Raw genomic sequence first — 144,179 nt, forward strand, 5'->3', positions numbered from 1 at the left:
TCCGAATCTTTTCTATCAAGCACAGCGATTAAGTGGGAACACCTCCTCGCTGAAATAGGATCAATCGATGATAATCAACGTTCTCTTACTTATTTATTTGCAAATTACCTGTGGCTTGAAGGCCAAGCAGAGGGAAAAAGAATTGTGCTCTTATTTATGTGTTCTTGCTTATTAAAAATCTTATTTATCGTTAAATTATGGAAACCCTAGTCATAATACCACTTTTGTTTTATTTGGCTACAAATATGACAAGAAAATAAATGGCGTGACTACTTTTGACTACTCTTAGCTCGAGTTCTGGCTCCTTTGCAAATCTAGCCGACGGCATCCCTGTAGACAGGCGAAAGAGTGCTCTGTGCCTTTTTGTAGCTTACGAAAGAAATCGATAGTGCACCACACATCACACGCAAAGAATAAGCGGCCCAATTGTGTGTTTTAGACGAGTTGCCGTTTTTCCTGGCCAAATTCTGCTTCAACATGCCTTTATACAAATTTCATCACTTCCTATTCACGGGAAATTCAGCCACCTTTCCTGCGCACCCGGCGCGCTCGGTTTCGCTTTCGCCATTGAAATTAGATTATTAATGTCTCAAATTATATGCATTTTTTAAATGCGAATGCATTTCTTAGTCGGGCTATGTCAGGCATCCGGCGTTGTCCGCGCGCCTCTCCGCTCTCACTCCCTCTCCCATAGCAACAGCTGCGGGCGCGCGCGCTCCTTCTCTCGCCGTTCGCTCTCTCGCTTCTCTCGCCGTCCTCCCTGCGCCACCGCCTCAATGCAGTGCGTTTGAAACGCGTTTGTAGCGTTTGTGCTGCCTTGGCACAGCCTGAAAACAGCGCGTTCTAAACGCGTTTGTGCTGCATTGAAGGCGGTGGCAACATCCCTGAGGTGATTACGAACGCACATAGGAAGCGTTCGTTGAAAGAGGCGCCCAAAAGGGAGACACTTGAGCGCGTCGATGTGTCCAGCTTTACGCCATTAAAATTACTACGCCCTGTACTCTCGGCGCAAGAAATGCATTCGCATTTCCTCACGATTTCCTTCGGGGAGGTGGGGGCATTTTTTTTCAATTCTTAAATGTATAAAATGTGACGGGCTACAACCTTCCCATAATACAACTGCCCTCAATTTAATAATAAAAAGTTAATGAAAAGTTTTGTTAATTGGTCGCTTCAAGGTAACGTTAGCTGTGGCAAAGTATATCTGCCTCGACAAAGAGTTCGTGTGCTTTCTTCGTGTGCGAAGACAGCAGAAGCTTTAATGCATAGCTTCTTTATAGGAGATCTGTAGCCTCAGAAAAAGCCATCCTGCATATAAAGTGTTTGAGCTAAGTGGACGAAAAAAAAAAAAAAAACGTTTTACGGTCACTTCATATACTCATTGAACTGCGATATAGGTACAGTTAAAACTCGGTCTAACGAAACCCGATTTTACAAAGTTCCCGATCTAACGAAGAAATTTTCATTCCCCGGCAGGCACCCGTAGGGTTCAGCGTTGTCATCAACCCGAATTAACGTACTAACTTGGTCACCAAACCCGATTTAACGAAGCTTTTCCTGAAATAACTGCGAAAAAAAGCGGTGATTTTCGTCTATCTTTGGCGCAGACTGTTTCTTTTTTTTCCGAGGGTCTAATATAATGCTATCGCGTTAAAAACATCTTGGATCCCTAGTCACGGCCTTAGCTTTATTTTGACGAAGCTGCACGTCGAGCGCATGCACGGTAGAACCGACTTGTCATATAATATCTGGGGTTTAACGTCCCATAACTACGATATGATTATGAGAGGCGCTCCGGAAATTTCGGCCACCTGGGGTTCTTTAACGTGCACCTCAAACATTTTCGCCTCCATCGAAAATGCAGCCGCCGCGGCCGGGATTCGATCCCGCGACTTTCGGGTCAGCAGTCGATCGCCATAACTACTAGACCACCATGGCGGGGCGAACCGACTTGCCAGTAAATGACGCGAATGGCGGCGGTGGTTGCTTTCGTTATTTCGTGGTTTATGCCAGAGTTACCAACCGTAGGATAATTATCCTACGGTTGGTAACTCTCAGAATTTTTCGTGCAGCGTCGGGTAGTAGGGCGGTAATACGATTTTCTTATCAGGACTAATTTCCACTTTTCACTGGTCATCGATCTGCGCAAAATGTACACGATCAACGCGACATATCCGAGGATGACGTTCCTAAAGAGATCTCTGGCAAGTAAATATTTCTTTGAATAAAATTGGAACTGTTTTAATTCATATGTCACCAGCATAGGGCAGAGACGAAAGATAATACGTGACACATCGCTGTGCTCGCATTGTTGTTTTTTTCCATGGATGTCTTGTTCCCTCTCCGCCGTCTCCAATTCGTTCATTGCGTGCCGGGGCTTTTTAATTTTGCGACTGCTATCAGTTTCAGTTACCAAGGCGAAAGCTTTGGATGCCTCATCGAACAGGAAGAGTGATGACCGTCGGCGTCAACACTATAGTGATGCAAAAAAAATAATAATAATGTGTGAAGTCATCCTATGACGTCACAGGCTGTCAATATTTGTGACGTCCCATAATATGGCATCAAATGATGACTTCATCACCTGACATCGCCGCTTGGTCATAGGTGGGCCAATCCCGGAGGCACGTGAGGTGCAGAGAGCTTGCAATGTCTCCTGTCTCGGAGGCAGCGCAAAACCATGCTGGTGTAGAAAGCTTTCGAGGGCGGAGGGATCAATACAATGTACTGAGAAGAAACACAAGATGGCTTTCGTCTTCGATTCATTTTATGCGAATGCATAAGGGACCACGTGAGTTTTTTCGGTGACGGTGGATGGATGGATGCTATGAGCACCCCCTTTATAACGGGGCGCTGACTTGCGCACCAACAAGCTAAATATTTTATTATTATTATTATTATTATTATTATTATTATTATTATTATTATTATTATTATTATTATTATTATTATTATTATTATTATTGTCGTCGTCGTCATTGTTGTTAGTATTCCCTTTCGGCCTAATCTTGTCTAGCTGAATCAAGAATCTATTTCTATAGAAAATCCTTATAAATTCACAGCCTAACTTTCTGCGCCTTACCGTAGGTTAACCTTAGTTTTCCTGCTATTTTTTTTTTCCTTTCCGTATACTTTTCCCCCACCAATCCTCCAGTCGTCTTTTACTTATGTCTGTCGCCGACCTGTTCACCTTTTCAATGTTGTCCCTCAAGCTCAAGGCTTCATATAGGCTCGTGCCCAAACATACAGCTGGGTGGCTGTATCCACATTCAATCAGAACATGCTCCGTCGTTTCATTAGCTTCCCCACAGCATGTACATTTTTCTTCTTCTTGACTGAATCTCGCTTTATAACTACGCGTTCTAAGGCAACCCGACCTCTCGTCAACCAGTAAAGCGCTTCCCCTTGAATTATCATAAAATGCCTCCCTCCTTATTTCGTCTTTGCCCTTCCGGTGGTTTTTCAGCGCCGTTTTTTTTTTTTTTTTTCATCGCTGCTATCCAATGAATCCTCTCCGCTTCTCTGACTTTTCGCTTAATGCTCTTTGTGGCCACTTCGCTTACACTGCCAACTGTATACTCGATGATCAGTCTTCTAGTCCTTTTTCTCCACTGTGAGTCAACGCTCGTCTTCCTATACAAATACTGGAACACTTTTTCTGCCCATCTGCTGTCTTTCATATTCCTTAGCCTCTCATCAAAACTAATTTTTTAACCGCTTAAGTCACTACGGACTTCAGCGATCACCACATGTCTACAGTGAAGTGTAGTTGGTACCTTGTTATTATTAGACTGAGCTGTTTTATTCGTAGGGTAAAATGTAGGGTAATAAAATTTTGTAGGGTAAAGCAGCGTAGTGTAGTTGGTACCTTGTTATTATTAGACTGAGCTGTTTTATTCGTAGGGTAAAATGTAGGGTAATAAAAAAATTTATAGGGTAAAGCAGCGTAATTTTAACTGTGACGTAGGGTATTTTCCAAAAATTGGTTGGCAACACTGGTTTATGCGACAAATAGCGCTAATCGTCTCCTCGCAACTTTCTCTCTCAGCCAGATCGTGCAATCTTTACATTCGTTCGCCGCGTCCTTGCATATATGTAGCCTCCAATAGCTATACGTGACCGTCTACCTGGCCTGCTGAGCCCGCACATGGGGTCTCCATGTCAGGGCGTCATGGGAGGCTCCATGTGCGGGCCGCCCTCGGGCTGCCCTCGCGGTTTTTTCACATGCGCAGCCGTAGGTTGGCGGAAAAAATCACAGCATATCCACGGAGTGAATGATGATGAGTGGGCGAAGCTGCGGAGGTTCATCGGTAAACCGTGAATCTTCCGTGAATTCTGCCCAGTACATCATCACCGACGTGAGATCGGGCGCGTTTATACTAAAGGTTCGATGAGTTATGACGACTTGCAGCTCACTTTAATTTTACATGTACGCTGTGAATTTTCATTGTTTAGAAAACCATTGCTTTAGAAAACATGTGGCGTCTTTCCTTAAGCAGCTGGCGTCTTTTCGCTTTGCTTTAGACACATCTGGCGTTCTTTCGTTTTGCTTTTACAAAACATCTGGCGTCTTTCGTTGGTTTATTTCATCAATCAACGGCGTTTTGAACAAATTTTTTATTGTTTAATCACGCACAGGAGAAATCTCACCAGGCACTACCTTGGAGGTAAACAATGGCTGCTAATGGGAATGAGAGACAGAAGAAGTCGGCTTTTAGCTAACACTTACACTTCTACTTCTACTAACGTTTCCTACTGGAACATGCCAATGGCTGCTAATGGGGAATGAGAGACAGAAGAATTCGGCTTTTAGTTAACGCGCACGCTGCGAATTTTTTATTGTTCAACAACGCACAGGAAAAATCTCCCACCGGCACCACCTTGGAGGTCAAAGCGTAAGACTTGTTACGCACTACTACTACTACTACGACTACGACTACGAGGGACGAACGGGTGCCGCCTTAAGGAGCTTCGCCCCTAAAACAATGCCGTAGTAGCTTTTGGGTGTCGGTATGTTAAAATATTAGATATCGAAGTACCCGAAAATTCCTTTCTCGATTTTACGAATTTCCCGATTTAACGAAATAATTCACGCGTGATCATCGCATCGTTAACTCGGGTTTTAACTGTATATATCTCTCTTTTTTTCTTTCTTTAATGACGGCTTCGAGCATAATGGCTATGTTTGTGTTTTGAAATAACTAACTCAGCCGGCGGAGCCTGTTCTGTAACTCGTAAGAGGGTGATCGAGCTACCGGGTCTCAGGAAAAATTCGAAAAAATGTTGATCAGGTGGTCAGCCTTTTGTTTGTCGCTTGAGCGTTCCCTCGATCAGGTGGCTCGAACAAACTCTTCGCGCCGTAAATGTGTCGCAGTCAATGGTCCTTTGACTTTCTTCACAAGACTTCGTTTCGTTCTCTCATGCCGAATCTCCGACAAGCAAGCTCTGCACGCTCTCTTTTTCCGCAGCCAGCCGCTCCTGTCAGCCCCACGGATACGCAAAGACGTATCTTCAGCTTCCGTCAGCTACGCGTCATTTGACATGGGTCGCTATTTTTGGTGAGTTCCTTCAACTTTTCACTCGCTCGCTTCTTCAAGCATACGGGGCTGCTCGAACGTGACAAGAGAACACCACTGCCGTCTCGACTCCTCTCTCTGTGGTACAGAAGCTGCGCGGAAGCTTCGTCAAATCGCAGGCGCTCTCTTCTGTCGATCGGAATACAGCAAATATAAGGTGCCTTAGACGGCATGAACTTAAGCTACAACTGAAGCCTCGCCTTTACTTATGTTCCACTGGCAAGGTTTAAGTTGCATCTAGTTGCATCTGTCTGTGCGTCCTATTTTATTCGAACTCGTTGTGCATTGTGCTTGCATGTAAGGTAAATCCCCAAACGTATGAGAAGGAAACGGGAAAAATAAAACTTTAATTCTGGGACCTAACGTGCCGGAGCTACGATTTTCTTATGAGGCACACTACAGTGGCCTGGGAACGGCGGATTCATTTTTGACCAGTTGGGGTTCATTGACGTGCACCTAAATCGAATTACGCAGGCGTTTCTGCATATTGCCTCCATCGCAACTTAAATTACCAAAAATATCTGCTTGCACCGCAGCCGCGAGTTATCTGTGCTGAGAACAAACGTCCACAGTGCAAATACATTGCGCCATCACAGGTACACGCACTTAACTGATGTGGCACACAGATACAGGCATGAATTATATTGAAACTTGTGGTAAATATTTGTGCGATCATATTTGATTATATACAGGCCAAAGTAATTACGTTCACATTTCTTATTTTACAATGTTTTCGTTCAATACCGTTATTTTTTTTTCTTGGGACTAAGATTTCTACAAAAATGCATTTCGTCACGGTATACTATGACATATTCTTCGCAGTCTAACTATTTAACAACTAATATTAACTAACTTTTTAATATGATTTCTGGAAAGGGTTAAGAGAGAGAGAGAAATATGCGAAAAGGAAAGGCAGGGAGGTTAACCTGTTACTATAGTAACCGGTCTGCTACCCTGCACAGGGGTGGGTAAACAGAGGCCGCAAAGAGGAAAGAGAGAGATAACAAAAACCAAGAAACAACTGTACACGTGCACACACAGGCAAGGGAGACGATGCGTCTCTGTGGTTTTTGCGCTATTCCACAATGCGCTCATACCAACCAGCTCGGCTTTCCTTACTACTGAACTTCTGCTACCACTTATCATCGCTGTGTGAACTGCTGAGAAGTGTTGACTGGTACATCAGTTCATCTTGCGACAAAATGTGAGGAAGGGCGGTTTCTCGAAACTCGTGATAAGCACATAATTTGCTCTAGGTGGCTAAAATTTCATCACTGCTCACATGAATTCCACAGCTGGGACATGTGCTCTTAAGTTAATAATTAATAGCTCAATTAGTCAAATGTTGTTTATTTCGTTTCTGCTAACTCTGTAGCTTGCCTGTCCGCCTCCAATATGTCGGACTTGCGATACTCGTCCCAACGTGTATTTATAGTCTACCTTCATTAAGATACATAACTCGCTGTATTATTCACACTTGTGCGGATATCTCAGCGGCCTTCGATTTTTCAGAATTGATGCTGTACTACATTCATCGACTGCGTCAACATCAGATACGATTCAGTTCGTCAACAAGGCATACAGGAGCGTGTCACGCAGTGACGACAACGCATTCTGGAACAATGCCGACTCTGCCGTTTCCTCGGTCGCTTTCAGCAACGGTTCCAGCCATTGGAAGGAACCGGTTGGCCCCTTCGACGTCCCCGTCGATGCCGGTGCGCGAACCCCGGGAAACACAGGCGGCAGCAGCGAGCAGGAAGAGGCTTCGGTCCCGCTCTGAAACAGAGGGAACAAGAGGGAAAGAGCGCGTAAGCGCGGTCGTAAACATCGCCGCTCTGTCATCGGGGAAAGCAGCCAGGAGCAAGCGCGCGAACGGCGTTTACATGAACGGCGGCAATTAAGTCGGCCGCGCGACAACAAGGAGCCGTCACGCGGCTCGGCGGCATCCGTGGCACGCGCGTCCGTCATGTTTCACCGCGAGGATCGGCGGCGGTGTCTCTCAGCCGCACCTTGCAGCCGCCTGGGCCCGCGCCGGTTGCGCCCGAAAAAGCCGGGCGGCCCGGACGACGACGAGGTGAGCGCGGTTGGCGGCGTGATGCGGGACAGCGCGAGTGAGGCTGACAAATTAGCGGAGCGCCAGCCTGGTGTTCCCGTGAATGACGCGGAGGAAGAGAAGCCCGTCGCCGCTCCGCCGCGCGCTCCTTCTATTTCGGGAGGGGCGCCAGAAGAAATTTATATTACGCCCATCTTGTTTATGCGACGCCGTTGAGCCGTGCCACTTCTCCCGCGCGGCTTTCGCTCTCTCTTTCCGCTTTTCCTTCTTTCTTTTTTAATATCTTGCCCCATTCGTCTTTGTTGCCTACATTTTGTTCCTTTCTATTTTATTTTTTTCTACGCTTCTTCGGCGGACGCGGCGTCGCCTCGCGAAGCCCCCGAGCATCTTTGTCTGCGGGAGCGCACAAATCTGCGGCATACGGGCTCTCGCGCGCGGGCGTGAGAGGGTATTTGCAGTGCGCGTGCGTGCGTGTGTGTGTGCGCGTGCGTGCGTGCGTGCGTGTGTGTGTGTGTGTGTGTTGTGTGTGTGTGTGTGTGTGTGTGTGTGTGTGTGTGTGTGTGTGTGTGTGTGTGTGTGCGCGCGCGCGCGCGTGTGTGTGTGTGGCCGGACGACGGTTATTTTCGTGGTGCCTCGCGCACATCTCGGCCGCACACAGGCTGCGCACATGCAGTCGAGCGCGGCGCGAGCCGTCCACGCGCCGCGCATCCGATCCTCGCCCGGCGCACGGAAAGGGCTCCGTCGCTGCGCTGCGCCGCCGAGCCGAGTTATTGCTTGCTGCACGTGACGCGATAAACGAAGCCGATCGCCCTTCACTTGGGTCGACGCTGCTCGCGCGACCAACAGTCGCGCATGAAGATATCAGACCCGTCGCTATAAGAGGCCGCGGCAGTAAAAGGAAATGTGAAGCAACCCGTATGGAGGTTGCGGGACGCATAATTCGACATGGATCGTACCATGATAAAATTCTCGTTACTCGAACATTTAGTATCTGGCGATGTGCGAAGCATTGGCCTTTAGTGTTCTGGATAATGCATTCAATTTTATGAAGGAAAGTATTCCGTCGTGAGCAATATGTTGGTGCTATCATTCGCTCCGAAAGCTGGTATTTGAGTTCCTTTCTATCAACTTTGTCGATAAAACTTATTTTTACTTTTCTAGCCATTGATCTCGAAGCATGTCGTAACTTTGTTATTGCTTAATATGGTAAGCCGGCAAGGCTTCCTCTCTCTCTCTTATTTATCCACAACTATTCTTGATGCCCCTTGTATTTGTCACCTCAAATTAACAGCTGCATTTACTACTCCTTAAATACAGTGTTCGTCATCAGGGTAATATTTTTCCTTATTCTGAGCGCATTCGGCTTCTCTGTTTTCGCCAGGTTGACCGTGAAATTGTTGGGTGCACTTTGAGGTATTTTCTGAGCATTGTTCTTACTTTCGTACTTTGCGCTTGTGCAAATTGACAGTAGTTTACTTCCAAACTAGTTGTGTTGGACACAACTAATGAAACCATCAGACAATTAATCCAAGGATAGCGTAGGACACATTATTCGTTGTTGTTGTTGTTTCAACTGTAGTGTAATGATTTTGACCTAAATTGAAAGGAATTAAAGTGGACGAAAAATCACCCTTTCCGTCGGTGGGATGATAGGCATGCGCACGAGGGGGGCAGTAGGGGGGCAGGCGCCCCCTTAGTCATCTAAAGGGGGGCGCCAATTATGCTTTATACATTTACTCAGTCGGACCTTTCACGTCATTTTTTAATGCGCAAGGTTATGGACACGCATCTTTTTTTTATGATAATGGCGACCAAGTACCCCTGATGTTGCAATCAAAGAACTGTTTGCGTCCTACCTTTACCCCGGAAAGCAGGGGACCAATGGCAGGCCTTTGTGAGAAGCACGTCATCGCTTCATTTTCATTTTTGCATCCATTGCGGAGCTCGTTTTCTTTCGGTTTTGACCAACCGGAGGGGGTGGGGGTGAAACTTGAGACTTGACCCCCCCCCCCCAAATGGAGAACCCTGCGCACGCCTGTAGGTGGGATCTGAACCCACAACCTTCGGGGTTACGGCTCAATGGGGAAGCAGTTAGAATTCACGCGGGTCTCACCGCAATGGTTAGTAATTTCTGGGATCTTATGGCCAAAACCACGTTATGATTATGAGGCACGCCGCAGTGGAGGGCTCCGGAAACCTTGACCATCTGGTGTTCTTTAGTGCACTGAAATCGCACAGTACACGGGCTTCTAGCATTCCGCCTCCATCGAAATGCGACTGCCGCGGCCGGGATCGAACCCGCGTCCTTCAGGTCAGCAACCGAGCACGGTAACCAGGGTACAACGCGGCGGCCTCACAGAATAACCAGAGTAAACGTTCTAACTCGCCATCGACAAACAGGCACAAGAAAGAACCGCTACGAGAAATTTTTGTTTCGAAGCAGCTCTGTCATTACAAGACTAAACGTTTACCGCGAGAAAGAAATATATGGACAGTGAAAGAAACAGACACAACGAAGAGGAGCGCTGACATCCAGCTTTGTTTTCAGAAAACTATCCAAGTAAACATAACGAGCACAGTTGGCAACCAAAGCGATTCCACGGCCGACGACCGCGTGCTTGCAGACGAGAAAAAAAAAAGGCAGCGCTAAGGCGAAGTTTCCACTCGGGCAATATTTGTCGCAGTGACATGCTTTTCCAAATGCAACGATATATTGTGCCATGCGTTTTTGTGCCTTTTTCTATAAGCAACTATTGGGGGTTAGGGTATACAGAGGCGCCTTCTTACGGGAGCGCATCTTTTACGTGGTATGGGGGATAACACGGCGTACTCCCCCTACACTTTAAGAAAAGAAAGTCATTTGACTCTTTTTTGAAAGTTCTGGCTTGCAACGTATATGACTCTATTTAAAGAGACACGCCAACTCTCTTTGTAGATCATTATACTCTCTTCGGAGAGTCACTGGACACCCAAAAGAGAGTTCACGTGCCTCTTTAAAGAGAGTCATATATGTGGCCAGTCAGGACACACCGAAAGGAGTCACGCATACTCTTTTTTTTTTCTTAGGGAGTAGTTTGGCTGTCGGCACTCATACAAAGTAGCGCACGAATGCTTTCGTGGAGAGTTAATTCTATAAATGCCTTCAAAATAATGGGAGTAGGGGAATGCATCAAGGGCTCGTTTCTTTGTTAGACAAAACCTAATGAAGACAACAGGCAATGAAACCAAGGAAGACACAGGGGAAATTACTACAAGCACTATGATTTGTCCTAGCCAAATTGCAAACACAGAGCACTTTGCACAAGGTACAACGTGCGACCACTGGGCGTGGTCATCGCGATGAAGGTCGCCGGGTCTTTTTGTTTTTCGCGTGAATGAAGGAATCAAATATATTTACGTTGTACACTACAAAACGTCGGGCACTGTCGCCTTATTGCAACGAGAGAAAATATTCTTTAATGAAATTCCCGGAGTGGTTAGCCTGGTTTGTCGCCTGGCTTGCTACTCCAGGTGTCGGTCGATGACTATGGTATATACAATGATCACATATACACCATATAGTACACACAAATGGTACGTAAAGTCACAAACGCACATATATACATAAAAATAGTCATTCACAAGCTTTGGTTAAGCTGAGTGTTCCTCAAGAACGCCAGCAGCGATTCTGTGTTGCGCATCGCACAACTACTGTCTTGCCACGGGCCGAGAAGCTGCCGCATGGTTTAACGAGTAGTTGCACGTGTGTGTTTGTGTCGCTGGCAAACAGCTGGCCCTGTTCATATGTCCGCCAACTGCTTCAAACTGTTCTTCTGTACCTTAGTTCGACAAGCTTACCCCAACTGGACGGCCTTCTTTCGGTGGCCAAAGACGTGAGGATGAGTTCGTACGCAATATTCTCCCCACGAGAGAATATGAGGAAGCAGTTTTTCCATGCAGCCCAGTCCTCGGGTCGGTGAATGTAAACACAGGGCCGGACGCGTGAAAGACACGGCGTTTCCTTGTGTGGTCCCAGCCTCGTTACGTGATAATTATGCTGGTGTGTTCTCATCTGTAAGCGCGGAAATTAGTGAGGAGTCCGCACGGGCGTCGGGCTGCTCTGACGGCGATGTGAAGAGTGTTTGAGTTGAAAAGCTCTGACAAAGCGGTGCAGTGTTTCGGTTGTAGCGATGAACCTATTTGCGCGTATACAGCGAATGCAGCTGGCTGATTGAATGATACATTATTGGCGCTGTAGACTGCCGGTGTCGGAGCTGTTCAATAAGCTTGGGCTTGTGGTACGTTGACGTATCTTTCATGCCTAACGGAGCAGCGTGCGTTATGCGCACTCTGTCCATGCGAGCAACATCAGTGCATGCAATAATTGTTGACCACTACTCGTCGTGGTATTCTGTGGGTTGATGTGCTGTCGCTCAGACTCGAAAACAAGCCTTAAACGCGTCTTATTGAAATTATGACTTGCACATTACCATCGTTCGCGTGATGTTGCTGATGTTGCTCGCACCTACGTAGTGTATTGCATAAGTGATATTAGTCGGAAACTATGCTTCTTGAAGACATGTATGGGGCTTCACTGTTTACATTTGTAATGTTCTTGTAAGAATCTTCTCTGCGCACAATTTTTCTGTATGCATGCAGCTACAAGGGAAAGCCGTTATTGGCCGGACTCTTGTCTGTGTGTTTTGCTACAGTGGCAAAGCATACAGTTAAATTACAGTGCCTGTATGATATGCGCCATTCCCTGCTAACTCCTCGTTCGTTCGCACTCCAATTTCGTATAAAGGAAAAGAACTCACGGTGCATGCATTTTAACACCGCATTTCAGCGCATTATTATTGTTTGTCTCGTTCAGAATAAATCAAGATACGCGTAGACTGCTTTGCTGTACAAAAGAAAGTGAAGAATATACGGGCACGGCACCGCAGTGCGGTCTGACACACAGCATGGTGTTAGAATAGGTGAACCTATCCTAACACCGTGACTCTGATACAGGACGCACGTCGTAGTTTACGTGTAGCCCATGGTTTCACTTGAATAGTGTCAGTTATTAGCGCTAAGTTTTAATTATAGAAAATTCTACACATTCGGCTGGGGGCAACGCAACAATGAGCAGGTATACATACAAGCACGTTATACTTTCGGTGACATTATTAAAATGTTTCCACGATCACATTTGCGCGTGGATGAGGCAGCGGTTTAGCCAGAAGAGTCGTGAATGCCTTGTCTTCTACATGCATTTTGTTCGAGATCTCGCACCATTGATGTGCAAACTTGCCGCAGAGCTGTGGACAGCTGTGTTAAGTTGGGTGTTCCTGGTGCCTGTAGCTTATAAGTACGAATTTGAAGCCTTCTAGGGAGCGTTTCTCTAACGTGTTCCTGAAAGCGTTATTATTTTCCTTGGGAAATTTTCGCACAAGCTGCCCCTGTATGTTATCGCGGTGACCGAGATGAAATTTTGCATGCAGACCACAAGTGCGCATAATAAATGGTTTCACCTTAGCTCTCAGGTGGTGCTGCTTGTCTCCCTGACCAGCTGTAAATATCAAGACTACGTGACAATATTGACTTATCAGTATCACGATGATTTCGAAATTGCAGCACGTTATGGTGGTGACATTCAACGACATCGTAATATATATGTGCCATTCAGACTGAGTGGCACGTCAAGACATATACTGGGATAAGGAAGCGTTAACGATCTGGGGTACTTGCATAACCGTGAAGGTTACTGCGGCACCCTTTACGTTAATTGCCACGTACGTAAACGTGAGCTAAGTAAGTTCATAACTTTGAACTAGGAGAATAAGGGAAACGGAAGTACTTGACCATTTACTTACGCGTTTTGTTTGTTACGCGTAACAACTGCATAATACCAACAGGCAGGAAATCTATAGAAGCATTCACGGGAGTGCCAAGTGAAAGCTCGCTTAGCTCTTTTATTGGTATCTAAAGATTAATTATAAAGCGAAATAAAAATGTTAGACAACCTGCAACCGGTAGGAATCGAACAAACAGCTTCCTCATGACACATGTCTGGTTTACTAGTTGAGCTACGGTGGCGAATATGCCAGCATCCACTTTCTGGGTATACTTCGAATGACTACGACAGACGACTACCCCTACGACGTCTATTATAGAACCGTAGATACTATGAAGTCAGAACTTTAGTTCGCATTGCTCATAGAACTGTATATATATATATATATATATATATATATATATAATATATATATATATATATATATATATATATATATATATATATATATATATATATATATATATATATATATATATATATATATATATATACTTGCCGATGCGTTCTGTTTTCTTTTTTGTTTAAAATATTGCTGTTAATGTATTGGCTAAACGTATTCACGCTCTTTCTCAGACAGCATGCGGCTCAGAAATTGCGTGATCCAGCGATTCAACTTCATAGCGAGTGCCGCGGCAGAAAGGACAACGAAGGGAGACCAGCAAAGAAGCAGGCTCCCGGCGCCTTAGTGGTTACCAAAAAAAGAATAAATATCAGCGCGTATTCCTCTTCGAAGAAAAGCGCCCTTCGACCAAAGCTACAGCGCCCATTCAATACTCACACGTAAAAAGAAAAAAAAGCTTTTAAAAATTCACACGAGGAGGATAAAAACTGCTATCACAATATACACGTGTCGACTGTGGCATTCTCATGCCAGGCAAAGCGACCAGAACTAATCTGCGTTTGTATTTCGGAGATTGTCAGGGCGGTCGGCCACTTTCGATTCTGTAGCACGCTGACGGAAAAAAAAAAAATCCCCGAAGGCGGCGGACGCTTGGAGGATAAGCCGGCCCAGAAAAGAGAAATATGTGCATTAAAGAAACGAAAGCTCAGACGGATGGGGTTACAAATCCGCCTGTGTCCGCATGGAGTGGGTGGGGGGAGGCAGCGACCAGCCCGGCTCGCATCGTTCACAACAGGCGGTCTCAAGTTCACACCACCGCCGAGCCCCATTCTACTCTCGTAAGCAGGTGGACGCTGTCGAGCCGCGTGGATTGAATCAGGCTCGCCCTCCCGTACCCGCGCCGTCCTCGAGCGCGATTTTTGTTCACCGAACTGTTTTCAGTTTTCCGCTGACGGGCCAGTTTAACGATTACTAGTTTCTTTTATAGCCTTTTTATTTACGTTTATCGTTTGTGTGCGGGTGCTTCCTCTGCTCTTTTCTCCTCTTCGTTTTTTTTTTTTTACTCTTCCCAAACTTGGCACTGGAAGTTATAGCGAGCTTTTTCTCTCTCTCTTTTTGCGCTTCGCCCACTTTTCCATCTCCGATTAAACTCGACAGTGAGAAGTTCGGGCGTAGCAAAAAAAGAGCAGTAGCGGCAGCGGCGGCCAGAAGGCAGTGGAGAAGGTGTTTGCGTGACGCCCAGCTCTCCAGAGGCCGAGTGGCAGGAGAGGGGGGGGGGGGGTCTGATCTGCTAACCGGAGAAAGGGAGCCCCCAGCGCGCCAGGGAAATGGAAGTAATACCACAATGCCCTGCAGTTATTTTTCCAAGAAGGAAGCGTGGAGGGTGGCAAAGAATAATAAAAGGTTGACGGGCAAGGCGATGTTCCATCCTACCGATCCTCAAGTGGTTGCCACTCGGCTGCTGGGGAGACGAGGGGAGACCCCGGGATGTTGATCTAAGGGGACGGTTCGGGCGTGCGTGCCGAGAGCCTGCCAACAAAGGGACACGACCGACCACGAGAGGGAGCAGCCCCTTTCGCGCGCCCACGAGTGTCGGCAGAGTCACCCGGGTCTGCCGCCACCGCGCCGGGCCCTTCTATTTACCCAGCACCAGACTACCCGCCGCCTTCCACCAGCCAAGCGGTGCTCGGGAGCCGAACGTAACGCCCGTCGTCACGTGAACTCCTCGGCGACGCCAATTTGCAACTGCGGCGCTCGACCGCGGGCAGAAGTTGCGCGTGCGCCACGTTGTTCCAAGTTCGCTCCTCACACGCCGTACGCGGCCAAGCGGCGACCGCGCGCTTCATCGACTATTCGTTAACGATTCGACCGAACGCGGCGTTGGCATTCGCCTCGACTTAATGTTGCCACAATGCTTCGCAAAGCCTTCTTTTTTATTTCTGCGCTTCTTTCCTTGTCTAGCTTCGCTTCAGTTTTTCGCAGTTATATGTCGACAAAGAAAGGAGCAGAGATGCGCCCGTTGGGACCAGTGGCCAGGTGATGAAAGTCACCATTGAGAGCTTGTGCTGAGCCGCAGATCACAGTACGTTCGCGCGCACATCGGCGATACGGAAAACACGAAAAACATTGGTTATATTTGCGCATGAGTGGTCGAATATCGCGGTCGTCTCCCGTGCGCCAAGATAAATTCAGCCCACTAGAAAGACGGAAGAAAGAAAGCAAAAAGGAACGACTGCACCGCCTATAAGTATTGGATGACCTTTTCGAGCAACCTTACAAGAAAAATCCTGCGTGTTGTTTTGCAGGGAGCATAAAACCACTTTTTCTTCTTTTCATTCTGGTCTCGTGCGAGGATGCGTTTTTGCCGGCTCGGGCGTTCACTCCCTCGATTTGAAGGAGCTAATTCAAACCGTCATCATCTTATGAGAAACACTTTACTAGTATTCGTGACACTCCGATATACCTTCAGCACTTTTTTTTTTCAGTTTTATGCAAGGAAAGTCGACGTTATGCGCGACTTTTGAGATTAATCTGATCGTTTAATAAGACGATTAGGCTAACACGAGGGCTCTAATACTGTTAGGACGCTTGAAACCTAGACTCAGCCCTTTGGATGAGAGACCACTTTCGGAGGCAACAGTCATGGGATCCGGGCTTATGCCTTCTTTCATGAAAAGGGTCACAAAAACCCTGTCGCTTATATATTAGAGATGACAAGGTGACGGGACTCTACGAATGTTTGTGAACTCTTCGCGAACTTCCTTCTGTGCGCTCATATTAACTGCCATTTTGTTATGTTTTCTTATAGTGTCTTCTTACATATTCCATCTATTATTCTCCCTTTTCCCTCTTCCCATGTTTAGGGTGGCCAACTGGAAACATCCTTAGTTTCTATCTGTTCTCTAATAGATGTCTATAATAAATAACGAACGATGAATATTGGTATCGACAAAGGAACAAGATGACAATCGAGAGGAGTACATACCACAGAACCTCAATAAAAGACACATCTTGCTGGCTCGGGATCTAGCAAGAAAAATGTTAGCGGGTGTTTCAATTTCATTAATGTCACACTAAAAAATACACTCGTTTAATATTAGTATGCTTCGCAATCAATTCCAAGAAGCTCGCGCAGTGCTGTTGAATTCCACGAGCCTGATGACTGATGGGTAATGAGTGTTGGTGCTTTTCTTCCCAATTAAAAAAAAAATGTGCACAAAGTCATTGGTGAAGCACATATGCGGCGCGTACAACTATGAACAAGACGCCGTCTTGGCAAACCTTCTTTGAGGACTTGGTACATCAGCCGCCAGGATAGAGCAGGGTATTGGTCTTCCATAAAGAAAGGTAGCAGATGTAACACAAACGAATGACAATTATGCACAACCATTACCTTCGCGAGAAGAATAACATTATATCTATGAAGATTTAACTTGTAATACCGACCAGGGTAATTTGTAAGTCTAATCGATGTATGAAATCACCTCTATTTATCATATCGTAGACATTTTTATTTTCTGTGGTGTTTTTCGTTTAGCTATGGCTTATAGATAGCTGGCAGTTCAACAGCTAAGTTTTTGACGTTGCGAGAGCTAATGAACTACAAGCATAGGTCGGCAAACTCACTCATGAGTCGACTCACTTGGACTCACCCAGACTCAGACCCGGCCGTGAGTCTGAGTCCGGGTGAGTAATATTTTGGTGTGTCCGAGTCCGAGTGAGCCCTGAGCGCAAAATATATTTCTAGAGTGAGTCCGAGTGAGCTCCACCTTTTGCTGCCGACTTGTGGTCCTGTCTACTTATCTTCGGCATTACTACCAGCCTTATATCGGCTTACGTTTATACTCAAGTGTATTCACACATATCTCCGCACGCTAGCATTCATGCGCCACCTCAATATTTTTGATCAGAGGAGAGGTTTGAAAGAGGGGTGCCATGACCCCCCCCCCCCGCAAACTCTTTTATGGGAAGTTCTTGATAAAAATATTTCGTGTGAGTCGCGTACCTCATAAAAATGAAAAATGTCCTTACTGGATCGATATATGGTAATGATGATATATGATATACGATGATAACTTGTATATGAATAGGTACAAGATCAAAAGGCGTATCGTAGAGCACTGATTATGTGAGATATTGGCATTAAAGAGAATTGACACCATGATCGAAAAAGCTAATTTTACGCCAACCGACTCATGAGTCGACTCACTCAGGCTCACTCAGACTCAGATAACGCCGTGAGTCTGAGTCTGAGTGAGTCCGGCTGACTAATATGTTGGTGAGTTAGAGTCTGAGTGAGTCCGGCTGAGAAAAAGTTTTGTGAGTCTGAGCCCGAGTGAGTCCGATTGAGGAAAATTTGGTGAGTCTGAGTCCGAGTGAGCCCTCAGAGCAAAATATATTTCTTGAGTGAGTCTGAGTGAGCTTCAATCTTTTTGCGACATATGACTACAAGAAATCTAAATTCCATTTTCGCGACTGACCATGCACATTGCGTTTTGGTATAGTCCTGATTCCACGATATAAAAGAAAATTGCTTCAGAGGAAGCCGTCAGCGCGCAAGCCCACAAAGTGTCTTTATAGCTAAGCAATGAACCCCATGCGAAAATCTGTCAAAAGGGTATTCAATGGAGCTAGTTGGTTCACAGCTAACACTGGTTCGGGCAGCGGAACTGAAAACGAGGGACAAAGGGAGGATAGACAAGGACATCCTTGTCGGTCTTCTTTTTGTCCCTCGTTTTCAGTTCAGCTGCCCGAGCCAGTGAAAATCTGGTCAGATACGTCTCGCAATTATAACGTTTTTTATAGGTACCAATCATGCTGTAGACGCCGAGCCTCACGCAGGTGACACATTTGAGGAGAGCCGCAGGCGTGTGTATTTCGTGAGTCGACGGCGCCTCTCCCCCGCCCGCTCTGTGGGCAGGCGGTTGGCTTCACTTGGCGGCGAGGAGTGGGTGACATCACCTCGCGCGGTGCGAAATGGCCGCAGGTTCTTCGCGCGTCGTCGGCCACGGTAGTTTTCGCGCTGCGCGACGAAGCGAGCGGCGTGACCTAATGGCGCGGCCCGGAGGAGGGCTGCCGGATAAAGTGCCCGCGAGAAGGAAGTTAGCCTCCTTTTAGCACCGGCAACGGACGCTCGTGCACGGGCCTTGACCCCGGAGCTGTCACCCGTGGTTCAAACTCTTGTCGTCGCCGGCTTTTCCCTTGCGCCCCTTCCTTCATGCAGGGATTGAGAGAGGCCCGCGCGGTGCATGCACTGCTCGCTTGCGCTACGAAAATAGAATCGGCGTCCAATCTCGAACGAATTCGTGCCGGGCGCGCTTTTTATTGATTAGTTGCGGCGTGCAGGAGCCCATCGCGAGTGTTCTTAATCTTCTTCTTTTTCTATCTCTCTGTCTGCGCCTCCGCGCGTGAGGACTCGTAGTGCGTGCGATGTCTTTCGTCCGGCTACCCGAAAGCAGCTCTTTCCGTTGGAACTCTTGTAAACTTCACCTGTCAGCGCTGAACATCTTCGTGCTGCAGAGGGATCGACTAAATATTAACAACCAAAAAGGGTCTCCTCCTCCACTATTTTTTACCCTCCTGTTGAACAGTTCGACGCTCCGAACTTGTTGGGATTTTGGTCGTAGGACGTGTTTAAATTATTGCTAAAATATTGCTTAAACCGTTGCATATCGGTGCGGGCGCTGCTTCTCCCACAAGAAACTTTTGGTTACGTGAGTTAAAAAAATAAAAAAGACCCTTAGCAACTGTGTATTCACCAGATACGTTCTTAAGAGTACTTCCCGAGGAATTCCACGCTCGGCATGGAGTCGGCGATCGAGCAAAGCAAAACAGTGTTACTCATGGCCCGGCAAGAAAATGAAGCCGCAGAGAGATGTACACTTGATTTGGCTAACAGTGGGTGAGTCTTTTATTTGCGGTAAGCTGTGCGTCAGGGCGACAACGGTTGTCTTAACGAAAGCAAGTCGATTTGTCGAAACATTAACTCCAGGCGCGCTGCTAATGGGTCCATTTTCTTGTGGATTATCTGAAAGTGCTACAGTGCAAAATCAACTTTAACGGGAGCTGAGGCGTGCTGAATAAATTGTTCCTCGCAGGCGCCACACTGATTTATAGCCACTCGCGCCTGGTGTCACACGACGCGTAGTCTGTGCCGCCGCTCGGGTTGCAGCTACTGTTGCTTTCGGAAGCGTACGAAAAAATGACCTTTCTGTATCATCGGGCCTGTTTGTCATCGGCACTTATGAAAGAGAATGTCACGAATCGGCTCAGAAGCTCATCACCTTTTATTCAGAAAAGTGTACGCTTTGCTGTACAAGTACGCAGTTCTCTATCCTGAAAAAAAGTTTATGGGTAAGTTGGGTGGTGGAGAAAGGAACGCTTAGCACTGGAAAGGGTTTTTGCTTTTATGAAACGAAGCTGGCGGTGGTGACGTTGCTGCTACAGGCCTTCATTCGACATGGTTAGGATCGCACAACAAATGTGTGTATAACTGTAATGTAGGAACAGTTTCTTCATTTACCTATTTAGCTTTAATATTCGATCACAGTGACACTAAAAAACATACGGCCATGTGTAAGCTAAATGCATTGTCATAATCATTGTGCTTGAGCAATGGGGAGTATTCTTTGCAGCATTCATTCACTACATTTGCATAAAACTTTGTTAATATTGTTCTCAGAAAATTATTCCACCTCGGAAACTTGATTATTTTCGTCTTCATCTTTGAATTACGAGAAGCGAAAGGGGGGAGTCGTCTGTAGCGCTTAGCCGACAAATGAGAAATCCAGTGGTGTTTATTTGAGAGCTCACACAACTTTTTGACTGCAGGTGCAAGCCTCCTGCAGATGTGATAAAGCTTAACCTTTTGCGAAGTTTAATATCAAGATATGGCGCTTTAACTGCACGTTATGATTATGAAGCATTCGTCGATTTCAGATTAAACCAACGTGACCCAGTTTTTCATTCGTTAATAAAACTATTCAACTGAGGTAGCTTGGAAGCGCAATCCACATGATTTTTTTTGTCAGTGTACTTTGATAATCGAGACCGAAGTTTATACATTGAACTCGCGTTTTTTTTTTATTAACGAGACAACGTTAAAGAGCTCGTTTCGCAGATACTCCGGTGTCGGTGTCGGCGTCGGTGTCGGCGTTGTTGGTTGTGAGCGAAAAATGATCATCTTGTTCGTGACCTAAAAATCTAGATAGATGCAAATAAAATAAATAACAAAATCTTAGGTTGGAGTGACAATCGAACCCAGGCCGCCTGCGTGGCAAGCAGGTGTTCTACCACAGAGCGACGCTATTGCTTGAAACTACTTCGAAAAAAAAAACAATATATGAATGTCATGTAGTGGAAGGAGGCTCCTTAACGCATGTAACAATGCATGGCAGAAGCGTAGAATCGCGCCAGGCGTGAAAACTTGTAAATTGCGCAACGAGTGGTTGTATTAAAGGCCCACCCATTACAAAGCGCTCAGACATATTCAATCATCATCAGCTGCAAAAGCATCAACAAAGTGAGCAGCTGCGTAGGTTCGCGTGTTGCCTTACGGACGTGTAGTGGGCCCTTCGCTGATTCGCAAAAGGAAGAATTATGGCGTAGTGGGCACTTAACAACTGCACTTGCAGTAGGCATTCTAGGATAGTTTGAAGCGGCCAATATTACGCGCACAGTCGTTATCTTCCTTACGGCACGGTTGAGGCATGCACCGAGAACCGAAGCCAGGCTAGCAATTGAGAAGGCGATGCGCACGGGGCCCGATTAAGCTACCGCGTTCTACTCTTGAAGGCGAAACTCGGGCGTCCTCCAAGTTTTTTCTTTGCTGCATCGTTTGTAGTGCGTTGTAGTGCGTGCGTCGCAGGTGATCACGTAATACTGCGCGATATTATTACGATTATCACTTACGCAAGTGCGACACATCTTAGGTGGATAGCCTAACAAGGCAGAAGTTCAGGGAAAGATGGAAGCTTGAAGTGGTGCGAAGTCGTTCGATCAACAAAGGATGTCGCTGGAGCCACCGTTTTGGCAAGGGGACAAGGCATGTCCTCTTGTCGAATCGTTGCCTCAATCGGTGTTCCTTGTTCAACAAATGTGCATCACTTAGGAGGATGAAAAAAGAAGTTTTTGTTAGCGCTCTTGTAAGGGATCCTGATAAGTTAGATGAGTAACGAACATCTGTATGGGATCTATATGATTCCACGTTGTTTAGCAATACAGGAGTTATATCTAGAGTGGTGAGTGTTATGTAGAGTGAAGTGGTTGGCTCGTGTTGTTCCTTGTCGCACCAGTAACGTTCGCTGATTCCCAGAAATAGAAACGCGCGGAAGCGACCTCATTCCGATTCATTTCGGAATTAAAAGTAAATCTGCCAAGTCAGTGTCATATTCGGTAATAGTCCACGAAAAATAGAGCGAGCCACGTTTAAATCCATCATGAAAGACACGTGACGCGAGAAAATTTCGCGTACACACTTGAAAATCGCAAAGGTCCCACAGGATGCTATGCTCTCGCTTCATCCATTGGCAGCACCTTCAACTACAAACAATGCCTTTGCATAATCCACCAGTGAACGGAGCGAAGGTTAGCGCAGAAATCAGTCCACAAACTCAGAGTTGCCTTATGCGCTAGAACAAACAAAAGCATTACCGTTTTGCAATCTCAACGCAAACTTGAATTCGTTTTGCGAATCTTTCTATTCGCATCAGCTAAGCCCCCGCCACTCGTCTGCATAACAGTGCGTTGACCTCGAACAGCTCCTCGAGAGCAGCCATTTACATCTCTCAAGGACGGTGAGAGGTCAACCTAGTGGAATATTTCTGTTCAAGGTTATCGGGCCAGACAGTCCACCCATTAGCACTGGCCAACTGTGTCGGCGGAGTAATGGATAACATGGTCTCGATACGCTTAGAAAGGTAACTGAAGAGCTACAACGCTATACAAAGAGAGAGGATGGCTTTCGGTGTCTACGTTCATCACGGACGTTATTGCACCTTCTGACGCATGCGCAGCACCAGAAACATGCATTACTAAGGTGTTATTTTTTATGTCAGTGGTGGCAATGGCAAACGGGCAATGTAGTTCTTAAAACAATCATGGACGCTTTAGAAGCCGTTGCAATTGCCGGACACTTATGTCGTCTGATACGCAGTTATCATTACGAAACATATTTTCGCTGATGATAAAAGCACTTCATGGTGAGAATTGCACCTTTTGTAGTGTTCTGACAGGGGCAGTACAGGGCTAATAAACGTAGTGTCCATTGGTGTCGTATATTCATTACCACGAAACCTGCCTGTACATTCTAACAATATTTTGATATGGACTTCAGGGGTGACACGCTTGTAAGCCTACGAATGGCTTTAGAGGGCCACACGACGGTATTGTCGAAATACATACCTAAAAGCAAGTCTTGGTACTTTCCATAAAAGTGTTTATTTGTTTCTCTCTCTCTCTCTCATTTTTACTCGCGAAGCGATAGCACGTGCTTTTCGCAGATCAAAGACCGCGCAGTACTCAACGCACGAACCTAGTTCTTGGTGTCATCATTCATGTAGAATTGTGTTAGTGTCGCTGTTATGAACCTCGTAGCAATTTTGCGTGGGAGACCATCAGTTGGTTCAGTACAGCCACTGCTCCAGTTATAAAACACATTATTTTTGGGGGTCCTTTTTTTATTGAAATAAAAAAATAAATAAAGGAGTTGTCGCAATTTCTTGCCGCGCGTGCACTAACTAATAGCGCACGCGCGGCACCTGGCTGACCTTGTCTTGACAGCCATGAGGTTGCGGCTTGAAGTTAAGGGAATGTAGACAAAGAAGAGGCGTTTAAACATCCGTTGTCACATTCGTTTCTGTAATCGAATGGACGTCATACGGAACAACCTACCGTTCTATTACTATATAAAGATCTTTCTGTGTCAAGGCGCAAAAATCACACGATGCATCGATGTCAGTTGTCTAGAAAAGTGCATTAAGCACATAAGCGTGTTTCTAACCGGTAGTATAACGACTTCCAGCGTCAACACGTATGCCGGTACCAATCAGGCTTAGCCTCGAGGCTAACCCTAGCAGCCTATTTATTATTTTCCATGTTTGATTAGCGGTTTGCATCATTGTTCATGAGACATACATGTGGCTCAGAGTTGACACACGTTAAGTGAATAGGCAAACATTGCGATGGTGATAGCGGTTGCAGCTTAACGTCGTGTGATTTGGACGTTAAGCATACTTGAAAGTGGCAGCGCTATGAAGCCGCGTCTAGGACCTTTAGTGAGCAGTATACTCATTCGGCGTAGCACTTTGTTTCGTTCGCGATGGACGGCATGCTAACGAAGCCTCCCCGGCACGAAAATTTTCAGAACTGCGACCGCAGCACAGCTCAAGTGTGTAGATATACGGCTTGCATTCGCCACAAGGGCTGGCGTCCTGTATACTGTATACCTGAAACCTGTAAACGTGGCATGTTGACTGGAGTAGAGTTACTGTACAGTGAAGGGAACCTATACAGCGCGGCTGTAGACTGGAGCTTCCGCTGCGCCACCAGGGTAGCGCATCACGCCTATACCGGCTGTCGAAAAGAAAGCTAAAGCGTCTTTGCAAACTTTAAGAGTAAACAATCTTGTAATATCTAATTAGGACGCGTATATATTTCGGTAACATATTTAGACAGATAGTTTGGTGAAGTCGACTGTGAAAGGGCTTCTGGTGACAGTCTTCCTCTGTACCGTTTCAAACAAGCACACAGTCTTTCGGCTTAGTAATATTGTGACATCTAGAACGGATTATTTGTTTGGGCCGCTAGCGGGGTTTAACGTTCCAAAGTGACTCAGGCTACGAGACACGCCGTATAGTGGAGGGCTCTGGATAATTTCGACAACCTGGGGTTCTTTCGCGTTCACTGACATGGCACAGTACACGGGGCTCTAGCACTCCGCCTCCAACAAAATGCGACCGTCGGGGCCGTGATAAAGCCCCCTAGGAAATATGAGTACGGCAATGCTCAGCACTCGCGCGAAAAGCACGACAGGGGCAGGACAAGACCAGAAGGACGACCGAGGTGCTGTATTCAGATTTCTGATCTTGTCCTGAGCCATACGCTGTTATTACATTTACGCTTTCATTATATATAGCTGCGGGTGTGCACGCGCGGGCACGCATATCACACACCATCTAAATCACACCAAAACACAGGCGTTTGGTAGGTCTGTGGCTTATTGAACAGCATGCCGCATGGTATTTATATATAGGTCCTCTTAAGGCAATGACTGCACTGAGAGGGTGAAGATAGCTTGCTCCAACCGCCGCGCAACAAGAGTACTGAGCAGAGGTCGTCATTCCTGTCTCTCATGGAATAACAGCGGTCCGTGACGGCGCGCATATTATCGCGAAACGTAAGCAAATATTAAAACACATTGCCGATCGGTCTTGCCGGATGCCTGAAATGACATATGGAAACAGTCGATCTCTCATGAAGCATGTTTTAGCTTGGGTGCTCAAGCGGCTAGGGCAGTTTTTTTGACACGCCAAGTGGCACGGTTTGGCCGGCCACACGCGCTCTCCAAGGAAACGAAGCCGCGCGTAGCCACGTCGCGGCACCGCTTTCTCGCCAGAGCAGAGCGCAGTGCGCGAATAAAGACAGCCAGGCAAATAAACGCTGGCAGGAAACGGCGCGGACGATGCCGATGATGAAGTTGAGTCGCGTTTAGTCGCACATCGTGCGGCATCCGCTGCAGCGCCGTCCGGGGAGCACGCTGCTGCTCTTCGGCTATTCCGAGGACCCCGCGCGCAGCAGCCCGAGAACCGGGTGCCGCGGGGCATGAAACCCACCGCGTCACCGTGATGTCCTGGAACTCTAAACAGCGTAGGCTGCGCGCAGGTCGCGCGCGCCCGCGCTAAAGTTTTTTTGCGCGCCAATTCATCAGGCTGCGTCACTCGGTTGCCTTGCCACGGTCGCCATCCTTTCTGACGGCCGCTCGGTTCCGCCGGGTGGTCGGACCACCGAAGCGCGAGCTCGGCGAGACGCTGCCGTTTGTACCCACGCAGGCTCGCGACAGTGAGTCCACATCTTGAAGTTCGCTCAGCCAACATGAGGGAGCGCTGCTCTTCCAGAACCTTCAGAGACAGTTAGAGGATGGGGTGCGTAAGCTTCGAGAAGCTTCTGAGGGTGTGCATGTGACAATATGCACCATCCCAGAAGTCTGGGGGCAATCTGGCGGTATGGAAAGGAGGGTGATAGAGGCTAACTGTGTCATCAGAGCTATGAGCCGGCAGCTCAGCTACAGCGTAATGGAGGTAAACAAAGACGTGTACGAACCCGGCCTCCGCCCTTTTGCACAAGATGGCATTCATTACAGTGGTGCCACGGGCAGGAGGGTAGGTAATAGGATGGGTCGCCAAGCCACAGCTTTTTTAGGGGGACCCAGTGCCCTGAGGCCACCAGTGTAGACAGATACGATTTCAAAGTGGCACCAATATCCAAGACACGTAGAGTCCGGGGGAGAAGAAATCGACGTAGGCAGGGCCGAGCAAATTCAGATGTAGGTTATATTAACATGCAGGGTGGCAGGAATATGTTGAAGTGGGGAGAGATAGGAGAGCAACTAAGGGAGGAGAAACTGATGGTATATGGGTTTGTAGAAACACATCTTAGGGACATGGAACAACCACCTAGCAATCCGGACTACGCATGGGAATATTGCAATAGAACAGAAGGCAGCAGAAAGGGGGGTGGTATCGGGGCATTTATTCATAAAAGTACAGACTGGCAAAGGGTCAAGCAGGAGTGCAGGGAACATTTATGGCTAAAAGGGAAAGTGGCAGGGCAGATGACACTCCTGGGTTTTGTATACTTGTGGACAGGAGCAAAAGCCAGAGAGGAAAACCAAGAAATGGTGCAGTGCATAGAAAAGGACATTGATGAACTAGGAGAAGAGTGCGAGATAATTATATTAGGAGATATGAATGCGCACATAGAAGATATGGATGGATATACTGACCCAACTGGCAGAATGCTGCTGGATATGTGTGAAAGGCATGATTTAATCATTTGCAACAGTACCAAGAAGTGCGAAGGGCAGATAACATGGGAGGTGGGAAGGCTGCAGTCGACGATAGATTACGCACTGATGTCACATAGGATGTATGATAGGCTAAGGGTGATGAACATAGATGAATATGGTTCCAGAAGCTTGGGTAGTGATCACAAACGTATCAAGCTGAGTTTTGGAAGAGAAATGAAAATAGGAAGGAGGCAATATGAGCAACCACAGGGTAATATTTATTCAGAAAGGCAAATAGAAATAGCAACTAAAGAGATTGAGAAAGTAATCACCGAGGATACTAAAACAGTGTGGACGTACACAAATCTAACTAGACTGTTTGAGTTGGAGCTTGCTAAGGTACGAGCCAAATCAACCGGGAAAAGGAGACACAAACCCAAGAGCTGGTGGGATGAGGAAGTTAAGAGAGCCATAGTGAGACGTCAGGAAGCCTCCAGAGAACACAGGCATGCTAAACAGAGGGGTGAACCGGAAGATGATGTCGAAAGAAAATGGGGCAACTTTTTGAGCTGCAGAAGGGAAGCTTCCAATCTGATCAATGAAAAGATTAGAAGAAAGGGGGCCCAATGGATGGCGGAAGTAAACAAAAAGGATAGAAAGGCAGCTGCAAAGTTTTGGAACCATCTCAATTCTCTGAGTAATAAGACAAGCATGGAACAGAGGTTTATAACTACAGTTCAAGGGGTTAGGCTAGAAGGGGATGAGGCAATGGAATTTATAAGAACAATGATGACAGAAAAATTTAAACAAGGAAGCGATGCATGCACCCTAACGGATGAGGATAGACCAATTAGCGCAGTGGCTCCACTGGGACAACGAGAGTGGGAAAGGGCAGAGAAGAGGGTTCCTAATAGCACATCAACAGGCCCTGACGGCATCCCAATTATGCTAATAAAGAAATTAGGTCCAAACTCTAAGCAAACATTAAGAGAAGCAACGAGCAAAGCAATAATGGATGGTGAAGCCCCCCATGGGTGGAAACTAAGCCGGATGAGCATGATCTATAAAGGAAAGGGGGACAAGGCTGATATAAACAACTACCGTCCTATAACAGTGACATCAGTAGTTTACAGGCTGGTGATGCAGATCGTAAAGGAAAGACTACAGACATGGGTGGAGAATGAGGGGGTGCTGGGGGAACTACAAAATGGGTTCCGTAAACGAAGGAGGTTGGAGGATAATCTGTTCTCATTGACGCAGTGTATTGAAATAGCGGAAAAAGAACACAGGCCCCTGTGGCTGGCATTTCTAGATATCAAGGGAGCTTACGATAGTGTGATTCAGGAAGACTTGTGGAGAATACTGGACACACTAGATGTGGAAGATGGAATAACTAATCTTTTAAAGGACATCTATAAAAGTAACAGGGTAGTTATAAAATGGGAACAACAGGTATCCAAACCTATAGAGATACAACGCGGGCTTCGACAGGGGTGTCCCCTGTCACCTCTGTTATTTATGCTGTATCTACAAGGATTAGAAGCTAAATTAGAGGGGAGTGGACTCGGCTTCAGCCTCTCTTTTGCCAAGCAAGGAAAACACGTTGAACAGTCATTACCGGCATTGATGTATGCAGAGGATATAGTATTAATGGCCGACAACAAGGAAGATCTGCAGGGATTGATAGACATCTGCGGTAATGAAGGAGATAGGTTAAATTTGAAGTTCAGTAGGGAAAAATCGGCTATCATGATTCTTAATGATAATGAAGGCAGTGAGCATAAGATACAGGAAGTCACGCTGGAGATAGTGGATAAATACAAATATCTGGGCGTATGGATAAACAACGGGGATGAGTACCTAAGGGAGCACGAAAGATACGTAATGACTAAGGGCAACAGGAATGCAGCTGTAATGAAAAATAGGGCACTGTGGAACTACAATAGGTATGACGTTGTGAGAGGGATTTGGAAAGGGGTAATGGTACCAGGTTTGACGTTCGGCAATGCGGTCTTGTGCATGAGATCAGAGGTTCAAGCAAGATTGGAAATTAAACAACGTGGCATAGGTAGGCTTGCTTTGGGAGCACACGGGAATACCCCAAATCAGGGGGTACAGGGTGACATGGGATGGACATCGTTTGAGGGCAGGGAGGCTAGCAGCAAGATAGAATTTGAGGAGCGATTGAGAAAAATGGGAGAGGAGCGTTGGGCTAGGAAAGTTTTCAGCTACTTGTACATGAAGAATGTTGATACTAAATGGAGGAAGCGAACTCGAAAATTGTCAAGCAAGTATTTAGACAACAGCAGAATATCAAGCCAAAAGGAAACATCGGTTAAGAAGAAGGTGAAGGAAACAGAGAGGGACATGTGGAAAATGGGGATGCTTACGAAATCATCACTGGAGACCTACCGAACTTTCAAGCAGGAAATTGCAAAAGAAAAGATCTACGATAATTCTCGGGGTAGTTCTCTGCTGTTTGAGGCCAGGACGGGAGTATTGCGGACCAAGACGTACCGAGCCAAATACGAAGGCACAGACACGTTATGTAGTGCGTGTGGAGAGGAGGAGGAAACGGCTGAACATTTGATAATGTTCTGTAAAGGGCTTCACCCTACAGTCCAAGATAATGGCGCGGAATATTTCAAAGCATTGGGGTTTAGGGACGGTGAAGGCAAAATAGACTTTAAACGAGTAGAAATAACCAGGAGGAGGCTAACCGATTGGTGGCTACAATCAAGGCACGAGTGAATTGCAATCCTTGAATACATAGTGATAGTACTTAACCATGACTTAACTGGCTAGGTGGCGTGAGCCGCCGCCCGATCTAAAGGGCACAGCCGTATACATCCATCCATCCATCCGGTAGGGTGCCTTGAAGCCACTGGCATCGAGACACCTTATTCACTGGCCTATGAGGGAAACGGCGACGAGGAGAACGAACCTTCACCCATGCAGGCTTGTTCTCAGAGAATGATCCAAGTGTATCTTTTTGCATGTAAGTGAGAATTTAAAGTGACAGAACTGGATGTGTGTAACGTCAGTATTATAGCATGTAACCGTACTTTGGCATGTAACCGTACTTTCTAAAATATATGTTTTACTTTAACTTAAACAACCATATTTCATTACCCGTGGGAACACTCATAAAAAATGTTAGTAAAAAAATTGCGACTCCAAGCAAGAAGTTAGTAACGGAAGATGTTACTACGCTTCATAAGCAGTTAGTAACTTTTTGTCACCTATTTATTAATGCTGCAGCTATACAGGCGCAATTCAGGCGCATTTCGATTGGGGCGAAATGCTAGGGGCCCGTCTACTGTGCGATGGCTGAGCACGTTAAAGAACACCAGATGGTCGAAATTTCCGGAGCCCGCCACTACGACGTCCCTCGTAATCACATCGTGGTTTTCGGATGTAAAAACCCAACGATTGTATTTTATATTAAAAATCAACGTGTGAATTCAGTCCTTATTGTTTTCTTTGTTGTTGTTGTTGTTGTTTCTTTTTCTTTGCCGGGACATTCTTTAGATTGAAGCGGCTTAACTGTGGCCCATAGGCTGGAATAACACAAGCTTGCTTTATTAAATATATTTTTAATATTGATAATTGACGTACACTCGTAACGCTTGCAAAAGTTTTTGAAACCAGTACAGGAGCCTCATTAGTAACACTTACTGATATATTTTTAGTTAGCAACTGTTACTAACGCTGAACTTGCTTACTGAAGTTGCTAACATGGTTGTTACATATGCGATACGCAGTTCACAACTATGGCAACCTTTTTTCTAAGTGTGGTGCATCGTGTTTGCAGATTACGAATAAAGCCTGAATAAATTTACAAAGAATATAAAAGGACTAGTCTGAATACATTGCTCCAGACAGTTTTTCCTGTATATTTGAATAGTGTTGTGTATCCTTTCCACAATGACATCAAAAGATGATGAGACATCACGAATTCAGCCTTCCAGCTTTGTTTATGCGACCTTTTTGTACACCATCCCTCTCGTTTAGTCATCTTCAATGAAAAAGAGACCGTCTCCCTCCATATCACCTGTCTAGTTCGGCCTGTTGCGAGATTACAGCTCTAAACTATATGGTTTCAAGAGTGCATACTTGATTGAGGTGCGTATTATATCTGGTAGTTCACGAGCCGTGCAGATTTGCTCATAAGCCGTTACAGGTTGATTACTGTGTATATGAGAGATAAAGGTTTATGAGCTTATTGGCACATATTTGAGCAGAAAGGCTGTTTTCGTTCGAAGTCCCATGCTCAAAGAAAATGTGGCAGAAAGATATCAAAGATCGTCTGAATCTAACATGCAAAGGCAGCAATGGTCGTTTAACAGAGTGTAGTCGAGGGTGAAAGCAGGAAGCCGCAGTTCTGTTACTGAATCGAAAACAGTTGTTGGAAGAAGCAGAATAAATTCAATCACTTTCAAGTTGGTAAGCGTATTGATACTAATATGCTGTTGGACAGCACGAACTAGGGCGTAACCTCTTGGAGAGATGAAAGCTGTAGGGCCTGGGCCGCTTACGAATTGAAACAATTTCTCGTCGTCACGTACTCAATGATCATAGCGTCGGCTTGCAGCAGGGGCGTTCCGATCGCAAGCCTGGGTATCTGCCTCCATCGCAGGAGGATTGTTTGTTCACGTTTCTTCTAAGCACGGTATATTTGTCGCTTTACGTTGTCATCGGGAGCCCACTTTGCTTCCTTCTAAAGCAGGGAGACACACCAGGCCTTCCTGATAATAATAAAGAACAAGGAAAACGAGAACGAATGCTTCATCAACGTCCTTGTCAGTCTCAACACAGCGCAGCTTGCACGTCCTGAATTCTTTCGCATCTGTATGCGGAAACCGGAATGTTTCCTTACAAAATTCCTTTCTACTGTTCGTGCTGTGGGCGAGAGGAGAAAGAAGCAGATCGAGCTCCCTGTTAAGGACACCCGACTTGGCGTCTCGTGCGCACAAGAACCGCCTTTCACGGCTCGGGTTGTGCGGGGCGCCAGCACGCGCCCGAGCAAGCCGTGGCGGCGCGAAAGTTGAAACGGTGCGACAGGCGCGTCGCAACTGAAGGCGTCGGCGGCGATTGTCTGCGAGCGGCACGTCACGCAGGCGCCATCGTAATAGCTCGAAACCCAAAACGGAGCGGCGAGCGCAATTACTGATTGCGGCCGGGTCAAGCGATCCTTTAGCGGCGCGCACGATGGTGCCCCTCTGACGGAGGCGGGCTTTCAGCGGATAGTGTAATCTTTCACGCGTCCTAATACGACTGTCACTCATTGTCAGAATTCCGACGCTCCCCGTGTGGCGTGCACGCGCGCAGCTAGCTCCCTCGCCGAGCCGTCGACAGCTCCCAAGACGGCGGCGGGCATCTGGGCCGGCTTTCGGCTGCTCGCCTCCCTCCCGCGCTTCCTCCCGCGGGGACCCAATGTAAAAACCAGATGTGGCGCTTCATGGGGACCCCCTTGTTTTCCATATACCCCTGACTCGCCTCAAGCTGCCAGGGTGTGCGGAATTTCGGGTCGGTCGTCTGCCCCCCCCCCTCCCCCCCCCTACTCTTTTTTTCCACCAGAGGCGCGCACTCGGAGAACACAAGACAGGCTTTCAGTGTGCGACCCCAGGACGACCCATTTTGCTGAACCTCTCGCGCGCGTCGGAGTGAGAGAAGAGCGCCTGCTCTATCCAGGGCCGCGTTGCGGACAGCGTACAGTTTGGCGCTCATGCATTGAAACGCCACTGGCCACCCCCCAATAGTTAGCGCCTCTGCGAAGGATGCGTTAGCAGGAGAGAATCAAAGCGTAACGAAACAACGGAAGAATGAGAAAAGGAGGAGTGGAGGAAGCTATATACATTAACGCCTGGGACAGCCCCTAGGGCCATGAAGTTGTGGGAGAGGGCGTACTGTGGTTAACGCGAGATGGATGGCTCCCTTGATGAGAGGTAACGTCGTACACAAAGCATGTGTCAGCTGCGTTTAGATCAAAACTATGTAAGCCTCACAATGACATAAAAAAAAGCACAATAAGATTAACGACCGGCGATATCAAAATTCAGAGAATTATAATATCACCGCGAGATATTAAAATTAAGAGAATTTTAATATCTCGCGTAAAATACTACAGAATAGCTTTAGACGGATGACTGCTCCTCTAGTTTTGAGTAGCTCTTAAAGTAGATAACCAGTTACGTCTACCGGCCATCGTGTTTACAGTATGTGTTAATGCGTCACTTCTAACATGAACTGCGCAACGCTCGGACGTGTTCAAAAGCGAATGAATGTATATTCCTCGAATAAGGCTACGAGGAGCTTAATAGGACGTGATTGAGCTGTCAGTGTCAGTATACTTGTGGCTTAACTGCTAAGCTCTATTTTGCACTACATGTCTCGGATTCGTAGCTGAGAAGTGGTTTCTGGGCCTTTTCTAATCAGCTTCTAAAACATTTGTTGACCACAATTAGGTTTAATTGCATAAAATTTTTCGTTGCGCTGTTGTTGCCATATAGAGACGTCCGAAAACTGTGCCGTGCCTCTTCGTCAGGCCTGCTTGCTTTTCCCGTCCAAGTATCGACCAAAGCTGGCGCCACCGAAGCGGTTATTACACCGTGTCTCGTCTCACCCAGTTATCTGGAAAAAGGATCTTCAAATCCCGCCGCTGGTACAAGGTCGGCTATGTTTAGTCTGCGCATTAGTTCCCTTAACGAGGATTACTCGTTAAACCTAAACAATCGAAGGGTGAATAAATTATTCACCCTGGTGGTGCCACGCATTTTCCCGCAAAGTCCAAGATTTGCTGACTAGGCTCTGAAGCCATGTCAGACGTGTCAGACGCCGTCTGTGCGGAAGTAAGCAAAGCCGCGTATTGTTTCATAACCCCTTGCTTGACCTTCGTAATGTAGTTCACAGCCTCGATGTCATGAAAGGAATATTCAAAACAGATGAACGCGCAATGGCAAAGACAGCAATTGTGATTTCTAGAACGTGCGCAAACTGTTGGGTCACTCGTCACTAGAGAAAAAAAAAATATCTATGGTGATCTTAAAATTTTGTTGTCCTTAAAGGGACACTAAAGGCAAATACTAAGTCGACGTTGATTGTTTAAATAGCGGTCCTGAAACTTCGTAGTGCTACTTTTATACCAAGGAAGCGCTTATTTTGAAATAAAATCACGTTTTAGTGGTCCGCATTGCGTTAGCGCACTTCAAATCAACCGCCTGAATTCAGTCTTTCACACGTCACTGCTGCCGTGCCCAACGTTGCCCGCCTTTACTGCGCGGTGGCGTGCACTGGCGGCGTGCACCATTCGGGCGTCCAGCAACATCACATGCATGCGGCATTTTGTCGAACTTTCTGTCAGAGCGACTTTCACGAGCGCGCAAAACACACGCGGCAGTACGCGCTACCGAAACTACCACTGAGACGTGACCGCGTGAGCGAAGCAGGGCGCCGGGCGAAGCGCAGTTCGGCGAAAACGGAACCTTTGAACCACGCGCGTCGTTCCCCATGGCAACGCCAAAGAGGTTCTTTTTTCCATGAATCAAACAGAAACGAACAGACAGCATTTTATTACGTCTCTTGATGCACGGAAGGTTCTTTTTTTTATTGCTACTAGTTTGAATACTAGTGATTAATTGTAGGCAGACTCTCATACGTCATCGGGATCATTTTGAAAATGTGCCGCTCGTGGTGCTAATCGTGTGATACATTTAGCTTAATTTCTCGGTAAGTAGGGCACTGTTGTTGATAATATTGCTGTTTTAGACGTTGTCATACATTGAGCTTTCACTCTGACATAAATTGTTATTTGCCTTTAGTGTCCCTTTAAATATATATGATCAGTAAATAAAGCACACGGAATTATGAAGTGAGACTGTATATATGCGAGCGCACCCTCTCAGCGCATCGTCAATGGGTACCGTTGGACTAGATGATTTGTGCCAAAGAAAGCGAAGGAGAAGCAAGGTGAACACGCCATGGTGTTCTAGTGGTTATGATGCTCGACTGCTGACCCGAAGGTCACGGGATCGAATCCCAGCCACGGCGGCCGTACTTTCGATGGGGGCAAAAATGCTAGAGGCCCGTGCACTTAGATTTAGGTGCACGTTGAAGAACCCCAGATGGTCGAAATTTCTGGAGCCCCCCACTACGGCGTCCCTCATAATCATATCGTGGTTTTGGGACGTTAATAATAATATCTGGGGTTTAACGTCCCACAACCAAGATATGATTATGAGAGACGCCGTAGTGGAGGGCTCCGGAAATTTCGACCACCTGGGGTTCTTTAACGTGCACCTAAATCTAAGTACACGGGCCTCAAACATTTTCGCCTCCAGCGAAAATGCAGCCACCGCGGCCGGGATTCGATCCCGCGACCCTCGGGTCAGCAGTCGAGCGCCATAACCACTAGACCACCGTGGCGGGGCTGGTTTTGGGACGTTAAACAACAAAAATTATGAAAAGCAAGGTGAACGAGGTGATCACAAGTGATTAAATGAAAAATTATTCTTTGATCGCACACAGGAACTACTGATAAAAAATTGGGCAGATCCCACGCGTTATGAGAATCGGTTTTATGCGAAGCAGTCAGCGAGTACTTCTATGATGTGTCTTATGGCTTTGAGCGAAGCGTTACGAGGTGGATCGACATGTTTTTGTAAGTGTAGTAGCTGTGTGCACATCGTAAGCTTACCAGGCATGTCGATAACACTGGTGTTTAAAGGGTAACTTATGGTGCGACGTAACGACAGCCCTCACGTTAGGGTACATACGTCAGTATTATCGAAAGTAAGTGCACTTTATGGCGCAATCATGTGAATATCATACGTAACTTTCGTTATTTTATTCCTCCGGGGTCGAGCAATGTTTCAATATAGCTTGCTGAATCATAGGAATACAAGTGTAATGTTTATTATACTGCTATAAAAGCGGAGCCAACACTGGAACCACAAACGTTAATATGATATGACGCCTTTATCGTAGGAGCACATATGTAGTGTTTATTGCGTGCTTGTAAAATTAGATAGCCAGCACCACAACCACAATTGACGTTGCACCGACATTACGCCTGCATATGAAATATACAGATAAATTACTAACGAGATAGATAGATAGATAGATAGATAGATAGATAGATAGATAGATAGATAGATAGATAGATAGATAGATAGATAGATAGATAGATAGATAGATAGATAGATAGATAGATAGATAGATAGATAGATAGATAGATAGATAGATAGATAGATAGATAGGATAGATAGATATAGATAGATAGATAGATAGATAGATAGATATAGATATAGATAGATAGATATAGATAGATAGATAGATAGATAGATAGATAGATAGATAGATAGATAGATAGATAGATAGATAGATAGATAGATAGATAGATAGATAGAAATGCTCAAAGTGCCAAAGGTTCGCTAAGAAATGCTTCGCACTTAAATGTAATGAACACCAGTCTCTTTGAAATGGCAATTATACGGTCTTTCGTATTTCATTCATGCATGTCTTTCGTGTCCTTCTCACTTTAAGAAAAGAAAAAGAGAGTATGTGTCACCCTTTTCGGCGAGACCTGACTTGCCACGTACATGACTCGCTTTAAATGAATGCGCTCTCTTCTGGGTGCCACGACTCTCCAACGAGAGTGTAATGATCTGCAAAGAGAGGTCAAGTGTCTCTGTGGCAAGTCAGGTCTCGCCGAAAAGGGTGACTCTTCTTTTTTTAAGAGTGCTGTCGACGTCTGCAAGCGCATCGTATTCAAACGTAAACGCTGTATACCGGCTTCACATTTTTGTTTTCCTCTTCTGGGATGCTTCACAATGGCACGTATGTTCGGCTGAGTTGTTAGCTGTTGTATTGAAATGAGGTGTCTTATTTAAGTTCTCCGGTTGCCATCAGTACATTCCTGCCGTTCATACCAGTTTTTTTTTTTTTTTCTCAAATGGGTGCTACCATAAACGGCGCTCGATCGGATAAGTTTTGCCACCTTTGCTATAAACGGCAGTCGCGGTCTTATGAATGACCGCACAAGCCTATAAGAACGGGTTAGTCAAGCCACGTCACCGATTGGCAGAGATTTCTGCCTGCTTCCGCGTTTGCATTTTGTTTCTTTCGTTGAAGGATGCGAGGAGCTGAGTCGCGACTGTTGGACACCTTGCGGCTCCGTAGACTACACGGGTTGCTCACCACTCACGGTTGTTTGTTTGTTCGGCGCTGCGGCGACCCGCGAAGAGTGTTTTCGATGGAACGAAGCGCCGTTTTAAAAGAAAACACGCACTGTTTGCTTTTTGAAATGCCTCCGCGGGAAACCAGCGCTAGGTTTCCCTCTGCGGTGTGCCAAAACACCCATGGAAAGTTGTTTCTTACAAAGAGGCGGTGGTGCAGCGCAAACAGTGTTTCGTGTTGAAATACGATCGCACACAGACTGGCGTTCCCGCGCCATTCAGCTTTTCTTCTGCCGGTCGAAACTCATTGACGGCGCTCCGTTTTTACATTTGTATAGTATAACCGGGGAGACTAAATACCTTGAATCAAACAGATATTGCGACAAGGCTAGAAAATTGCTGACTTTCATAATCACAATCCTCTAGTTTAGGGTATAATTAATAAATGTATGCATAGAATCAACTATTACAAATTATTTGCAACATTGTCGCAATTGTACGTGCTCCTATTGACGGCTGCAAAGATTAAATACCCCCCGGCCGCGGCGGCTGCATTTTCGATGGAGGCGAAAATGTTTGAGGCCCGTGTACTTAGGTTTAGGTGCACGTTAAAGAACCCCAGGTGGTCGAAATTTCCGGAGCCCTCCACTACGGCGTCTCTCATAATCATATGGTGGTTTTGGGACGTTAAACCCCAGATATTATTATTATTATTATTATATTAAGATTAAATACCCATTAAAGCATACATGGTTGCCACTGGTGGCTACTTTGCGCCAAATTGGCTACCTGGCGACCCCGTCTGGCGACGGAAATTTTAGGTTGGCTTCGTGGCTACTTGTCTATCTTGAACATTTGTTCTGACGCATTAAGTAGATATTTTTCGCATTATTTGCAGGTGAAATACATTGTTGCCAAGCTTTTCTCTAGTGTCAGCCAATGCGAGGCACCCCAAGGCAACGCGCGGCGCGCCTACAAATACGGAGTTATATGACACATGCATGTTGGCAAACACCTGGCTAGCACACTGCTCACGCTTCCGACATCTATGCTGATGTTACGCGAAGGTTTATAATTCTGACGCGCAGCTCCTGGTTTCGTGTAAACGTGACAAAACAGAGATCCGCGAGAAAGTGAAGCTGGGCTGTTCATCTTCAACCAGATTTCACTCTACGGAGCTGGACATGACATTATGCAAACTCTACTAATTCACTGCCATATAGCTGCAAGGGCTGCTGTCCTAGGTTATCTCAGACAGATTATCGTCAGGAAGAATGGCGAACTGTAAATAGAGATTGCAGAGGCAGTGCCCATGCAATTCTTCGAGGATGGTGACTGCGTTAGTTCGCCTGTCAGTCTCGGTAGAATGAACTTCTCTTCCTCTTCACGTGATGCTTACACGGCACCTCTGCTGTTTTCGGCCGTTTACCCAGCACCTACTCCGCACCCGTGGTTGAGGTTTGCTCTGTGTTTTCATTGTTTTATGTTTTCGTTGTTTTCCGGTGCACACGCGTGTCTGGCCTATGTAGCTTTGCGTTGTCTCATTAAATGAACGATTGTCAGTACCGCTTCGTGTGGTCTCTCTCTGTTTCCCGTCTGTTTTTGCAGTTACTTTTTCTAATCTGCTAATGAAATTTGGCCTGCGGCTTTAATGAAAACTTTGTTTCAACGTTTAATGCTCCTACTGACTTGTTTGCTGGAATGTTTCATGGTTGCTCTGTACCTGGCAAGAACTCTATATATTATACATAAACCATATGTAGGCGCACTGCATTTACTATAATGCATTTATTTGCAGCTTTTCTGTGCCTTGAAGACCAAGCGAAAGGGAAAAAATTGTGATCTTATTTCTATGGTCTTGCTTATTGAAAATGGTTTTACTTATTAATTGATCAATTATAAAATCACTACTCATAATACCGCTTCTTTTCTACTTGGCTGCAACTTGGGCGACAAAATTAAATGGCATGGCTACTGTGGCTACTTTTGCCTCAAGTTCTGGCTCATTTTCAAATCCAGGCAACGGTAACCCTAAACGCATATGTAGTTGCTACAGTCGTTCTCTACTCATGTTGGTATAGGGAGCTGCACGTATTTGTGTGGGGCTTTAGTAATCGTATATCCTTCCTATGTTATTAATGAATACAGCACCCGTATACTAACCGCGACTTAAACTTATGCAGTTGCTAATGATTAAGTGCTGCATGAAGTGTATAAGAAAACCGCGTTGCTAAACTACGCAAAAAGTAAGCTTCTGGTCAAAGTTTCTGGCCAGAAGGGTGGCATGCAGCTCACGTACTGTTGCTTGAAATGGGTGTCTTTTGCGACTGCGTTTACACGTCTACGAAATGAAGTTGTTTTATAAGTGCCAACATGCTATTACCCCTTCCAACGAGTTAACTAAACAATTTGGAAAGCCGGCATTCTGAAAGCTAATCACAAGTTGGCTTTAAATAAATTAAATTCTGGGATTTAACATGCCAGAAAAAAAAAGAAAACGCGATATAATGAGGCATACCGCACAGTGTGGGACTCGGGCTTAATTTTGACCACCTGGGGTTTTTTAACGTGCACCTAAATCAAAGTACACAAGCGTTTCTGCATTTCGTCCCCATGTAATGGCGGCCGCCGTGGCCGGGAATGAATCCCATGCCCTGTATCTTAGCAGCGGAGCACCTAAGCCGATAATCTACCACGGCCTCTACGCAAGTTGTGTGTCGACATTCATATTAGGCTCACAGCTAGGTAAACGTAAATGTTAGGTCATACCGTACTTTACCAAGAAATTAATACTCCTGTCGATCACCTAATTCCTAACAGAGCATTAGAAGATGTGCACAAGGGTTGCAAAAAATGGGAAATGTCCCTGAATATTGGTGAATGTGTCTCCTGGGCAACAACCCGCAAAAAACACAGGTGTAACTTTCCTTACACTATATAAAACTGCGCTTTAACCGGCGTCTGTAATCACAAATATCTAGGAATAACCATTTCAAATGATCTGAGATGGGAAACTCGCATTGATAACATTACTAGCACAGCCCTGAAAAGACTGTTTTTACTGAAAAGACGTCTTAAGCTCGCACCACCGCATACCAAACTAATAGCTTATACAAATCTCGTCTGATCTGGATTACAATATGCTAGCCCTGTCTGGTTCCCGTTTACCCACCAACAAATTAATAAAATAGAAGCAGTTCAATGAGAAGCGGTAAGGTTTATTTTCAACAAGTGTAGACTGACAGACTCACCGACACATCTACTTAATAAAGCTTCAGATATTCATTTTTCCCTCTAACCATTAAAAACTGGAACTCATTGAAACCTACTGTAACCGACGAATCATCCATAAACTTGTTTACAACTGCGTTTTAAAATTAATTGCTTGCTTCACAAAGAGCACTAACAATTTTGCAAAATCAATAAACCCGCTAAGTGATGAGTCTATGCTTCTGTTTCTTTGATTTTATTATTTTAAGTAACATGTTGTTCGATTACTTTGTTGTTCTTAAAATTGTTTTGATAATGTGTTCTTCTAATAGTGATGTGTAATTGCTCATCCTACGCCATGTTACAAATGTGTACCTTATCTTTTTGTAGTTGTTTTCGGTAATAATGTCGTCCATGATTTTGTTGTTACTACAATTGTTTTAATATTGTGTTCTTCTAATAGTAATGGTATTGTTAACCATGTATGATTTTGTGCAAATAAATAATGCTTTTTTTTTGTGCCTTCCCTGCTATAATCTCTGAAAAGATTGGCAGCTGTTAAATAATTACATAATAAATACATTTAAGTGCTACATCAATTGCACGCGAGTATGATACATAATGTGCGACCTATGTATACATTTTACCATATCTTAAATAACATATTACCTCCATCAGCGCGGAATCTGTAGGCAATCGGCGACATGAGTAATATAGCGTGGCAGAAGAGTAAAATAACAACCAGGTGTCACACAATGCTAATTGCGCAACCCGTGTGTGGTTTAAAGCTTCCCACCCACTACAAAGTATCAACCATAATTCTTCATCGTCATCAGCCGCATGCAACTTCAACAAAGTGCGCATAATGCATTACAGGTGTGTAGCGGGTACCTGGCCTATCCGCATAAAGACGAATAATGGCATAATGGTTGTTTCCCCACTTCACAAAAATTATGATTTGTGGCGTAGTGGATACCTTGCATGTGTACTTGTATTAGTTTCGCCGAGAGAGCTTAGAACGGGCTCTAGAAAGGCCGCTTTTCCAGCTGTCGCTGCGACTGTGCTGCGCGCTCTGCGCAGGCCTGGCGTTTTTTACTTGCGTCTTCAAATGGTTGACGGATGTCAGCATCCAATCCAGTGTCAACATCTCGATACAATTAGCACTTCTCGGGAGAAGGGGTATTTGTATCGCGCGTCAGTGTGTCAGTCACAAGCTCGCATTTTCACAAGGCTTCGGCAGCTTTTGCAAGCTGTTTTACATTTTGTGCTTTGTTATTACAGCAGAACGAGAAATTATATGGGAAATAATGGGAGGTTAAGCACAACAGGAGGTCACGGTCTGCTCCATACAATGTATAGGGAAGGATAAGGTGGGAAATATAACTGAGACTAAAATAATAGAGCAGAAAAAAAAGAAAAAAGAAGGATGGAACGCACGACTCGTTTTCTGGCTTCACGACAAGCGTAACTCTAAAGCCTGTTTGCCCAAGAAAGAGTTCGAGTTGCGTACTGTTTTGTAAATCGGTAAGGCATAATGGCGACCATCACGAGGGGCGTATACACGACATCAGCAGTTACTCTACCACTGCACTGAAACGTCTTAACAGCGACTTTTGGGGATTGCAAATAAGTTCTGCGGAAGCCCACAAGGAGAAGAAAGTTTCCGTTTATTTTTTTCGCGATATAGGAAGCTTTTTTTTTTTTGAGAAATCCGTACGGGTTTCCTTTCTTTGTAGATTCGGGCTGCACGCGGGTGCATGAGAATTTTTTTACTTTCACGAACTTTTGGAGATATACGTTGGCTATTCGCTTTTGGTTCACCAAAAGTTAAACGCCTCCATGGCAGGCGGCAACCACTCACATTCTGTGAACACACATGCACGCCTTCGACAGAACGGCTATAGAGTGGTCCCGTTCCAACCTCCTATATACGGCAACAGTTCGCCTTTTGCTCCTGCTGACGGTTCTGTAACCGAAGAATTCTTTCTTTCTTTCTTTCTTTCTTTCTTTCTTTCTTTCTTTCTTTCTTTCTTTCTTTCTTTCTTTCTTTCTTTCTTTCTTTCTTTCTTTCTTTCTTTCTTTCTTTCTTTCTTCTTTCTTTCTTTCTTTCTTTCTTCTTTCTTTCTTTCTTTCTTTCTTTCTTTCTTTCTTTCTTTCTTTCTTTCTTTCTTTCTTTCTTTCTTTCTTTCTTTCTTTCTTTCTTTCTTTCTTTCTTTCTTTCTTTCTTTCTTTCTTTCTTTCTTTCTTTCTTTCTTTCAGTGGTCATACGCGTCTTTTGTTTGCGCGAAATGCAGCAAAATGCAGGCGCGAAATGCAGCAATAAGCAGTCGGTTTTGTTGGCGTTGCAGGAAGAGTAGCTATGGCCACTTTTTACTTGTATCAACTTGGAAAAATTTGTTCCACCAGTAAACTACAACGGGTGTATTTAGCTACACCTGAAAACGAACAGTGGTTCATGCCAACGACGTTTTCTCGTTATCTTTAATTTTCTGTGAGTCTCGAATAATGTAAGCCTCAACATAATATCAAACGTAAGCTTTCAAGCTCACAGCATTAGCGAATAATTCATAAAGCTTGTCTCACTTCACAAACTGGTCGCGACGTGATATTTTCGGCCGGCCGAGTAAAGCCTTTTTTGCATGTGGTTATGCTAAGTACAGCTTCTTGTACGTTTACAGCGATTATGTCGAATTTCATTATTTAGTCTTTCGCAGCGTTAAAGGTGAAGGGGGGTTCCGGTGGTTGGGATGTGAAGGAGCGAATGGTTGAAGTTCGTTCTTAGCTCCACGGTAAACAATCCATCGTGGGGCGTCCAACGCTATAAAGCACGAAATGTATAGGCTGAAACATAAGCCCCGCGCCGCAGATCAATTAGCGGCTGTCAGCGCCATTCTTGCAAAGCCCTCGGGGGACAAGGAATCCCCAACTGCCAGATTCAAAAAATTTCGTTCAAGCGAAACTCGTCGTGCTTTTTCCATACACCGTTCACCTGTCGCCCGGGGCGCCGTGTAGAGTCGCTGCGCTCGACACACGAGCGCTCAGCGAGCGACTCTTCCGGTTCTATGCTTCTTTGTTTCAACTTCGGCACTTCTTTATTTCATCTTGTAGAAGATTAATGTAAACAATGTTTAACACGCAGGGAGCGTTAAAAAAAAATAGGCGGAGGCAATAAGCGCCGCCTAAGCGCTGCGACGTGAATCAGATGGATAATTGGCTCCCGATGTTTTCAGTTGAGACGGACTGCCTGCCACACAAGCCAAAGGCTCTTCTTCCTCCCTGCTTGATCAGTGAAATGTAGTTTCGAATGGATCGGTGGAACCACACACAAGTAGTAGATAGGCAGTACGGTGAAGTCATATTTCAGTTTTCGTACGGATGCCGGCATAGGAAGACTCAGGAGGACGTTTTAAAATAATGTGTATTTTATACTATTAGCGCGAAGAGTTTGCACGACATGGGAACCATGAGACACTTCAATTTTAAATATCGAAAGCCATGGAATTCATAGTTGCTGTTTGAAGACGCATGTGCCCCCTGCAACACGCTGCATACTTATGGGCTATACGCAATTCAAGCTGCGTAGCAAAAAAGCGCTGAAATTTAGTGTTTTCGCAGAGCTTGAATACCGTAAGTTTTTTTTAACGTCATTGTTGGCCGTTTTTTGCTACTGTGACGTTCGATGGCAAAAAATAATTAGTTCCACCTTGCGTTTCATTTTGAAAACCATTGTTTATAACTTGTATTTCTTGCCTGATTCAGATGTGCCCAAATACTAAGGTTGCCGAACTTTATTTTGCTAAAGCAATCGTATTAGGGTACTCTTGGGTGGAGTAATACGAAGTTGCGTATATCCGTTTACGATATCTCATGCCGAAATAAATTAATTCTTTACCACGATTTTCTACCGGACAGCAATACAACTCGCCGATACTATGTGCCAACATTCTTCAGAGAAACAGCACCAAGTGTCTTTTCTGCCCACGTAATCGTAACACCGAACCTTGTACGTCACCTTAAAATACTGTCGCAGTTATTCGATTCAGTACAACTACCACAATTTGTTTCACTTCGTCTTATTTCCTGCACCCCCGCCACGGTGGTCTAGTGGTTATGGCACTCGGCTGCTGACCCGAAGGTCACGGGATCGAATCCCGGCCGCGGCGGCTGCATTTTCGATGGAGGCAAAAATGTTTGAGGCCCGTGTACTTAGATTTAGGTGCACGTTAAAGAACCCCAGGTGGTCTAAATTTCCGGAGCCCTCCACTACGGCGTCTCTCATAATCAGATCGTGGTTTTGGGACGTTAAACCCCAGATATTATTATTTCCTGCATAACGTATACTACTAACCATTGCTTAGTTGTGCAATGCACTAATTTCTGAGCGTTACTGCACAGTTTTCGCTCAGCCTTTGTTACTTGTGTTCTTTTATTCGAGCCAGCACGTGCAACCTGCTTGCATTATTCCTGCATCCATTTGCTGGATACAGTCGGTGTAGGAACACGGCACTTATGTGCCGTGTTCCTACAAGTACAGCGAATCTTTCACCATATTTACATTGGCACTCTCTGTGTGTTTACGTGCAGCTGCGACGGCAAAATCAGATTAGCACAAGCGGCCGATGACCGAATTTGCAATATCGCGACCAACATTCGAAAAGCTGGCTTTATGGTGGGCGTCTTTCTGCGGGCTACCCTCGCTTTAATACATGGATCATGCCGGCCACTGTTGTTTTGGCATCGGTTACTTGTGCTAATCCTTTACCGTTGCAGCTGTACTTATCCTCTGCTTCAACTTGATCGCGTTTCTAAAAATTTTGACACGTGGTATTTTGCATTTCTGAGTACCGACCTCACAATTAGATCGCAGCGGAGTGCTACGTATGTTATAATAATGTTCTTAGGAGCAGCTATACTACTGTAACGACTGAAGCATGGACGGCTTGTACTAAGAGAGGTCATCCTGTGCTGTAAGCAGTAGTGATTGTGTGCATGTGCTCTGTCTAAATCTGTCTGTTCCCTTCTTATCTTTCTTGTCCCCCCCCCCCCCCCTAGTAGGGTAGCAAACCGGATATTTCGTCTGGTTAACCTCCATGCCTTTCCTTTCTCTATTATCTCCGTTTTTTGACGCGGCTGATACCAGCTTGTTCTCTTTGTTGCTAGAGTCGAAGCAACAGCTCTTTCTACGCGTAACACGGCTTCAGCAGACCTGAACGATGTTATACATATAAAAAGCGCTTAATAAAATTATTATTATTATTGCTATTATTATTTTCTCTTTAAACTAAGTTGTGTTGTTTTTTATTAGTATATTTTTTATCGTACGCCAGCACAAAGACCTTACGGTTGTTCCTGGACACGTTAAATAAACGATTGATTGATTGATTGATTGATTGATTGATTGATTGATTGATTGATTGATTGATTGATTGATTGATTGATTGATTGATTGATTGATTGATCGATCGATCGATCGATCGATCGGCAGTTCATGGCGCGAAGAGTCACACTTCAATGCAGTCCGGTTCCTAAACTAATCTTTTTGAAAATCGTACCTGATTTCAAACATTCACTATCGAATTTCCACACAACATTCCACATAACACAGCGCTCCGGGAACGCACGAAAAGAAGCCCCTCTGTTACGTTACACTTAATGCCCCGTGACGAAGTGCGTAACGAAGTTTGAATGATGGCATGTCGCGGCAAACACTGATTTGGCATGTTGCGATGGGTGCTTGCCAGCAAAACGTGCTGTGCCGTATCAGATCTGCCGCGACGTGCAGTAAATCATATATTATGACGGTCTTAGCAACTGGGCGCTTCCACTTAAAGTAATGGCAGAAAGGCCTTCCCTTCTCGAGGGCACGGGTTCAACTCCCGATCATGGCGGCCACATATCGATGAGGATGAAATGTGAGAACACCCGTGTACTTAGATTTATAGGCACGCTCATAAACGCCAGGTCGTTAAAATTAATTCGGAGTCATTTACTACGGCATGCCTCATAATCATATCGTGGTTTTGGCACATAAAACCCCATAAATTATTTATTGCTAATCCGATAACGAATACCTTGGGATAACTGTGATGTTGATTTTTTCTCTTTTTTGTAGGAATGTGTATTACGATGTAACCAACTGCCCTACATGTTCTAACAAAGACGCCAGTTTTTCAACTGAACACTTTCAAGCTAAGGTTACTTTAGTAGCGGCAAGACAGGCGACAGACAAACATGCAAGACAACTCGCATGTTTGTGCATGCGTAAGCATAGGCGTGCGCAGAGGGGGGGCCAAGGGGGCGAGAAGTGGGGGGGGCGCAAAGTCAGCCCTATACATTGTAGGGGGGGGGGGGCGAGAAGAGGGGCGCAAAGGCAGCCGCATACATTGACATAATAGGGAGGGGGGCGCTGCGACGAACCTTCGCCCCCCCCCCCCCCTAAGGGGAACCCTGCGCATGCTTATGTGCGTAAGTACGCACTCATTCTGTGTATGTTGTGCGTACACGTATACAAACACACACGCGCGCGCATGCATGCACGCACATGTACGGACAACACGAGCACCCACGACAGTGGACATCATCCTGTGTGCTGGCGTATTATATCCGCAACTTTGTGTTTCGTCGTTTATGTCACAAATGAAATCAGTCTCCTCAAGAAGCGTCAACTGGCCGAAATCACAATTCTGACAATGTCACAATGCATTTCATCAATACATTTGTGTAGAAAAAAGAATATGACGATATATATGAGAACCAGCAGAACGATTGGCCACCAAATGTTATTAAAAATAGAAGCAATAATGAATGTTAATAGAGCACCACAGTGTGCAGCGAAAAAAAGAGATAAATGTTAATTAGCTTCAGAAAACGCTATAGTTTTTTAAAGAAAACAAATTTACTAAGCCTGTTCACATTGAGTGGTAAATAATTGCAAATTTGCGCGCTAGAAAACCGAATCAGCCTTCGTGATAAGCATTTCTCGTCCATCCTCCATTGTGTTGCGAGTAGGCATAACAAATACATCTCAGTGTAACCAGTGACTGCACTCCGATTATAGTGTGTAGGCACAATTAAGAAGAATTTATCCAACTGTGGAATTGAGAAAGAAATCAATTAGGCTGCTGTATTTACTTTTGTGCGTTAAACGTGCCAGCAACAGGTGAAAGATGACGTCATGTGTATCTATAATGTAAACCGACTGGATAAATAAATAAATAAATAAATAAATAAATAAATAAATAAATAAATAAATAAATAAATAAATAAATAAACACGATGCGTGTGCTGCTCTGGTAGAGCGTCCTTTGCTGCGCCTTGCACATTGGTGACGCGGCCGACCAATGTCACCACACAACGGCTTCCCGAGGAGCGCGCTTGCTTCGCAGTGCATCGTCACGTCGCCCGGCGCTCCAGAATGAAGCGTGCAGGACACGGCGTGCACAGCGGCGGGCATCCGTGAGACGCGGGTCCCGGAATACAAAACATCTGCACGCTTTAAGCCGCGTGGCAAAAAAGACTGGAAGCGCGGCGGTGCAGGGCAGAGGGGAAGCCGCCACCCACGCGCACGTCTTCGAGGTGTGGGAAAAGCCGGTTCCTACATTCGGTCTTGCACGGAACGCGCCTGACCCACCATGGGCCCTGGAGACGGGGGTTTAAGGGGGAGTTGTAGCCCGTACACGGGGACAGTGAGGGCGGTAATACATCAATGCCGCAAGCTGTGGCTGCGCTCACGCTGGCAGTGGGGAAAGAGATGAGGCGGACTCGAGCCCTGAGAAAATCATTAGTCTCTGACGAGCTTCGCAGGACCGCGAACAGTCGGGAAGTGACGAAAACAGGAAACAAATAGGTCCGTCGGAACGCTTGTGCGAACACTTCGGAAACAGCGCGCTGGCAAATGGGAGAAGCAAAAAGAGGAGTCATGCTTCCGCCTCTGCCTGTCCTTCCCGATCCCAGGACCTCCTCGGAGACGAGGCGCAGGCGAAGCGCGAATGTGTCCCCGGCGAAAAATTTTGTTTACTGTAAATATGTTAACTGGATCAGTTTTTGCGGGGGCGCAGTGCTCTGGAATGGGGACACGTTTTTTGCTGTGTGGGGGGGGCGGGATGACATATCAGTCTTTGTAGGCGCGTGCACAGAAGTTGGGCTTCTTACAGTGAAATGCTTCTTTAATATGCCTCATAACGCGTGATATGCCTCATAGAAATAGCGGTGATTGTTAAGACGAGGGAGGCATTCACTATATCCATTTAGAATTATTCCGCCAACAATCGAATTGAAAATATATACGACCAGGTGATCATGAATGTGCCGTGGACTTCAGCAGCTAGACACGCCCAACAAATACATGCCTCCAACATGCATCCACTTTCTTAGCACCTGCAGGGAAAGAATGCATAGTTTAATATATTTATTTTTAAAATTATCTGCATTTCATTCTTTCATTGTCGCGTAATATCCGTCGTGAATAATGCCTATGTATGCTAATGGCACATTTAGACCGTGTCCGCCCACATAAATGAACTATGAGCCTAATGCCGTTTTAGAACGTTTATGATGCAAATCCGCAGCAACTTCAAAAACTTTTACCTTCGCAATAAGCGCACGGTCTGCACACAGTCTGCACACGACAACATATAGTACATTAGTGATAATAGCGCGCTGCCTGTAAAGATTCATTTTCCAGATTGCATACACTGATATGTTATAGCAGCATAAAAAGAAAACACGAAATCTGTAATTTCCTTCACATTTAGACATCTCGCATCGTGTTTTGCACGAGGACGTGTTCGCTGCATGGACAGTAGATGAATGGCGTCGTGTAAATACTTTGATACAGCTACATACATTTTCATAGCATCCATCAGCTTTTCTTAAAAAGTCATCATAATCATAATCATCATCATTGTTATTATTATTATTAATAGTAATCATATACATATATAAATACTATGGGGAGAGAAAGAGAAGTGGGCTACGAAATGTCTGAAAATAGACACGAAGCCCACTCATCGAAGCAAAGAAATAAATACAGAAAAGAAAAAGACGAGTAAAGCACAGCAGATCCCATCCCCATAAAAAATGAAGGGTTCAGGAATTACAGAGGAAAGTCTAGTTCCGTGGTTACCGAGAATTCCAGGTGCTCTGTGAGCCTCGTATCGACTTTAGGTACGACATTTCCGATACAAGAAATCATTACTTGCTGCTTGAGGAAGATCAAGCTGCGTTGCCGAAATTTGCTCCGCAGCACGCACATCAACGGAAAAGTTGGGCTTTCAACAGCAAATGCTCGAGTTTGTTTCGCTGGAGTGTCCACAAGTCAGACACGAAAGGCTTGGCGCTCATCTTTGTCGGTGAAGACGAGGCGCGACATTAGCCCACCCGATGCGTTAACCGGAGCTATAAAAATCTACAGCGCGACGACTTAAATGAAGGACAGACACTGGCGACAGGTATACGATCCGTTGGGCAACAGGTTCATCCGGATCGGAGCGCTGCAAGCAGGCCATATAAGCATTCGAGCGTCGTCGTAGTTGCATTGAGTATAAACCCTGAAGTCAGGGTCGTGTGCTCACGCCTCCATAGCATCAGTTGCTTCGTTTCTATGGTATTAGTGTGTGGAACAGCATGAAAGCAGGTGCATAGGGTTATTTCTTACGTTGCATAATTTAGTCCTATTTTTGCACAATGTTGGGTCTCTTTTCCTTACGTTTTGTAATAAACTTATTGATTTTTATTAGTTTGGCATTTTCGTGTCTGCGCGTCGCGTACTTACGGCGTGCATTCGCTAAAGCTATCTTAGATTTAAGAAATAGGCGCTAAATCTAAATTATACTCTTGTTCACCGAGTTTCGTAGCAGCAGCTGACAGCACATTTATCGCGATCATCTCGAATGAGATTGTTGGCAAAATTATATAAATCAACCTTCATTTGATTACTCTAGGGGATTTGTTGGAGCCGTGATAAAATCAGCTATAGCATAACCATATGCTAGAAGATCCCTGCCTATAGCCCCACCTTCGAGAAATAAATACTCATAATCTACAACAAAATGCGTTGCAGTTCCAGTTAACTGGTTTCCGCATTCTGGAAATATACAAAAGAGGAACATCAAGGCTATAAGAAGGCACAGCCCGACTGAGACAAGGGACGAAGTACACGCACCACATACGATGACTTAAAGGAGGGCCAGAAACGGACGTAGGGTACTTCACAGGGCGTATAGGTTACGTCGTAGGGTGGCGTAGGGTGTCTCAGTCGCGCTGTGCCTTCTTATACCCATCAACCAACTCGCCCAAATCAAAGTCTTGCTGCATCAGCCAGATGTTTTCCACTGATGTGTGAAACAGGGAGAAAGTGCCCTTTTCTCGAAATAAAGAAAGAGCATGCGCACGCGCACACACAATAAAACGTCTCTGGCGTCTATTTCCTGATCTCGTGTTTGTGTTGGTAGTTTTTCCAAGCGTCGCTGCTGACAAACTAGCCCATCAACATGATTAGATCAAAAAGAAGCAGCGGCTACGGGTCTGACAGTAAAAATATATTTAACGTCATGTTCTGAACAGTGATGGCGGTGTTGGACCTTTCCAACCTACACACGTGCGCGACATTTTTTTGCCATGCTGAGAAGAGCCTTATAGCGCAGCGCTGCTTTAGCTTTCTAAAATACACAAATGTTCTCTGTCGCAATACGCAGAAATTTAGAAGAGTGTCAAACCAGAACGTCCCAAGTGGCAATAGCAGAAACAGGCGTGCGCTTGCCTTGAATCTTAAAACGCTTAAGCACACTCCTTTCTTTTTTCTTCATTTTTTCGCTCTCTCTCGCTTTCTCAGTGTTTGAGCGTTTTCACGGGGACCGCTCCTTCTAAGCACCGAGACAAACGGAGCCCCTCCTGACTCACGCTGTCGGAGCCCCGGCTCAGAAACGGCGCCTCTGCTAATTCATCGCGACAAACCGCGCGCTACTCCGGTTGCCGAAAGGGTTAATCCTATTCCATTAAGCGCGGTCCCGAAATACCGATCTCCTGGACGCTCTCCAGAAGGCCGTCCGCTCCACGCATGCAACGGGAACGGAACGCGCATTCGCGGCCCTAGGTGACGCCGCCCGCGAGTGGCTTCCAGTGCCCCAGCGTCGCGATGCACCGGCCGCAAATATTGGGAAGCCTGAAAGCCTTGTCAGAAAGTGTACGTCCCTAAATAACCGCGAGCCTCCGCTTTTCTGCGCGGAAGTGCGCGCCGCACTCCTCGCGGTGGCAACTGGACAAAACGGGTCGCCCCGTGGCACCCCTTGCGTCTTTTCACTTTCTTCGCGTGGCTCGTTGCGGACTTTTGCGCGCTCGAGAGCACGTGCCCCCTTTCTGCCTCTCTTTTTCTACGTTCTTTTTTTTATTTGTGCGCCTCCCGCGCATTTCACTTTGACACGTTCCTGCTTACTCTTACTCGCGCCTCCAGCGGCTTGACGTCCGCGCATATGGATGTCGAAAGGCAGCAATAAGTTCGTACTTGCGTCTAGTCTTGGCTGCGCTGGGATGGCACAACCGTGTCGCCCGCAGGTGCCGACAGCCCTGATACCTCAGCAGCTCCGCTGCTCATGACAGTTGTCATAACTCCTGAATTGTTCTTTTCGTTTCAAGGGCTATGTTTGAGGTTTCTAACTCAAATATTGTACACCCTTATAAGCAAATACCGCTACAAGTGTGAAATCGGAGGAGCAAATATACTGGAGCGCCAAAGATAGCGCGCAATTAATAATTAATAACCGCGCACGAATTTGAAATGAGCACGTATCAGCTCACGAAGTCGAGTGCGTACTAGGCAGTTTACAATAAACATTATCGTGCATTCATTTGCAGCAGATAAAAGCGTGCATCAAGGACGATGAGCAAATGCTTTTTAAGTGCACTGGCCCGTAACAGTCTCGCTTAAGGTAGACACCTGAACTATTGCATCGAGAAATGAGCTTCTCGTTGTGCAGGGCAATAACCAAGGTCTCTTCGATGAGTTCTGGGGGTGCGGCCCTTTTTTTTTTTTTTTTTTTTTGCCTCGATTCGAGTGCATCGCGCTCTTCGATTTGCCATCGCGCAAGGCGAGTTGAGCAGTATAGTTCACACTTCTCCTGCATGCGCAACTCTGTAGAAGCAGACATCGTGCATGTTCTCGGCAGCAGATAACGTAACGCAGCACTAGTTGATTCGAGAATGCAAATATGTGCCGCTTTGGTTACAGCAGTTACACTCTAGATGTCACCAGAATGTGAGATGGAAGTTCGATACCCGGGTGATTATCACGACACGTTATTAAATACAAGTAAGGCGTTGAATTGCTTTCGGCGCGCGCACGCACACACGCACACACGCACACACACACACACACACACACACACACACACACACACACACACACACACACACACACACACACACACACACACACACACACACACACACACACACACGCGCGCACGAGAGAGAAAGGAATTATGCACAGATTCAGTCCGGGTTTTATTTACGAGTTTCCTGTTTCAAGGGTTAAAAGACAACGTATATTATAGGCCTCGTGCGCTCAGTTGATGGCGCCACCGCTCTCCGAATGCACAGCGCCAATGCGGCCACTTGATGGCCCATTTTGTCTCTGTTCTCCTCCCGGCGCGTAGCTCGCAGTTTTGTGCGCTGAACGTCGATGCGCGAAAATGGCAACGGAAAACGAGCCCCGCTTGTTTTTCTTGCGGCTACGGACGAATAGCAAGCGTTCAGGAATACTTCAAACGAAGCAGTTCGCTTCGGCGTGGCGACTTGCATGCCGCTAATCACGTTTACTGCGTGAGATAAGAACTGAATAGTACCGTCGGTCCGTCGGAAATACTCGGAAAATGCGTCGCACAAATAAAGAGCGTGGAGACGTGTGTTTAGAAGCGAGTAAACTTTTTTCTTGGCACACGATAGAAAATGCTTTTTATCGGCAGCATCCTGCGTCGCTTGTCCTATGATAGGCGCGCATTAGCAGAAAGCTGGGATAGTTGAAATGACATATTATAACGACAAAAAGATAGAGACCGCATGAAGTGCCGTCGTCTCTTAGTTTTCTAGTGCTGTTAGTACGTCGAACACTTTGCGAAATTATATTTTTGAACATGTGTAACTGTGTTTTTCGTCTAAGTCCTCCGATCATAGAGCCGATCCTGAAGCCCCCCAGCCCGACAGTCGTGCACAGCCGACAAAGTAGGCGCTACAGAGGACTGTTTTACGTCGTAATGGTTGCCACAAATCTCGTTCGGGCTAACAATAATAAAATAACTGTGAAGATTCGTGGGCACAGGAACTCAGACGTGCGGAGCCAATACAGTAGATGTAGAAAAATTACTTTATCATTTCAGACGGAGCACAATTCAAAGACATACACACTGACACAATGCACATAAACTGGACACTGCACTGACAACGTTACTGTTTCAGCCTTCGTGAAATACCATTCACGTCCTTCCATGGAAATATGCACGTCACCACACGCTCGTGACCCAATGTCTACAATGTCGACGACCACTCACTCGTACCGTTGCGACGAACACAGGCACCGGGCAGCACGATGAATTGGTCATGTCGGACTTGCGAGCAGCCTCGTCTTGAAGACGTCGACTGTCATGCCGTTGCGGCGAACACAGGCGCCGGGCAGCATGATGACCTGGTTGTCTCGTTCTTGCAAGAAGGCACGTCGCAGATGCTCGTGATGGTTACTTCTGGTACGGTGCCGGCGGCAGTGTGGGACCGTAGCGTCGTCCTCGCAGGCGTGGTGACGCCCGCATATCGCGAATGGCCTAGCCACGGGGTCCGAAGCCCCGAGCCCCTGATCGAACACGGCGACGGCCGCGCACCCAACTTCGTCTTCCTCTTTCTTCATGTAGCTATTTGGCATTCGAAGGCGGTGAAACCGAAACTGACTCATCACATAACACCAACATTGTGTCAATATTACCTAAAGCAGTAGCGTAGCCAGAAATATTTTATTGGTGGGGGTTCAACATTGCTTTATGTTCGTCCGTGCGTTTGTATGTGTGCGTGTATACATACTAGTGATGCAGAACTATCGATGGTACTATCGATACTATGGATAGCTGAGTCACTATCGGACTATCGATGGTAAAAGATACTATCGATAGCTTTATCGATAGTAAGTACTATCGATAGTTTAAAATCGACAGCGCGAACTCATTGCAGAATAAACTTGGTTTCCCGCGCGCGTGGTACATAGTGGAGCCGGAGCAGCAGGCTGAAGAGCAAGAAAGTTGACATGCTTGTGTTCTTCACCAGAGTGCTTCGCTGACACATGATCATAAAGTCAAACTATTCAGCTGTAGCGGAAACGAAGCCGTTGCATGGGGTGGAAGTGAGCGGCTTCAGTTTTATATTACATTTTAAGATTTCAAAGTAAAAAAAAATGATCAAGAACAAAGTTTGGTAATTGTAAGATGTAACTCGTTGCTTTTAAATATGAATTTATTGATGGACATATGCCGCCATTTTCACTGCGTAATTAATTTATTTCGCCAAAAATTTGCTCAAATTAAGCGAAGCTGATAGTAGGCTATCGCGAATATTTTGCCAATTTGGCCAGCCAGCAACAGCATCGTTATTCGCACCACTAGGGATAGTTTGTCGCATGGTTGTGACGGTGAAGAATGCTGCAGCAAGACTGGGAAATACGAAGCTCTTTATTTTGTCGAACTTGTGCCCAGAAAATCAAGTCAGAATACAAGCGATACATGCTGCGCACTGATAGAGGCGAGAACAGTCGCCGGCCGTCGAGTAATCTGATAATCGGTAGAACGCTTCGTCTTTTATACATCAGTCATCAAACCTTCCAGCGTTATCGCTGCTGCTCGCGTAAGCTTTCGAATAAACTTGAATATTCGGGTCCGGCGCGTAATCTTAAAATGTCAAACAATCGCAAAGCTTCTCAAACATTGCGTCGTGGTCTGCGTCAAACGCTGCTAACAGTCTGTGGGTGAAACCCGAATGCATCAAAACAAAGCAATAAACACGCGTGGCAGTAATATCGCTAGTAATATTACCGATGGTACCACCGATTCGACTATCGATAGTTTATCGATAGTAGTACTATCGATAGTTTGTTTACACTATCGATAGTTTCAAAGAAACTATCGATACTATCGATAGTCAATTTACCGATGGTTCTGCATCACTAATACATACACATGCAAAATTTTAAAAAATTCGAGGGGCGGGGGGAGGGGTTTTCAATCCCCCTGTTTACGCCAGTGACTTGGATAGAAAGTGAAAGAAACTGTGCGAAGACAGGACGCGTTTGCTTATCGGGCGCGCCCAACAGCTGCGTTCCAACGTTTTCGCCGATCAGCCTCGTACGACTTCCATGGAAAATGATAAAATTGCACCTTTGGCAGTTTTCCAGCCGTGTTCTTGTAGCTGTTATGGCATGCGAGCTCGCAGGAGCCGATAGAAGTTGACTTTTTTCGCCGCGCACACACGCTTGCGCTGCTAGGGGCCATGACCAACCTGCTGCGGCCAAGCGAGGCTGTGCGGAGGGAACAGGGACGTTTTGCCAGCAGCAGCCGCAGTGGCGCTGCATGTCCTATTTGAAACAGCAGCGCACGAGGCCTATAGCACGGCTTTAATGACGCACACACACACACGCGCGCGCGCACTAGATCGTAGTTGCGTAGCGCTTTCCTTCGCTGTGTCCGCGAGATAAATGAGTCTCATTCAGCGAGGGCCCTTTATACAGGCGCCTGCGAAATATTAAACGAATAATTGAGCAGATTAAATGAAGCGTGCAGGAAAGTACGGACGATCTGTGTTGCCCGTTCTGTGTGGTCAAGTAAATAAGGGTGGATAACTGGGCTTTAAATATGACATCTTTGATGTAGCACAGGCAAAGACGAGGACACGCGCACACAGAACGGCACTAGAGTGTACTAGAACAGAGGAGTGCTCGGAACGGCCGCAGCAACAATGTACAGAAAGTGAAGCCCAAACAGGGTCAATCCACCTGCAGCGCTGCGATCGGTAGTCTGCAATGTGTCGTCGTTTAAGAGCTGCGCGCGGCTCCGGCAAAGTGGTGCAGGGGTAGAATGCACTCAAAAGGCCCGGGTTCGAATCGCAGCTGTAGATGGTGGATTTTTATTCTCAGTGTCATTTTTCACAGCTGTGTTCGTTTTTTACTTTCTTTCTTAAAACTAGCTTCCGTTGCTAGGTATTGCTACAAAAAGTAAGGTAAAATGTGAAATCTTTTTTCGAGTATCGTCTTCGCGAAAATCTCGGAGGCCATACTTTACGTTTTTGTTCAATCCCGGTGGGTGGCGCTGCAAAGAACTGCGCTCGTTGTCAAATTTATTCTGTTTTACTTCACATTTTGCGTTACTTTTTGAACCAACACGTAGCAACTTAAGCTAGTTTTAAGAAACAAAGGAAAACCAATACAGCTACAAAAGGTGACGCTAAGAATAAAAACCCACCATCTGCAGCTGTGATTCGAACCAGGGCCTTTTGAGTGGGAAGCGGCCATTCTACCCCTGCACCATTTCTGCGGAGCCGCGCGCATCTCTTAAACGACGACACATTGCAGACTACCGATCGCAGCGCTACAAGCGGATTGACCCTGTTTGGGCTTCACTTTTCGAAGCTCGTTCCGGGCACTCCCCTGTTCTAGTACACTCTAACGGCACCATTAGTGCTGTTAAAAGTCTTCAGTGGTCCGTTGATCGGAATTTTCTCGTGTCGTAGTCTGTTTTCCTCAGTAAGCACAAACTGTGGGCCGATCACGGGGATAAGTGCCATTTCGGGCCGACAGGCGTCGCCCGGTATTGATTTCTTTCCCGATACAGGTGTAGAATGCGCAGTCTGTATCCATTACGTGCGAGCATTAGAGAAGGCGGCAGATGTGGTGCTATTGCGAAATAATATTACACGTCATACTTTGCGAGTCACAGACCAGACACGTATAACGGGAAACAATTACAAGACGCACACAAGAGGGAAAGACTCGCGTTTGTGCACGGGAAATGTGGAAGGGGAGAAACAAACGGCGAGTGTAGTTTTTTTTTTAATACCGTGATAATGATCTTTAAATTCCATAAGAGTAAGTCTGTTCCCGCAACACGTGTACAAAACAGCCAGAACAGGTAGCAGAAGCAATTTGAACGAGAATGCCGGCCGCGGTGGCCGCATTTTGATGGAGTCCAAATGCTCGAGCCCCGTGTACCTAGATTTGGGTGGACGTTAAAGAACACCAGATGGTCAAAATTTCCGGAGCCCTCCACTACTTCCCTCATAATCACATCTGGTTTTGAGACGTAAAACCCCAACAGTTATTAAGGTGAGCGAACATCATGCTATGACTGTTTCGAATAATTCCCGTTCACGAAGGCTGCCGAACCCGCGCTCCGAGCAAACCCAACATGTTCTCGCGCAAGAAGCCGAACGCAGGCGCCAACGCCGCCAAGACGCTGAACTCATTCTGCCAGATATTGGTTACAATGTAATGCTCAAGAACTTCGGTGGCCAATCATGTCAGCAGAAATTGTGTCAACTAAATTTCGCGACATTTTCAGAAAGGGGTCCTTATTCACGATGCTGAGCAAGTGCCGCAGAGCCGCTTTAAAACACTTTCAGGTATTTTCCGAGAACACACCATTCGCGCGTGCCAATCGCGGTGCGTAATCAGTGGGGCCGCATTGTGAAAATGTGTTCCTGGACCTTTTCCACACGCTTTCTGTAACCGGGTATGCTGTCTACTGAATACGGCCTCAGATCCCTTCTTGCAAAAAAGTCCATTTGAGCGGAACTGGCAAAAAAAAATGAAAAAAATTTTTAGCAGATAAAGCTCCTGCAGAATGTCAAACGCGGCTAGCGCCGCGTTAACACTAATGAGCCCTTCTGAAAACGGCACTGCTTCAAGGCGCACTGATTTATTGCATAGAACACACACGCTTCTTTGCCATATAGATGCGATGTTCAGGCACCAGTAATAATAATAAAAGCCCACAACTAAGTGATGAAAATAAAAATTATAAAAAAATTACATTAAAAGTACGCAGCAGCACTCGTCTCAAAGGCGTGTGGTGCGGTACTCCCACACAGTGCTGCCGGAAGCCACGGTGTTTGGGGAGCAAATCTCGAACGATGAATCGAGACCCGATGCAAAGGTCAAGCTGCTCCTGCCTGTCTGCGGTAGCGCGCGGGGGGCGTTGCCACAGCGGTCTTGTGGCTTGGACCCCTTGCACTTAGGTTCGACAGAGAAGTCCAGGTCACGGGGCGCGTCGACCACCTTGACGTACGGGTTGGCCACGCGCCACTTCCTCCAGCTGCGGTAGTGGTAGCGGAAGGTGAGCACGGTCCAGGCGCTGTATACGGTGAAGAGCATGAAAGCGAGCGCAGCGAGGCCGATGGATTCCCACAGCCGTCGTTGGAGCACCTGCTGCGCGGCGCCGTGAAGGCAGAGCACGCCGCAGAGGAAAGCTAGTGGCGAGAGCAGGCCGAAGCACAGCAGGTCCCCGAAGAAGGCGCGGCGCACGCTGACGCTGTTCACCCACTCGCAGAAGTGCCGGGGCCGACGCTCGACGTTGAAGTGATAGTGGCAGATCTCGCAGGCCTCGCTACCGCTGGTGCTGAGCCAGTGCTCGAGGCAGAGCAGGTGCACCAGTCCCATGGTGCCCGAACACAGGCATATCGACAGCAGCGGAAGCCCGTGATCGCCCTCGTGGCAGATGCGGCAGATAGGTCCGCTGCTCGTCGTCACGTTGGTCGCCAGGATCGGCGAGAGCGGGACAGGGTCTTCTTCGTCTTCGTCGTTGTCAGCCGGCGAGCCGTACGCGCTGCGTACCTGCACGCGTAACACAGGGTTCGCCCAGAAGCTGTCGGAGCACGGTTGTGGAGGCGGCCCGCCACCGCGCTGTCTGCCGATGATGGGCGTTGATTGCAGGGGCGTGTCGGTCCTGGCAGTTGGTGCTCCCTCGGCCATGTCGAGCGTCGAAGCGGCTTGGCTTTCAATGGCAGTACCTTTGCTCCACGCCTTGTTTAAGTATAACCACGCAGGCGCGCGCCACCTAAATGCAGTAGCGCTGTATCGCGTTCAAAGCGGCACCGAAAATGTAGTGTGCTTTTTCCAGGCGCTGGTTGTACGTACTTCTTATCTTTTTCCACTTTCTCTGGATACGCGCACAATCTAACATTGTCTCATGTTAAATATTGCAGAAGCTGGCTGCCCATCTATAACATCTATCTACCGATAAGAAGCGCACGGATCATGCACTCTCATGCGATAGATTACTTCTGGCGTATACGGCAGTTTTTGATAGTGATTGCTTTAATGTGTATAGTAGTGATGAATCACAGTTAAGTCTGTATTCACATGCAGTAATAAAAACAAATTTTTGACAGTAAAGACTGCATGACGTGGCATTTCCGTCACCTCAACCTGCTCTGCGTGCCTCCTTCCCGCTTTTCGCTGTGCAGACAGTTCAGGTCGGCATTCCAGCACTGACTGTTCCGACAGGGGTCTGTCGTCAAGGCGGGCCAACACAGCAGCTAGCGACAGTCTGTGCGAGCTGTAGCGAGGGCAGCGACAAAGAACGTGTTCTATCGTTTCTTCGCTGTCACACTGGCTGCAAGTAGCACTCTCTGCCATGCCGATTCGGAAGGCAAAAGATTTGGTGAAAGCAACACCAAGCCACAGTCGACAAAGCACCGTTGCCTCGAGTCGAGAGAGTCCGGACGGAGGCCGAAGTCGACGACACGGGTCCAGTCTATGCAGTCGTGTGTGCTGTAAACTTGGTGTGTTCCACAAGGATTTTATGTCTTCATTGGCAATCTCTCGAATTTTCATCGCAGCATCCGTTCTTGATAACGGGATGGATTCTTGTACGCCGTCTTCGTGTGCAGTTCGAGCAGCAGCGTCGGCATGTTCGTTGCCCAATATGCCGCAGTGACTTGGAAGCCACTGAAAGGTGATGTCATGCCCTTGAACGAAGAGGTGATGGAGCAGCTCTCTAATTTCCAACACGAGTTGCTCGTGAGGTCCACGGCGTAAGGCGTATATCAGGCACTGTAAAGCTGCCTTGGAGTCCGTGAACACGCTCCATTTCTTGGGTGGTTGGTCATAAATTACTCTAAGTGCGCTACGCAGAGCAGCAAGTTCCGCGGCCTTACTGAACTTTTTGCGTGCCAGTGGCCTATTGAATAGGCTTTAGTACTGCCGATCTACAGCTTCCTTTTGTTTATATCTTTTTTTTTATCGCGCGCCTGCTCTTCTCTCCGCTGTCCTTTCCATCTTTCTTTCCCTTTCCCCCTCCCCTTAGTGTAGGGTAGCAAACCGGATGCTACAATTCTGGTTAACCTCCCTGCCTTTCTCTCGTTTTATTATCTCTCTCTCTCTCTCTCTTCCCGCTTTTCGGGGCCTAAGCCATTTGCGTCTTTAGCAGTGCACGGCCTTGGGGTTGTCACACAGCGTGATGAGTTTTCTGTGTATTACCAATAGCGGTATTTTTTTTTTTCATGGCACGAATACTTGTGGACGTGGCAAGCATACGGGCTAGTTGATGAAGTGGCATGGTGACGATAAAACAGCGCAAAAAGAAGACAAAAAGACGTAGCTCGTAGCTTCTGGCATTCCAAGGCAGAGTGCCAATCTTTTGCGCACGTATTAATATGATTGAGTTTTACATTCCAGAGCCACGATCTAATCATGAGGCACGCCGTTTCGGGCAACTCCGAATTTATTTTGACGACATTTACCTCAACCTCTCCACAGCAACCACATGTATAATAGAAGAGAACCTGACATTTTTTAACATGTACCTAAAACACGAGCGTTTTTGCATTTCCCATATCGAGATGAAGCTACCGCGACTGAACCCGCGTCGTCGAGCTCAACAGTGCTGTGCCGAAACAAGTAAGACACAGCGCCTGGTAGCACACTTATTAGAGAATTAAATGGCATACCTGAACAATAAATAATAAAATTTTTGGGCAGGCTGCTCGTTCTTTAGTGTTACCTTTAGTGTTAAAATCGATCATTTTTCACTGTAATGTATGCTTTATATGGTTCAGTGTTGGTTCTTTTTCCTTTTTTCTAGCTTTTTTCTTCTCATGTGCTTACGTGAGAACAGGTGATAAGACGTGTATATATTAAATGCGTGGTTCTAAACAAACCTTGATTTGATGTCAGCGCCTGTATACGTCCATTTATTTATTTATTTTTGTTACTATGTTTATTCATCACCCTGTAACCTGTGGATGGTTTTCATGACCGTGCTTGTTGCACACTGGCTCATGCAACGGGCCGCATGTTTTCGCGCATAGTAAGATCATGTGCAATATAACTATCAACAGGAGGTCATAAAGAAATTACGCATAGCGCACATGTTTGAATGTGTGTGAAACGAAGGAGGAGGAGGTGGAGGAGGGAGGAAGGAAAGGCAGGGAGGTCAACCAGACGCGCGTCAGGTTTGCTACCCTGCACTGGGGTAAGGGATGAAGGGATTAAAAGCTTTTGTGAAGCGGCTACGGAGTGTTAGTCTTTGGCAGCCCGTTTTGCATGCCTAGAGAATCAGAAAGACTCGGAAAACCCCAACTACGCGATCCACGTGATCTACGCGACCGTGAAGTACGCGGTCTCCGTGATGAATAATAATAGCTTGGGTTTTACGAGACAAAACCACGATATGGTTATGAGGCACGCCGTAGTGGGGAGTTCTGAAAATTTGGACCACCGGTGATCCTTTAACGGGCACCTAAATCTAAGTACACGGGCCTCAAACCTTGTCGCCTCCACCGAAAATGCGACAGCCGCGGCCGGGATTCAACCCACGCCGTTCGGGTCAGCAGCCGAGCAGCGTAACTACTGTACCACCGCCGCGACTGTGTCCGTGATCAGACCCTTATCTATGACTCCGTGTCCAATATCCCCTCGATTTACTATTGCAATATCTCTACAGGATCGGGTCTTCTTACTTGGCAAGAAGACGGTCGAGAAGAAAGGAATAGAGAAATCGTTTCTTCAACAAAAGTCAGCTATGTGCTTCAAGGCGTAATTTGTTGCACTGATAATGTTTAGTTGCCGTTTGTTGTTTAACTGAGTAATCCCGTAGGGAACACTGTAAATACCGGCACAGCTATAAGGGTAGAACAACTGTTCACTAAAGGCACAGAGATGTAGAGATTAGGGCAGTACTTGTATGTTCTACATAAGATACAATTCGGTATATGAGCGCTGTCCTACGTGTGCGCTGTATTAGACAAGATGAAAGGGATGACTGAAGTAGGGAACGCTGTATACGTCAAGCTGGATCGGTAAATTAAAACTCCTGAAGTCGTTCGCCATACTGTAACCTACATGATTTCGCCAGCAAACATAAGATGGAGTAAAGAAAGACTGGCTATATTTTTCACATGAGCTCTTCGCGACAGTATGTCATGTCAGACATGTCAGACAGCATGTGCTCGGGACTAGCTTTTTCTTTTTTTTTATCAGCACTTATCAGCATGGTTCTAAATAAACCAAAATTTAAACCTAAAAGCGAGTTTTGAGCGCCTCCTTGTGAACTTTTTGTTACGCAAGAAGACAGAGATGAGGATTAGACAATAAACGGGAGTAGCCGATAACACATTGGTTGACGTTAAGAGGAAAAAGCGAGCTGAGCAGGCCGGGTTAAAACAGCTAAATGTCGGTCTATTAGTGTTCCAGAAGGTGGGTATTAAGAGAAGTGAAGCGCAGGCTGCTGAGGACGGTAGAGAATTAGATGGCGGGATAAAGGAGGAAGCGTGGAGATGGAGGTCAACTGGCACAGGAAAGGAGTAGTTGGAAATAAAATTGTAAAAAGATGCTTTCGTCTTGCAGTGTGCATAAATATGATGCTGATGATTATAATGATGATAAAAACTGTATGCTAATGAACTGCGCTGCTCTTGGGGGTCGAAATTCGGGAAGGGAAAACTCGATCATTTTCTTCAGAACGGAACCTTTTGACCTACAAATCAATGAAAATCGAGTCTTGGAAATAATTCGCCAGCTGATCGAACTAACTTAATCACGCTGTTTAAAATTTCCTTGAAGAATAATGACTTCTGTTGCAGTGAGTGCCATAAAAGATGAAGGAGAATAGAGAGAACATATGAGGTGAAAGGCAGAGAGGTTATCCAAGTTAACAGTTGGATACACTCTGCACTGGGGCACGCGTCTTGGTCAACAATGGTTGAAAGTGAATGGCCACATAAAGCATGTTTTCGCATTTACTTCCGACCTGAGCTTGTATCTAATCTCGAATGATTATTGGACGCCAGCGCAGACAATCTGGGTTGAATGATCATCGAAATGGACATCAGTTGAGGAGGCAGTCTGTCCTGAATAACACCTATGATTTGGATACACGAAAATGCAGAGATGGGGAGCTCGACGGCTATACTGTAACATCGAAACAACTATAAAACGAACGAGAATCTTTTTATTGTGCGTGAAAAATGAATATCGCCTGTTGTTACACCTACATGTTATAACATCGCATCAATCTTATTCTTGTTTTTCTGCGCACATAGAAGCGTAGCTGCTCTGCACAATATATTGAATTATTGTAATGTAGTGCCAGCAAGACGAGTACACGAGACAAGAACATCAACACAAATGCAAGACGCTATAACTTCCAACAGCGACCTTTATTTTCGGGAACCATGTCATATTTACTGCCTCATGCGTCTCAGGACACGTGTAAGAGTTCAAACACTTACACAGCATCACGAAGAATGTGCAGGTATTGGAGTTCTTTATTCGGCAAGGGAGGGTTTACTAAATCACCCTTCGCCAACCCCGGCGATGCACTCAACTTCTACAATCAGGCCAGTCAAATGCTGCTGATTTCTGCCTATAATAGTGGTATCTTCAAAACAGGAACAACAACACTTCAGGCAATTAAGAAAAAACATCAACGTCACGTCGTTTTCTTCACTTTGTGTTATTTCTGTCACTTTCTGCACGCATGTTCATATGCTCTTATCGTATCTTCGTCATGTTGGTGTTACACCAGAACTCCGAGGTGGCATACAGTCAAACCCGACTATTTCTAACTCGGATAAATCGAATTAACCTTTATGGCGAACCATTTTTGAACACGACAAGACTTTAACGTGAATACATAGGAAAATATACGGCTACATTGAACAAAAATGCCCGGAACACTTGGTATATCGAACATGGGGAAGCGCGAAACGCCCGAATAAATTGGCTTTCTCTCACAAGAGGTTGAGAGTGGTCTTTTCCGCATGCATCTAGGATAATAATAATACTAATTGTTAGGGTCTAACTGGTTTAACGTCCCAAAATCACGATATGATTATGAGGGACGCCGTAGTGGATGGCTCCGGAATTTCGACCACTTGGGGTTCTTTAACGTGCACCTAAATGTAAGTACACGGGCCTCAAGCATTTTCGCCGCCATCGAAAATGGGGCCGCCCGATCCCGTGACCTTAGGGTCAGCAGTCGAGCACCATAACCACCGTGGCGGGTGCATGCATTTGGGAGATCCAGTGGTTCGATTAGGAAGACGACGCACGCAGCGAGTAGAAACTGCCGATTACGATCACGTCCCATGAACCCGACCATGCATATAATCCGAACTCTGAACTGCAAACCGCCGAAAAATAAAAACTGCAAAAAATTCCCCTCGTATGGGCGCGAAGCTGGCTTCCTTGCATTATTATAAAGCAATGCCGTGAAGCCAATTCGCGCACCGAAAATGGCGTAAATTCTATGATAGTTTTATATCTAATTACACGATATATCGAACGAATTGCAGGTTTTTTGCGAGTTCGATATAAGCGGGTTTCACTGCATCAACAAGCCTACATCAAGACTAGTTTATGCTCTTGTTAACTTGATCGTAGACAAAGTGACTGAAGAAAAAACTCTTCCTTGATTCGATTACGACGCTAACTTCTGGATAACTTCTTAAAGAAACCCAGTCACATGTCACAGGAAGACAAGTCTACTCGGATGTGAAGTAAAAGTTAGATCGCACGAAGAAACCCATGCAGGTCATGACACTCGGCCCACTCCTGTTCACAGCTTCGTTTCATTGAGGCCGCGCCTGTATGGAAAGGAGCCGACGTTGCGGCTCGAGTTGGGCGACGTCGACGACGAAGGCGCCCATCGAGGCGTCTAGTGCGCGGGCCATTTCCATTTCCGGCCGCGCGACCGTTGGCCGCGCGTGAATGAAAGAAGTGGGGGTGGTGTCGGCGGGGGCGACCATCTTCCAGGGAGCGTTCAAGGAGCGAACCCTTTGCACGTCATGGGGGCGCGGATCTTCGCCAGCAGGCTATCGACGGCAGCCCATTTGGAAGCGAGCCATCGCTCTCGCCCTTATCTCCCTCGGGTGCTCTTTCCGAGTGGGGAAAGGGGCGCGGTTGATCCATCCGCGGAGTTTTCTGCCTCAGCAGAGCAATAATTCACCGCGCGCGGCGTGCAGGATCGGGAGCTGCTCGATCCGTCTGGTGGCGGATATTTCCGGCGCTTGCATCCAAACAGGGCGGCTCTCCGGCGCGCACGACAGTGAGCAGACGACCTGAATCCGTGCTCGCGCCGCAACGCCGGAAGTCGACGGCCCGATGCGCGCGGCGCAAGCGGCACGCGCTCGGGCAGCAAAATAGCCTCCGCGCTGGCCGCCGCCAATATTTGCGCGAGGGACGCCGGCTGGGCACCGAACTCGCTCCGGGCCTATTTCTTCTCCGCGTTCAGCAAGCGCCTGCAGATTTTCTCTAATTATAGAGTAGCGATGGTCGATTCTTTAGGTTTGTAGCGATGTAACTAGGCAAAAGAAAGCTCGAAGTACTGAGCTTTGACCTCGGCGTCTACTGTTTCAACAGGGGAGATTTGTCATATTCATTACATGTTCTGTTCATGAGGGCAAGATAGAGAGCTGTGACTTCTCATTTTGTGTGACGACCTAGATGGCTCTATTTCTTTTTTCGTGCTGGTTTTTACTTATCCCGTGACCCTAGGATAATAATAATTGCTGATGTTTAACGTCCCAAAACCACGGTATGATTATGAGGGGCGCCGTAGTGGAGGGCTCCGGAAATTTCGACCACCTGGAGTTCTTTAACGTGCACTTATATCTAAGTACACGGGCCTCAAGCACTTTCGCCTCCTTCTAAAATGCGGCCGCCGCGGCTGGGATTCGATCCCGCGACCTTAGGGTTAGCAGTCGAACACCATAACCGTTATATAGACAACCGTGGCGGGTGTGATAGCGGGATAGTGGTGAAAATTAACGAAGAACCAGTCCTGGCAGCGTTCCATTAATGCGTTAGAATTCGTTTAGCATCATTATTTGTGAAACCATGTTGCACTATGCGTATTAGTGGCACTACCCCGCAACATTGCCTTACGCGAGCGCGGGATACAACCAGTACTTTGAGCGCAACTTCCTCATGGGCCATTTCTGAACCCCGTGCAGCGTCGGCGACAATATACAATCGCAGGCACTGCGACCAGAGACTCAGTGTATAAATCTTTGACCGGAGGCGCAGCGTCTTATCGACAGCTTCTGAAAAATGTCGTTCGGACGACGAATGCAAGAACGTAGCTATTATTACCGCATTCTACAACCCCAGCGAGCATGTTTCCGTACCACGCAAGAGCGTAGCAACGGAACTTCCGGTCGCCGTCACATGCGTGCGAGTCACGTGATCTGAGCAGAAACGCTACGCATGACGTCATACCACCGCCAAAATTTGAATGAGAGAGACAGGTTTAGAATAACAGAGAGCTGAGCTAGTTGGTAAGTATTCATCCTAAAAAGACAGGGCGTGCGAAGGTAGACCGCCACGCGTGCCGGATTGATAGGTTCGCCAGTTGCATGGGCATGCGCAGACAAGTTTTCGTGCCTTCTTTATTTTCCGCCGTTGTGCGTCTCTTCAGATGTTAGTCGGCGTTTGTGGTGTCCTGACTTCTTTCTTGTGTCCGTGTTTGCACGCCCTGTCTTTTTAGAAGGACAGGTTTACTCTGGCTTTGCATAGGATATCGTTATTTTGCGAGTTCCAGTGGCTGGCTAGTGTCACTGGGGGGCCAGTAAGCTACGCCGAGCCGCTTCGCGGCTCTCACCATTTTGCCAGTACCATTACTGCCAGATCCCGAGTCGACAGCGACGTGCCGTAATACGTCCCGTAATATGTGACGTTTCTGCTCCGGTAACGTGATTCTCCTGCATGTGGCGGTGACCGGAAGTTCTGGTGCAGCGCTCTTTATGGTAACCAAACGCACCAGCGCACAGTGAAACGTACGCAGATTTCACAGCTGTTTGTTTCCGCAGTCTTCAGGATCCGTCCACGAAAGCGATTAGACAGCCACAAGGAATTACGGTAAGTTTCCAAAAACATTAGACACTTTTAGCTGGCCGTTTACGATCCCCTCCGGTCAGACCTGCGTATGCTAGCGATTTACAGAAACGCGTAGAAGGATCTTTAGTGCGCGTGCGCAGAACGATCGCGTGAGCAGCGGAACGTAGAACGCACATCTCGCTCCGCTGTGAAATTAATTGAGCGGAGCTAAAGGTGCGTCCACTTGGTTTCGCCGTCTGTGTGCAGTCGCGAAATCCATGCGCACCGACGAGAAATCTATGCGAAAACGCGAAATCTATGCAGTCATCTGCACTGGCTCGGGCCGCTATATCTTTGCGGAGTGGAGCGTAAAGGACGCTCAGCTAAAACTGTCTATTTAAGCTGTATTCTTGCGTGCCTGCACGTGCGTGCGCGAAGACACGCAAGAATACAGACACGAACACCAACGTACTCATTGCTCATGCGCTCATTACACATAACGACATCCGCTTGAGGCACAACTCATGATGCGAAAACACACAATACCGAAAAAGCAGTTACTTCTGAGCTACATGGATCATCTCGCAACAGGGCAGTGCAACGACGACATCTCACAAAGAAGACTGGCGCTCAACAAGGCTCAGTAACGACGGATGTTTGTTGTCGCAAGAGGCTCGTATACATACATACGGTATTTACACGCTTTTAACTCTGTTATAACTATTCGTAAAAGTCACTTCGTACGTTGAGACTCTGTTGTCAGTGATCATTATAATATATTTACATTTTTCGTGATATTGCAGTCGTGTTCCGCTCTTTGGTCGCAGTCAATGGAAACAGCAATGTTGTCTGTGAGGCTGGGAACAGCTTATTCGAAATAGCTAGGCTTGCATTCTGCTCGAACTTGTAATAAGACAACTTCTCCATAGCATGATTATGTACTCCAACGGAGCCTCGCTTTATAACAACATGAATTTACTTGTGATGGTAACGGGGCGCAAGACATCCGCACCTCGTTTCGTACGAGAGAAGTGATAGAAAAGAAGAGTGAAATTGGTGGTTCTTCCAGGTAGGCCGCGAATGTTTTCTGCACGTGATGTTGCCAATGTGAGTTCTATAGGGTGCGATAACGAGATATAATTATACAGCTGTCAGTGGTTTTGCGCTCTGGGTGAAGCTTAAGCTTTTTTTCTATTTCGTAGGAGTAGGAGCTCGGATCGGCTGTTCATGAAGCCAGTATGTTTTGAATTGATGAAAAAAAAAAAGGGCTGCATTTAAAATTCACGCCTTTTAAAACGTTTATCACAGTGATGAAAGCTCGTTTACATCACTTTGCCAACATTGCACACAGCCCTCAAACATATGCAGTCTATCTAAACGTTATTTCTTTCTGTCATGTATATTATGCTCGTAGAAATTTACTTCAGAGTGAGAAAGTATACGTGCTATTTGGTGTCAATAATATACCAAAACCGCTGACAGCCTGAAATAATCAATTTGCAACTGGATAAAACTACATGAGAAGCGCAGCAGTCGTGTCCTTAAGTATTATCACGGCTTCATGATCATCATAAGTCACGGCGACATGTAGCTTTGGAGCTGACACTGTGGCAGCTGTAGCGTCAGCCAGAATAACGCTAAAATAGCAGGAAGCATGTCCGCGCGTCACACAATGATTTTAATTCTCCTTCATTCCATTTGTTGTCCCATAGTGGCATCTTCTCAACTCTATAGAGTAGGTCTTTAGCCGCGGCGGATGATGAGAAAGGAACAGAGACATTTTTCACGAGGGCTGCTTGTTTCTAAGAACTGTCTAGAATCGTCCGGTCGCCTTCGCTATAGTAATATGTCCATCATTAAGATGACTTGGCATTTGTTCTTCGAACAGTCCTAGCGGGAGATTTTCATATAACTGGATAGCTCCAAAATCCAGGGAAAATAATCGTGATACTATCTGAGCCCGCATTTCAGTCAACAACCTTCGGCATTTAATCCCACCTTAACACGAGGAGGCAGCCTCTATTCCTGGCAGCAGCAGCTGCAGTGATATTGCAGTGCAGCGAGAATACCTTCGTATATTTTGATTTCATCATCATCATTAAGAACCGCTTGTTTCATGTACCCTACAGGTCGAACTAAGGCATCTCCCAATGATATACAATTTACCCCATCTTGCGCGAGCTGATTACATTTTATCCCTGCGAACCCTTTAATTTCGTCACTCCATCTAGCTCGCTGCCGTCCTCTGCTGAGTTTCCCATCCCTCAGTAACCATTCTGTTGCTCTAACTGACCACCGGTTGTATGCCCTATACGCATTACGTGGCCGGCCCACGTCCATTTCTTTCCCTTAACATCTGTTAGAATATCCGCTACCCCTCTTTGTTCGCTGACCCGTTCTACTGTCTTCCTATCTCTTAGTGTTACGCCTATCCTTTTCCGCTCCGTGGTGTGCACGCTGCGCGGTCCTCAGCTTTTTCTCTAGTTTCCTTGTTATCCTCCAAGTTCCAGCACCATATGTTAGAACTGGCAGTATGTAGTGATCTTATACTTTTCGCTTTAGGGAGAGCGACATATTGTCTGTCAATATTTGGGAGTCCCCGCCGCATGCGCTCCAGCCCATTTTTGAGCTTCGGTGAATTTGCTTCTCATGAGTGCGCTCCACTGTTAGTAATTGACCTATGCATGCATATTCTTGTGCAGATCCCTATGGTTGGTTGCCAATCGCGAACTCTTTCTCTTTCGCCTGGCTATTCAGCATTACCTTTGTCTCCAGCATATTCATATTTAGCCCCACTTTTTGTAATTCCTCGCCATCATTACTGAACAGCACTACTGTGTCATCTGCAAATCGGAGGTTGCCGAGATACTTTCCGTTAATCTTCATTCCTATTTCTGCCCAGTCCAGTTGCTTAACTACTTCTGCAAAACATGCAGTGAGCAACGTTGGGGAGATCGTAGCTCCTTGTCTGGCCCCTTCCCCTATCTTAATTGCACTGCTTTTCTTTTGTTGAAGCAGGATAGCTATGGTATCTTTGTAGATGTCGGCTAAGGTGTTTATATGTGTGTCAATTATTCTTTCTTGACCTAGTGCTTTCAAGACTTCTGTTATCTCTACTGAATCGAATGCCTTTTCGAAGTCAATGAAAGATATATACCTGTAAAGGCCTTTGTTATACTCAGCAGATTTTTCAATTACCTGGTTGATCACACGACTGTGGTCCATCGTAGAGCATCCTTTCGTGAAACCGGCCTGACTCTAGGCTGGTTAAGTCAAGTGTTTCTCTTATCCTGTTTCAAATTACCTTCGTAAATATTTTGTACATCGCAGAAAGGAATCTGCTAGCTGTATAGTTATTCAACTCTTTTGTCTCATTTATTGTGCATTAATATTATACTTATGTGCTACTATGTTTCTGTATTACTATAATGTAATGTCAACATATGTAATGTTAGGTGCACGTTAAAGAACCCCAGGTGGTCAAAATTTCCGGAGCCCTCCACTACGACGTCTCTCATAATCATATCGTGGTTTTGGGACGTCAAACCCCAGCTATGATTATTATTATTGAAATATATAATGTTGATTTAGATGCGCGCTAAAGAACTCCAAGTGATGGTATTCAATTCAAAGCCCACCGCTCTACGGCGGTGCCATATCTCGCAGCCCATATACGGGGCCAAAGGCCCGATGTTGTTGTCCTGCCATCTTTCACAGTGGCCGTGCTCCGAGATGTAATATCAGAGTTTACTCTATATTCTTTGTACGTGGCTTATTTTTTGTATGCATCGTTCACCTTAATATTGTTAGTAATGATACATTAATCTTTATTGGTCCTAATTTTCCAGGCCTGTAGTTGCAAAAATTTTCCTTACAGTAACACTGTTCGCAAAAGCAAACTCATTGTGACATACCGATTATCAGCGAAGGTAAACGGCAAACGGTAAACAACATTTGGAAACAAATAGTTTTGTGAATTCGGCCCCTAGTGCAATATGTTCGCTGTCTCATCCATATAAGCACGTAATACTTGTAGGTGGGCATGGTGGGTTAGTGCAGCCTGCTGAGCAACACGCGATAAATACATATTTGTTTTGCGGTCTTAGTGTTCGTGAAGTTATACAGGTTTGTTCAGAACATCGAAAATATCTGAGCCGGTTGTGGTACAATAGTTGGTGAATCAGCGTTCTGAAAATCAAACCCCTGTTTCGTCACAGAACTGCCCCTTCAGTAAAAAGTTGTGCAATTTTCCTCTGTGGTCAGACAGAAGCACTGGCTGTGCTATGATAAGGACGATCAGTATTTATGTTTATGCTGTTGGGACTGCTCTGAAACGACCCGTGTAGTTTCGCCCAAAGAACGAGGCTTTGTTAAAAAAAAAACAAAAAGGCTATGTCCATTTAGCGGGAAATGCGAAAGAAATGCGCTAGCATTACGTCGGGGGATGGGGCACCAGCGTGATCGAGCAACTCTTAGTGATCAACCGTGCCTCCAGTGCTGGGGCAGGCCTCGTACGTCGATGGTGCACGAGGGAAACCGTCTGCACTGTGGAAGCGTCTGAACGCGCTTGCTTGCACGCGAGGTATCTACAGGGGTATGCTGTAAGTGTTACCGTGGGAACATATCTACAGGGGTATATTCTGCTTCCCTTGTTGAGGCATGCGCCTATGGCGTAGATGTTTGAGCATAGGGCCTCGCTATCACAGACCCAGAATGTTACCGTAGCAACATTTAATTTATATTTATTTTATTACTTACAAACGCCACTTCACCGCCCCGCCCTTTCCGCCCGGCCGCCATTCGCCGCTGCGCGCATACCGGCGGCTTCATTCAGATCGCCTCAACGGAAAATTCCTCCGAGCTGACGGTCCTATTGCCAAACGCAGTAATAGCTAGCGCTATGTGAGCAGTAAGGAATCGCAGTGTTTCGCTCAGCGTCAGTTGCAGGAAACCTTCCCAGCGGCATGCGTAAAATCTGCCCTTCGCTGTTTGTTTGGAAACGAGCCCAGCCGTCTGTACTTTAGTCTGAGGCCTTCCGAAAAACACTTATGACCCGAGACGAAGGAGATTCAAGTAGGCAAAGTCCACGCGAGATGCAAACGAAGTGACAGAGAGCAAACAGCTACAGAAATATGCTCTAGCGCCTTAACTTCTTCCACACGTCTTTATAATTGCGGGGGTTTTACGTGCCAAAACCACGATATGGTTACGAGGCACGCCGTAGTGGAGGGCTGAGGATAATTTAGACTACCTGCGGTTGTTCAAGCTGCACTGACATCGCACAGTACACGGGCCTCTGGCATTTAGCCTCCATCAAAATGCGACTGCCAAGGGCGGAGTCGAACCCGTGTCTTTTGGGTGAATAGCCGAGCACCGTAATCACTGCACCACCGTGGCGGCTGTTGCATATGTCCGTTTGTCTATACAATCAAGGTTCTCTGGCGCTCTGGAGAAGCATGGTTTTTGCTGATTCTTCCTCTTTTTCATTTTGCGCTTTACAAAATACTTCGTACAACTTTCGCGTGCAACTGTGTGTTTGTTTTGCACCTGTCTCGTGCCCCGGAGCTCGCAATGCAGCGGCTGCATCATGAAAACATGCTGTCCTCACTCGCACGTTTTCGGTGTCTCGTTGAGGCGAAATAAAGGCACACCCATGAAAAAGCAATTCGCCACTTTCATGAAAAAGTTCAGTGTGGGGTCCTGCTGACCGGCAGTGTTATTTTATACATGTATATACACTGTTGCAATCCACCATGTTGTCGAATGCTGCCATCGTTTCTTTTAACACGAGAGTGTTTTATCCCGGGGTCCACCGGATTTTATTGAGGTATTTCCGTGCGGAAATGACGTCGAAAAAATGCACTCGACCAGATGGCAAAGAAAAAAAGGTTCCATCAACGGGAGCCCCGCTACCTCTCGATCAGCGGCAACAGGTGCCGGGCACGCTATCCACTGCGCCACGGTCACACACTGTAGAGGCTTTACAAACGCGCCTTTTATATCTCACACTTTCCTCTCACAGTTCTCTTGGTCCGCAGGGTGGTGTCGCTCCTCTGGGAGCGGTAAAGTGAAGTAATGCATCATGACAATGGCCTCCGCGATTAGCTTCTGCAACGCGTCGTTGCTACGCGTCCGTCCCATTCGGCGCGTTTCCAAAATGAGAAGGGCAATTTTATCGACGCCTTAACACACCGCGAGGTGGCGACCTAAGCCCAAGCCTCGGCCTCGCCCATAGCAACCATGCATGCCAAAAATACCTCTGCGACGCGCGCCGGCCTCGCCTGGCTGTAACACCGCGTTCCACGATATAAAGGCCTGACCACACGTACGCGTTGCAGTGCGTCGGCGCGTGACGTGTAGACTCGGGGCTGCGCCCTCTCCCTATGGAGGGAGAGGGCTTGACTTCAAGTCTACACGCCACGCGCTGACGCGCTGCAACGTGTACATAGGGTCAGGCCTTTACTCTCGCCCCGAGAAAAATCGCGGCCGGGCTACAGGGGAGACGACGCGCGTTGCACTTCCGTCTAGACCGGCAGAGGTGTCCAATAACTCTTTAACATGCCGCGGGATAGCGACTTTAGCCCAAGTTCTGCGTCCCATGAGCGACTCTATTCTGGCTGTCGCACCGCCTTCTCTGATTACGATCTCACCATTAACTACTACAGCAACCACAAGGGCTTGTTTAATCATTGATCGTGGACGTTAGTCGTCGGGATGAAGATGTACCACCCAGCGTCAACGTGGGTGCATCCACGTTAAACGGTGGTATAGCTGCCAAACACCAATAGACATTGTGCAAGCTCTCTTATATCAATGCACAGTAAACATTCAACTACTTCTGTAAGGACACGTTTTACTTTCGTGTTATACTGATTCCTCTGACGGAGGGATCAACCATGTTTTTTAGACAACCTGAGAGGTCGTATAGCAGCCTTGTGGGCTTACACCTGTATCTAAAGCTGAGAAGACATCCGGCTCGAATCTGGCATTGGTTACTAATCTTTTACATATATCAAAGATGATATGGTGATATGAAGGCAATTCCTGGGCACATATAGTATACGGCTTCAGTGACGACGTCGGCGTTGTAGACGATTATCTATATATGGAGATAAATAAGCCTTTCTCACTAGTTGTGTATCATGATTAACAACACATGCAGTTATTCTTTATGTGTTCTCTATTGTTAATTGAGCTCAACTGAGCCGCGTATTTGGAGATCGCGGGATCGAATCCAGGTCACAGCCGCATTTTCGATGCGGAAGCGAAAATGCTTGAGGCCCGTGTATTTAGATTTAGACGCACGTTAAAGAACCCCAGGTGGTCTAAATTTCCGGAGCCTTCCACTACGGCGTCCCTCATAATCATATCATGGTTTTGGGGCGTTAAACCGCAATTATCATTATTACTGAGCCGCGCATTTGGAATTTCTATCCACGACAGCACACGCACAGGGACTCCTTCACCAAGGGTAAAAAATTGGAAAGGCTGCCTTGGCAGCTCAGCCGCTATGCTGTTTCAATGCTCGAGGAGGCGGGTTCGATTTCCGTCCTGCATGGGCGGCCGCTTTTCGACGGGGCGAAATGCCGAAACATTCCTGTACTATCGGCGCCAAATGAAACCCGCACAGCGGCTATAGCCTTCGAAATGGTGTAGTGTGCGCCGTCCAGTTATCACCATGGACAGGCGCCGCGCATATGCGCAGTGCGGCCAAACCGGATGCGCGCGCCTGTCAATGGTGATGACAGGACGGCGCGCACTATACCATTGCGAAGGCTTGCCGCTGTTCGGGTTTCATTTGGCGCCGGCAGTACTTACGTTTAACAGCAAAAGAACTCCAGGTGGTCAGAATTGATATCGAGTGCCCCAGCACGGCGTGCCTCGTAATCATATTGTGGTTTTGGTATGTAAAACCACATGATTCAGTTTATGACTTAGAGCACACGTACACCTGCTACACGCTCAAGTTCCCGAGCACCCACGCATGCGCAGCGGTGCGGGGCAGCTCGTGAGTGTCGAAGAGCGACACGAGCGCAGAGGTCTACTCGAGGAGATATGGACGCTCGGTCCGCACGCCTAAAGCCATGTCGTACGCATACATATACAGCGAAACGTTTGCTATGCGCACGGAGGGGCAGGGAGTATGTGCTCGCTCTTGTGATCCTGTCTGACCGCGATACGTGGTGCGGAGTGACTCTGTCCTGCAACAGCTGGTCTGACAGATAGCAACAAAAACCAGATTGTGCATTTTGAAGCGCTGTCAATGACTCATACTCTAAGAAAAAAAAGGTGTCCTTTGACTCTCTTTTTATACATGTATAGTGCTACACGTGTGTAGCACTCCCATTAGATAGGCAAGTTGACGCTCTTTAGGAGAGCCGTGCATTGACTCTCTTTTGGAAAGTCGTTCGTTTCACGACTCTCCTAAAGAGCGTCAACGTACCTCTAAAGGGAGTTCTACACATATGACTCTCACATGTATAAAAAGAGAGTCACAGTTCTTAGAGTGCAGCATATGAAGTGATGTCTGCCGAGGCGTCCAGCCACCATGGTTAGAAGAGTTTCGTAGGTGTAAACAGCGATTCCTAGCGACGCGCGGTTGACGCCACTTGCAAGGTGGCGAGCATCGACAAGCGTATGTGTGATCTATTGTGTTGGACATTCTTAAGTTCACTCCTTTCGTTAGTACTTCTTAACTTACATCCGTGTCCAACAACGCCTACCTTCCTGCTGTTTTCATGATGCTTACTTTGTCTTCGCAGTTTTCATAAACCGTGCAGTGTATACTACCAATAAGTAATTAAGTTCAATGAAAATTTGCAAACAGAGGGAGGGGGAGAGAAAGAAATTAAGGGGTTTGACTGGATGCACGTGTGATTGGCTACCCTGTACTACACGAAGGAGATAAACGGGTGAACAAAATTACTAGGAGATAGGTATAACTGGCTCAGCATCGAGGGGTATATAAAGCAGTTTGGGCAATTGACTACATTTGTTTCTTTCGGTGTACCTCCCTTCGCGAAATAACGGCCGGTGTTTCTTGATTTATTGTTTTTGATTCGAAATAAGCATGTCGATCAATCATAGCGCAAGAAGTGGTCAATAGTTGGGCAATAAAACGCAATGTCGATGTTTTTATTAAAAAGAGAAATGATTAATTCATTCATTCTTTCGAACTCCTAGAACACTGGTCTACTTGGTCTTCAACGCGGGCCGCTCTGAGGTCGTTGTTGCGGTTTCTTCAAGAAACCGGACTGAATGACAAATTGTGACGTTTCACAGACAATTTTGGTGCGCAGTACTTCGACGGTGCTGTAGTCATGACTTTGTTTTGTTTGTTTTGCCGCCTAGTGTCGTCAAAGACTCTTATGTTTTTTCATTCTTTTACAGCGCCTTCCCCCCTTCCCAAGTACAGGGTAGCAAACCGCAGACTTACTCTGGTTAGCCTCCCTGTCTTTCCTTTATTTCCCTCTCTCTCCCTCTCTCACGTCTAAAGAGCGACATTAAAGCCGAGCAGGAGAGACTCCACATTTGCGTAGCAGAAATCCTAGCAGTATATGGGAACACTCCTGAAATATTCCTTACTGAAGTTTGTTAAAAATTGTATTGTTGATCTTGTTCCATTGGCTTTCCAGACCCTAGCGTATCTGGCAAAAAAAAAAAAAAAACCTTTTTAACAGCGGAGCTGTTTAAAAGCACACTAAAGAGCAAACCGATTTTTCTCATATTAGTAAAGTACTCTTTCACGATGCCAAAAACACCACGCTTGCTGCGAGAAGACGCTTAGTAAGCGAGAAAACACGCTAAAACAAAATGTGGGTGGCGACGCCACCTTGAACTTTTCCGCACCATTCGCCGTGACGTCACATGTTTTGACGGAGCCTAGTAGTGACTACGTAGTTCCTAATCGGTAAAAGATGAAGTACATTGTCCTCTTAGGGGCCATAGACTTAGCGTACCAAGTTTGGGGTAATTTTGTTGAGCCAATGGCGCCAAAATACGATAAATACACTTTGAAATCCTTGACATCACGCGGGGAGATTTCGGCGCGAAATTAAAGATGAAACTTTGAACTTGGTTTTCTCCTCTATTAATAAACCTATGATGGCGAAATTAACATTATAGTTCTCAGAGTACAATTTATCGATCTAAACCGATTCATTGTTTCTCTTTAGTGTCCCTTTAAGGCCGAGGTAAATCCCTGGGGATCTGTCGTCCGCACTTTCTAGCCCAGCAGCGAGAGCGAAGCCTGACGAGAGGGAACGCATGGGTAAACCTAAGTGGGTGAGAGGGAAGCCTAGTGTAGCGAGTTGAGCCTGGTAGAGAAAGGGTAGTGACGTGGTGAGGGCTAGAGAGGAGGATAGCAAAGGCGATGCTATGGCGGGAGTGAAGCAGGTGGTGTGGAGAGCAGGACCGGCTGATAACTATCCTGGAAAAAGCTTAGAGTCTCGCATTCGTTCTAGAATGTTCGGAAATGGCCAAGCTAAAACTGATGCCATCAGCTCCGCTGTTTAATCAGCCTTCGCGGCGTTGTCAGTTGGCTGCGCATAATTTTTTCTTGCTGTATTTGCCGAGTCGTTCAAGAGCGACGTTGCCGAGTTGCAGAGATACGCCGATACATAGCGCATCATTTCCTAGCGCGCAGTGAAAGGTTAAATCAGGCCGTCACAAGCAGTTGAAAAATATGTATCTGCTCGAGCTAAAAAATAAAAAAAGAAAAAGCAGCCGGCATGACTGAAAACAGAAATTACACTATCTCGTCACGCTATGTATATACATATAGCGCTCTCCCTCTTTTCTTCTTGCGCCTTATTGTGCATATTTGTCCCCTAAGCAGTATGTATGTTAATCACTTTACATTACTTGGTGATTTCACTTATTTCCTCATGCTTGCTAGGCGCCGTAGCTCTATGGCTACTATAGATCGCGCTGCTTAGCCCGAGGACACGGGTTCGATTCTCGGCCGCGGCGGCCGCATTTCGAGTGGGGCGACATGCAAAGACGTTCGGGTGCTTGGATTTAGTTAACTTTAAAGAACTACGGGTCGTAAAAGGTAATCTGGTATGCCTTATTACAACATGTATCATAATTATGTCGTGTTCCTGGCATGTGAAAGACGATAATTTATTGTTTCCTAAAATTTTTAAACATATTGTTTCCAGTAAGTGCGCTTATGTGCTTTTTTTGCGCATGCAAATATCTTGTTGCTGAGAAATCAGCGACAATTTTTCGCCATTTTCAGTCATTTAATAAATGAATCTACCAAATTATTAATCTGTTCATTGATAAGGGGAATTGCAGATGTCGACTCTTGATACTCTGTGCAAATGCACAATAATATATAATTTTAACTGCACGAAATTTCTATCAACCAGTCATATGTACCAGAATGACTTATTTCCGATGCAAAATCAGCACACAGCGTTAGCGTGATCAATTACTGATTTATGAGAGTCGCTGCTGCATAAATTTTTTTATAGACAAACACAGTCCATTTTTATTGAGATCAAACTAAGTTGAGAAATCCTCCTCGCTGTATATGGCAATGGTTCTTTTGTTTCGTCAATAAAAATAAATTTCGAAAAACCACGAGATGTACCAAAAATAGTAAACACTGGAATAAAACATAATAATATTGTCCTAAAAAGTAGCAGTCGTCTGCGAAAAGTTGTAGCTTCAATAAAGTCCGCGGATGTCGGGTGAAGACGTGGGCACATTTCACGCAGACGCGCAATGTGTCACCCAGAGTAGCTGTAGTCGATAAATGTCAAGCAACGGTTTCAAAGAAGCGCTCAAGTGCGCTCACTGTTCTACGATTCACTGCTTCTGATGGTCGTGTACCGAACACCTTGGCAAATGCAAAAGCCCGCTATGGCTTAAAAAAAAAAAAAAAGACGCGGTTTTTGATTGAGACGCTGTGTAGTGCGTTTCGGACATACCAGGAGCAGGTGGAACACCATTTAGTCCTCGTGACTTCGAGAACATGCTGTTTGAGAAGACAGACATACGCTTAGTTCTTAATAGGAAGTGTTTTGTGTAGGCAGTTCTGACGGGCACTTGACGCAAAAGGGTGCCAGTGTGTCGTGGAATTGACGCAAATGTGGATGCTAAAAAGACTGCACTTCAAACCAAAATACGTTAATCCTTTGGAACGTACGTGCCACATCTTGGGATGACTCTCATTTCGGGCATTAAGTGGTTGTGTGTGGACTGAACTGCATGGATGGGAACTCGAATAATGCGGCGACATGACTACACACAATGCACTATATACCAAAGGAGATTCTTGTACGTGTATCTTGTGATGTTAGTGAAATGGATGCTGCTTGTGGAAATCGCACGCAACTACGCCGGCTATACGTGCCTGCAGCGGCTGCGGAAGTCACCGAAGTTCTCTTGTGAAAGTGAAGTGAGAAATTATAGTATTAGTTATTATAACTGCTATTAAATGTAACGGAATATAGTATAGACCTCGCCATGAGAAGAATCGATTTTATTTGTATGTTAACTAGTGCACTATTTTCACTCCTTATCCTCTATTCCGGAAAAAAGTTCTTATGATCTAGTCATTCGTTAGAGAAGTTTCAGGCAATCCGGTTGCTGGGCGCATGGGATTGACCAAAACACTTAAGCGAACAACGAAAAGCTTTATGAATTGGGCCTCGCCTTCACTCGTAACTCGACAGCTCAAAAATTTTACTATTTTTAATCTAAGTGTGTGTACTCGTGGTGTTTAACTACTCTGAAACATCCGTCTGCGAGTACGCATCTTTGCACAACGGCGTGCACTTCTGAGTGTGCAGACTCATTGCCTTTTGTAGCCACCAGTGTGCATTAATTATTCAACAGAACACACTAAATAATGGTTATAATATGTTCAAATAATGAAGGTTGGCTTGTATGTGCCCGTGCAAGCTTTCTTTAGTTTATTTATTTAAGCATTGTTATTGCAGAGAACAAATTCGGAAAAGGCCGCACTGGATTGCCGTCTTATAAACACACGAAAAACAAATAACTTTTCATTTTTAGGAACCATGAAGAAATGTTTAGTAGTCTGCAGCAAAACTGTTGAAAAAGTGCCAGGCTTTTTTTAATTTTTTTGTATATGCTCAGCATAAATATCGGTTGGAATCTCAACTGAACGTTCGTTGAGGGATCCACACAAATCAGTTGTCATTGTGCCGAAAACTTTAAAGTTTATTTACGCGTGGTTCAATTACGCGTGTCGTAACTATGTAACAGGTGACAAGAATAATGTTGCTCTTTCAGGGATGCCCCTCCCAGGTGATGTGCAGGAGGAAGAGACACGGGAGACCATTTCGTTCGTGTTGTCTCGCCATGCGTTACTCATGTGGGGTTTGTCGCTGAAACAATGCAGGACCCGTTCCTGCAACAGGTCATAAAGTGGGCGACTTCGACATGGCCGGCAGTGAAGATGTTGCCTGCTGAGGCAGTTTCGTTTTACAGGGTGCGGACTGAGAACTCAGCCGTTGGAGACCTCCTGCTTCGTGGAGACAAATTCGTAGTACCTTCGTCTCTTGTAGGACGGCTGCTTGGCACAGCCCACGAGTCTCATCAAGGAATATAACGAGGACTAGGCGGCGACTACGTGAGCAATACTGGTGGCCTTACAAGTGAAAGTGACTCCAATACTGGAGTCACTTTCAAGAAATGTTCGTCTTCTTTTATAGCAGCCGCTGCGGTGATTCTGTGGTTACGCTGCTCGGCTGCTGACCAGAAAAAACGAGCGTTCGATCCCGGCCGCGGCGGTCGTATTTCGATGGAGGCGAAATGCTAGAAACCCATGTACTGTGCGATGTCAGTGCCCGTTAAAGAACCCCAGGTGGCCGAAATTATTCGGAACCCTTCAATACGGCGTCTCTCATAGCCTGATTCGCTTTGGGACGTTAAACCCCATAAACCAACCAACCATCTTTTTTTGGTGAACAACAACCGCATTGTAAGGACAAATCAGCATCGCTCTTCCAACTGGTCAAATGTGGAAGCCGAGCATGGCTCTTCAACCAACCACATGTCATCTCGGACGTCATTTGAAGGTTGCGCAACGTGCAAAGACATCGCGAAAATTAGACGACGTTAGATTCATATAAGCATCGACTGGACGCACGGAGACGCTATAATTCCTCTTGCGATGAAATAGTCGGCTTTTATTTATGTGAAAACCCATGCGCGCAAGGGCCGCCCGACTCGCACGCGTGTGCGAACATGCATTTATGGCGCAAATAGTGTAGTGTGCGAAAAATGGGAGTACCAAATACTTGAAGCATGATATAGAAGTTAGGCTTTTTATGTGCATATAATGCTCGTCTTTTATGTAATGTTCATGTTAACGCTAGGACTGTTAAAGCAGACGCAACAAGAGAGTGCCACTGCTGCTACATGGGGGATCTAAAATGACACTCCATCTGCGTACCTATTTCTGGATTCTTTTTAAGTCTTCTCTTTTCTTTTTATTCTGTTACATTTCCTGCGCCAGCTCCAACGAACTTAGCCATGTGGTGGAAACTACTTGACCGTGATGCACGTGCAGGTACGATTCTTTTAGTTCAGTTTAAACGTCGCAGTTCTGCAACGTGGCGCCGCAAATTACTTGTTTCGTATGACTTTGAAAATGAAAGCTGCAACTGACACGAGAAAGAGGACGGGACAGGTGTGCTGCTTCCGCAAATGGTATGCACTCCTCTCGTCTTCTGTCTCGTCTTGTGTAGCATTTGAGCGTAACGCCAGCTGTCAACACTGCAACTAGTGTATCGCATCAGTAAATTAACGCGCGCGATTTCGTGAGTGACGGCGTACTTCTTTGCACAAGCGCTTGCTTGTCTCTGCAGCGATCTCTCGGTTACCGGTCCACTGCACGCAGGTAAACAACTATAGCCCTCGTGACATGCATTTGAACGCAGCAGGTAGCACGGCCTCGCCAAATTCGGGCCTCGAGCAAGAAAAGCGTCACTGACCTGCCGTGAGTCTCTGCGAGGAGGCGGCCACCGGCGGCTCTTCTGTGGCTCGCGTGCGCGCGGCCCGACAGCATCGAAAGGACGGCTCCAAATGCCGGCGGCCGATTGACGACGCGGTCCTGGCCGCGTTCGCTGCTCGGGCGAGAAGGGCTTCCGAATAGGCGGCTGCATGGCTCGAAGTCGCGGTAAGCTCTGCAGCCGCCGATTTTTTTCCTCATGAGGTCTTCTGCTGGAAAGACCACCCGTAACAGCTTTCTTCTTGCTTCTGATATTTATATATCTTTATATATATATATATATATATAAATATATATATATGCGTGTGCCTGTGTATGTGTTCCTGCGAGGGATCCATATAAATAAATAAGTTTGTTATTACAACAAACAAAAGTCCCCAAAAGCGCGCTTCCTCCGGCTGCTTCTCGAAAACTCTTTCTCTTCCCCCGTGCTTGGTGCGGCGCGGGCGAGGGGCCCAGGCGCGCCAGACGGACACAGGCGCCCCTTTTGGTTATGCGCCCCGGCGCTTGTTTTCCTTTTGCGGATTAAGTTTTAGCATGGCGGGGGAAAGAGGCAGAGGGAGAGAGGGGGAGAAAAATAAAACCGGCTTTTTGCGTGGACCAATCCCCCAGGTAGGGCTTCCGCTAATCCGGATGAGGAGCAAGCAGGAATAACATTGGCCCGTCGCGGAGCGCGCGGCGGCTGCCGGAAGCGGCGGGGAGAAAGGACGGCGGGTCCTCGCGCAGCGCCGGCCAACGCATGCGCGCGCCGTTGTCGTCGGCCGCCGGCCACCGGCGACCAATTGCGCGCCGCCGACGCCGCCGACGATGACCGGGCGGCCCCGAGCACACCCACCGCTCGACCTCGGTTGTGACCGTTTGCCACTGAGTCGCACGTCGCGACCGACGTACTACAGCATCACTAGCTGAGTAGGATGTACCAACCTGCAGCGGAGTCTTCTGGGAAGGCCTTGGAAACGCTGTCAGGGTCCGCGCAAGCGAAGTAACTTTCAAATGTACATGCAGCTTATTGCTGAACGCCGTGAGCAAAGTAATTCATAACCTCTGATGCGTCTTACAATGCAGGGACCAATCAGTCGTGCCACCAAATATTTTCCACTGCACCTTCTGTTACAGGTCAGAACAGCAATGAGGAATACTGAAGCGAAAATTCGGGTTATTCTATTCGATGCCTGTTTTACGTCTTGGCCAAGTATCCAACAAAAGTTGTATTGCAGCCATTGTCTACCTTAGAAAGTTAATAGTGGGTTTCCTTTCGATTCGCTTAGGCACAGAGCTGTTCATACAAAATTAATGTGCGTTATCCATTCGACAGTCGGATGTAATGGTGTGGTGAATGCAAGCGAGAGCTGGTGAAATTTGCTTAATTCAGTGAAGTTGCCGAGCGGTATCTGAACTCTACCATGCTGAAGTAATTTGATTGTATCAAGCGTGGTTGGGGGTCGTCATCAAAGACGAACGCCGTATACAGCTCCTGAAAATGTGAGGAGCTATGGAACACACACTGTGCTCCATGCAACCACCCTTACATGTCTGCTTGGATTACCGCAAAGTCTCGATATGGAGTATCTTCAATCACTAAAAACTGCAGCGCCAGAAAAGTCACAGGGACAATACAAGACAACAAGGATGAGCGCTGACTTCCAACAACATTTATTTGGAAACCATTGCACACATAAATGAATGCGTAAGCGTTGCCTCCATAATGCTCTCCGTTAAAGATATGCCGTATTTACGCATGCGTAGATGATGACGTATTGTGCCGAATAGCACATATACATGTGCAAGGATTATACATGTAAAGTTCTAGTGGTCAGTTCGTGCATATTCATCACGCGTTGAATAACTGGGTGCACAAAAACTGTCTGATGAGGCTGTCTAATGTCACAAAGATTGTGTAATGAGAACAGTGAAATGAATTTTAAAGTCTCTAAGTGCGAAGCATTTCTTAGCGAACCAAAGGCACTTCTCTATCTATCTATCTATCTATCTATCTATCTATCTATCTATCTATCTATCTATCTATCTATCTATCTATCTATCTATCTATCTATCTATCTATCTATCTATCTATCTATCTATCTATCTATCTATCTATCTATCTATCTATCTATCTATCTATCTATCTATCTATCTATCTATCTATCTATCTATCTATCTATCTATCTATCTATCTATCTATCTATCTATCTATCTATCTATCTATCTATCCGCCTACGTCGCTCTCGTGGTCGTCTCCTTAGCTTGGTACATACTAAAATTGTCGTAGTAGGGCGTGAATATATGACAAACACAATTCGCAGGTCATGACACAATAACGTGACTTTCCTGTCGCGTACGCTATGAAATCCTTCCCGCCAGTCACATGCGGCACATACCCGCATACCGCGGCGCATGGTGTGCGGGTATGGGCCACAGGTGGTTCTCAGCCTACATCAACCCAGACTTTGAAAATCTTAACCCGACAGTGTGATGAAGCCCGTGTCACAGAAAATGTAGTGTCGTGGTCGGTGGTGTTGTCGCTAGGTTAAATATTCCGATTGAAGCAAACAATAAAAATCGCAGCTCGATCTGGTATCGAACCCAGGCATTCTGCATGGCAGTCAAATAGTCTATCACACTGCCACGCCAGTGCTTCAAACTGTGTCGGAAAAGACCATAAGCGTCATGTCAGGACAACGGCAAACTGGGGTGGCAGTGTAGGCTATCCGCTTTTATATAAACGTAAGAAACATTACATGTATAGTCAAGCATAACGCGAAAACGCCTGCGACCGCTACGTATGATATGCCAATCATCGTCCCGTAGCGTGCACATTGTGGCGATGAAAATGGCGTCTCTGCCGTAACGTTAGTGTAGAAGTTACGTCGGTCCATGAGCTACCCTTTACACGGCAGTGTACTCGGCGTGCCTGGTAAGCCCACGATATGCGCGCAACTACTCAGTTTAGATGAAGACGTCGAGCCACATCGTAACGCTTGGCTCAAAGCGAAAAATCTGGCACAGACTGCTTTGCATGAAAATTATTCCAACAATGCGTGGGATCTGTCGGATTCTTTCATAGTGGTCTAGATACCTTCATTTGATAAGCCAGACAGGTGCCCACGGAAGGCAAGAACGTGTTATATGTTGTCTTTCGAGGGTTAACTAGCAAAGTACAACGTTGCGTCCAGGCCCTGGATTTTTAGGTCTTGGGTAAAAATTGTAGGCCTGGAAGGATTCACAGACCTTCTCATACGTAAGTTACCTGTGAAATTGGCCATTGTCTAGGTGGTCTTAGAGATATGAATGATTTGGATGGTCCAGGATGCCTCGACGTCTTTCTGTCAAGCTGCTCTTATAGTCACCGCTTTACCGCGCTGATGCCGAACGAGAAGTTGTAGGAATGCTTTCGTCGTTATAAAATTCTCTGAAAGTTTACTTCCGAGTTAAGACCAATACCGAAAGCAAACGAAAAATATATTAAGCAAGCAGAAGTTTGTCAAATAATAATGGAAGTCAGGCTTTGTTTCTTGCGGAACGTGGTGCCGTTATACCAGTTGTTTTTTTTTTTTTTTTGTCTCTCGACAGCCTCATCTCATCACCTGTCTGACGCAGTTCAGGTGACCTGCCGTGGTTGTCCATTCTCGGCTTCACCATCATGTGTCTTGTACATTCTGCCACTCGATAGTTCTATGAAAGATTCGTCTATTCATGACGCAGCCTCACGCAAAAGCGCACAGTTCCTCTTTGCCTTATGGTCCTTCCATCACGTGAGAGAGAGAGAGTACAACTTTATTAAGAGTCCAGTGCAGACGCTGAGGTTGCCCCTCGCCACCCGGCTACTCCCACGTTGGGACCGGCAGGTCTAACCTAACGGCCCTGTCGCGGGCGCACTGGACGGCCATGATTTGGTCCTGTATAGGTTTGGGCTGCGCAAAAGCGCATCCCACTCGACCTTGCTGTAAGTCGGGCCGAGCGACCCGCACTCCCAAATCATGTGATCATAGTGTATCATATATTACAATATCCTATAACTTTGGTCATCTATAGACACCCTTATGGTGTAATTCTTACGTATTGTATAATATGATTGTTAACATCACAATCATATTATACAACATATCATGCAGCTTTCGCTACAGATTACACTTAATGCACGCATAAAATATATATCCCTAAAGTTAACACATAAATTTATGCTAATCGCATGTGTTGTTTCTATTACAATCGCTTTCAAGCGGAACAATGTAATAAAGAGCATTGTACAATGCAATAGATTGCCGCACACCAGCGCAGCCACCGCTTCTCCTCCTGTAAAGTGCCTGTATTTATACGTCGCGACATTCTGCTGATCTTCCTTCCTCTTTTCCGTCGCTTTCACTTCGCCAGTTGCTCTGCCGAGGATGTCGCTCCCTTGCACCGGGTCATTGTGTAAAGCTATCGGATTAGAATCCTTGCGTGGACAAATATCGCTCATTAGTATACCTGTCGCAAGTGAGGCGGTTTGGGCGACTTGAAATCTTGACCTTGTACGCTTCACAACTATACTTGTGTCTTTTTGTCTCTCTCGCTCTCTTCGTTTTTCTTTTTCTGTTTTTTTTTCGTACGCTATAAATACATGATTTCATAGGTATCTGAATAGTTCTCCCGGCATTTTTCTTCGCTGTCCTGGCAATCGACCGGCGTCTATAGTAGAAGTTGTGATTTACATAGTGCTGTCGAATTAAAACGACGGAGCACGCAAGCCTGCACGTAGCACGGTGTTAAGCTGTGGCGTTTTACGTGCCAAAACCACGATTATGGTTATGAGGCACGCCGTAGAGGGGACCCCGGATTAATTTTGATCTTTAACATGCACTTGAATGTACACGGGCGTTTGCATTTCGCCCCCACCGAAATGCTACCACCATGACCGGAAATCGAACCCGCGTCCTCGAGCTTAGCAGTGTCCTACCTTAGCCTGCTAAGCTACCACGGCTTGTCAGCACGGTGTTCTTCGTGGAATTCGCAGCCAAGCCCGCTTAATAGCCGGTAAGATTTTCCCGGCTTCTTTATACGGCCTGCCGCGCTTCTTCGAGAATCCCGGATGCGCACGCCGTAACAGCCAAAGGCGGCGAGAGATGCCGAGTCATTTTTTTTTCAAAGGTAGAGCTTTGCATAAGGAATTAATGTATGGTAAAACGTCTCAACCCTGCCGAGAACAAGTAGCCCTTATCGTACGCCGGCTTCAGGATGTTATGCTCTCTTATATAGTCGCCGCCACACGGTCCTCTACTCCATATAGACCTCATGGTCCGCCGCCTTTGTCACTCCGAACATCACTGACATCGTTATCATGCCGATAGCTATCGTGAGTGCCAAGCGCCCGAATATTCTTGCTCAAGAAACATTCTAGTAGTACGGGTCCTGGATATCACCCTATGAAAATTAAGCGGATATTGGCTCGTAGAAGTTTGTGGGAATAACAACTAAATACCACCATACGTAAGATAATTTGCTGTTTGTTTCCAACAATGTTTAAACAATGCAGGAGTACAGTGAACTGGGCTAGTTGGCACTCCATGGTTCGTTATGTTACAGCGCGGCAAGAACGAGGAAAAAGCTAAAGCACACGCTGTGTCCCGTCGTGTGTGTGCCTTAGCTTTTTCCTCGTTCTTGCCGCGCTGTAACATAATTAAACAATAAGAAAGGGAGATTGACAACCACCCGTTTGTAGCACAGAGCCACAAGGAGATCTACGAGTATACGGATTTCTCAGAAAGAAAGATCCTTAGTTGCGGAATTCCGTAGACCTAATTTGCAATAATAATTAAACAATGCGCCCTCTTAAGGAACCTCTGTTTTGCCAAATTCGACCCAACGTTTCAGAAGCTCTTGGCGCTTCATAGACAGTAACTAAGATGTGATCGTATTGTCACGGGGTCGCGACGTCGACGAAGGCAGCAGTCGGCGTGTCCAAGATGAAACCGAACCAAGATTCCGGCGTGTCCAAGATTTGGCCGAACTTGTGGCCGGGAAAAGGAAAGTCAAACTACAGCAGTACACACTGCACACTGATAGCGGCGAACAGAGCGTCGACCGTCGATAAACACTGAACCGCGGCAAGGCGCGCCGGCGTTTTATACATGCGGCATCGAACATTCGAGCCTTATACGCTGGTGGCCGCGTTAGTTCCAGAATAATCTCAGCTGCTCGCGTTTGCGAGCTCAAGCCTATAAGAAGATTCTAACATAATCTGGAAGGTTCCCAGACATTAGGGCGCGGCTTGCGCGAGGCAGCGGCTTCGCATGCAACGGACTTGTTAGATAAAAATAATAAAAGAAGCGCGCGTGGTATGGCGCACTACGGCAATGATACATCAAGGGATGTGACACGCCACCAGCAACGTAGTTGAGTGTTCTTGTTGGTGAAGAAGCTAACTACAATACGAGACAGCAAGGAAGTTTTTAATGAATAAATGCGTGTATGATCAGCATGCCCGTAGCCGGAAGGGGGGGGGGTAGGGGCCGCCCCCTCCTCTCCGACATTTTGGTGAAGTGCGTGTTTTTACCAAAACTAAATAATAAAAATGGTGTTTTTCTCAAAAAGTCAAGGTTTTCAGCAAGTGGGCCCTCCCCGAAAAAATTCCTGGCTACGGGCCTGATGATCAAGGATGATCAGTGATGATCTTGCCAGAATCACAGCGAGAGGTTTGTAGATTGCCTAAGGCAAGTTACTCTTATCTAATGGCCAAAAACTACTCTGCAGAGTTGACCTCGTCTCAATATATGCGTTCACTCATCAGAAGCTGGTGTTTGTGCACAATAGCGAGGTTATACTACACAAAGGCATCATTCGGGCGAGCCTCTACTTGCACGTGTATTTGTTCCTGTGTACTGCAGCAACTGTCCTATTGTACTCGAACAAAAACGATTGCCTGACAACATCAAATAGTGACGCATCGAATAGAGTATGAATCGGCGAGCACAGTATTCGATTCATATTTAAAGATTTGATCCTGCTGACGTTCCTATGAAATATTGATACTAATTCAACTTGATTCCTTGAAATTGTCAGTTCCAATGGAAAAATAAACAACGAATTGGGATTACATATGCACTTTTAGTTGCATTAGTAACGCGTATTACCTTAACGAAATGTTCGACATAATCATGTATTATCTGTGAAAATTACTAAGCGTGCACGGCCTTCTGAATGGGGTTTTAGTGCAGTGCGAACGTTTCCGGAAATTCTCGCGTTATTTATTTATTTATTTATTTATTTATTTATTTATTTATTTATTTATTTATTTATTTATTTATTTATTCATTCATTTACGTCACCCCTAAGGGCCTTCACGGAGAGGGTATTAACCATGGTAGTGGGGGAGGGGGCGATTCAATCGTATCAAAAAACGCAATACAAATTAAGAACAACAGTATACAGTGCGGTAAGAAAAAAAAAATTGGCAGGTCCCACGCCTTTGAGGGAATCGGTTTCATGCGAAGCAGTCAGCGAGTAGTTCTAGTTGTATTTTATGGCTTCGAGCCACGCGTTACGAGGTGGATCACCGTCCGCATACCTCCTCCACACAATCATGGATTACACTGTCTGCGGCAGCGGCACAATTTTCGTCACGCCATCTCCGCGGATCCGACCAGTTTACTGATACACTGTCTATAGGATCGGCCCACATTCATCACCAATGACCGAGCAGACGCGCACAAACATGGTTAACAAGAATTTTCCTTCGCTCTCAGCAGAAAAGTTCGCTTGAACAACGAATCTTTATTTGGGAAGCCTCCTGTACTTTCTCGGCAGCGTTGCTGGGTGATGCCGTCTTGCCGAAGAACTCTCGCACACACACGCACACGCAAAAAGAAAATAAACGAACAAACAATTACTTACGTGCGTGATGGAGGGATCGAATCTCGGTCCTTCAGCACGGGCAACTCTTATGTCATAATCATTGACCCACAAACGCTTTTTCTCTCTATGATACTTATATTTATTTCAAACATGCACGTGGTATATTCATTGTGGCTGCAATAGCAGCGTATACAGGCACAACAATAACAGTAAACAGAACATACAAGGTCACAAACGCAGGTAGGCTTGTATCGTGTCAATGCCGACTCGTTCTTTTATAGATCATCGCCGCGTGTGGCACATTGCGTGCTGCGCGTTCTTCATTTTCCTTCCCGCCAAACACGCAGAAATGAAAGCGGCAAATGTTAGTCACTCTTAACACTGTCAAATATATCCCCGCGACATCATGCAATACACGCAAAATACACGCCATAAGTTTCAGCCCGTGTAGTGTAGTGTAAGAGAGACGAAGGGTGCGAGCGGGGGTTACAATGAAAATATAAGTTACGGGACGCGTTCGTCGCCGAAATTCGCTGCGTTTCTCTCATCGGACCTTAGCGCTGTGACGTGTCCTGTCAGTCGTGTCCTGTCAGTCAACATCGTGTACTGTCAGTCAACGTATTTTAATGTTAAAAAATAAAAAAAATAAACCTTCATTTGCTTTGCAACGTTTACCATTGTAGCTGAAAGGTACATTCGTCAGTGAAATCTGTAGAGCGTCTCAATGCGTCACTTTGCCTTGGTGACTCATGAAAGCTTCGCGCACACAGATTCCCACAGTGCGAGGTGTCTGCATTATTTCTTTTTTCGCATTAGGAAGAATTGTGCTTTAAGGGCATTTCTTGAAGTGAGAACATGAAGGTACACATGTATTGCGTAATTCCATAGAAAATAGCGTGAGCCACCAGAACAGCCGTCAGTGTAAGATTACTTTTATCAGCCGATTCCTTATAACAGTGTTATTCTGTGGGCAACGTATTCAGCAAAACAGCAATACTAGCAGTACCCACCAATATAGCAGCAGCCACTGACAGCAAAGTGCGAGAGGAATCGCCTAAAAAGCTTCTGTGTGAAACAAAAACATCTATAAAAGGAACGCACACCTTTACCACTGTATTCTATTTTCCGGTTCGAGTCTCTTCAACGGATTATTTTCCTCCATTCTATATACCCCACGCGTAGCGCAAGGTTACCAACGTCGGCGCTGGCTTGATATCAGTGCCAGTAAGGAGCAACAAGTGGTCGCACACCTGCCGGTGATTCTATATAGTAATTCAATTGCTAGAGAGAGATGGGCTCAATGCTCGTGCCGGTATTGAGCGATAATGGCAATCATATAAGCAAAAGTTACGAACTGCGTGTACTTGTGATTGACAGATGCTGCACAATGGACAAAACAGGGCCGGCATAATGTAACGCCTCCTTTCGCGCGATTCTGCATTCCTTTCTTGTCACGGATCGTTTATGACCGGCCCATACTTCAGTGATAATGTAAGCGGAGCGCCGCTACGAACACTGACAATTCTTTTGTTGTACTTCTGTAAAAAAAATCTTTTGTAATATTGTACAGCTAGTGTGCATACGGCAGGCATTACCGAATAATGACAGGCAATTTGCCGTTTTTCCTGAAGCGAAAACTGTACAATCACCGCATTTTGACGGTACAAACATATGTGGGCGGAGCGTGGAGGACAAGGAAGGAACTCGAGAAAAAGTTAAGGACCAAGCAGTGTCGGATGGAACGGAATATGATAGACGTAACATTAAGGGATGAGAAGACACCAGAATGGGTCGCATACAATCAAACAAGGGTACGCAATATACTATAATCGACATTAAGCGAATGAAATGGACCTAGGCCAGCCACGTAATGCGCAGGACGGTTACAGCAACGAGTGGATACAAAGGGATGGGAAACGCAGCCGAGTACTGCAGCGAGTTAGGTGGGGCGCTGAAATTAGGAAGTTCGCAAGCATAGAATGGAATCAGCTAGCACACGATATATAGGACAAATTGGAGATAACTGGGAGAGTACTTCGTCCTGCAGTGGAGATAGAATAGGCTGAGGATGATGATGGTGATGGATAGAAGCGTCACACAGCGCTGACCTGGGGTTCGTATTCTGCAACAGCTGACTTCATTCTCCATTCTTATGCTTTTTTTTGTTTGCGTGTCCCGGCCACAGTGGTCGCATTTTGGTGGCGGAGAAAAGCAAAAACACCCGTACACTTTGATTTAGGTAGTCAAGATTACTCCGGAGTTCACTACTACAGCATGCCTCATAATCAGATTATAGATCTGGCACGTTATGCTTTAATCATGGCGACTGCGAGTAGTCTATCTCGGTAATAATGGTGGCACGGCGACGTAAGATGTCAAGGATGAAAAGAAGTGGAAACGAAATAATGTTAGGGTGGACAAGTGGGCGTGTTGGTATTGCATGAGCCGATGTAAAAGGCGCGAAGACGACGACGGACAAGAGTCTCTCTCTTGTCCGTCGTCGTCTTCGCGCCCTTTACATCGGATCAAACGAAATGAGTTCGCTGAGAAATATATACGACAGAGTTCGGCCTTCACCGTCCTCATTTTTGAGGTTGGTATCAATCATATAATCGTTCTATACAAGCGACGCTTCTTTTCGTGTTTCGTCTGTCGTCAGAGGGGAACTTCACCCACGTTATAAACGATTCACCCGGCCTGGAACGGTGGACGATGATGGAAGAGTAGAATCTAGCACGAGTGATCCTTACGTTATACCGGCCATTCATTTTGTCTCTTCACCACCTCGTATAATTTCAGTCTGTCACTAAAAACTAATTTTGTATCGTTATGACCTGTGAGAAGATTCTCCTCGAAAGAAGTGGGTGGTGGTGGTCAAAACATTTATTAACCATTAAATGGTTACAGAGAGCTGATTGGGTTGGGGCCGTATTGGCCTCCTTCCCTCACAGTACTAGGTGGAGCCCCTATTCCAGGGCTCCATTGGCAAGCAACGCCGCCCGCGTCCGTTGAACCAGGGCCTTTTGGGCCTTGAGGTCCTGACAGCCGAGCAGGGCCGCCTCCCGGTCCTCTCTCGTGGGTTTGGGGTTGGGGGGGATAGATTGGTTTGATTGGCACGCCCAGACTATGTGGAAGGTGTCAGCCACCTCGCCACAGAACTGGCACGCGCCATCAAAGGACGAATTGAAATGTTTTAGCACCGCCGGGCACAGTACAGTGTTGGTCAAAAGTTTTCATATCCAGCTTTTGTGGACACATCACAGCCAGCGCCCCTGGCGGCCCCGGCACGAAGCTAGCACGTTTTCAATGGAACTGGCGAGTTTTTCCCGAATAATTAAGTGTAGAGGGTGAACGTTGAAAAACGCAGACCACAGAGCGCTTCTGGGAACCTAAACGCACGAGAGGACTGCAGCGATCATGTTGCAGTAAGCTTCAATTTTGTTCCCAGAGCAGTTAAAGATTGTACAATGGGAGTCTATGGAAACGGCGAAAAATGTGGCCCGTTTTTCGAGACAAAAACGGTCACTGTGGTAAAACTAAGCAAGTTATGTTAATGGTCAGGAAATCACATGTAGTCCTGACACTCAGCTTTCGTTTGAAGCCATTCTCAACTTTTCGCAATTGGCGTAACATTGTTCCCTAACGCGTTTTTTGAAACGCGGTCTTTCAAATGCTTGTGGTATATTGATAAACCCTTGCTTATCACCGGCGGCACGGCGTCGTCCGTGGCCGAGTGAGTTAATCGTTCGCTTTCGAAGCGCGACATCACCGCGTCGTCATAGGTTCGATTCCTGGCGTCGGATCACCATTTTTTTTTCAACCCGTGAATTAGTTCTACAGCTTCGCACAGGATGTCGCCGCCGAAACAAAAAAAAGCTTTCGTTTCGGTTTCTGTTCTTGACTGTAATCTTGAGCTGCTGTTTCTTTTTCTCTTTATTATATGACTTATTTAGTGTATGTTTAAAAACTCCACGCGTATCAGATCGTTCAGATCTACATTTGTAATTCTTACTTTATCTTTTTATAGACGTCCTAAGCAACAGAACGAACGCTCAAGTTATGGTGAACAAAGCTCTTTGGAACTTTCGTACGCGTATTGTGGTGGACACTTATTTCTCCGTTCTCATGATTTCGTTATGATATTCTGAGGTACCTAGAATTCAGCAACGTAAAGGAAACAAAGCAAGCTGAGAAAAGCGAGGCGTAGTAATTAAATGACAATGTTACCGACGTTTTTGCAGTTGCTGTTTACTTTAGGGCTAAGGCAAGTGTCTGTCGTAATCTTAACGAAAGAAGGGCAATTGTTCGAGGGATTCTTTTCCTTGTTAGACACAACTAATGAAACGAACAGATCATTACGCCAAGCAAGGAATAGGAAACATTATTTCATTTTTTTTTTTCAAAGAAATCAAAATCGCTATCTGGATAGGCATCAGCGGACGGCTCGTATACCCTACATGCTGCGCTCTCAACGGAAAGAGACTGTGCGAAATCCCCTTTCCTACCTGGAGTGGCTGTGTTCTTTTAAAGCACCATTTTGCAGAGTTACGCGAGGCTAGATCTAGGAGAGTTAGCGTCCAGCCTTACTTCATTTGTTGCTATCGCACTCTTTGCATCGCCCTTGCGGTGAAACTGGGATTTTTATTCATCTCTTGTCGTATCTATCGTCCTACGTCAAGAGAAAAAGACCAGCATGCCTTCTCCTTTAACATCACAAAACACTGTGCGCTGCATCGGATAGGTCCGTGTGGATCAAATTTTTGCGGAAGTCCAGGGACTGGTGCTGCCATTTACAAAACGAAAATCCTGTGATTCAGCCGCTTTTCTCACGCACTCGCAGCCGACCTCAACGTACCGCAGTCATTTTAAACATCTATAAATAAAAATGTGCGCAGCATGTACTGGTTGCGCAAGGCTGGAACCGAAAGCAGAGCTAGCGTTCGACCTAGTTTCTTCTAAGGTTTTGCTAGTAATACCAAGCTATTGCTAGGGGTGCTTTGCTAGTATAGTATTATAGGATATGGCTAGGCTTGGATAATATATTCTTCTCAGGGTTCGGTCGGTTCCCCAGACTACGCACTTGTTGCGTGGTTGTGAAGGGGAAATGTCGCGTCACTAGTAGTTACGTGACGGAATTTAGTCACGTGAGAGAGAAAGTACATCTTTATTAGAGTCCAGTGCAGACGCTGAGGTTGCCCCCCGCCACCCGGTTGTTCCGAAGTTTTTGGCGGAAACATGTCACATCAATAGTTACGTGACGTTGCGGGATTTTAGTCGCGTGACTAATTACGTGATCTTACTTGATTTTCAGTCACGTGACTAGTTGTTACGTGATTATAGTCACATAAGGAGATGTGCGATGTTACGTGATTTTAGTCATGCGACAATTGCAGGCCCATGGTGTACAATAAATTGTAGTCACAGGAAACAACAACCCATCATCGATATCACATATGTTTCACGATCACGAGAAATTAACTTTCGTTGCTCGAAAGAGCGAGCGAAGCTGCACTCATGCACTTTTTATCACGTTTCAAAATTTCTTGGTCTTCTACGATATTTCTGGAATTTTTTGCATGCTTCGCTTGCTCTATTCTTTGTTCTTTTCTGGTGAAAAGCGTATATATATGGCTGTAAGCTTGAAAATATAGCCAATTGTAAGTTCAGCGCTGTGTGTGTGTTCCAATATCATCCTCGTTTCTTACGGTGTGAAACATCGAATTATGCTCTTCAGCGCATTTTTACTGCGCAAACAGAAAGCAGCCGTTTTCACTTTGCATTCCGTTCCTGCTCTTTGGAAGGTAGGGACACTAGCAAGAAGCTTTGCAAGGAGCGTTTGACCGTAAGATCTTGATAATAGCTATCGTATCACGTGCCAGCCGCCGCGCGCTGTGGCTGAATGGGTTGATCGTCCGTGCTGGCTGTTCGCGCGTAATCGCTGGGGCGCGGGTTCGAATCACAATGCGGTTTTTTCTAGCTCACTTTTCTGTCTCTCTCAGAATTGCTTAAGTTTGCCGCGGTGGTACAGTGGTTACGGCGCTCGGCTACTGACCCAAAGGGCACCGGTTTGAGGGGGGCTCCAGCATTTTCGAACGAGGCGAAAATGCTAGAGGCTCGTGTACTTGGTTTTAGATGCACGTTACGAACCTGAATTGGTCGAAATTTCCGCAGCCCTCCTCTACGGCACGACTCATAAACATATTATGGTTCTGGCACGTAAACTCCAGCAATTATTATTACAAGCGCAATGCTACTGAATATTTAGTTGCTTGTTTTCTCGCTGGACCATTTCACCCAAGATATTTGCTGCAGTTTCGGTTTCGCTTCTGTAAATGGAGCAAGTGAACTTCTCATGTTTTATTATTTATTACCACGCAACCCATTACTTAATAACTATAAAAAGGAAACCAGATTTTAGTTAACCTCAGCCATAAGAAGGCAATACGCAACGAAATCAAGGCAAGCATGAGGGCAGCCATTTACAATATAATGAAGCGTTTTCAAGAAGTACTCTACTATTAGTGACAGACGCAGAAACGTAACCAGGAATAGTAGAACCAACGCAAAGCTTGCATTGTCGAATTGTCGCCTTTTTTCTAAGGGAGCAGCGTTCTCCGCTTCTGGAAGTAGTGCCGCTCTTTTGCATTACATTTACTACCCCTCCGAAAAAGAGCCATCCTGGCTAATTACGGACAGCTGCACAGTGACAGTGAGGCTTTAGCAGGTCCATATGCAGAATCTCATGCCTCGACATTGTTTGATTACAATAAGTCTCAAGCGACTTGACGGCGTATATGATGAAGTACGAGGCTGGCTAGACCACACGGTACGGGCCGTGGTACTTCGGAAGAGGTTTCGTAGACCGACCGGGGCCACCTAGGAGTCCAGAGGCCAGGCCCGTAGCTAGGGGGTATGCCCCAGGGGCCGGCCTCCCCTCCCAAAAGTTTGACGGAGGGGGTGTTTTACTGACAAGAATAATGAAAATAGGTATTTTTTTCAGACAGTCAACGCCTTCAGCAAGTGCCCCCCCCCCCCCTCGCCCTTCGCTGACTGCCGCAGGCCGGCGGCGACGGCGGCGGGGACTGGTGTGCGCGGAACAGACGGCGAAACTGTAGGCAAGCAGACGCGGAAACGCGACAAAGCGCGGCCGCGCGCCGTTGCCATGGCAACGACGGAGAGATCTTCCACCGGCTGGTTTGCTGCTGGCTTGCGTTTCCTTTATTGAATTCTCGGTGCTCGCCACTTTCCTATGAAGAATGCTGTCTCACGCTCATAACGTGCATGCCATTCGTGACCTGGAAGTGCCGGGCGCGCGGCGATAATGCAATCGAGAAGCATGCAAGATAGGACTATTTTTATGAGGCGAAACGACACCCTTTCAACACGTTCGTTAGTGTACGCTGCTTTCCTGATCGGCATAGGTAATTTCATCGCGAATATCAGCAGATGACACACTGCCTTTGTCGTTGCAGCAACGCCACTTTACGCAATTGAAAGAGTAATCACTAAGAGGGAAGTTAAGACATGGCACATGCATTTCGCCTTTACTGCTGACTTTTCCGGAGCAGGTACCCATGTTAGCAGCAATGTACAACAGAGCGAATGAAAAAAGCGAGGAAGAAGACTTCAATACTAACAAGCGCTTTTCGCATTACAGTTCTGCTTACCGATTCAATGAGCCACATATTCGATGCTCACTAGATTGTCCTCCTCACTGTGTCCCAATAATGGGTCATCAAGCTATACGAACAGATCAAGCTCGCCTTGCGTGTTCGCCTCAGGTTTATATATATATATATATATATATATATATATATATATATATATATATATATATATGGTGCAGCAGCGACACGTTAGTCAGAAACCTCGCGGGCTTTCTTGATCAACTGGAAAAAATGAGCGCGCAATTAGCACGTTGCTGAGAGTAGCGCAGTCATATGCCATTTGAACATGCCTACATACGCCTCATTGACATTTTGACAATTAGGTGAGTACTTGTCGAGTTACAAATATAATTATTTCTAATTAATCAAACCTCATTAACGAAGAAATAGCAGTGGCTATTCCAGTGTGCTTGGAATAATGTGCAGTATATAGATTTGCTTCGCGTAACGCCGTTACTCTTTTTTTAAATCGTGCTACGTGATAGCTGGGACACCCTGTATATATATATATATATATATATATATATATATATATATATATATATATATATATATATATATATATATATATATATATATATATATATATATAGCTACGACGACGCTGCCCCTGAGATCACCATGGTCTTTTGTGCCTCTGTACTCATTAAACACCCCCTTTAAAAGTGTCCTGTGCGCGTAACAATATATATATATATATATATATATATATATATATATATATATATATATATATATATATATATATATATATATATATATATATATATATATATATATATATATATATATATATATATCGCACATCGCAATAGCATACACATACTGAAAGAAATAATGCACATTGTATACACTTGTTTGTCTGGGTTGTTCGTGTTGTGCAGACGGCCCTCTAGCACATTGTGGAAACGGCGCCGTAGGCTGCTCTCGGGCGTCCATACTTATAATTGGGCCCGCCAAGCAAGCTCCCAATGTAACGCGAATTCATTACTCGTCGCCCTGACATCAACGCGAGAAGACTTTCGACCACTAAAGTGTCACTGACATACATCTCGCATCTTGCCTCGGCCTGTGACGAGTGTCAGCTGCAAGGGAGACCACGTGCTTTGCGGCGAAGCACCAACAAAAAGAAATGCAGGACGCGTTCGAAGGGCCAAATTCAAAAATTATTTTATTCCTTAAAACAAAAAATGATTTGATTTTACTTTCTTCATTACTTAACGATGAAGTCTTCTATCAAACGCCGAATGACGAGGATTTTTACTTGAACGGCATCAGTATGAAAAATACGGTCAAACATGCGACAAATCGCATATTCTCTCTAATTTCACAATTTTTTTCGGGAAGATTTGAAGTCTATTTTACCCCTAAACATTTTTATACTAAAATACGCTTTCCTGAAAATCATACTATTATTTATATTGGTTAGGGAAAGTTCCAGATAGCTCAAGAAAAAATCACGAACTTTGAAGATTTTCGTAGTTTTTGAAGATACGTAGCTGATAGTGAAACACAAAATTTTCGGAATTAAAGAATTGGATAACTAAACAGAACCTCTGCGATAGCGCAAGCATGGTTTCGAAGCTCAAAACACAAAAAATAGATTTTATACAGATTTTTCTATAAGGCCCGGTTTAACACATACAAGCGAAATTCGAGGAGGAGCCATGATCGTGAAAATTTTTTTCGAGCAAAAATGTTTCGCCACAATTTTCCTGTGAATGTGGCACAGGAAAAAGGCCCAAATTCTATCAGCAAAATCTGCGATGTGCGAGCGCCACGTCTGGGACAATTGGCATGGAATGACCCATATATATAATGTGTGTGTGTGTGTGTGTGTGTGTGTGTGTGTGTGTGTGTGTGTGTGTGTGTGTGTGTGTGCGTGCGTGTGTGCGCGTGCGTGTGTGTGTGTGTGCGTGCGTGCGTGTGCGTGTGTGCGCGTGCGTGTGTGTGTGTGTGTGCGTGTGTGTGCGTGCGTGTGTGTGTGTGTGTGTGTGTGTGTGTGTGTGTGTGTGTGTCTAGAGAGAATACCTTGCGGGTATAGCACGCACTTAAAAAAAAGAAAAGATGCCTTTACTATCGTTTCAGCCGTGACACCGCCTTCGTCAGAGTCTTGTGAAGCCCGTGCCACAGCCGAAACGTTATTGAATGCATTTTTTCCCTCTTCTAATGTGTGCCACCTAGAAGTTCATTCAATGTAGAAAGCGCCGCGCGCATGCGCCGTTGCTCGACATGCGTTCACTAGTAGTCGCGAAGGCAACGCCGCCTCTCAACTTCAACTCCGTTTACTTTTTTATAAGCACATAATAAAGCGAGAATGCCTAATAACGTGCGGATTAATAATAAAGGCATTTTTTCTTTAGTAAATAGCAGCGCACTGCGTGCAGCATTCTGCACATCTCATTCGTGCACTGTGAAGGCTTGCCTGTCAGGGGATCTTAAGGGAATCTCCTGGAAAGAAAGGCCTAATATTTCCTTTGGAACGCCTGCACATCTTCATGGCAACAGAAGGAGCTCCGCTCACAGTTTAATAAATTTTCATATGCTGAGTGAACGAAAGAAGGGGGGATTAAAGGGTTCGTTTTTCTCTGCTGTGTGTTGCGACCCGTTGTTCAGCAAGTCAAATGCATTTTATATTCTACATCACGAGTGATACAGAATAAAGAAGTGGTTTTCAGAGATTGTAGGATTAGTTGCTATATTATGCCGCATTAACAATCATTGCTGTCAGCGCAAAAACGCCAAAATTCGCTTTTCTGCAACTCTTTGTGCTGATCAAAGTGGACGATTGGACCAGTAGATGATTCATGATTGACTTTGTGCTTGATGAAGTGCAAAGTTGAAACAGACTGCGCCTACAGAACATGAAAGGAGTGCTTCAGGAGAGCTGCCAGCCCATTAGAGTAACCTGGTGGTGTAGCTGCGCCAACAGGATTCAAGACAATCACCTGCAGCATATGAGTCAGTCGACTGTGGAAAAAAAAAGAAAGAGAAAGAAAGAAAAAGAAGAAATGCAATTGGATAGATAGGTGCCTTTTTTGGGTGGGATAGACGGCAGATCTAGAGGTTATTACACAACACGTCGGTCATATGTGTTCTACTACACGTACATTCCTAACAAAAAAGCTTACCAAGTTCATATTTGCCTGATTACAATATCATCATTCAACGACTGTGTCATTTTTGCACACCCGATTTCACGGCGCCAAGCTGGCCGTGGCAGCCACACTTCGATAAGAACCAATCGAAAACAAATAAAAACTATCTTTAACTTGGTTTTTTTACTCTCATTCCTAGCGTCCTCAAACTTATCCAGTTCTAATTTGAGGTAACACAAGGAGCAAACGAGCAACACCTAAATGGTACACCAAAGGAAATTCGATTATTATGCAACCACAATATCCTGTTCTTACACAAACATAATGGTTCCCGCTAGCTCAAAAAGAAACTCGGAAAGCAACATGCTGCTCCAATATCCCGCCGGTACGGCCAGCGCAAGAAACTAAACAAACAAACAAATAAAAACACGATTCTCTTGATGCATCGCGGGCGCGTCTATAACGGCCAGACATTCGGCGTGGCACGTCTAGAAAAACTGCCAATTCATTGGCAGTCGTCGCCGTCGAGATAACGCCGACACACAGCGCTCTCTTTTCTTAGTGGTGAAGCGACAGTGTCAGGGCGTGTGTACCGTTTCTTTTGATTCTCTTTTATTTAGTGCCGCGTCACTGCATACGTCTTGGCGGGACTTTTGAATTCTTTAAGGTCGATACGCCACGTGGTGTCGTTCACGCGAACTAGGCCGCTGGTGTCCAGAAAAGCTGCATATGTAAAAGGAGGCGCTCGTCAGCGCGATCCAGTCCCTTACAAGGGTCCGGATAGCGCCGGTGCTCCTCCTCGTAGTAACCGGTGATGTCTTTGAATGAAGTGCCGAATCGTTCCACCATGAATTACTATATAAAGTTAACGAATAGTATTTTTACTCATTTAGCTGACGAATATTCGGTAGCCCTATTTTACTATGTGCAAAGATGCAGCTCATATTAAAGCGGCCCCGCAACACTTTTTCAGCATGGTCAGAAAACGCTGCCGATCGGTAGTCCAGGCTCCTGAGATCACCGGAGCCAAACATTATAGCGCAGCACGCGGCCTGGAATTGACAAATAATTCTCAAAGTCAGCCCTATTCTCTCTACAAATGATACCATATACCAAAATTACGGCGCCATATACCCAAATCCACGGCCATCACCTGATTTCCGCATCCTGAGCTGCATAATTACCGTGGCCGCCGCAGGATGCCGCCACGTGCCCGCGCGCTCGCTCGCGATTACACTGAAAGTAAGCCATGCGTTCGAATAAAAAAAGAAAAGAAAGTGCTCAAGCTCATGACGCGCGCTGACGAAGAGACGCATCTTCTTGCCCCCTTGACATCGCCCTCCCTGCGTAGCTTTCAGCGCGCTCCCTATGATAAGAAAGGAGAGAGAAAGCGCTTGAAGCGGGCGACAAATCCCTGTACCTCCGCTCGTACTTGATGGGTTCTAAAAATTTTTGCGACAGTCGATTCGTGAGGCAATAAACTCCTTTAATGAAGCGATTCGATGGTTACTTGGAAAAGTGTTCCAGGGCCCTTTTAACTATCGAGGGAAGGTCTCCCACGAATTTAATTTAAGGGAAAAATAGTTTGCTTAACTGACACACATGCTGCACAGCTCGATTCCCAGCCACGGCGCTCTTATTCCGATGGGGACGAAATGCAAGAAGACTCGTGTACTTAGACTTAGGGACACGTTAAATAACCCCAGGTGGTCGAAATTAATCCGGCCTCCCCCACTACGGCTTGTCTCATAATCATATCGTGGTTCTGGCGCGTTAAACGCCAGCAATTAACGCACACGTTGCATTTTATTGAAGTTAATTGAAGCTTAATGGAGACGGTGTGTATTAAATAAAGAACAGCTAACGACGACGCGTACAATTCTGTTTACCTTCATTCTATTCAGGGGGGCATCTCATGCAATGCTTATGTTGATTGAGCGTAAGAGTCCCGATTTATTTCGTGCCATTCTTTGTGCTTACGCACTACACTTCTCACAAGCACTGCTGAAATGCACTGTGTGCGAGGCATCTGTAGGCACCAATGTCATGAATGCGAAGACTAAATATGACCAAATTCCTTCAGTGGAGACTCTGGTATGACGCTGGTCGACGGGAGAATGGTAGAAGATGGGCGTTCAGGGAAGTACGGCACATCTACTATACATTTAAGGATTTCGTACCTGTTGTCAAACGAGCACATAACTATTCTGCAGTACTGACCAAGAGTGGGCGCACACTAAGCACATATCCAATTGATAACTCAATGAAAATCAAGTAAATAAACGAGCTGTCGAATATAATGCTTTTTTTTTTTCGCTACGTAGTCGTTGGCCTTTGGACATACCCATGAGCCAACAATTTATGCCGCGGTTTCATGTTGAATTTTTTTTTCATTGCGCAGAACAGAAGTGCACTTACTTGAACTACTCTGTTATACTTAGCAAACAAGGTATGCGTATAATTCTAACTTTTGGTACTATACCATTTGGCGCACATGCAAACTTTCTATGTGTATCACAAATATATCTGTTGGGACGCTAACCGACCAAGCAGTAGACAGCAGCAGCCATACGAAAGCGAGGAGAAAAAAAAGAGAAAAAAAGAAAAAGCTTCGCTTTAAGGAATCGGCCGTTCTTAAGGCTTCAGCGATGCTTGGAAACTAAGGAAGTATAGGTAAGAGCAGTGCGCGTCGGTGTTAACAATTCCGTCACACAGCACATATGACGTGTGCTGAGGGTGCTCAGTTTTGTGTGAAAACCGCTCTCGCGGGCGGCTGCCCTGCCTCAAAGCGGAGAGGATATGGATTGCGCACTCCGTCTTGTCCCGAGATTAATGGGAAGTTTAGCGACAGACCATGAATCAGGGCACCTGGGACTCCTCCGAAAGTGACGTTGCCACTGCTGAGAACGCTGTGACAACTCCAACTGGCTGCGCGCCCGAGTGTACAGCTGGATGGACGTGCAGGAAAGAAACGGAGGACGAAATTATGTCGTTGCCATTTGTATCCATTAAAATATCTAATTTTGAATGCATTTCTTACGACAAAATTTGAGAATTCTTTCTTCTCATGTATCGACGATGCAAGGCAATTTATCATGCTCTTAACGAGCAGTTTCTGAAACAATCAATGTTTCCCTGTAACTTTGCAGAGTAAAGAAACACTGTCTTGTACAAACAGCGATCTTGAAAGCTACCTATAAAGGAGGTCTACAGAAAAGCTTCGAACAACGGCCTCTAGTCTGAAGGTACTGAGAGAAAGATGTATTGAGACAGAGCTATAGTTGATTGACGACTCCTTCTTCCAGCATTTTATTTCAATACCTTAAGCGAGAACACCAAGTGCATTCATTACCCGAGACAAAGAACAATCATGGCGTAGCTTCATACGTTTAGGAAATCAGCTCGCTAGCCTATCATATAGTGTATAATGTCCTCTTACAATTGTTGAGTCAAACAATTTGCCCATTTGTTCATTTCTTCGGGCGCGATATTAGTGACTCTCCGGTAACTTTTACGTTGCCACGCATCATGTGGCATGTGGCAGCCACAGCGTCATACACAACATTAAATAGCCGGAACGACTCACTAGCCCATCAGCACAGCGATACGGTTTGAATGCTCTTGATAACCTCTTCAGAGGAAAGCGACATTGTGTGAATGTATGACCATTGGCGCGTATCTGTCTTTTCCTGTCTTTTTTTTTGTTAGTTTGAATTGTGCCGTGGCTTCAGTGCAAGCATTTTAATTCAGTTCACGCAGATTTATTCGTGTAGTACATTTTTGTCCTTTGTGACTTACTCAGTGGGTGTTTAGCGTGACCTGTGTCGTATCCCAGGAAATACAGAACACACACTATTGGTGTTTTAAGTTAGTTAGTTAGTTAGTTAGTTAGTTAGTTAGTTAGTTAGTTAGTTAGTTAGTTAGTTAGTTAGTTAGTTAGTTAGTTAGTTAGTTAGTTAGTTAGTTAGTTAGTTAGTTAGTTAGTTAGTTAGTTAGTTAGTTAGTTAGTTAGTTAGTTAGTTAGTTAGTTTTATTACGATATCAACTAAATGGACACTCTAGGTGCATTTTTGCCGTCACAGTCGCTGTCGCCGTGAGGTTCCGCATAAAGTCTGAAAGCGATAACATCACCCCGCGCCTCGTATGTTCTATGTGCGAATGAAAGTGCGCAAGGGCAGCCGACGATCGCGGCGCAAGCGGAGAAGAAACGCGCCGACCGTCTCTCGTCGCGCGAAATGACCACGAGGAGAGGGGGGGTGGGGCAGCGTGGCTGCGGCCGCAACTGGGTACACTGAGCTGCCGGGCGCAGTCGCGCGCACCCTATCTTGACAGGGATTAGCAGACTTCTCACACCTTTGTACGTGCTCTGTTATCACCGTTCAGTCTGCGTTGAAGCGATAGACAGCACGGAAGTCGCTTCGCCCGCTGCAGCGGCCGCGTCGTTGCGCCAGCGTTTTTGTTGAGTTACGACAGGTCGTATGCTAAAGCAGTGAGCTGCTAGTCTTACTTCGCATAACATTCCAATTTCTTGCTATTGCATTCATTACTTCGCCCTTGCGGCGAAACTGTCTTTTTTGTCTGTTCGTCGAATGATGTTTCCATTGCGCTTGGGAAAGCTACCTCTGAATAACCCACTTCCCTTTCTGTGCATCTTTTGGGACAACATGGGAAGCATTGAGACGCTATGCATGGATACGATTGGAAAAATCAGCGCAAAGATGCATAAGTTATCCTTCAACATTTTTTACAGCGAAAGCTGTTATGAGATCATTTCAACAGCCGTTTTTGGCGCCGTAGTTGTCCGCCGCCGCCACCGATGTCCGTAACCACTATCGCGCGAAATAAGAAAAAAAAAAACGAAATAAGAAAATATTTCCAGGATGGAACGGGGTTCGAACCTGGGTCCTCTGCGTGGGAGGCCGTTGTTCTACCACAGAGCCATGCCGGTGCTTGAACTGCCTTGCAAGAAGGCGCTATACAGGCTTCATGTCCGGAAGGAACCACAATAACATATGTAATTTAGTGTGGTAGAAGAGTGAAATAACAACCACGCATCACACAACGCGAATTCTGTAACCAGGCGTCACACAATGCGAATTGCGCAGCGAGTGGGCTGTTAGATGCAACCCGTTACAAAGGGCTCTGCAATAATGCTTCATCGTCATCAAGCACCACAGCAACAAAGTGCGCATAATGCCTTACATTTTTTTAGCGGGTACCACGGCTCTCCGTTGAATGACGAAAAATGGCATAGTGGCTGCTTCCCTACTTCACAGAAATTATGATGATTTATAGCGTATAGTGGGTTCCTCGCAAGTGCACTTGTATTGGTTGCCAAGGAAGCCCATAAGCCCATGATCCATTTCCTCAGGGTCTCAAAAAAATTATTCCCCCCCTCCCTCTATGTCTCTCTTTCTCACGTCAACGTATGTTATATAGCATGGTGGGAGAGTGAGATAGCGACCGGGCGTCACACAATGCGAATTACGTAACTGGTGAGCCGTTTAAAGCTTCCAACCCATTACAAAGGGCTGAGCCACAATTCTTCATCGTCATCAGTCGTCACATCAACAAAGTGCACATAATGCCTTACAGATGTGTAGCTGGAACCTCGCTATTGCGCAGAATGACGAATAATGGCGTTGTAGGTTCTTCCCAACTTCACAAAAATTGTGATTTATGGCGTAGTGGGTACCTTGCTAGTGTACTTGTATTAGTAGCCCCAAGACAGTTTACAACGGGCTCTAGAAATGCCGCTCTTCCAGCTTTCGCTGTGACTGTGCTGCGCTTTACGCGCAGGCCTGACGTTTTTTAATTAAATGAGAATTTTAGCTCGAGGCCAACTCCAATGTGGCTTATTTAAATAAAAAAACAAAAAAGAACAAATACTCTTACGATACAACCGCTGGACTGATTCGAATCAAATGTATTGCATACGAAAGGAATGGTAAACTGTAGTGAATATAGGAGGCAAATTTTTTTCTTGATGAATATTTTTTTTGTTGGTGCGTGGAATCCTCCGGACGGGTACGTTTCGAAAAAATCTGCGTACGAAGGTCGTAAATTCGCAACTGTGCATCGCACACAGATATTGTCGTAAGCTAAACTGCACCTAATAGGGCATTTCAAACATGCAAATTTGATTTAGCAATTCACTGTGTAGATATATTTCTGCCACAAATTTTACGATAGTTTTTAAGTGTGTGCGAATATGTGAAAACGTCAAGTAATGAATCCAAGAGCGTTCTATTCGATTCGGTTCTCGAATTTTATAGCGCATTCGAAAACCGAAACCAGAAACCGAAAGTATTGAAAGCCCGAATATTTTTCGAATACTTTTCGAATAATCAACACCGACGGGAAAACCCCCAAGGAACAAAATGTAGAAACAGTGAGGGATCATTTTTCTTGCTTTAATTGTTGAATTACCAAGATGCATGCAGTGCGACCTTTCGTGTGACTATCGACGCTATATCGATCACCGAGTCAAGGCGTTTTTGTTTACAACTTTAGTGCTGCTGACGCGAATGTTCTCTCAATCCACTATATCATAATGAGATTAATGGCAATGTTGATTTGTGAAGCATTTTTTATTTTTTACGCCTCAGTTTTATTTAAAAACTGGTGACAAAGTGCCACCTTGAATACTGAAGCAATTGCTGTAGTTCAACCTACAGTCACGAATTACCTCGATGGCTCTAATTGCGGTTGTATAGGATCTTACCATAGTCTACATAAATATGGCAATCTAAAACTGTTTGAATAGTATTCGATTCGTATCCTTATTCGATTCGGTTTGTCCTCCTTTCCTACCCCCCTGCCGATGTCCATGTCCCTACACTCTAAGGCAAAATTACCCGAACGAGGAGTAAAGGAGCCCAATAGGCGCGCGCGATGAACGGTTAGACCGTCGTGGAGCAAGCGGAGAGGGATGCGTGCGGTGTGCAAATCAGTTAGTCTGCAAAGGGATGAACGGCGCGGGAGATGCAGGCCGTGTGCAAACGGTTGTCAAGGGAACTACCCGTCCTCCTCGCTCGGGTCAGTCTTCCAACTTGTGTTCGAGCTGGCGTGTTGCTCGTTGTGTCGCGCTCGGAGTTCGCCGATCTCGGAACTACGGCTCGGTGCCTTTGATACACACGTATGCGTAGATGAGTGTGTCGTGTTGCTTTTACGTTTCGCCACACCCACGAAGTCTGGAGCTGCTCTCGATACGTCGCGACGCCGTGCTGCATATATCCGGCGTAGTCACGGCACTGCGTCGCCACCGGCTAGGAATGGCGGCCGAGAAGACAGTAGGCCTATCGGATCCATGACTTCAATCTGACTCGGGGCACAAATCGGCGCTGGATTCTTTCACAAGTAAGTGATCGCTCTTTATTCTGCCGTACCTATCGCGTGCGCGAAACTGATCGCGATTATCGGTAACGGACTCGATCGTGTTGTATATCGCGCGCACGAAATGTACCGCGAAGGCCGGCTTGGGCGTGAGCTCGCCTGTGCTTTGTGACCGCCTGGATATTGGCCGCCATTGTCGTCGCCTGCCCAGATGTTCGCTCACGGATGATTCGCTGTGGTGATGAGCTGCGAGCTCGTGATATTAGCAATATTAGGCAGAGGCCTCGCCGCTGTTTTGCGACTCGTCCAAAACGCTGTGCGTTAGCAACGAGCTCGATTGTATGCCGCGCGCTTGAAATGCACCGGCATGGGTTGGCGGGTGCTCCAGCTAGACGACTTTAGCAGCGCTTTGGAACTCTGCGGAAATTGGTCGCCATGACCTTCGGCTTCCTCGACGCTCGCTCGGAAGCATTTCGCCGCCGTTCGCGGCGTCGACCCCGCTTTCGCTCGCTGTACTGGTGCTCGCTAGAGGAATTTGGTGGAAATTGGACGCCGTTATCGTCGGCTTCCCCTTCGCTCGCTCGCAAGCAGCCTGGCGGCGTTCGTGGTGTCGGCTTCGCGTTCGCGCGTTGGTCTGCTCGAGTTTCACTGGCGGCTACGGCGGCTGACGGGCTTGCTCGAGCTGTAGGACGCCGCTCGCAAAAAACTCGCCGTCTCGTTGGGGCACGGTGGTTGGCGGCGCCTCGGCGTGATGGCTGCGGCTGCCGCACTTGAAGTGTTTGTTGCGCTGTGTGGCTTGAAATGCGTCTTTGATGACGTATGACATCACGGTGAAATCATTCCCATGCCATATTTTAGACGTGTGTTTTTACCTTGCACGTATTTGCCATGTACGTGCGTCTCATCCCCTCTGTGACGTGTCGCAGAATATTTGCAATATTTTTGTGCTTCGCTGGGTGGTCATTCCACGCCAGACGTCCTAGTCCTTTCGGCGACCATATCAAATGTTCTCGAAAAAAAAAATGTGCTGATTTCTTGCATTGAAAACAGCGAATTGCTAGAATATTTCTGAGAGAAAAAATTTTGGTCACGTGGGAGCCTTCCGAATTTCGCAGGATGTCGTCTGAGTGTTGTTTGTCAGAAAAATTATTCTGAGAGTATCTTTGCTTGCTTCAATACCAAATTTGGTTTACTTATTAAGCAAAGGTGTTTGTGTAAGGTGTTCAAAGCTCAATAATATTACTGCAATTTTTTCTGCCACAAATGCGTCCAGAAAATTTGCCAAAATGTCCTTTCTTTACATTTTTTACTATGTAATATTGCGCTATGTATGAATATCTGAATAATGAATACTTACTCTACGAAAGGTATATTTTGCGTTAAAATTATTTTCAGAGCACTGCACTGCAGTCTTTAAATTTTGCGAGGAAAAATCGCAAACTTGAGAAAATCATCGTTTTGGTCCACATTGAGACGCAATTTACATCACGTGGTGCTCCAATTAAAAATCAACTTGATACCACAATCGAAAGCAAATAAATAGTTCTTCTTATATGGCAAGTTTTATCATTACAAGTTTTGTTTTAAGGAAGAAAATAATTTTTGAAATTCCCCATTGATGTCTATGGAGCACTTTAAAGAGGAAGCTGCCGCATATCCAAATGGGAAGATAGCCGTCAATGGGCAATTTCAAAAATTATTTTCTTCCTTAAAACAAAAATTGTAATGATAAACTTGCCATATAAGAAGAACTATTTATTTGCTTTCGATTGAGGTATCAAGTTGATTTTTAATTGGAGCACCACGTGATGTAAATTGCGTCTCAATGTGGACCAAAATGATGATTTTCTCAAGTTTGCGATTTTTTCTCGCAAAATTTAAAGACTGCAGTGCAGTACTCTGAAAATAATTTTAACGCAAAATATACCTTTCGTAGAGTAAGTATTCATTATTCAGATATTCATACATAGCGTAATATTACAGAGGAAAAAATGCAAACAAAGGACATTTTGGCAAATTTTCTGGACGCATTTGTGGCAGAAAAATTGCAGTAATATTATTGAGCTTTGAACACCTTACACAAACACCTTTGCTTAGTAAGTAAACCAAATTTGGTATTGAAGCAAGCAAAGATACTCTCAGAATAATTTTTCTGACAAACCACACTCAGACGACATCCTGCGAAATTCGGAACGCTCCCACGTGACGAAAAATTTTTTCTCTCCGAAATATTCTAGCAATTCGCTGTTTTCAGTGCACGATATTAGCACGACTTTTTTCGAAAACATTTGAGATGGTCGCAAAAACGGCTGGGACGTTTGGCATGAAATGGCCCAGGGGTGAAATTATTTGCGTGCCATGTTTTAGACGTGTTTTAGTTCACCTTGCACGTATTTGCACAGTGCGAGCGTCTTCACCCTCGCTGTCACGTTACTAAATATTTGCAATATTTTTGTGCTTTGCAGGATGCAGCCGTTGCCCACAACGAGCAGAATGCTGTGTGCCCTGGCGCGTACAACGACTGCCATCTGTCGCTTCCGTTGGAGCAGCTTCACAGAAAGGACTGTACGAGATATGAGAACGCGGCTCGACCTGTATTGGACATTTTGTAGTGAATTCAATGAAAGAAAGCAGAAACTTCATATGTATAGAAATAATAAAACGTTTCATTGTCTCACTTTTGTCTTTCGTTGTCGCATTGAATGCGAAAGCAGTGACACACGCATGACTAAATATTCTCTTGCGTGTTCTTTTCCGCGGCATTTGTTGCTCACCGCGGAAAGAAACACGCGAAAAAAGTATTAAGTCTTGCGGAGAGTACTGTAGAAAATCATCCCTGGGATAAAAAGTTCATCCGAATGGAGCGTTTGAGTGGACTGACCGTTGGTCCGGCGAGGTGCAACTGCGAGGACTAACGGTTGCCCGGTAAGGTGTAAATGTGAGGACCAAATGTTAGTCCATTAAGGTGATCTGTGGGGACTAACAGTTGCCCGGTAAGGTGTAAATGTGAGGACTAAATGTTAGTCCATTGTGGGGACTAACTGTTAGACCCGGTGCCGTTAGTCCTTAAAGGGATTAATGGTTGTGGCAGCCCCATTAGTCCCCAAAAGGACGAACCACACACCCTTTTAACACCCTTTTGCCTTAGAGTGTATATAGCTTTGTAAACGTTCTACTCACAAACTAGCGAAACAAGGGGAATGTATCAAGACACAACTACATGAAGCCAACAACTGAAAAAGCCAAGGAGATCATAAGGCGCGTTATTCGCAGTTTATAATTGGAGTTTCGTAATTATGAGATATGGTGAAATGAAAGTGGACGAATAAACAACTTGCCTCCGTGGGGCATCGAACCCGCAACCTTTGCAGTACGCAAAGATTGCATTTCAATACAGTGTAGTGTAAATTCATCAGCATTGTGGACTTTATACGTATCATTAGGTGCAACTTGCAAAACTGTAATATTGTTTTTTATTGTTAAGTTGCAGAGTTGTAAACTCGATAATTTAGCAGTCTTTTTTATTTCATAATTTTAAATTTTGTCCTTCTTACTTAATTACAATAAAAACCTGTTTGCTGTATACCTCTTCAAATATTACCTTTTTCTTTTAAATGTAACAAAGCTAATCGAAATCACGCATAGGCTTTCCCAAAAACATGTATAATTTGTTCCCATGAATTCGCATAGAAGCAGCCTGTAGATAAAGGTTCCTCCCTGATGTTAGCTGACTATACCGGGCTTACACTAAACAGCTTTTGGCTTGCTGGCCAGAACACCTGCTTTCCATGTTCGATCGTTCAGTAGCGTTCAGTTAACATCTGCCGAACTCATTCGAGCCTGTGAGTAGCTCGAACATCGTTGCTACACATCCCAAGCACGTTATTCTTGTATATAAGCGAGCCGCTAAGCCACGCGCCACGGTGGCTTTGCGGCTAAGAGCGGGTACGATTCGCGGCCACGGCGACCTCGTTTGGCGAAATTCAAAAACGCCCATCTACTTTGGTATAGGTAACCATAAAGGACCCAATGTGGTCATAATTATTCTTCAGTCTCCTAATCCGGTGTGATTCGGGGTTTTGGCAACTGCAACCGCAACATTAAAGAAAAAAAAAAGGAACAGCCATATATCGTGCCACAATTTCTACGTGAATTTTGCACCATTTCGTTAGCCATTTGTGGTTACCACCTATAAGGAGGCAAAAGGACAGACTGATGGGCTAGTTGGTAGTGCATAATTCAGAACAGTAGTGCAAAGAAGCACACGGACGGGGACAAATCAAGACGGGACGCAGCGCTGTGCCCCGTCTTGATCTGTCGCCGTCCATGTGCTTCTTTGCGCTGCTGTTCTGAATTATACAAGGAAACAATTTCACTTAATGTTTGAGCTCGTTAACAAATGCAATAGAAGTTTTCCTTGGACGTTACATATCACAAAAGTTGGGTCCTTAGACAACTACGAAGATTTTCAGCAAATGCCCTTCTTTGTGCGCACGCCTCATTTCCTTCTGGTGTGTTCCTCGTTGCACGCTAAAGTATATTTATATGTACTTCATTTGGAACTATTAATTTTTCAATATTTTTTTCTATTCGTGTCATTCGTATTGTCAGCTTTATAATGTACAGAGATTAAGAGATGTGTTAAACAATTTAATACCGCCCAGGAAGAAATAGCAGAGGGAATAAGTAAGAAAGGCAAAGAGGATCACCAGTTGAAACTTCCGGTCGGCTGCCCCGTGATGACGCAAAAGATGTTTTAATTATTATGTAAATTACCGTAGCTAAGAGGTAAGATCACGGAGAGTGAGAATGTTGTGTTTTCTCCCGCATTCCATGACCCTTCCGATATGCGCATAAAACCCGACTCGTCCATGAGCCAAACCATCCCGAAAGTTCGACTGCAAGTGCGTCATTATACTTCTCCGCTGGCCGTGCAGTTTGGAACGTGCTCCTCTCTCGGACGTCGTTTGTGCCGGAATCTTCTTGGTATTTCCAAATAAACGGCTCAGGAATAACTTATAACTCTACAGCTGCCCGATCGGCCTGCGCGCAAACTCTGCTGGTCGCTGATAAGATTTGCATTGGCAGTGGTGGTCAGAAGCCCTCCCTTGCACAATTCTCCCGGGACGTGACAGCGCCTACCACCGAACAAAAGCAAACATGGAAGTCGGTCACGAAGCACCCGCAATGAGAGAAGCAGTGGACGAATAAGTGAAGAGAGAAAGAAACGATGAAGAAAAAAAATGACACGTGCAACCGAGCTCGAGTGCCGCTTCGGGCATGTGGGATAGACCCTCCCCCTCCCTTCCCGAGACGTCTTTATTTTTCTGTTTCTCATCCATCTCCCCCTCCCGTCCTGCCCCCTTCTCTGGCACTCTATTAGATTTAGCGTCCTTCCCTGAATTTATTTCTGCAGTTTTCAGAAGGGAGTCGACGTCTTCGACGGCCGAGTTCAGAGCGGGGAGTTGAAGAGCAGGACGCGGAGGGAGAACAAGAAGAACAGCGAGATAAAAAAGAGCGAAAAATCTGCAGCACGAGAAGAATGGATCGAAGAATGTTGAGTGCAAGCCGCGGGGATCCAAGTCCCACCTTCTCGGCCGAACGAACGCACGGTGGGCAGGGCGCAGCCGATGACGAAGCGCGTCCCATTGTGGCCCCACATCGTGCTGCTTCTCCCGCGGCAACCGTGTGGATTGGGCTCTTGGGGAAGCCTGGGATGCGCCCGCGTTTCCCCTCCTTGCGTCACGCCACATCTCTGATTGGCCGAGCGCGCCGGGACATCATCGATCCCCCGCAGCAATCCCCCGCCCTCTTCGACGCTGTCCCCACCTCCCTTCCCCCCCCTATCAAAGCCCGGAGGCGTCGGGGATCATTTCCTTTTCATCGTGCTTGACGCGGTGGTTTTCTTGATCCTCTGTTGCTGGTGGTGTGGTCTGATCCTCTATCCCTCCCAGTCGCCCCCTCGCTCTCCTTCCAGAGACGCGCTTCATCGGTGTGGATTCCGGATGCGCAGAAGCTTATTGTAATCGATAGTAGGACTTTCTGTTGCCTCGCTCAGTTGCGTGGAAGAGGAGCGAGCGGGAGAATTAATTCGCTGGGCAACCGCACTGCCTGCACCAGGGATCCCCACCTCGCGCTACTGCGCTCGGTAATGAGAACCGCCGAGCGGAGCTTTGAAAGGAACGAGCGAAAGCGGCACTTTAACGTTTGCGACAGCGTGAGAGAAGGGCGAGTGGGTAGAACGCAGCGAGGCGTTAGGGAAATCCCTCCCGGTACACTCCAAGTTATACGTAATCCAATCTGACGCAGTTTGAGCTTGGGAAACTAGCCATATTTGCTTTACCTGCGCGCGTTGACAGATTCGCGGTAGGAGTAATGCGGTGTAGCTTGGACTTCATTGGAGACCGCGAAGAGATGGGCCAATGTGAAGCGGTGGGCACTTACGGGTAAACGGAACCATTTAATTGCAAATGCCGGGGGTGCATCCTGGTACATGTCGCCACTTTCATTTCTTAATGTCTTTGTGAAAAGCATTTTTTTAAATGAAATCTGTTACAGAGATAGCACACTACCTGTACTGTCATTTCGACACCGCTGCTCGCTACCTCCCTTATATCTTTCTTTCAGTTTTACTTTGGCGAATTCGTGTAGTGCGGATTTCGCACGATGTTGCAGGAGCGTACTTTGAGCGTTCTGAACGAAAATGGTTTCATAAATTCTAGCCTACGTTTCCTGAACCTGGTCTCACAGCTTTGTCTTTTGCTTGGGATTACCATGGTTTGAACAAAGTATACTTAGGTTGATTGTTTCCGAGTAAACTACAATAATTGCCATTTTTTCGCAACACCAACAAGTTTTCTCGCAGTCAGGCTGAAGCCACAAAAGATCTGTCAAAACGTTGTAGCACCAGTAATCGGTGCCCATTTTGTCTGGAGCAAGTCGTCGAGATATATCGTTAATCTATTACTACTCGTATGCCATTATGGTACATGTTTCATTTTCACTCAACACGCAAGCGATACACGGCATACAAAGTACAGTCAGCGACTGCTATAGCCTTGAGGTAACGAAGGCTAGTTTCCATTTTAGTAGCCGCTTTTAGTGCCAGAGTTGGACAGTGCCGCATTGTGTGAGTTCCCACACCTAGCTCACGTGTATGGTGCGCAATGTATGGGATGATGATGACGTTGTAAGAAGCGAACGCAGCGCTGACTTTATTGTGGGGGCGGTGTATGAGAGGACGTCTTTTTGAACTAAGATACGTTCAAAGAATGGCAATAAATTGGTCCAGTTGGCATTCTATTATTTTTGTTACAAGGGCATACAGCGCGAATTGTTAAAATAGGACAGCTCTTTAAGATGGACAGAGAACTGTTCAAAAAGCGAATGGTATAATGTATGTACGTCAACAAGGGCTTGTGAGATAAACAAAAGAATGAGACCTCTTAAGGAGCATGCCTGCGGCTGCTGTTTTTCCTTTGGCAAAATGTGGTATAGAACAATATAAGCAAGGAATTCCCAAGAATGTCGTTAATCTTTGTTTTTGTTTATGTTTTTTTTTCTTTTTTCAAAATGGGTAATGATGTCTGCCAACAGGCCCTTCTATGTATAAGTTGGTCACATAATTTGCGAACAGTTGATTATCCTGATCGTTACTTGTTCGTGTGAATTATCTCACTAAATTATATAGCAAAAAAGTTGCGTCTAAAAGAAGATAACGCCCTGTGTGTCTGTTTTAGTTGCTGTTCTCTCTCTCTTTTTTTTTTGTTTTACGCATGCATGTCATACCACGTTTATCTTCCTACTATTTTTCTGTCATTTTCTCAATCTTCCACAGCGCAGAGCTAAAGTGGCAGGGCTCAGGCCGAGCTCTCAAGTTTCTGTATGAAAGTTTCTCTCTCCCTCTCTCTATTAGCGATAGTCACCAAAAAAATCCCGAACTTCGGGTGAGAACTGACAGGCAATATACGCTTTCCTTGGCTTGATTGTCTGTTAGTTCTCTTTATTGTTGTGTCAAACACTCTTAGCGTGCTACATTGTTTTGTGGGGCAAGATAGGCTTCAACAGTGCTGCATGACTCCTCACGTTCGTGCCCATAACCTACAGAGGTACTGCACCGTTTTATTTCCTTTTACTCCTTTCCGCCTTGCGCAGTGAACCTGATTCACTCTTGTTTAACGTTCGCACCTTCTTTGCATCTTCTACCTCTCTTTCCGACAGCCTCAAATCAATCTGAAGACTAGCTACACGAAATGTGCTCTACACTATGTTTCCGATGAGCATGCTATCAATTATAATGCTCAACATCCTTTATATATAATATAGTGTATTCGTGTACAGTGTACCTTGAGCAGGTCAATGAATAAACTGTAATGAAGACAGTGGACACGGGGCTGGAGCAAGAGAGAAGTGGATGACCCGCAGTGTGGCCACGCCGGTGTGTTAAAGACATACACTCGCTTGCAGCTTCGGTACTACTGGCCCAGTATGTACCGTTTCGTTCGCCAGTACATCAGGTCTTGCCCTCCGTGCCAACGACGCAAGACGCCCGCTCAATATACCACCGGTCCCTTGCAACCGTTACCATGTCCCGCCCGAGCATTTGATCGCGTCGGGCATCGACCTCTACGGTCCGCTTCCCTATACACTTCAAGCGGCAACTGCTGGGTCATTGTCGCTATCGATCACCTTACGCGGTGCGCTGAAACAGCCGCATTAACTTCTGCTACGGCAAGAGACGTTGCCAGTTTCATACTGCAAAACTATATATGGGCGCCTCCGGAGTTACTGAGCGATCCGCGGCCGAGTTTTTCTCTCCGACGCTATTACAGCGTTGTTGAGCGAGTGTCGCATCATACACCGCACCACCACGGCATATCATCCCCAAACTAATGGAATGACAGAGCGTTTCAATCGTACACTTGCTGATATGCTGGCCATGTACGCTTTCTTCGACCACTCCAATTGGGATAGCATACTGCCTTTCGTCGCGTATACCTACAACACTGCAACGCAGAGCACCACTGGATTTTCGCCTTTCCTCTTCTTTATGGACACGAACCATCATCCACAATGGACACAATACTTCCTTATCGGCCGGATCCTTCAGAGTTGAAAACTCTCACGAGCGACTGCACATGCTGAAGAATGTCTCCAGCTTGCTCGTGCGTTCACGTCACAAGACCAGACGCGCCAAAAACATCACCATGATGCCTCAACTATACGCCTACGTGCTTTGCTTCTAACGCATTGGTGTGGTTATGGGTTCCGTTGACTCCTCCGGGACCCTCCCACAAGCTTTCTTCGAGGTGCCACGTTCCCTATCGGGTAGTACACCGAACATCGCCGGTCAGATACCTCGTAGAGCCGCTGGACGCATCTGCGGACAAGCGTCGTGGACAAGACATCGTGCACGTCTCTCGGCTCAAGCAGTGCCATGACCCTTCTGTGTACACTTGCCCTTAGGTCGCCAGGATGGCTCCCTCATTGCCCGTGAGTGATTGTAATGAAGGCAGTGGAGTCGAGCAAGAGTGAAGAGGAAGACAACGTGACCGCTAGCCAGCTTCTTGTTAAGCCCTTGTGCTAAATAAACCACTGCTTCGTCGGGCCAACTCCTACCTGGGAAACACTCCCATTTGAAAACTATGTCTACAATTATTTGCACTCACATGATTGCAAAGATGGTCAATCGGTGCATTATCAGGACTTGTGGGGGAATCTTCGCTCCTTCCTCTACCACCGTCTTGCTGAAGATGAGAAAGGCGGGGGCAACGGAGATAAGCTGGCCAGTGATACGCCATGCCAATAATACACTGACACACAGCACTATTCTCTTTAGAGTGCACGTAAACCTTCGTATAATATAAGAGCTGCTGTCGGGTCATCTTATGCGCTCCATATAGGCTGACATATGGAGCTTCGAAGCTATGCACGGCTACAGAAAAAAAAAAAGAAAAAAAGTTACCATTTGCTGTTCGTTGTCGTTGCTGCTTCTTTCTTTTTTCGCATGCCTGTCTATCCTTCACCAGCTGGACGAAAGTGGGGAGGGGGGGGGGGTGATTGATCAAGGGCTTGTTTCTTTGGTTAGACGCAACCTGATGAAACCACTAATGTAATGAAGCTGAGTAATGTATAGGAGACATTACACTCGGTTTACACAAAACATAAATACCTAATAATGCGTATGGAGAAGTGACCTCCGCTGTAGCTCAACTGGTAGAGCATCGGACGCGTTGTCCGAAGGTTGTAGGTTCGGTCCCTACCTGTGGCAAGTTGATTTTTCATGCACTTTAATTCATTTCCATTTATGCCGTAATTACTATACTACAGTTAAAATACACATGTCAGGTCCGCTATACATTCCTTAGCGCAGGCACGTAGCCAGGATCTTTTTTCGGGGGGGGGGGGGCCCAAGGCCTAATTATTCGAAAGAAAGTCTTTTCATGGCAAAAAGAAAAAAAAAGCTGCCCGGGAATATAAAAGGCTGGACGAATTTCGGGGGGGGGTCCCGGGGGGCCGGGCCCCCCGGGCCCCCCCCTTGCCTACGTGCCTGCCTTAGCGTCATTGTCTGTAGTTGTCATTAGGATCCTTCATCGGTCGTAACTGTGGTTCTTAGAGGTATATCTGACGGCTTAATCTGCACAGCTGGACGATCATGAAAGCAGGTGTAGACAAATGTGAGTGTAACCTTAAATATTGCCAGTCTCACGTGCGACTGGGCAGCTGCGTATTCCTTGTGGGTGCTTAAGCCGATCAGGATTCAGGAAATTCAACGCTGGTGCGCGTGAAACTGATTGTTATTGGCCACGCTTGGTGGAAACAGACGACCGATTCTTCCACTTCTTCAGATTTTGTAGTGACCAGCAACCCTGTTCGGTAGAGTTGATGCTTTTTGAGAACTAGTGAACACCAAATATAGCTGCTTGCTCTAAAAATTTTCAGCAGTTCGAGAAATTACGATGCCGAATTCAGTAAGAGAAGTGCCTACGTATGATAATTTCATATGTTATAAACAAATAACTATGAATACGTGTTCTGCAAAAAATGCAAAAATAAAAATAAAATAACGATAAGAGCTTTCTCTGATGCACCGATATGTTTTCTGTTTAGCATAAAACTAGTGGTTCCAAAGGTGGTCTTTGATATCGTGGCATTCTATGCTTCGGCCTCGAGCCCATCTTGTCGGCAAAGCAGAAATAACTACTTTAACACAACATTTTCTTGAGTAAACATCAAAAAATTTGGGGGACGCTTAAGCTTCGCCTTTAAGAGTTGAACGCGATAGCAATATCCTGCCCATAGCGCGCACTTCGAAAACTACGAGTGTTTAACAGAATGCGCGCAATAAGGTGTGTGCCTTATGTAATGGGAAGCATGCTTTAAACCAGGAGCAATTATGCGCGAGAACCTTTTCGAAGCTGCGATGCACCCACTACGTGGTCTTAAGGGAATACGCGCAGTAATGCGTGTGCCTTTTGTAATGGGTGGCTGCCTTTAAACCGCCAAGTCGTTATGATATTGACATGGTGTGACGCCCGATGGCAATGTACGCTTGTACCACGCAATATTACTGCCATATTACATCTCGTACTGTGACACCTGTATACAGGACGCGTAGTTTTTGGTAGCATGAAAGTTATTTTCAGTGCAGCTCCAAGCAGTGGCGTGGCTGTGTGGTAGAACACTTGCTTGCCACGCAGACGGCCTGGGTTCGATTCTCACTCGGACCCAACATTTTTATTATTTATTTTATTTGCAGCTTTTTCGATTTTTCGGTCACGGACAAGATGATGATTTTTCGCTCACAACCAACGGCCCCGACGCCGACGGCGGAATTTCTGCGATACGAGCTCTTTAACGCTATCGCGTTAAAATGCCGCAGATTGCCATGCTAATATAACTCACCTTTTCTGGCTGTGATGACGAGCGATGTCGTGGCCAAAAAAGTTTACGAAAGGTTTCGTTCAAGATTGGGCACTTGTGCAGCTTGACTTGAGAACTTCTGAAACGGCGCGTTTTCCATGTCAGGAAGTCCAGAAGTTTGCGGGAGTGTTCAGCTAGGGATTGGCTTTAGGGAAAGATAATCTACTGAAGTTGCATTGCTCAAAAAAAAAAAACTTATTCTTAATAATATAGGAAATAAATTAATGAATTTAGCAGCATTTATAGAGTTTTGGAAGCATTTGACAGAATCAACCATAAAACTCGTCTTTCCAGCTTATGGTGTGCGAGGCACTTCCTTAGATCGCATACCTAGTTACTTACTCGATCGTGTTTAGTATGTGACTATAGACTACCGCCACTCGCCATGTAATACTATCAAATTTGGCGTTTCTCAAGGTTGCCTGCTTGGTCCTTTGCTATTCATTATCTGTACTAATGATTTAATCGAAGTAGGTACTGGGGTATTCAGTATACCAGGGTTTATTTCTACGCGTGTTTATTTTTGTCAGGTAGTATTGCAAATAATCTAGTCAAACAAGCCAATATCTTCTTAAATAAGTTGCACTCTTGGTCTATTACAGCAGAGCTGTTAAGGTCGAGGTTGACCGTGTGTCGTAGATAGAAAATTATCATCATCATGAACCGGCACGGGCCATCTTCTTCATCGCCTTCCTCTTTTCCTCCTTCTGCTTCGCTAGCAGTAAGCGTGCGCCGATTTGTCCGGTGAGGGATGCAATAACTTGATGGGCTAGAGAAATAGTACAGAGAGAGAGAAAAGAGAGAGAGAAAGAAAGAAATAGAAAGAAAGAGAAAGAGAGAAATTCTTGGCGAAAAAATGAAGGCAGCTTCGTACCAGGGGTGCCAAGCCTAAAGGAAGTGCGGAGCTGGGCAGCCTTCTTTGTTTCCCTTCGTTTTTCCCTTTCTTTCCTCCTCTCTTTCTCTTTTTCCGTTGTTTTCTGTCTTTTTTTCTCTCTATATTTCTAGTTATTTCTTCCTCTCTCTTTATTTATTTGTTTCTCTTTCCTGCTCTTTCTATTTTTCTTCGTATTTTTTCTCTTTCTTTCTCTCTCTTTCTATTTCTCTCTTCCTCTTTTTTTTCTATTTTTATACGTGGTTTTGCCTGCGTTACGCCAAGCGACGACAGCACACGACAGCATACAACATCCCGGGCCCCTAAAGTGCTCCGCACTTAAATTTTTTTTTCTGCCGAGGCGAGATTCGAACCCGCGTACTCACGATCCGAAGGCGAGCGTCTTAATTACTCGGCTATCCAGGCACGCTGGCAGAGAAGAGCATAGCCTTGTATAGTACAGCAAGGTGGTGGGAAAGGAGGGTGAGAGTGAGGAGGAGAAATGTGTGGGTGAGGAGGAGGGAAACGAGGATGGCAGAACGACTACACAGAGAGAGATAGAGATAGAAAGAAATAGATAGAAAGAAAGGGAAGAAACACAGGAAAAGAGAAAAGATAGAAGGCGAGAGACCGAGTACAGAGAGAGAGAGAGAGAGACAAACTGAGACATAGAAAAAAAAGAAAAAAAAAGGAGAGAAAGAAAGGAAAAAAGACAGAAAGGCAGAGAAAGAAAGAAAGCAAGAGATAAACAGAGAAAAAGATAAAAGACGAGAGACCGACTACAGAGAGATAGAGAAAGAAATAACAAATGGAGGAGACAGATAAAAGGATAGAAGGAGAGAGACCGACTACACAGGGAGAGATAGAGAAACAAAGACAAAGAAAGAATGAGAAAAAAAGAGAAAAAGAGAAGAAAGGGATGAAAGAGAGAAAAAAGACAGAAATACAGTGAAAAAAAAAAACAGACAGAGAGAGACAAAGAGATAGAAAGCAACGTACACAAAAGAGATTATTAAAAGAAAAAAAGAGAAAGTGCAGTGCAGCAAGTATAGTTTGCCGTGTGGCGTAGAAAAACTATCTTCATGAACGGGCACGTGCTCTCTTCATTACCTTCTTCATCTTCGTCCTCTTCGTCCTCTTCTGCTTCGCTCCCAGAGCACGTGCGCCGATTAGTCCACCACCAGTAAACCAGCTCTGCTGTGACCCAGCCTTGCGCGACTTTGTGCAAGCTGCGCTAATTTTCTTTAAAATGCTCCCCTTATTAACCCAAATTAAACTAAATCCAGATTTTTTGGAGCAAAAAATCAAGCACTTTCTAACAACTCTATTCCTAAGTTAGGAGGAAATGCCATAGAAATTACAAGCACCGTCAAAACGCTGGGAGTGTATTTCAATGAATTCATGTTCTGGAATGCTGACACAGAGCATTTCGAAAGTAAATCTGCCCGTATAGCTGGCATAATGAGAAAATTTCAGCATTTATTGCCAGTAAAAGCAAAAGTTACGTTGTACTACGCACAATCTGAATCGTAATTCAAACGCTGCATTTTGGTACGGGGCAGTACAACGCAGACAAACATCAGTAAGCTGTTAGTTATGCAGCAGAAGAATGCAGTTAGAGCGATTGCTGACGTGTCTTACAGACCGCATTCCGAACCACTGTTTACAGCCTACAACAGACCATGCACTCGTCCAACATTTAGCTTCATCGTCTTTTACAGCTTGGCAAATCACAGACTGAATACGGCATATTATTCTTATCTGAAGCCGCTCACCTACACCTCGAACATTCACTACTACCCTTCACGACACACCTACTGGGGCACGCTTGTACGAGCTTTACCCACGTACTAACTACGGATTTCAAACTCCAAAAAATGCATTGCTTCTTTACTAAAGAAGTTTGGCTTATCTCGAACCTGTATCCGCGAAATTTCCTGTAATTCTCTTCGAAACATATTTCGTTAACTGTGCATTGCCCCGCCACTATTTTTGTATAGCTTGTATTGAATGTGGGGGTGGCACTGTGCAAAAGTCATATACGTGTCAGCGCATTTATTGATCATTTCCTTTTTTTTTTCTAGCTCCCCCCCTCTCTCTCTCTTTGTCTCTCCCATCTTTCCACTCCCCTTCCCTTCCCCCCGGCGTAGGGTAGCAACCGGACTGCTGTCTGGTTAACCTCCCTGCCTTCTCCCATTTGTGTTCCTTCCTTCCTTGTATTGAATGTATTCTGTGATGATATTGTGTTTGTTGCATTGCGGATTTTATGGCGCACTGCGTGTTTTCTAGTTGTGAGTTCGTCATGTGATATGATTGGTTTGTGCTGTTTCTGTACTGTGCATATATACCGCAGTACCAATGTATATTGAGAAAAAGGAGCGCCGCCAAGCCGCGACAGAGCGGCTTTTTTTTTTTTACTCCTCAGCCATGTATTTTTTTTTTGTACGCATGTGTTGAATAAAAACTCATACTCAGACTCAAGATTGCTCGTAGATAGTCTCAGGCGAACCTGTGTACTTTTTCTCTCATGAATATTCTCCCGCAATTCTAGAAGCTTAATGTTAACAAAACGACATGCGTTGTCAAATCATGGCAATGTTTTGGCTATGCATTCAAGATATCATGCTGATCGGTCGCCAGTATGAAAGCCGGAATTATTTTGCAGCGATGCTGTTATTGTTATTTTTGTGCGAATATAGACGATGGTTTGGTTTGCTCCAAATATCCACAAAGCCTTATTCAAAAAGAAAAGGAGCTAGTGGCATTAACTACACAAGGACGTTGAACGTATTAAAGGCGTTATGTAGGCGAAGTTTGCAGCGCGTTGCATAAAAAGGGTTATATAGGAACGATGAAGTGGATGCGCTTGAAAGACGAGGACGAAGAAGAGACGGCACACACAGTGCGCATGTCTTCGTCCTCGTCTTTCAAGCGCATCCACTTCATCGACATGCAGAACCAACTGGCCCAACTAAGTGCACTGACAAACTTCATTTATATAGGAAAGTAACAAGGTGCTGTTAATTGCATATGGGAGCTCTGAGAAGCGTTCCAAATTGCGCCCTTTGAAAATTATCATGCCTGTCAGAATGTAAGATTGATACGTACGAAGACAACTTGTCTTAGAAGAAACTTATAAAAGTTTTAAAATTTCTGGGTGCTTTTATGAGCGCCATAGAAATGCCTGCCAAGGACTAATGAATTTTCCGTTGGCTAAATACTATGTAGACAAGTAAAAATTAAACGTTATAACAAAACAGTACGTTGAGCAAAGTGCTCTGGAGAAGTACGGAGAACTTTCAAAGTTTTAGATATACGCAGGCTTCCATCCGAAATTTCCGAAATACCGTCTCAGGGCCTTTAAAACGTTTCTTCGAAAAGTACAATAAAATTTTTAAGTAGTTGCTCTAAGCAAATGGCCTAACATTCCCGCTTGATCCATTCAATATATATATATATATATATATATATACGAGCTGCCTTCTTAATCATCTTTGAAATTATCGTGATGAACAAGAAGTGATAATTGAGAGTGCCAATTGAAGCAGTCTCGCATTCAGGGGGTCCCGCCGCCTGCGTAAGAGCTTTACAAACAGCAAGCACTGCGCATACATATATTTTTAAATATAACGTTGGAAAACCCGTTTCAAAAATAAGTACATAGACGTCGCACGTTATTTCTTTTTATTGTACTAGCAAAACTTTCCATACACATTCCAATCAGCTCATCTAACCATGTCACTGAGGTTGAATTCTTGTACATCAAGCACTTTCCTTTCTTAAGTTTTAGCGACTGCCTCTGCCTGATCGACTCCAGTAGTTTTAGGCTAGAAAAATGCCTCGTCGTGTCTTATGATTCACAGTCGTCATGCAGTGTACCATTGTTTCCTCGCAAATATGTGCAAACTATCTCGTATACGGTCGCCTCATTCACCATCATTGATTCCAATTTGACATCTCGACCTTATATCGCGAATGAATAAAGCCCCAGATGTTTCCCTCGTCAGTATGTTCGTCTTGTTTGTTAAAGCGAGTTTTTTGTTCCTATTTCTTAAGGCAGGTGGGCGCTACGACCACCTTTGAAATTATGATGAACTCTATATCGCGTGCGCGCACATGCCTTTTCGTCCTCGCTTTTTTTTTAGTTTTCTTCATGCTTCCTTCGTCCTATTTTAATGTACAAACCATTTGCAACCTATATTGTCCTCTCTTTTGCTCTGTGTAATATAAAGTAAGTAATCCTATTTCTCTTTTTTCTTGTCAGTAACTGAGTAGATTAATTTCCCAGAACTGTTGGTTGTGACCCGAACAATTTGTCCTCGCTTTTTTTTTTTTTTGCAAATGTAGAAACAAAAAAAGATACTATGCACAAATAGAGAGCACTAGATTGCCTTATCGAAGTTGGGAATAAAGAAATTTTATTCACAGAGCGCATGTGCGCTGCTCCACTTAGACAAATAGAATTCTTTATACATACGCACGGCGTAAAAACAGCCTGCGGACACTGGCGAATCTTAGAAACAGCAAAAAGCAAGAGGAAAGTAAAATTGCGTGTGTCTTGTCCGTCTCGTTTTGTTTAAAGATTTAACATGTGCCACCAACTCGCTCAAAGAATTGCTCTCCTGGCGACACTGGTTCAAAATGGCACGGTTCTGTAGCAGCAACGCTCACTCATCCTGGTGGCTTATTGTGATGTATCCGATGGTGACGTGCCTGTGTGTAACACGATAACCAGCTTAGTGACACCACGCAGATATCAAAATATTATTGCGAGAAGAAAGAATATTGCTGCATGTCGCTGCCTCGTAAGATTCCCAAGAGTGGCGTTACGATAAGCAGAACCGGTACGCCAACCTCTCTGCCTAACTCGCTTGTGTTCCTGTGGGCTCCCCCTGACCATGTCTGCACCTCCGTGTAAAACTGCTTACTCGCTATATACTCTGGCGCTTATGAGGTATTCTATCACCTTTTTGATGTGACCTATCGGAGATTGCTCCAGCCAATCATAGTTTCCCTAATCCCAATACAAGAAGCAATATTTTTCACGCCGCCAGACTCAAGCCCTGTGTTCCCGTCATATGCACTGCACTACAAGTAGACGACGAGTACGCGATGAGGAAGCAGCCATCACTGGAGAAGTTGTCTTGGCATCTAATGCGACAAAACTGGCAAATTCTACTGCAACTACGACCTTTCCTTGTACGGCTATATTCATTCCTTTTCTCAGTTATATCAGTGAGTATCAGCAAAGCTGGGCTGTGAACTGGACTAGCGGATAAGTGATGTTTAACACGCCGAAACAAAACTTGCGCTGCCGGAAACGTATATAGTGTAGTGAGTAGATCTGAGGTTCCCCTATACTGATTACATGAGTCTAAATGCACGTACAAACTTTTCCGCATTCTGGTCCCAGAAAAATGCGGACATCGCGGCCGACAGTATAACCCACGACTTCAAACCAAACAGCGGAACTCTACACAAGATAACATCTTCTATGGGTCGCTTTCAATTAGAAACAACTGTTATCAGTGATAAGACGCGACTAAACGGCCCACTACGCGTAATTCGTAGCGTTTGCACAAATGCACGATTAACGGCAACCTCATCAAATTGATAGTACCGTATTTACTCGAATCTAGGCTAGCCCCGATTCTAAGCCAACCCCCGAAATTCGCAAGGCCAGAAAAAAAAAAAACCTTAATCATTGTACTCGAATCTAAGCCCCCCCCCCCCCCCCCACTTTCGCACATCGTTTATTTTTTTTTTTTTTAAGAAAAACGTCGGCTTAGATTCGAGTAAATACAGTATATTCTGCTTCTGTGTTTACTACACAGTCCCCTTTTCATAAGCCATAATTTGTAATCATGCTTAGCCTGGCATGTATGATGCCCATATCATCTAGAAACACGAGAATCTGGCTTAAATTTCCATAGCCTAATGCTATAGGTGACCCTTTATTAGTCCATTCGTTAGAGTCTGCCCTCGCTATATGTGTAAAGCTCGCTGACGAATAAGAAGGCTGTATCTCAGAAACGGCCTAGTTGCACTGCGGTGACCCGGAATCTGAACAGAGCCTGTTTTGTGGCTAGCACTGCAGCATTTTTTTTAAGAAGCACAAATACTTGATCCGGACATTACCACTCTCCCGCTTCAAAAAACAAGTTGCATTCTGTTTTATACGCAGAAATTGTGAGGAACTAAAAACCACCTTGTGTCTCATGTTACGATTACCTACGCCTTTTTTATGAGTATGCAATACCTGTTACCTGTGACAGCTATATATATATATATAAATCTTGTCCGTTCACTTAATTTGAACTAGAGTGGAAAGTTCTGGCGGACTACACGATTGGAACCGTGGTCTCCTGGGACAGAGTGCGACGCTGACGCTACAAACGCTTCGAGTATCATAAATTCGTTTGAATAAAGAGAGGAAGAAGGGTGGTCCAACAAGATGTCGCGCACACTGTTCCGACAAATGGACTCGCCTTCGTCAGTACAGCAACTGACCAAGACGAAACCTATTATCGAGACTGGCTTCAGCGACATTTCTTTGCTCGGCCACTGGTGAAGGTTTTTAATTTTCATCGTCTGGATAACTTCGGTATAAAGATGAAGGCGATGGGAAAACAATGTGGGTGCGCATCGACAAGCGGCTTTCGCGCGTTTCTGTTCCGAGAGCTTTTGCACGGCCACCTCCTGCGAAGATTCTGCGCAGAAGCCTTCGAGCTTTTTCTTTATGTTTTCAACATTTAAATAAAGGAACACTCAGTTGAAATTTAATGTACAAACGGTAACGCGAAATAATACGCGTCATGGAAGGCCCCCCTTTAAAGACAATTGAAGCGTCCCGGTTGCCCCGCTCCTAGTCGGCTTAAGTGTGGGCGATACATAAACTGCTCCGCACCTGACCTCCTGAAAAGAAAACAATGTCTAAGTTCCGGAAGCCTGTTTGTTTCCATAAGCGGCTTCTATTCGGCGCGAGTCGTCTGATTATTTGGTTTTTGTAGCGCCCTGTTTCGAGCGCCGGCATATGCATGCGCATACGGCGTCGCGGCAGCCGAGAGCGTGAAAACGCTTAAGGTTTCTTTGAAAGCAATGTTTTTTAGCCGCAACCAGAACATGCTGTCCATCTTATGATATAAATTGATGAGTCCTATTGTGACTGTTGCATAGCAAGGCCTATTGAACCCGAATCTATGTGTCGTTGTGTGTGACGTTGCATATTTTTGCAGGTCGGGAGAGAGATTTTTATCTGCCTGCACTTACTGCAGCACCGACGCGCTTGTCACAGAGTACCGTAATTGCTTTAAAACCAACCAGTCTACTGTCATCGCTGAACTCCAGAATTTTGTCTGCGCGATAACGTGTAGCATCTTAGCCACGATTCATTTTCTTACTCAAAAACCGCATGACGCAACATGGCACGATTAGTACTCTTTCATAGTTTTGGTGCCTCTTTTACAGGCATACAGAAATGCGCTGTAATGCACCCGCCTGCATTACCAACGATGGAAGAGGTTTTCTGACGTTTTATGTTTTCACTCCAATTTAATCAACAATTTCACAAGCAAACAGCAAACCACAGAAGCAATAGAGTATCTCACGTTAAACAGCGAACATGCGGAATATTACGTTATTTGTTATAATAATGGCATAAAAGGCTTAAAATATAGCGTTTGTAATGCAACATTTCATGGCGGCCCTAAAGTTTCGACTTTATCGGTTTACATGACCATTGCACATATTTGTTTCGGCCCGAAAGACTACACGAAAGAACTGTTCCCACTTCCTGCTTCATTATATAGCCTAGCCGTCATCAATTTCAATTAATTCAGGTTTTCACTCATTCACATAGTCAAATCATTGGAGTTATTGTCAACGACACGAGCTACTTCACTTATTTGTGTGTACGCTGTTCTACTGAGCGCCTATATGGCGCTTAGCCTATATAGTCGCAGTTGTTCCTGCTGTAGTGTGTCAAAATATTTTTTTTTTGAGGAATAGGTTGCGCAGGGGCACAACCAATTACTGCCTCATGTCGGACATAAATGTTGTGTACTGAGTAAGCGTTTGTGTATGTGAACTATACCATACAAATGTTCTACGCAGCATGCAAATATTTTCAGTCAGCAAAACATTCTTGGAACATGTGTGTGCCGTGCACGAGAATTTCATGCATACTTCGCGGAGTTTACATATAGTGCTTTCGAAAGAAACATTGTGCTTTCGAAAGAAACTACGCAGAATGAGTCCGCACGATGACTCATTTTGGGAGCTGAGGAAAGTATGCACACTTTCCTCAGCTTTGGCTGCTCGAAGAACATGCGACGCTTTTTCTACAGCGGTGCACACCTTCCTTTGTGGGAGATACTAATTACTCATCGAGACAACAAAACAGCATTGTTGGAAAGCGAGCTTATTTTACATCTATTCACAGCGGAGACATTTACTTAAACCATCAGCGTTTTACTTCGGGCGTGAAACGCTTAACTTCCCTTTCTCGATTTTTGCTATTTATTGTGTATTGAAGTATTCTTTGCGCGCAAGACAGTCCACACCTTCTTTGGTCTGACAGACTTACTGAAACTATGTCGGAAGATATTGAATCCACAGCAACGTTCTTTTAGTCTGCTATGTTAAAACACTGTATATGCCTGCGCGCGCAGCAGCGAATTCCTAGAGCCGTATTGCGCAACGAGACCACTCTGGTATACTTTGCTTTCGCGTGTCGAAACCGTCTGCATGCCTCACTGCCGTCATTTGGGCGCTTGATGACCTAAGCGTGCACATTTCCGCTGCTGCGTTCCATCCGAAGCAACGTGCCTGGCACATTTGACTGAGGACCGCAATTCTTGACATCGACTGCCGGTGTGGCATCGAAATCGCACTTTGATATTCACAGAAAAAAAAAACTATTTTTCTTGGGTTGCAGAAAATCGGTCGTTGGGGTATAAAAGAAATCTTCCAGAGAAGCTTTCTGCGTTTAGATCACCGTCAATTAAATCACCCAACAACTGTGTGACAACCCAAATGCAACGCTGGCGGGAGTAAAGTATATCTTACAGTTGTTTTGCTACTTTTGCCGATTATATAGGACCATATATGCGCCACTTTATAGTAATATCCTCGAAGCAGATAGTTGCGGAATGAATGCGGCGGCTTTATAAAGCAGCCTTTAAATACACGTGTCACGATGTATGCCCTGTTGCTTAGCGCATGGAGAGAAAGTCGAAAAGCTGTCAGTAGCGTGAAGCTATATAGAATAACTGGATTCCAGCGCCTCCCGTCGAGCTCCTGACGTTTCCGCCAGTTCAAGCCGAGCGGTTTTCACCACCCTACTGAGTATGAAACATGTTTTCACTCAGGTGTCCCCCGTGACAAAAACCACCCGGAAAGCGCGAACGGGGAGATGCGCTGTTGCGTCCCTGCTTACACAAGGCCCGCATCCGATCCGCGCGCAGCGCCCTGCAGGACGGCCGGTATTTCTGGACCAGAAAAGCCGACGTCTGGGCAGAGAACATCTTGTTTGGAGCTGCGCTCCAAGAACCTTACGTCCTGAACGAAAAGAAGGGCAGGCCGCTGGTTTTACGTTCGCGCTGGGCTGTACGCGCTTCCATCTCCTTCTCAGGGAGCTCGTCTCTCGCCCGCGCGCTGCGGGGAGGGAAGGAGATGTAAACAGGGCGAGCATATTTCCTCTTTACGCGGCCATGCTATGTGTCCAAAAATATATTCGTTCTGGCCAACGAGGCTGCAGGGTAGTCGCATTCGCATATAGCTTTGCGTGCATGAACTCGCGCTTTGTATCACATTGCTGTTCTCCTGAACACGCATTACTCGTGCCTGCCAAGTGTCTCAGTGTGACGCAAGAAGTTACAAAACGTTCATTTTCGTCCGACAGCCGAAACGGTGGGAGAGCTAACATGACGCGCATTGTTTCCATCTTTATAGATTACTTATGTGTTTCTTTTTTTAAACTCTGTGAACACGGTCAAATTCTAAATACTGAAGTCCCGACTGCTTGACATGTTATGGACTCCGTTAAGTTTACCTTCGGGAAACATTTAGTGAAACAAAACTGTCAAATATGTGAATACAACAGTTCAGTACAAATCTGCGGATCGATTACCTTGAAATTATGCGCACAAGTGATAATGATTTACTCATCATGGATGCAGCTTCCAACTGCCAAAGCCACGTTACATTGTGTCTTGATATAAACAGTTTGCGCCGAGACCTCGTACTGTAGCTAAAGTGCCACAATATAAAACTGCTCTTTGGTTTCGCATTTTCGTATCTCGTCATTATCTGGTTTTGCAAGTTCACAACGAAATCGTACTAGTCGGCCTTCATCAATCGACAAAAAGGAATTGATACTGCAGAGTTAGAGAAGCAGCAAAACTCCATTACCGTACCGTATGAGCGTGACACCCCTCATGATTTTCATTGTTATATGCGTGACGCGTCCTCTCTGTTTCTTTATAGTGGTTTATACCATATGCCTCGCTTAACTGTTTGTATGACTTTAGGTATACATTCCTGAACAAGACACGAATTAAGTCGTCGTACGATGAATGTCACTGAAGGCAACATTTCGACAAGGGGACTCATTCGCCGGGACAGAAATCGATAAACGTTGGCTCCAAAGATAGTCTTTGTTAATAGTTATCATTTCTTGGTATTTTCTTATTCATTCCTCTTACGTTGTTGAAATCGCTTGTATATTCCAAGAGCTGCAGCTAGAACAACTTGCGTTCGTCTAAAAAATGTCGTAAGTCACCCTTCTCGTCACTATGCACAAAATCACGAACACGATACTAATTAAGAAAGACAGCGAATGAGACTTCTTTCATCAAGTTGCTTTACGGAATCACATTTGGCGACAAATTCGCTGTTTGCTTGTTTTTGCGTCTGCGAGTAAGATAGCGAAATGTGGGTGGCGAAAATTGCGAGAAAGTTTTTCTGTCTAGGGATACAAGAAGGTTGCGTTGCTATTTTTCTATACGCGGCCAACCGGACCTCATTGCTCGAAATCTCTTAAGTCGACATGGCGCTTGTTTTATGCAAAAGCCGCTACGACAGCTTCGCTTAGGAAACGTGAGAAACGGCTGGCCACTTTTTACGCAATTGTCATTTTAGTGCATGAACTTCCATGTATATCTCAATTTTATTAGCTCTCGTTCTTGTAGGAACGCAAATTAAGACTCAAGAAATGTTTGCTGTCCATCCGAATACTGTCTAATAAGGCGCCGACAGTGCAGGCTTTGTGTGCAGCCTGGCGTAACCGTTCATTACTTGCATGAATGTCACGTGTATCGTCTACTAGATAATTGATGGAATCTTAAATATAATGCTCGCGCTTAATCATACTGTACGTCTAGACGGCAGTGCCGACTATAACCAATCATTCCCACGAGCGCTTCAAGTGCCTGAATAAATAAGATTGCAGTGAATAGTCTTCAGCATATATTTGATTGTGTTCTGTGTCGAATAAGCATTTAAGAAGCTTCCTTCTGTTCGATCTGTGGTTTCCTTGTTCAAAAATGCGTTATAAACGTCACACTCCAGTGTATGCGATATAAACCAATGCGATATAAGCGTGACAATCCAATGTATAGTGTTATCTTGCCCAGTGGTGGAAGCTTTGCATTTGTACACGCGAAGGCTAACACGACGCTTTGACAAAGCGTGACCATCCTCCGCAGAGCACAATCACGTTTTACCACGGCCAGTGTAGTCGGGCTGCAAGTTACAAGCAAGACGGTGATGCCTCGAGAACGTAACTTTCGGCAGTTTAAACGGTATGGTGCAATCATCTTAATATATGCCGCCTCAGTTGACCCGATTCTTTCGTGGTAACGCCCTAATCTTTTGCGTTACTTCTATACACAAGAAACGTGGAACAGCCGCCATGACTGTTGCTGTTCTTCGTTATAGTTTCGATCTTCGGTGGCTATAGAAGATAGACTGCTTGCGATAACCAAATAAACTAGACCCCTTCGACAACCGTGCTCAACCTTGTCATTTACTGCTACAAATGAAGGTGATATTAAGTCAGATATTGCTGGTCACTACTACAGGAAAGAAAAACTAGGGCTTGCTGCTTTTCCGTGTGGCCACGTGGGCCTGGTATAAAACAAACAAATGATGCTGTTTATAGGATCAGCGTTTTATTTTTTCTTGCCTATTGCAGCTCAGACATTTTTTTCTTTGCATCTTGCGTATCTCTTCCAAGACATTTAGTGTCAAGCCTTTAAACTTACGCTGAACGTCGCCCTAGGTTCGGCGAGCGCGTGAGGCTGGTTTTGACCGATGCTCTCAGGGCACTGTAATGTGCGAGAAATAAGGTTAAGCCTTCATTAAATGTGTACATCCCACAGCGCGTGTGACATCAGCTGACTCCGGAACCTGCTAGCGTGGCTTCTGTTGCATCCATGGCGTTCTAACGCTCTTAGTAGTGAGGACATCCGTCTCGGTCATCACTCATTGCTTTAGAATGCCAGCGAATGCGCACAGGCTTCTCCACACAGCCCAGGAACTGCTGTAGTCACGCACGCAGTGGCTTAGGCGTTTATACCGAAGATAGTAGACAGCAGTTCAGTTCGACATTACCCTCCAGCTCCTTATAAGCTGTTACTCTTTTCTGCCTTCACATTTTTTCTTGGTTCGTTTCGTGGCACAGTATTTCCGTGTACCGAGCGTCATAAGATTTAGATATCACACAAACCAGCATCTCGCGCTTGATCAGGTAGCCAACAACGAAAGACAGATCTTCCAAAAATATGATATTATAAAAAACGGGAGCACAGCGGATGGGTGGCCTGAAAAACTTCGGAGAATGATTATCGCTCTATAGCAGATTCAGCGCCGCTTGACCTGAACCATGAGGTAAAATGTTAAGACGGGGTGAGCGAAATAGATGAAAGTTCTTGAACTATTATTTCATTTTAACGACGGAGTTCAACATCGTATACTCTTGTCTCGACAAATCCGTCGTGTAAATTGCTGTCCAAAGCCAAGCATCAGTCACTAAACCCGCTTAAATTGCTTTCAAGGCGCGCTGTCAGAAAGCTTATGGGCAAGGTGGCAGAATGTCTCTGACGAATGCGCAGGCGGACTGAATATTATATCGCTGAACTAATTGGAATAAAAGCGCAAAACCCAAGACACTTCTCACAGCAGTCACATTATTATTTCGTTTTCTGTCTGCAAAATTCGTTTTACAGGGGTCACAACTTTTTCAGTCTCTATGCGTGATGATATTGACATTAAATGGCGATAATAGCATCACACAAACCACCCATTTGCCTTCCTTACGAGCTTTTCCTTTATAAATTTAGGATTCTTTTCATGCAATTTTAATGGTATGAGATTTATACAGCGCTTACTGCCTGCAGAAAAAAAGTGATTATGCTTGACAAGCATCAATGGGCAGAGTTGGACGACAATGAAGAGAGAAGCATGCTGATGCATCTTCGCCTCAGTGGTGTCCACATCTGCCCACAGAATATGAGCAGAACATGAATGCATATACATATCGAAACAACATGAGGACATTACCTAACACTTTTCATTCAGAGACTAGCAGCACGTGTCCATTATTGTAGCCGGGCAGCGCGTCCTAAGACTCAAGCGCAGCACGGGCCCTTGAATTCGTGCCAGTTCACATCCACACAAAATGTTCACGTTCCAGAAGCCTCTTGGTCGAGACGGATCACGCACAGACCACGGGCACGGTGCAGTACGACCGCAGAACTTGTTCTAGAGAGGAGGTGCCACTGTACCTAGTATCGGGTGCAGTCGTAGCCTGCCGTGTAGGACCTCTGGTAAGTGTTGTTGAGCGGGAAGCCCACCTGGTAGGAACTCTGACCGCTGGTGGTACTGTTGCTTCCAGGCGCGGCACTCGCACCTGCATACGCTTCCCTGAATCCGTTAGTGGCCGCGTACGCTTCGGAGGGATCGATCAACTGCTGCTGCATGGTGTACCACGCAGGCCGGGTACCTGCGTAGTGCTGCTGCTGGCTGGCTGGCAGAGAGTCCGTGCCGCTGACCGCCGCGGTGTCGTCGCTGGTGGATCCACCCCTGTCGGCGTACACTCCTGGCGAGCTGCACGTGTAGCTAAGGGTCGCCGGGCTCGGGCACGGTGTCATGGCAGCTTGAAAGAGGGGCCGCGAGTAGTGGCTCAGCTCGTCCGCTGCCTGGTCGCGCGTCATAAGGCTGTCCACACTGAATGCGGACAAGGACGGGTCAAGTGTCAGCGCCCCTTGCTGCTCGCCGAGCGGCTGCGTCAAGGGCCGCGCTTCATACTTGCACGAGGCAAGCAGGCAGGAGTCCGCCACGGGCTCCGTCTTCGGAGTGACCGCCTGGTGACTCTCGCCGCTGGTACGACCGCTGCTGGGGCCGTTATTCGCCTGTGATTTGATTGCAGGCTTCTTGTCCTCCAGTTCAGAAGACTTGCGTTGCGCCTCGTCCTTGGCGGCGTCCTTGGTGCTGTCCTTCTTCTTAAAGCGCCGGCGTCGGCGCAGGTAGCTACCGTTATCGAACATGTTGACGCTGTCGGGATCGAGCATCCAGTAGCTGCCCTTTCCGGGCTTCTTGTCATCGCGAGGCACCTTGACGAAGCACTCGTTGAGCGACAAGTTGTGTCGTATGGAGTTCTGCCAGCCCTGCTTGTTCTCCCTGTAGAACGGGAAGCGGTCCATGATGAACTGATAGATGCCGTTCAGCGTGATCTTCTTCTCGGGCGCATTCTGGATGGCCATGGCAATAAGCGCAATGTACGAGTAGGGTGGCTTTACCATGTCTTTGGGAGCCTGTTGCTGGATGGCCATGGCACCTGCCGCGTACGGTGCCGCCACGTACTGCGGCTGGCGACCCATGCGGCCTGGATACGCTCCCAGTGGCTCTTGGCCGTGCGCCGCACCGTAAAGCTGCAGCGCCGGCGAGCTGGCCCCGGAGCCACCCGCCGCCGGAGGCGACGAGTAGCCGCTGTAGCGGTAGTAGCCCTGGCCGTGGTGGTCGCCGTACAGGCTGTGCATGCTGCGTGGCGCCGAATGCTGTCGCTGCTGGCGCGGGCACTCAGGCTCCCGTCCGCGCTGCGCAGCCAGCACGCGCCATGTTTCGGGCGAGGGAGAGGGTGGGAGCCGCCCGTGGATTGACGCGCGGGGTCCGCGCTCGCAATCCCCCGGCGTGGGGGCGGCGGCAGGGCTGAGCTCGCGACTACGCTGCGCTCGGTCGACTGCGCTGGCGGCGAACAAGCCGACAAAACCGCGTGGACTTGGCCGGCCGATCGGGAAAAAAGCCGGGCTCGAGTCGCTCCCCCTCGCGTCGGATCTCAAGCTCGGGCTGCGAGGAGGAGGAGGAGGAGGCTGCGTGCGAGAGTGAATGACTCGGAAGGGGGGGGGGGGGCAAAGCGGCCACGGGGGGAGGGACTGCGGGCCCGCCCCTTCCTGCGCTGACGTCGGCCCCGAAGGGCACCCTGGCCACTCCCTTGCTGCCGCCGTCGATAGGGGACACCCGAACCCGCGGCTGTCGGCACTTGATCGAGCCCAATTCTGCCACCGTCGACCAGCTCTGCTCTAGGCTAATGGACGACGGCACTTGAACGGCGCTTGCGCTTTTGTCCAGCACTCTAGCTTTCCTCTTCCTCCAAGCCAGCGCCAACGCTTTCTGCTGGCCGTTGCAATGCATGATATATGCGGCCATTATTCTTAATCTCCTTTTTACAACGGGCCTCGTTCGTTGTGCCGAGATCTGAGAGCTGCGGAAGCTCGGGCTTGCTGTATATGTGCCTAACTTACATATACCGACGTTTTCTCTTGCGCACTGGTAATGGCACGCTAAATGTGTATTCAGTAACCAAGTCCTCAATGATAATATGATCTTCGGTTTTATTGTATGTACTCTGTTCACACTTTTAGGGCTCGTCGGTAGGTTAAAAAGAGTATGTGTTGCTCTTTTCGTCCTGACTTGCCACGTATATGACACGTGAACTCTGTCTCTTTTATGTTCCATGACTCTCCGGCGAGAGTATAATGATATCCAAAGAGAATTCACGTGTCTCTTCAAAGAGAGTCATATACGTGTCGTGTCAGGACTCATAACAAAGACTCAAAGGAATGGTTTTTTCTTTTTCTTAGAGTCTTGCCTTTAAAAACGAAAGTACAGAGTACAATACACACACGCGGCGCGCGAAATTGTTTTGTATTTTCGCAAGGAACTATGCAGACAGAAACAGTTTTCGGATATCAGCCAATGCGTGCACTCACAGCATAATTACAACTGCCCATTATGACGTTAAACGAACACACGACGAAATCGTAACTCCCTTTCTGCTCCCACGGAAACCGTGCTCACTCATGTGTCCATCATGCTCGCAATTACACAGGCCTTCGTGATACCCGTAATAACAAAAGCCAGTGTAAAACATTTCTGATAGAGCGGAACGCACCAACATCCACGACAATGGACGACTGTAGAGTACCGCTGGCGAGCATCGTCGCCATATACTATAGTTGATGTGAACTGAGTGCGATGATGACATAATGTTGGAGATGATGAATGGACGGCTGATCCAGTCGCAGGAAGCGATCTTAGTAACACTGTATGTTGATGCTCCCTGGGCCTTGCATTTATATAAAGACCAGGGCACGTGTTCACAGAAACGTCTTACGATAAAAATGTTTGTAAGAGAATATTTCAGCCAGTCACGATGCGGGACATGTCATTAGCGAAGCCGGCTGACCAATGGGAAAACGTACTTACGGATGAAAATTTTTGTTAATTCAGCCACAGATGTTTTTATATACGCTTTGCCACGGGGCAATGGTACCGAACGCACAGCGTCACGATTTCATAGGACGAAGTGCTTCTTGCGGTGCCGGGTAGAGCAGACGTTTGGCAACCCTTTGCTTGTGTTCACACAAAAGCAAAGTTTCTACAAGCACTTCAGAGAGGTAAACATTGGAGTGTTTTCAGATGTTGTTTTGGTAGTGCACTGTCTGCGACTAGCTGCGTGCTTCAGGCAGAAGCAATTCAAGGCGGGAAACGAAAGCATATCACTTTCCCTTTGAGTAAGGTGCTACTTTAAGACAAGAAGGAAGGGTTTGCCCACAACGGTATATACGCAACTATTAGGCCTAATGTATACAGGTTCTTTGGTGCACGTGGAATGTTATGACGGTATATAACGAACTACTCCGACCGGCTTGTCACTATAGCAGAATTACTTATGTAGCATAAATTTGCTGTGACAGTTTATATTAGAGCAAAATATAAACGTGGAGGAACTTCCATCAGTATATAAACTTGCAAGCTCCTCACTATTACGCGCGTGATGCTTTGACGAACTTTGACTGATGTTCCCGGTGTGTACACGCTTATACCATATTTGTGGATACGTGTTCCGATAAACACTCGCCGATAAAATTTTTGACAATTCGGATTTATCCCATAAACTCCGATTTTAACGGCCGAATGATTCCGTTCCGCTCTTTATCGAAAGAGCATTTTATAAGCGGTCGTTGATACGTCGGCCAATTAGGCTGACGTATTTTGACCTCACGTCAATGTAACCTTACTTCACGTCAACAGTATCGCGTAGACCACAACTATCGCACATTTAACAAAGGGCTTGTCGAGCACGGAGCGAGAGACGTCAACGTATGCAGAGTCCCCGGGAGCGCGAGACGACATATACGGTCCCCTGGCGGCACTGGGGCGTGCCAGGCGACAGCGAATATGCGGACCTTGTAAAGTGTGCTTGCGTCTGTTACAACGGTTGTAACACGCGCGAACGTAGGGTGCTTTGTATTCAAGTATTTGTGCTTGTGTGTATATGTGTTTGTGTGTTCAAACATTCCAGACAAAAATACGCTTCGTGTGTTCTGATGTTTTCGCGTTCAGATATCATTTCATCTAATATATTGGAGCATCCAGAATAATGCAAAATTAAACACCAAATTTTGGAGAATTGAGGATTATACGAAAAATAAACTCTGATAAACGCCGAATTTCTCCCACAAAAATAAACTCCGAAAAACACCCTCCGAATTTCAAGAAAAATAAACTCCGAAAACAGGGAGCCCTAATCATATCATATCGTTTACCGTGTGTCCGAAGCCATTTGGGTCCAACTTTCACAAGTGAAGTTAACCGGCCGAAGGCAAGCTGTCTCAACCCTTCCTTCCCGATTAACGACGGGATTATACAAGTTTCTTCAGTATTCAAATGTAACTTGCGCATAAATATTCACGGAGAAATACGTCGAGGTGCCACCGTGATGTGCTGTTCACTCGACCATTACGAGTGGAAAAACGGCGCTAAGAAGAAACAGCGCTTTTGAGCGCTGTTTTTCCACTCGTAATTATGAACCAATCAGCCCGAACGCGTACCCTCCTGCACTCGACCATGTCTTTTTTTTTTCTTAATGCAGGAGCTTTTTCTTGCACATATACCCCACCAACTTTGAGTTTGAGCATGTTTCCAGCCATCAGAGTAACCAACACAGTAGGTCTTTTTATCGAAATAACCCACCTCTCAAGTAAGTACAATACAGTCGTACGCGCAGATGTATTGAATCGTCCGTATACCAACGTGATGTATGAAACAGGGTCTGTATTCACAGAAATATGTTGCACTGTAATTTTTTAGAAGAACATTTCCCACGTGATCCTGACGCTGGAATTATTACAGACAATGACGAACAGCACTAGCGAATGAGAAAGTTCGGTAATTCGGTGTCGGAAAACATATCGCACTTATTTAGATTCAAAACAAGAACCCGACGGCAGTGGCGTGGACGCTGCATACAACTTCACAGCCGCAGTGCGTTGGCGGTAAAAAAAAAAAAAAAACGTTGTGACTCTACTTTTTTCGTTATTGTTGACAACATGGTACAACTCGTCACATAAATGAAACATCCCATTACCTTCTATCCCCAAGACAGTGTAGCCAGCCGGTCTGAGAACTGGCTAACCTCCCCGTCTTCCCGTCTATTTCTTCCTTTTTACTGCTCCTCAAAAAATACGAAATCCTGTCTTTCGCCATACAAATTTAATGTCAGGTTGGATAGCCACCGCATGCTCTGGATGTGTGCATAGTTACCATGTATTTGAAAGAATTCAAACTTGAAATTGGGAAGACATGTGTCGTACTTAAGCACACGTAATCCCCTGTACATATACGCTGTGACGGATAGCGAAATATGTATGACGCATTAGGAACATATGTCGTAAATTCACGGGAGCACTGAAACGTTATGCCCATTCTCCGAGATTGTCGTCAGACATCCCTTTCTCAATTTATTTTTTACTTGTACAGAACAAAAATAATGCGTTACAACAAAATACGCGTTTACTATCTTAACAAGCTAACACAAGAGTCAAAGACGTGAAAGAAAAACGCCAAGTTTTCAACTGTTCCAAGTGAAGGGGACATCGTGTAAGTATGACATGAAACATATAAAACAAACTTGATAAACACGACTATATATATATATATATATATATATATATATATATATATATATATATATATATATATATATATATATATATATATATATATACAGGGTGTTTCAAGAAATATGTCCAACCTTCTCAAAAAATCAGGAAAATGCGATATTTGCTCGGGGATTTCAGAATTGTTTTTTCTGTAGCGGCAGGAATCTTAAGGTAGTTAAGGACATCATTTAGGACAGTAATTAAGAAAGTTACATTAATTAACTTTTTAATTAGTGGAGTTAGGTGATTGTGTCAAATGGGAGAATTGAAGTTCTTCATGCGAGGGACCCATCCGAGCTTTGAGATTTCGAAAAAGCATCCTCTAGTAATTGTTGTGGCGTAATGAAATTCAACGAAATGCAACGGCTTTCAACAGCGAAAGCCATCGAATTCGGTTGAATTTCATTACTTCGCAATTATTACTAGAGGCCGCTTTTTTCGAAATCTCAATGTTGGGATGGGTTTCTGGCACAAAGAACTTCAATTCCCCAGTTTGACACAGTCACCTTACTCCACTAATTAAAAAGTTAATTAATTTAACTTTCTTAATTACTGTCTCAAGTCATGTCTCTAACCGTCTTAAGATGCCTAGCGCTACAGAAAAAGTCAATCACTCATTTTGGACGTCTCAGAAGAATATGGCAGTTGCGTTCTTCCATGTTTCTGTTTAGGTTTCGCCATTGAATTTGGTTGAATTTCATTACTTCGTAATTATTACCAGATGCCACTTTTTCGAAATCTCAAAGTTGGGTTGGGCTTCTGGTATGAAGAACTTCAATTCTGCCATTTGACACAACCACCTAACTCCACTAATTAAAAAGTTAATTAATTTAACTTTTTTAATTACAGTCCCAAATAATTTCTTTAACCATCTTAAAATCCCTGCCACTACAGAAAAACCGATTCTGAAGGCAGCAATCAAATATCGCATTTTCCTGATTTTTTTAGAAGGTTGGACACATTTCTTGAAACACCCTGTATATACCCATTAGCACTGTTCCGCATTTATCTTTTTTCGCATTTAGGTCCTTTACTCATTAAATCGCGCCAAAGCTTGTCAGGCTACAGGAAGCATGCATTTAAACAACAACAACAAAAAAACAGCCTGCACAGTTCGTTACCCTTACTGCATTATACGCGGCTGATTTGTAAACATCAAAACAGTCGCAAATACGATGTTGGGAGTTTAGAACCTGCCTTGACTTGTTGTCAGCGAGAGCAGCGCTAAGAGGGCATGGATTTCACTGCTAACGATCCAACGTGGTGGCCCTTTTGCGCGAAAATGAGCTAAAGGCGGGTTTCGTTTCCACGCATGAGTGATGTTACTGACTTGGGTAAGCTAACGAAGGGGAATTTTTTCACGGGGCACGTTTCTTTGTTTGTTAGACACATCCAAATGAATCCAACAGACGATTGGGCCAAAGAAGGCATAGGGGACTTTAACTGTTGTCTTCAACATTAGTGCAGTAATTATGACGTAAATTGAAATGAATTAAAGCGGACAAAAAATCACCCTTTGCGTCGGAGGGATCCAAGCCCACTGCCTTCGAATTACGTGCGTCGGATCCCCACCGACGAAAATGGTTATTTTTTGTCCGCTTTAATTCATTTCAATTTACGTCATAATTACTGCACTGCAGTTAAAGACAACAGTTAAAGTCCCCTATGCCTTCTTTGGCCCAGTCGTCTGTTAGATTGATTTGGTTGGGTAAGCTCAGCCACTTGAGTTCACGATTTCTAAGTACATATATTATCTATACTGTTCGTATCACCATACAGATAACGGCACTCGTGAACTAAAACAAATAATCTATACTGCATATTCGCATATACATTGACAACGCCGCCGCAGCACAAGGCAGTTGTGCCCCAGTGATGTCATCAGTAGGCTTGGTATTGGTGAGGAAGTGCATGGCAAAGTGGTAATTGCGTTTACATGGCCGAGAAAATAGTGTATCGCGCTGCCAAGCGCGTCACAATCCCACTATCTTACAGTCTTTGCTCGAGATCCCTGAGATCTCGACATTGTTTCCGCGGTGGGCGCGTTTCCCAATTCAGCGGAGGAGAGCACGCCTTTCTTCTCTCCCTCCGTGCTATATGGTATTTACCTGCAGCGCTTCATATTATTTTATTTCCTTCATCTGCTTTCGTCTGATGCATTAATGCGGTTCATGTAAGCAGTTTTAACATAAGGACACCTTCGTGAATATTGGCCTTGGTGTTTTCTGAACAAAACATTTCCTGGACGATGTAGTATCGCTAGTACTGCTTAACATTATTTATTTAGCGACTACTCTTGAACTACTTACCCGCCACAGTGGTCTAGTGGTTATGGTACTTGACTGCTGACCCGAAGGTCGCGCGGGATCGAATCCCGGATGCGAAAATGCTAGAGGCCCGTGTACTTAGATTTAGGTGCGCGTTAAAGAACCCCAGGTGGTCGACATTTCCAGAGCCCTCTACTACGGCGTCCCTTATAATCATATCAGGGTTTTGTGACGTAAAACTCCAACAACAACAACAAAAAAATCAATTGCTTGCTGATATAACCATTGTTTTTTACGCGTTGCGTGCGTTTCACAGGGATCACTCATCAAGTCATAATTCCTTAAGTAGATATATTTACCACAGTTACCTATATGGCCACCACAGCTGCACATGTGCAGAGCTTACCAAGCTTTCAACTACATGCGTATAACCTTGACCAACGTCAAATCTTGTAGCGTCATCTGTTCGGTGGAACTCGACACAGTTTCCTGTCCAGGAGCCTGACCAACCGTCTTCTTACGGAAACCAGAATTTTTGGACGTTGGTCCCAACCGTCATCCACCCAAACTAAAGCGATAGTGTGTGTGTGCGTGGGCGTGTGTGTGTGTGTGTGTGTGTGTGTGTGTGTGTGTGTGTGTGTGTGTGTGTGTGTGTGTGTGTGTGTGTGTGTGTGTGTGTGTGTGTGTGTGTGTGTGTGTGTGTGTGTGTGTGTGTGTGTGTGTGTGTGTGTGTGTGTGGTGTGTGTGTGTGGTTTTAAAAGTATGTTTGTATGGGGATTTTAAAAGCTTCGGCATTATAACTGAAAGACTATAGCGTGCGAACACATTTTTTCCCTTTCTTTTCATGTAATCTTCTCTGGCCTTACCCCACCCCTTGTGCGGAGTAGCAATTAACCTAGTGCAGCAAACTTTTCTTCTTCTTCTGGCGCCTCACCGGTTAAGACATGAGCTGGTAAGAGAGGCTGCTGAAAGAGGAGAAAGAGGAAGTTGCCAGATGGAGCAGGTCAACCTATGGGATTCTTTGAGGGCTCAAACAATATAAAGACCCAGTTTTCTTAACTGTGTTTCGTGTTTCCGCGCTGGTTAGCACCTCTGTATTTCTTCTCTCTCTGTCTTTCTCCATTGGAGCGCAAAGTGCGCGGAGCAATGACAGAGAAGTGCCCCAGTGCCTGTGAAGAAAAAT

General features: G+C 45.7%; 3 protein-coding genes across 3 annotated transcripts; all 3 read right to left on the reverse strand.

The window, feature by feature from the left end:
• Positions 1 to 6,649: 6,649 nt before the first annotated feature.
• Positions 6,650 to 82,753, reverse strand: LOC119378835 (uncharacterized). The gene is made up of 2 exons (XM_037647857.2): positions 82,488 to 82,753; positions 6,650 to 7,352 (listed from the first exon to the last, which is right to left on the reverse strand). The coding sequence occupies exons 1-2, from the start codon at positions 82,656 to 82,658 to the stop codon at positions 7,137 to 7,139; spliced, it is 387 nt and encodes a 128-aa protein (XP_037503785.1). The 5' UTR covers positions 82,659 to 82,753; the 3' UTR covers positions 6,650 to 7,136.
• Positions 58,099 to 59,271, reverse strand: LOC119378834 (E3 ubiquitin-protein ligase MARCHF2). The gene has a single exon (XM_037647856.2). It carries the CDS (start codon positions 59,164 to 59,166, stop codon positions 58,255 to 58,257), a length of 912 nt encoding a protein of 303 aa, XP_037503784.1. The 5' UTR covers positions 59,167 to 59,271; the 3' UTR covers positions 58,099 to 58,254.
• A 51,176-nt stretch (positions 82,754 to 133,929) lies between the features above and the next one.
• LOC119378836 (forkhead box protein C1) lies at positions 133,930 to 136,847 on the reverse strand. The gene has a single exon (XM_037647858.2). It carries the CDS (start codon positions 136,263 to 136,265, stop codon positions 135,012 to 135,014), a length of 1,254 nt encoding a protein of 417 aa, XP_037503786.1. The 5' UTR covers positions 136,266 to 136,847; the 3' UTR covers positions 133,930 to 135,011.
• Between the last annotated feature and the right edge of the window lie 7,332 nt (positions 136,848 to 144,179).

Source organism: Rhipicephalus sanguineus, chromosome 1 (assembly GCF_013339695.2).
Source record: "Rhipicephalus sanguineus isolate Rsan-2018 chromosome 1, BIME_Rsan_1.4, whole genome shotgun sequence".
NCBI classification, from domain to species: domain Eukaryota; kingdom Metazoa; phylum Arthropoda; class Arachnida; order Ixodida; family Ixodidae; genus Rhipicephalus; species Rhipicephalus sanguineus.

Excerpts from the sequence above, each read along its gene's own strand:
- LOC119378834 (XM_037647856.2), bottom strand. The coding sequence starts at position 59,166 with ATGGCCGAGGGAGCACCAACTGCCAGGACCGACACGCCCCTGCAATCA.
- LOC119378835 (XM_037647857.2), bottom strand. The coding sequence starts at position 82,658 with ATGCAGCCGCCTATTCGGAAGCCCTTCTCGCCCGAGCAGCGAACGCGG. Across the intron at positions 7,353-82,487 it reads CTCGCAGAGACTCACGGCAG|AGCGGGACCGAAGCCTCTTC; the intron begins GTCAGTGACGCT and ends CCTCTGTTTCAG.
- LOC119378836 (XM_037647858.2), bottom strand. The coding sequence starts at position 136,265 with ATGCACAGCCTGTACGGCGACCACCACGGCCAGGGCTACTACCGCTAC.